Here is a 144,179-nt window from a genome sequence, read left to right on the forward strand (position 1 = left end):
TTAGAGCTTGCCTCCTGTTGTTTGAAGTCTCAGGGACAGCAAAGACTTCTTTCTGCCAGCACCTGGAATCTCTGGAGAAACTCCTGCTTTGACAAGTGGTGCCCTATCCAGTCCCTGGGCCCTTGAAAGGAAAGCTAGTGGAAATCCAAGGAAATCGACTTTGGACGACTTCGGACCGACAGCGCTGCTGAATCCGGGGACGCCGCCTGCACCCGACGCTGTGACCTTCGCTGGAACATGACGCTCTTCGCAGGCCCGACGACGCTGCAGCCCTGCTGAAGTCCGCGACTCAGTGGAAGTCGCCGCACCACGTCATGATCGACGCCGCACCACGTCGTGACCGACGCCGCTCGAAGTGCGCGGATTCAATGTTTCGCACCGACGCTGCGATACCCGACTTCGCGCATCGACTTGTTTTCACTCTCCACCAAAGGTACTGTACTTGGTGGTCTACACGACTCCGTGTCCGGCGCCGCTGGTGTCGGCTTGTTGGGAACGACTCCGTCACGACGCCGTGTTTAACACCTCATCGAAGCATTTTTGTTTCTAAGCGCTATTTTTGAGTTTAATCTTTAAAAATTCATATCTTGACTTGTGTATGTCGTATTTGTGTCGTTTTGGTCTTGTTTTGTTTAGATAAATATTTGCTATTTGTCTAAACTGGTGTTGTGTCATTTTGTAGTGTTTTCATTGAGTTACTGTGTGTGGTGGTACAAATACTTTACACATTGCACTCTGAAGTTAAGCCTACTGCTCTGCCAAGCTACCAAGGGGGTAAGAAGGGGTTAGCTGAGGGTGATTCTGTTTTACCCTGACTAGAGTGAGGGTCCTTGCTTGAACAGGGGGTAACCTGACTGTCAACCAAAGACCCCATTTCTAACAGTCACTGCAAGCAATTCACTGATCTTTGGCAAGGGAAATTTGCCCACAACAATGTTTTTATTAAGATCTCTAAGGTCTGTATACAATTTTATTTTCTCATTGGCTTTCCTTGCGACCCCTAGGAGTGGAAGCCACTTTGCACTCTCTGTAGGGTGAATGATGCCCATCTTTTGAAAAGTTTCTAATTCACATGCAGCCTTATCCCTGTCACTTAGTGGTATGTTTCTAACTTTATGCTTTTAGTTTTGTAGGAAACTGACACAACACCCTCTTGTAACACTATTTTTTGCACAAAGTTCTTCAAATTGCCTACTTTGCCTGAAAATACTTTAGGGACATCTCCCTTCAACCTCCCTACAAGGACTGGTTCGGACTCTTCCAATAAAAGTAAGTTATCTACAGCATTCAGGTTTAATAAGATGTTTAAAGCCCTTTGACCCACCCATCACAAAATGGAAGGTCCAACATCTGCAACTCACAACTTGCTCACTGTGTTCCTGCCTTTAAACTCAAATGTTAACTGCCTGTAACTGGATGTATGTCTGTTTCTCGCAAGTGGTTACCCAAAGATTCAGCACATTTTTCCTTTCACCCTTTCTTGTTACTAATTGTGTAAAGTGAGCCTGAGTCTGCTACAATTGCAATGTTGACCCCTCCAATGGCCATGTTACATACAGGTTTGTTTTTGGTTGCCTTTTCTACATTTAATACAGTACATTCAACACACATCACACCTTCTGCCTCATTCCCTTTGTCCTCATCTGAGTGTTCAGAGTCTGATCTCTCAGAAATTAACCTTACACTCTGGGACCTCTTGATCTCCTTTCTACATACCTTAGTGTAATGTCCTAAAGCCCCTTGGAACAAATTGAGGGCAGGACAATTCTTATTTTTTGCAAGGTGATCCTTACTGCCACACCCGAAACAGCTCAAAATCTTGTCCCGGGAAGGGCCTTTAGTCTTTCTTTTAACCCCTTCATCTTTTTTCCCTTTACTTATACGCACAGTAGATATTTTACATACTGATGCACTTCCTTTCTCTTTGGAGAAGCTTTAGCACATTTCTTAAACAGTTCACTTTTCTTTGTACCTATGCAATCTTATCTTTTAGAGATGAATCCCCATTTACCAAAAGCCTTTCTTGTAAGTGTGAGTCGCTGGTGTGCATGAAGATGTGGTCACAGATTAATTCATCATGCAGTGTGCCAAACTTACAAGAAATTGCCAGCTTTTGGAGTGCCAACATGTAGTCTTAATTGGGTTTTGATTTGCCTTGTTTCTCTGAAAGAAATTAAATCGATCTATTGCTGTGCAAACAGCTGGCTGGTAATAGTTGGCAAGGTCCTCTAATGCATTTAAAAACACATCTTGCCCCTCACCAGTCCTAGTTTTCTCTTCCATTTGATTAAATACTTGTAACTCCCCTGGGCCTAAACTATGTAAAAGAATCTTTTTCTTCATGGAAGCAGAAAATTCCTCTGATCCTTCATCCTCCATATCATCTATGGCCGAGATATAGTTCAGGAAATACTCTTTTCACTCCGGCCATTTCATTTGGTGTTATCGCAGCCAAGGTAGAAAGGGTAGAGGCAGCGTGAGAGAGAATGTTTGGGCACACCTGATTGCAATAACAATACAGTGTAATGTGTGATTATTTGTTTTGTATACACAATCATAACAATAGTACACAATTGTAACAACACCCCTCGAGAGAAACAGGCAATATGTAATGGTATATTGTTTCACATTGCCAAGGGTGTGCATGCCACTGTGATCCAGACACGCAGTAATAGGTGTCCATGTCACCGCTAATTCAGTACTAAATATTTGCAACATGCTTTGCACAGTTAATTAACCTCATCAAGGTGTGCATTTCACTGTATAGAAATGGCAGTACCTTTTAGGTAAATCTGTTAATTCAGCCATTTTAAAGTGTGCGTATCATTGTATCGTTTCAGTTCACAACTGCACTGAGTCAGCACATTCAAAGAAATGTGGCACACCTTCCCTGTTTGTGCACGGTGCACCTATTTCAAGGAGCACCATAGTGCAAACAGGGAAAGTGCACTGCATACATAATACAGCTTTGTCATGGACACCAAACTTGACATGTTTGCCCAAATCAATGCCGTCACTGCCTCATGCTTCCATACTCTGTCAATCAGCATCTGGAAAACTGGCATGCATGCCCTGGTCACAAGCAAGCTGGACTATGGGAACACCCTGTATGCCGGAATCAACAAAAAAAGACTGCAACCCATTCAGAACTCAGAGTTCACAATCACTCCCAACCTCCCATGCCACACAAACATCACACCACAACTGGAAGAACTACACTGGCTCCTCATTCACAAATACGCACAAATCAGACTTCTTACTTACACTTTCAAAGCATTGCATAACATGGATCCAGCATACCTCTACAAACGCATCTGCTTTCAGAAACCTTCCAGACACCTCTGCTCATTCGGACTCCTACTTGCACAGATCCCACGCATATGGAAAACCAGATCTAACAGTCAAGCCTTCGCCTGTATCACTCCTAAAGAATGGAACAAATTGTGTCTAAACATAAGAACCTCCTTCTCACTTCTTGAAATCCACAAGAAGTTGAAGACTTGGCTTGTCAAGTAGTCTCACTAGCCCTGAGGTGTGCCCAGACTCACACCTGTGATGTAGGAAGAATAGGAATACATCACATACAATCAAACATAAGTTCCCAAATCCCAATACAAACATTTTAGGCTAGATAGTTGTAAACCAATGTAAGTAGTGAAAGGCTTAATACATGACATGTTAAAAAAAGACAGACGGCGGGTTCAATAGAAAAGGCAGGTAATATTTAGGACAAACCAAAACTTATTACTTAGGAAACTTATACACATGCTGCATTATTAAGTTAGCTGTGCTGAAACACACAAGAGGCCCAAGCCACACTAGAATGAGAGTTTTTCTTTAAAGCTGCACCAACTGTTGATTTCAAAATGTTCATTTAGCACGAACAGGGTGATTACAATGTGCATACACACCTGCACAGTGTGCCAGCAGTATTCACCAAATCCCACCTTTAAGGTAATAGCTTCTACAATACCTGTCCCACAAGGTCCCTTTAAGGAACTGCACATTGAGTACATTGATATGATTGACAAATGCAATCATTATTGCTATCTTATAGTTGTAGTCTGCCCATTCTCAAGGTGGACTGAAGCAGGACCTTGTGTTCACTGTCATACCAAATCTGCTGCTAATGTTTTGATCTGTGAGGTAATACAGCGGTGGGGTGTCCCTGAGGGGATCAGATCCGTCAATGGCACCCATTTTGTCAATAATATCTTTTCTCACCTCACCATCTAGTTAGGAATAACACACAAATTGTCCTCAGCTTATCATCAGCAAAGCAATGGAATTTTGGAGCGCCTTAATGGCCTCCTCAAGAACAGAGTAAGTAAACTATGTGTGACATTGAAAAAATGGCTCTACTGTCTCCCACTAGCCCTCTTTGCTTTGAGAAATACCCCAGGATCAGATCATCATTTAAATCCCCATCAAATAGTGACAGGTAGAACAATGAGCACATTTGTGCCATCAACTAGACATAAATTAGAGACTTAGAGTGCACCTGAAGTTGTACAAACTGAAATGAATGAATACATGTCTGAGCTAACCAAAGTTGCAAAGTTCTTCTCTAAACAGGTTACACGTGCAGCCAAGAAGCGCGCCAACACATCTCCTGTAAAGGATCAACAAACACCATTACCTTTGGGAACTTTGGTATATATTCGCAATTCTGTCAGAAAGTGGAAGGACTGCAAATTCAATGAACCCTTCCCAGTGACAGACAGCACAACTACAGCAGTGAAAGTCCAAGGCCACAAACCATGGTACCACCTCCAGGATATCCGCCTGGCCCCAACCATGCCATCCATCCCTTTGGACACCGAGCAGGAAAAAGAGGGGGGAGAACAGGAGAAGCAACGGAGTAAAGCCTCCCTCTAAAGCTTCAATCTTAGACAATTCTTCTTTTAAGTTATGTATTTTATGTTTGTTTTTCCTCCTCATTGCACTGATATTGCTGCTTTTAGCCGTTGGATATATATATTTTTTTGATCCTATATCAATAATTACACGCATGCGTAGAACTGTTGATAATGATACTGACCATCACCCTCTCCATATTGCTTTGTTTGACAATGTGTGGTATCAGGACATGCACAGTATAGGCTCATCCACATCCAACACCAGTTGTTATGTATGCTCTCTCATCCCCTATGCTGCTGTAGTAGATAAATTGCATCTCCCTAAAGCGGTATCCCCAAACATTACACATTGTCTCCTGCACCTATTTTTATGCAGAATGAGAGCACAGCTACAGCCAACTCACGTTAGTCCTGCTACTGCACGAGTTAACACAACTAGATTGGACACCACCCCAGAAGTCCTACAAGTCCTGACAGAAAAACAAGAGATAATGGAAGCGATATCAAGAATGAAGGCAGCAGGGCAAACAATGTTTCACCCAAATTGGGAAAAATGGGTATTACGTCGAGGTATTTTTGGAAGGTCTTACCCATCATCTGAATGTAGTAACTATTTAGCTAAACCCCTGCCCCTGATTGCGCAGGCAGACCAGTTCTTACTATCACAGGATCAGTGTTTGCCCATGATAAATGGCATACCGTGGCCAAGTTCTCATGTAGAGCAATATTATGGAATGGACCAAGACACAAGGTCCACTAAGCTTTAATAAGATAATAGGCCAGTGTCAGGAAATATGGGATGTGAACATGCAGAGATATACATGGACAGGGACTACCATACACCCTAGAATAGCAATGAAATTAACACAGTTTTCTCTTTGTTTCCGAGGGAAAGGGACATTGAAGGTGGGGAGTAACCTCAACTGCAACATCACCACCTATAACGCTGATATGCAGGGCGGCACCTCCAGCCTGATGGATCACTACTGGATGTGTGGGGCCCAGCTCCACATGCAACTACCCCTAAACTGGAATGGCCTCTGCTCCCTAGTGACTTTGCACACCCCCTCCCTGGTAATACCAGGTGTGGACATCTCTCAGTTACATGACCATCCCATGAGCCGTCCAACAACCTTGCTTCACCATTACCGGACTAAACGAGCTGCTGAGTTTCTTGGTACTGAAGTGTGGAAAGACGTTCCACAGGAACATAGACTATTTAATGATGCCCAAATCTTTTTTGGTAGCATCCTACCATTCATTCAGGTGAAGGCAACTGCACGCTGGCTGCAGATCACGCGCTTTGAATTGATGAAGATCATAAATGCAACTGAAGATGGGTTCAATGCCATCAAGGAAGAACTTCGAGCCCTTAGGCTGATGGTAATGCAACACAGATATGTACTTGATTTAATGACGGCCATGGAAGGAGGGGTGTGTAAGAAGATTGGATCAGCCTGTTGTACTTATGTGCCGGCCAATGATGCAGACAATGGGACATTAACTCAGGCCATTCAGACATTACATGATCTACAAAAGAAAATGATCGATGAGGGGGGTGCCCCTGATGGGTGGTTCGAGGGCTGGTTCGAATGGGTGCCGTTCTGGATGTCGGGTTTTTCAAGGCCTAGTTGCCTTTGATTATGTTGTTGCTTTTGATGTGTCTTATTTGTCAGGTAATAATAGCATGTTGCAAAAGGATAACAGCTAAATTGGGAGGGACAGAGTAGTGGGTATGTGGTGATTCCCCTAGTTCCATTAGTAGATGGGAAGGTAGGAAAAGTAGTTGAATAATCAACTAGAGGGGGGAATGATGTAGGAAGAATAGGAATACATCACATACAAACAAACATAAGTTCCTAAATCCCAATATAAACATTTTAGGCTAGATAGTTGTAAACCAATGTAAGTAGTGAAAGGCTTAATACATGACATGTTAAAAAAGACAGACTGTGGGTTCAATAGAAAAGACAGGTCATATTTAGGACAAACAAACACTCATTACTTAGGAAACTTATACACAAGCTGCATTGTTAAGTTAGCTGTGCTGAAACACACAAGAGGCCCAAGCCACATTAGAATGAGAGTTTTTCTTTAAAGCTGCACCAACTGTTGCTTTCAAAATGTTCACTTAGCACGAACAGGGTGGAACAAAAGGGTGTATCCTTCCTTAGCACAGGGGTCCTAAAATTCACAAGTCATTCATATTGTGGTAAGGGGAACTGTGTAAGGGTCAGATAAGTATTTGCAAGGCAGGGCTACCATGAGCAGCACGCAACATATAGGGCCTCATTATGACCCTGGCGGGCGGCGGAGGCCGCCCGCCAGGATCCCGCCCTCCAAATTACCGCGCCGCGGTCAAAAGACCGCGGCGGGTATTACGAGTTTTCCCCTGGGCTGGCGGGCGGTTCCAGTAAAACCGCCCGCCAGCCCAGGGGAAAACGACCTTCCCACGAGGATGCCGGCTCGTAATCGAGCCGGCGGAGTGGGAAGGTGCGACGGGTGCAGTGGCACCCGTCGCGTATTTCAGTGTCTGCAAGGCAGACACTGAAATACTTTTCAGGGCCCTCTTACGGGGGCCCCTGCCGTGCCCATGCCATTGGCATGGGCACGGCAGGGGCCCCCAGGGGCCCCGCAACCCCCCCTACCGCCATCCTGTTCATGGCGGCTTTCCCGCCATGAACTGGATGGCGGTAGGGGGGTCAGAATCCTCATGGCTGCGGAGCGCGCTCCGCAGCCATGGAGGATTCCAAAGAGCAGCGGAAAGTCAGCGGGAGACCGCTGACTTTCCGCTTCTGACCGCGGCTGAACCGCCGCGGTCAGAATGCTCATTGGAGCACCGCCAGCCTGTTGGCGGTGCTCCCGTGGTCGGTTGCCCTGGCGGCCACCGGCCGCCAGGGTCAGAATGACCCTCATAATCTCTTGTTGTGCAGAAAGATAGATATGGTGAATTACGTCAGTGTAACTTACCTACCCATGAGGCCAACAAGTGCATGTGCTTCTTTCCAGAGGCACCTCATTATCTTATCTGTACTGCTTGTAGTTGCTTACATCAATGGTGAACTCTTGACCATAGTTTTTTGTGGTTTTTACAGTATAAATGCTACTGGTGTTTGAACCAGAACTTTGAATTCCAGTCATGGCCTCTATGTTGAGACTGCCTGTTGTTCCCAGCTGAAAATCGATTAAACCTATATTATTGTGTCAAATTGATCTGTCTTATTTTATTAACAGATATCCCTCTAACACCTGCTCAGTGCCCTCTACAAATCTACATAACATTACATGTCCGTTTTAATAAGCAATCATTAATTAATGGTCAATGTAACTTTCTGTTTTATATTGTCCATGTATGATGTTGTGCTGCCTATCATTTATTAAAATTTGGAAAATGAGGTTTTCTCATATTTGTTGAGGTTCTGCTCTTCTTGTTAAAGGGTATCATTTAAATATGTTTTTCTTTAGTTACTATGATCAAAATTAGAATGGAGACAATCATTTGTTTTATTTTCATACTCTAGTTGGGATACCACTATGTTTCTGACACCATGCATATAACAAACAACTCCTGCTACTAAAACAAAGGATCGAAGGGCAAGGAGTCAACTTTTAATCAGCACTTAAATACCAAGTAAAGGTAGAGTCATTAATTTCATGCATCTGAGGTGCATATCTCACAGTGTTTCCAACAGAGAGAAACAATGAATATGATGGGTTAAAAATCAATGTAATATGATACAGTGAAACAATATGCAACGTCTAAGGCTACAAAACTGAAAGAAATAACAGTACTTCTCATGGGAAGCAGCCTGAACCACATCTCCCGAACAACAAAGTTGTGGACAACGAAAGCAGAACAACGCTTTTGTTAACCACTACCTTGTCGGTGCCTTAACCACACATGTGCTGAACCACGCACATGCGTGGTAAGGCACAGAAGAAAGGAGTCGGCTTCGGAGGACAACGTGATCAGGTAAGTGGAGCCGGGACTGGGGCTGTTTTAGGGGCGGGGGCGGGGTATATTTAGTTTTAGGGGTGGGGTGGCGGGTCTGGGTATTTTTAGTTTTTAGAGGTGGGGGTTCGGGTGGTTTAGGTTTGGGGGCGGGGAGGTGGGGTTGGGGTATTTTGTTTTAGGAGCGGGGTGGGGGGTCGGGGTATTTGTACTTTTTGGGGGTTGGGGTAGTTTAGGTTTTAGGGGTGGGGTGGTTTTAGGGTTGGAGTCGTGGTAATTTTAGGGGTGGGGTGGGGGTTGGGGTGGTTTTAGGTTTTAGGGGTGGGGTGGGGGGTTGGGGTGGTTTTAGTGGTGGGGGTTGCATTAGTTTAGGTTTTACGGGTGGGGGTTGGGGTGGTTTTAGGTTTTAGGGGCTGGGGTGGGGGGTTGCAGTAGATTTAGGGGTGGGGCGTTGGGGTAGTTTAGGTTCTAGGGGCGGGTGGGGGTTGGGGTTGTTTTAGGGGTGGGGTGGGGAGTCGCTGTAATTTAGGTGCGGGGGTGGGGAGGTTTTAGGGGCGGGGTGAGGTTGCGGTAATTTTAGGGGCGGGGTTGGAGTGGTTTTAGGTTTTAGGAGCGGGGTGGGGGATCGCAGTAATTTTAGGGGTGGAGTGTGGGGTTGGGGTGGTTTTAGGGGCGGGTGGGGGGTCGCGGTAATTTAGGGGGTGTGGGGGACTGGGGTGGTTTTAGGGGCGGGGTGGAGGGGTCACGGTAATTTTAGGGGTGGGGTAAGGGGCCAGGGGGTTCGCATGCTCGAACCATGCATGCCATTCCAGGCATGCTTTTACCAGGAATGCCTTTACAATGAAAAATCGTTTTAAAGCATTCGTGGAAAATCATTGTTAAAGCATTCGTGGAAAAGGCATTAGTGGTAACAACGCGGTCATTGTTCCGACAGTGTTGTTCAGGCATGTGTGGTTCCAGCATGTGTTGTTCTGACATAAATTCCTTCTTTTTGGGAGCACATCATTAAATCAGGAGTTAAACCTTATAGTATAAATTATGCTTTTGTTTTGCTTTATTTCTCCATTTGTCATTTTGTAGGGAGTAAAACGGAGCATGAGTGTGGTAACACCACTGCCACCTGTGCTTCCACACCAGCGCATTTACCATCAACCTTTTGTAGTAGTACTAATGCATGGCAATAAATGTCATTAGGTGGTTGTTCTTTGTTACTAATATGGTAACACCATTTCCACACATCTTAATCTTAAACTCATGAGGCCTGAAAATGGTAATATGTACAAAATCTTCCTTTACGCAAACATTTTCTATTTGCTTAGCATTCTGTATAAGATAAAAAATGTAAAGTTAAAAAGAAATGAAATCACCTGGGGATCATAGTTTGAGGTTGCTCATTACGTATCATATCAACATGCAATGCTTTAAGTTTTGCCATTTTGTCTATTTCGAGTAGAATTATTTGTTAACGAAGAAATAAAAAAATAAAGGGTTCAATCTTGTGTGCATCACACAATGTATAATTAATGTGGCTTGATTGGTTTGACTGTACTAAAAATTGGTTCGATTACAGCGTAAGTTTAACAGGCAATGTGTCTCATTGATTTACCCATGTTGCTGAACTATAATTTAAGAAAGTTCATTATGTAACACAAACAACTACTTTTATGTACCTCTGTAAGGAAAACAATTGCCATAGGGCCGCACCTTTATTTCCTCAGCAAGAGTGTCACTAAGCTAAGTAAGAAAACGCTTTATCTTTCCCATCAGACAAAAAAAACATTAAACCGAGGCCTCCATGATAAGAAAATTAGCAGCACTTTGCTGGACAGCTTACCTGACATTTTACAGTGTTTTGAAATCACATTAGATTATCCACGAAGGCATAATAAAAACCTCTGTAAAGCTCATGTGATCCAAAAGCCATGCAGTTTATGTGGCGGTTTTGCAGCTCCTCCCGAAGTTCCAAAGCAACAGGTATCTATATTATTTCTTGGCGAGCTGCTCTATCTAAAACAAAATAAAATGTTTGCAAATACTTCTGCCAATGTGGCTGCAGTTCATAAAAATTACCACTGGATGGCAACAGAGCTCCATGCAAGAGATTTGTAGTACCTGAACTAAAAATATAAAAACAGACGGGTCTATTCACTAAGGTAAGTTACAATGGTGAGTAATTAATACATGTAAATTTGCTCTTACACTTTTGAGTATTCTACTACTTTTAACTAGCCACAAAATCTGAGATTAAAGTTAAGAGATGGAGCTCAATTTACAATTGTTACCTACTATTAACACACTACACGTCTCATTATGGGCCTCATTACGAGTTTGGCGATTGAATGATGCGGACCGCCAAACTTGTGGGGAGGATGCCACCATCCCCCACAACTGTATTACAGTTTTGTACGTTGTTCCCGGAGGGCTGACCAGCAGGAACAGTGCTAAAGGCCAATACCGTAGCACAACAGCACCATCAGAATAGTGCACATTCCAATGGTGCTGGGCAGGGGGACATGGGCATGGGCAGTGCAGGAGCCTTTCTGGCAGCCTTTCCATGGCCGGGTGACCGCTATGGAAAGACTGACGGAAAACTGAGTTGTAATCAGCAGGGCAGCGCTGAGTTCAGTGCTGCCGTGACTGAGTACAACTCAGACCTCCGTCAGCCCATCAGGAACGATGTTCCTGGGGGTGATGGTGGTTTTCTGGTGGGTCCGCACACCAGGGTTGTAATGAGGTGGTCGGACCACCTCAAGTGTGGCGGTCAGATCACTTCAAGTGCGACTGTCCGACGTCACCTCGAGTGAGGCGGTCCTCAGACCACCACACTTGTAATGAGGCCCTAAGTCCAGCATCACACTTGGCCTACCCCTAGTACTGCAATGCCCTCTCCAAACACTTACGGCTGGTGTACCTTTTGTGATGGTGGACTCATTCATATATCCGTCTAAAAGAACTCGAGGAACACTCACAGGGTATCAATTTTATTACCAATTCCAACAGCAAAGAGACACATTGCGGCTCCTTGTCTTTCCCAATGTTTGCTTGCCAAAACGTGCACAAGAGGCTAAAATGTATACATTCACTTCTGCTCTCATTGGAGAACAGCTTACGGGCATATAGAGAGGACTGCACTGTCATAGCTGCATATTTATATATTGCTATAACCTTAACAACGAAAAAGCCTTTACCATGAAAGTCTTTTACAATTGTTTTTTATATATAGATATATAAAACAAAATATGTATACATATATATGTGTATATATATATATATATATATATATATATATATATATATATATGAATATATATATACACACACACACACACACACATATTTATATATATATATTTATATATATGTTTACACATTTATATATACATATGTACAATTTTTAGATTTAGAATTGGTGTGGGTTTTAGGTGGTGTAGGGACTTTTAGTGTTTAGGGTGGGTATGGGTTTTTGTGAGGCAGGGGAATTTTTAGGGTTTAGGGTGGGTATGATTTTTGGGTGGTACATGAATTTTGAGGGTTTTGGGTGGGTATGGGTTTTTGGGTGGTAGGGTAATTTTTAGGGTTTAGGATCAGTATGAGGTTTTGGGTGTCAAGGAAATTTTGAGGGTTTAGGGTAGGCATAAGCATGTAGGTAACAACAGAATTTTTATGGTTTTGGGTTGGTATGAGTGTGTGGGTGGTAAGGAAACTTTAGCGTTTAGGGTGGGCATGTTTTTTGTGTGGCAAGAGAATTGTTAGGGTATACGGTGGGTATGGGCTTTGGGTGGCAAGGGAAGTTTTAGGGTGGGGATTTTTTTTTAGGTGGTACGGGCACTTTTAGGGTTTAGTATGTGTATGGGTTTTATGTGGTATAGGAATTTTTGGAGTTTAGGGTGGGTATCGCTTTGGAGTGGCAAGGGAATTTTTAGGGTTTAGGGTAAATATGTTTTTTTGGGTGGCAGGAAAACTTTTAAGGTTTTGGGTTGCAAGGGAATTTCGGGGGTAGCAAGGGACTTTTTAGGGTTTAGTGGTTGTGGGGTAATAGGGTAATAGGGTTATAGTTACCCTAAGGTAACTATTACTCGCACACACCATCTTGCACAGTTATTCCGTAAATGTTTTACTCCAAATATTACATTGATATTATCAGTGATGTTATCAAAGATGTCATGAGTGATGTGATTTGTGGGGTAATTAGCAGTGCATGGCGAGGGTACAAGTTATAGTTACCTTAGGGCATGAGTTATAGTTACTTGAGATAACTCTAACTATAAATGGTGAATTTGTATGGTTCTGTACATTTAAAATGTAAGCCTCACTATAACGTCCCTGTAGATTTTGTTTTTTTAGTGAATTTCTATGTTTTTTTAAATTCTATGTCCTAACTGTAATGTCCCTGTAACCTTTGTTTTTTTCAGTGAATTTCTTTTTCTTGAAACATTCAGTATTTTTCATTAATACATTTTAATCCAAACACCGCTGCACACTGCCTTCAGCTGTGCGTGGTGGCCCCCTATATGCACCCAACATTGCGTTGTGCATGGCCTTTGCCCATGCGTGGCAGGTGTGCCCACACGGCCTGGGCTGTAGCCAGACCCTGCGGGCAACCCCCCTAACCACTTAACCCCATGCTACGCATGGCTCTTTGGCTGTAATTTGGGGGAGCTGGCAGTAGCCTGTCTCTCTCGGTGTGAGAGGGTGTATCTGGGCTGAGAGTGGCTGTGAGAGTCTCCATCTGGGTGTAAGAGTGCATGCATCAGTGTCTTAGTGGATGAGTCAGTGTCTGCGCAGGTCTGTGAGTGTAGTGCATGAGAGAGTTTCAGTAGGTCTGTAAATGGGTGTGAGAGAGTCTGAATGAGTCTGTGAGTGGGCGCATGAGTGTCTGAGTGGGTCTCTGAGTGGGTGCGTGAGGGGCTGAGTGGGGCTGTGAATGGGTATACAAGGGTCTGAGTGGTCTGTGAGTGGTGTGTGAGTGCCTGAGTGGGTTTGTGAGCGGGTGCATAAGGGTCAGAGTGGGTGTGAGTGGGGAAGAAAGAGATTGAAAGTGAGAGGGACAGAGATAGAGAGTTTTTAGGCTTTGATGAATGATATACGTAGAATAAAAGAGTGAGAGAGTTGAAGATAGAGAGTTTTTGGTGCTTTGATGGATGATATACTTAGGATGAGATATTTCTTTACAAATTGAAAACAAAAATGTATTTGTCAATTAAAACGAGTGAAATCCCCTTTCAGTATGAACCTTAAACTTCTGAAGTTTAAAAGAACTTAAAGAAGGAAAAGACCATGGGCACACCTGGAGTAGAACCTTCAACTTTCAGTGCAAGGGTTTATTCCTGTAACCTTTAGGTCATAGGTGACTCCTTCCTGTGATGCTTCCAGACATACCTATGACAGTCAAACCCACACATGTGATTGGAAAGAAATGTGAATGTTCCATCACTAGGAAGGTTTAACAGTAAAAACACCAGCAAATAAACAAACACACTGCCAAGCGATACTAGGATTTGAACCGTCAGCTTACTGAGTGATAGCACAAGACCTTTACCATTAGCCAAGAAGGGACTCTGTTCTGCTCTGCTTCCAAACGTAACTATTACATTCCCCCAAAGATCTTGCTAAGCTTACTCTTTAAAGTCATTTCATGGAGAGACCATTGTAATGACAATCTCTCTCTCTTCCACCCATTATGGGACAGAAGAGAGAGAGAGTGACAGGACCGTGGGGGAAGCCTGAAGACCCCCGCGGTCCTAGTCGGCTCCTCTCATTCTGCAAGACCCAGCCATGCTCCCCCAAGCAGGAAACAGCTTTTAATAGCAGCTCTCTGCTTGCAGGAGCAATATTTTCATCAGTCTTCCCTGCATGCATATTTGCATGCAGGGAAGACAGATGTAAACTCTGCTTTCTGCAAGTGAGAGCTGCTTTGCAGCTCTCATTTGCAGAAATGGACTTTGTTTGCTTTTGCTTGGTAGGAGCTGTCAGTTGTGAATTTAGCCCCAGGGAGGTGGTGATTTCTGGGGATTTGGGGGTCCAAAAAGGATCTCCTTTCTTTTTTTTTATGTTTTCCCTGTGGAGGTGGTGGTCCCCTGGGCTGGAGGGGGTGTGCAGCCCCTCCACATTCAAATAAAAACAAGCCCTGGGGAAGTGGTGGTCCCCAGGGCTCCAGGGAGCTGGGCGCCCTCTGCAAAAGGTTAAACTAGAGCCCTGAGAAGGTGGTGGTCCCCCGCATAAAATGAAAAATAAGCCCTAGGAAGGTGGTGGTCCCTGGGATTCTGAAAAGCCCAGGAGGTGGGGGGGGGGGGGGGGGCAGCATGCCCCCTTCCTTATTTTTTACTTTGCCCCCAGGACCTGACCCACCCAGGGGCTTTAAAAAAAACACAAGCACTGGAGCCTGCGCTTGTTTGTAAAAAAATTTATTGCCACAAATTTGGGGCAAAAAATGCAAACAAAATGCTTTTTTGTTCTGGCAGGGTACCACTGGGACTCCAGCTCCAGAGCTAAGGGATCAGGGTGTCTTTATCCTGGCCCCTTTTCTGTTTTTCACATTTTTTTGAGGGACTGAAGCCGAGTCCCAAGATGGCTGCCAACACTTCCCTTGTTGTAGTTTAGGCAGGCAATCTGAGCTGTGCATGTCCCTGCACAAGCTCATCATTATTTGCTAAGGCTTCGCAGCCAGATATATACACATTTGGATTTCCTTAAATTTCTCAAAAACTACTGAACGGATTAACACCATATAAGCGAAAGGATAATCTGCATACTGAAAGTTAGCTTTCTGCCAAATTTGGTGTAATTCCTTTCAGCAGTTAAGGCTGTAGTGTTGTTTAAAGGACATATGGGAATTAACATGGGAAACACACATTTTTTGCCCCCCTTTTTCCCAGCCCCCGCTTGATGGATCACCCGAAACTTTCCAGGCACATCATGAATTACCTGGGCTCTTTTTTGGGAACATTTTATGAAGATTTGTCAAATGGTGCCAAAGATATAGGCGAGTCAAAAAATGCTTACAAATATATATATATATATATATGTGTATTAACAGTCACGCTGAAACAGACTGACATTGTTAGTACCTGCGACAGTCCGTGGTTCCTTCAAATATGCATACAAAGCTGTAAGCCCCTCCAATTATGGCAAACAGAAAGCATCACACCAATCCGGGTGAGTAATCATTTTTTTGTGTTCAAACCAACGTGTTTCAGCTTCTCAGAGGCCTTTCTCAAAGTAAATTGGAACGCACAAATTCCCTTCAAGATATATACAGTGTTGTTAGTGAAAATGGACTAAATACTAAACAAACATACATCGTGCCAGATCATTTTGCATATATCATAATAAATCATTGTATATTTATAAATATGTAATTCGTCAAGTTAAAATACATGTTAACATAGCTGAAACAAGTGATGACTCATATATTATTTCAGTATATTTCCAAAATGCAGCTTATACTGATACATCGTTAACGCTTTTTCTATCTTGCTCAAGTGAGCATAGTACAGTGGGAGTATAGGTTGCAAAGCATGAAGTAATAAAATAAAACTATGAGATAAAAAAATAAAGTGCTCAGTGCTAATAGTGCAAAATATCTTGTGAATTATAAAATGTGTGTAATTCATTTATACTTATTGGGCATCCTATATCATAATTGTGAAAAATAATTTTGCATTTTTTTATTTGACAGAACGTGCATTCCATCAGCTACAACTGATGCAGAAAGCATTATTACATTCCATCATTCATATTTATACTTCTGTATAGGAAGTGCATTGTCAAATGTATAATGCATACTCTTGGACAATCATAACTAGTCACTTTATACTAATCAGATTGCTACAAAACAGAATATGATAGATAACAAAGGCATATGTACCATATGCTGTAAAAAATCATCCAAAATCAACAGAAGATTGTCATATACGATGCCAAGATACCTATCAGGTGAATGTTCACACTTTACAAATGCATAAATAAATAAATAATTATGTAGTAAACAAATACTAAAACAGTGGAGAAACAGAAAGAAAAATATAGTAAGAAAAATATATCTAGACATGTTTTTATATGTGTATCATAAAATGTCACCAATACTATATGGATGGTTGAAAATGCTTGAATAGATAAGTTGCATCCTATAAAGGGCTATTGCTTATATCAGTTACTCTCACCTTTGTATAATAGTAATGACCTGAACACATATTATTTGGTAAGGAATCATGTCATCGTCCTCATTTCAACCCAAAACGGTTAACTGACCTAACAAAGATGAGTTAGTGGAGATGCCTATTATAAAGAATATGTATGTAATCTGAAATATTGTGCAATTATTAACATGGCTTTAGTGCGCTATCCCCACGTGATGTTCTAATAAGGTATTAAATGTGCAAAAGATGATAATAACAATGTGGTGATGCCACAAGAGGAGTGTCTGGCCTTCAAACTTGAATATGCTCCAGAACCCACATCTGGTGTTTAGTAACGTGTGCCCCTAAGCAAATCACCTGCCCTTGCATGGGCCAATGATTGTTGTTGCCTTTGAGAAATGTTTACTTGAGCCAATTCTTGTTTTAGAATAGGAATTTGTTGTAGGAATTTGGGGCACATGTCAACTTGTTGTCTGAGCTTGTGGCATCCTCATGACTCAGACCGGGTGTGGCCAGGTACAACAGCCTTATGACTCAGACTGGGCATGGCCAGGTGAATCAAACTGGTTGTGGCCAGGTGCAGCAGGTATTTAAAGCCACACCGGTCTTGAGATGATTGCTTGCTTTTCTGCTCCTCTGCACTAGAGAAGAAGAGATCCAGAAGATTAGCATCATAAAAGGTGGTAACGCGATGCACGCTCTTGAAAGGCTTCGGACCGGTTACCTTTGAATCTTCATGTTTTAAAGTTTGGACTTTGCATTTTTCCTAATTTAGGATTTTGGGTGGATACCAGCGTTCTATAAATCATTTACTCATGTTCTGTTGTTTTTTTTCATATGCTTGCTCAGTGCTGCAATTACGGCATGCTCGTAAGAGCTCTCCGTAGGAGGTGCTCCACTTGAGTGAATTAGGATGGTAACTTGTTGCATGTAAGATTCTGTTGCTAGCAGGAGTCTTCCTATGCAATGATGATCTATTCCCATTGGTGTGGACAGATACATCAAGGAATTCACTCAGATATTTGCTTGTATTATATGTGAATTTCATTAGTCTGTAATATATCAATGAACTCTTCGGCCATTTTGTATTACCCTCCCATATAAGGAAAAGGTCATCAACATGGGGATATGAATGGTATATTGACCATCATTGTCTGTCCAGACTACCTCCTCTTCTCACCAGCCAAGGAACAAGTTTGCGAAACTGGGGTTGAACCACATGCCCATAGCTGTTTCTGAACGTTGCCGATATAGAGTGTCTTCAAACACAATGTTTTTTTGTTCACAGCAGAAAATCATCATATGCTTACTCATATTAGTATGTTCATACAATGCAATTGGTTAGTCCTGAAAGGAATACATGCATGTATCCACTGTCATTCTCTGCTCTATGCATGTACATAGGGAACATATGTCCAAAGTAAAGCTAGAATAGGAATCCTCCTGTTGAAAATTGCCCTTTTTGCAGGGTTAGCCCCAATTTATTTTGCCTCTGACCTCCTGTTTTTGACTCTGTGCTGCATTTCATTTTTGGACTCTGGGCACCTTGCCACTGCTGACCATGCTAAAGTGCAAGTTCTCTCTGCCTAAATGGTATTTTTGATTGGTTTATCCATGATCGACATATTTGATTTACTAGTAAATCCCTTGTATTGTGCACCATGTGTACCCAGGGCCTATAAATTAAATGCTACTACTGGGCCTGCACACTGATTGTACCACCCACATGAGTAGCCCTGTAAACCTGCCTCAAACCTGCCACTGCAGTGTCTGCGTGTGCAGTTCTAAACTGCCATTTAGACCTGGCAAACGCACCCACTTACCAGGCCCAAACTTTCTCTTTTACTACACGTAAGTCACCCCTAAGGTGGGCCCAAGGCATGGGCAGGGTGCAGTGTATTGGAAAGATAGGACACGTAATGTTGTTTTACATGTCCTGCTAGTGAAATACTGCTAAATTAGTTTTTAACTATTGCAGAGCCTATCTCTCCTACAGGGTAACATGGAGATTGCATTGAAATATCTTTTAAGTGTAATTTCCCATTGAGAGCAGATTGATAAATGGAGCCTGGGGTCTCTAAACTCGCAATTCAAAAATACATCTTTTGGTGAAGTTGGTTTTTGAATTGTAAGTTTGAAAATGCCACTTTTAGAAAGTGGGCATTTTCTTGCTTAACCATTCTGTGCCTGTGCCTGTCTGCTGAGTACACATCTGGGTCAGGCTGACAGTTGGGCTGTTTGTGTATTCACTCTATGTAGTCACACAAAGAGAACTGAGGTGTGCCCTGAATATCCTGGTGGCCCATCACTAGGCTGATGGGTCTTCTTGAACTGGAGTGGTGGGAGGAGCTGACACTTGCACCTGATTAGGGTTGTACCTGTCCTTACACAAAGCAGTCTCCAACCCCCTGGAGTGGGTCTAGGGCCAGGGCAGGAAAAGGCAGGGTCTTGTTCACTACTTTTCTTTGACGTTTACCTACTCAAAGACAGAAATGGGTATAATTACTGGATCTCTGACCCCACAAAGTTAGAACCCTTCTGGACTGAGGACGTTTTGCCAGGAAGAAGAGCTTGGATGCCGTAAGAGGGACTGCCAGTCTGCTTGTTACTTTGTTGTGTTGGCCTGCTGCTTGCTGCTTGCTGCTTCTGTCATGGGAGTGAAAGGACTGTACTTTGCTTTCTACACCCTGCTTTCGAGGTTCTCCAAGGGCTTGAACTGAGCTTGCCTCTTGTTAAGAAGTCTCAGGGACATTAAAAACTTCACCTGCCAGTGCCTGGGCTCTTCTGCTGAGAGTCCTGACTTGCCAAGTCGTGCCAACTCCAGTCCCTGAGCCCTTGGAAGTGTAATCTGGTGATCTGAAGAGGAAAATCCATTCACAGACGTGCCATGGCAGAAAAAGTGTTGCAGCGTGTGTCCCACGGCAGAAGAATCGATGAAGTGCCTGTCACGCAGCTGCAGAACCAATGCAGCAGCTATTTCTCTGCGGCTCTATCAACACAGCGTGTCTGGATTTTCCATGCATCGTCCTCAGGGGATCAATTTGTCATCGACCCCGCACCGCAGTAAGAAACTGAGGCTACACGTCCGGACATCAATGCATTGCTTTTCCTGCGAGGAAAGAATTGAAGCATTACTTCCCCTGCCAGTAAGGAAACAACACATTGCCTCTCCTGCAAGAAAAGAATTGACGCTTCACTTCCTCTGCACAGTAAGGAACCGACACATTGTGTTGCTTTTCGGTGCCTCACTTCCCCTGTGGCCCACATCGTCTTTTTTTTTAAGCATCCAAGGTACTTTGTGCTAAAAAAATACAATCATTGAATCCTATGGATCAAGACTGATTTCAACTTTTAAAAAGAGATATTTTTACTTGTGTATTTTGGATTGTTGTTGTTTTAATCTTGTTTTACTCAGATAAATATTGGCTATTTTTCTAAACTGGCATGGAGTACTTTTTTGGTGTTTTCACTGTGTTACTGTGTGTGTGTACACATACTTTACACATTGCCTCAGAGTTAAGACTGACTGGTTGAGCAGGGGTTATGTTAACTGTTTAACTCCTTTACCCTGACAAGAGTGAGCGTCCCTACTTGGACAGGGTGCAAACCACTGCCAACTAGAGACCCTGTTTCTAACACCTCCCACCTAATGTCAATGATTCTGCATATGAAATCACTACTTTCCCTACAAAATGATTGGAAGCCCAATATATAAGGAGATATAAAAGTATAGAGAAAAATGGCTGTATTCTCTATACACCATTGGATGACACAATTGGTCTCCCTGGTGGTCTAGTGGAATTATTATGCACTTTTGGAAGTAGGTAAAGACAAGGGCCCTGATTACAAGTCTGGCGATCCTAGTACCAACAGACTCACGGTGGCGGTTGGACTGCTGCCACAGCGGCAGTCTGGCCTCAACATTACAACCGTGGCAAAAGCGCCATCAGTCTGACCACCGGCACCACCACTTTTTTGCCAGACGATGGCCTGGCGGTGCTGGCGGTCTCAATCCGCCAGGTCAATGCTGCCCAGGGGATTACGACTCCCATGTCCGCCAGATTTTCTATGGGGGTTCCACCTCCATGCAAAGGCTGGTAGAGACAGGGTGCCAGAGGCCCATGAGGGCCCCTGCACTGCCCATGCACCTGGCATGGGCAGTGCAGTGGCCACCATGGACATCTCGTCGTGCTTTGTAGTGTCTGAATTACAGGCAGTGAAAAGCGCAATGGGTGCTATTGCACCCGACGCACCGCAACATTGCTGCTGGCTTGATTACGAGTTCGAGTCAATGTTGTGGCTAGTTTCCTGTTGGGCCAGCGGGTGGAAACACTGTAATAAACTCATAATAGGGCCAGCTGGCGGAAGACCGGAGTGGCAGTCTTCCAACCTAAAGAGTTCGGCGGGGGGCCTCTGCCACCCGCCAAACACGGAATGAGGCCCAAGGTGTTGTAGGACTATTTACTCTTAGAAATCTATATTCATCAATGTTTAAGAGACCACTAGAGTGCTATTCCCATAAAAGGTCTTGATATGTATGAATGGAATGTTTGTAAGTTGTCCAGTCAATTGTTACATAACACCTCACATCTCCTAGTTGTCTTAGAGCTGCTCCTTTATAGTCAGATAAATCAATCACAACTATGTTTCCGCCCCTATCGGATGGTTTGATGACAATAGAAGAGCTATTCATCAAATTTAGTAGGGCTGCTTGCTGTCCCTTTTGTAAGATTGTCATATCTAGATGTTTCAAAGGTGTGTCAAAGTTTGTCAGATTCATTGGCCATCACATTGTGAAAAGCATATGTGTTATCATGTACCATATTTGGATTTAGTTTAAAGCTAGACTTCAAGCCACTTGATAATGCATTATCTGTCTTGAAACGTAATTCTTGTAATGTGGCACTAACATTCACAGGAGTGGAGGCATCATGATTCCTCACTAAGTCATGAGCTGTACATATAAAGTCTATAACCTGTAACTTGAAATTCACAGATGTTGTATACTGTTCAACACATGGCTTTGTAGCTCGTATACCTCTGGACATAACATGCAGTTTCACTGATTTCAATTTTCGTACATACAAAAAAAAATCAATTTGAGTACTGGCTTAGTGCATATCCATTGCAAGACAGATTGAGGAACCTAACTTCAAAACTGATATTTCAGTTTGTACGCGTTCTCGTGATGAAATACTAATTATAGATTTTTCTGTTCTCAATGTATTTTGATAAGGTGTTAAGTTGAGAAATATTTTTATTGAAGCAATGATTTTATGTTGTTTATTTCTACCACCTCTGTGTGTAACACTGTGATTTCTTTGTGCCCCTTTATCTTCCTCTTTCTGTTCCTCTTATTTTGGTCTGACTGTAAGTTGTTTGATCCGGTTTCTGTTTGAGGAGTTTGAAATCCTGTTAAAAGGTTAAGGGGCAAATCCTATAGGGGTGCTTTCTCTGTTGCTCAGTTATACGTAGGCCTTGTTGGACTGAGTCAAAATGCTTTGAGAAGGTCAAGACTCTTCCTTCTGAGTAGTTCTTTTTATCCCTAAAAAAATTCAGTTGTTTTTTTACTTTAATGCTTTCTTCATAAATTGTTAGTTTCTCATCCAGAGTTTAAAAAAATCACTAACCCATTGTTGTGAATAAACGTAAACGTACAAGTATAGTCAAACTGTGTTTATTCATAAATAATACGACCCCGACAAACAGGACAGACCCAGGTAAGCATCTTCACCCCAGTCAACTGTCTCCTCTCTCCACACGTTCGAATCCCGTTCCCTTAGCGATGCTCGAGCCCAGTGACAGCACAAATCCGCATACGCTGTGCACGAGCATCGCAACACATCTTCCCCTTAACCAAAGAAAATACAACAATTAAGGAATACATATAACTCTACTAAAGAACACATTACCGACCCAAAACAATAGTGAGTCCATACCCTCAAGCAAAACAGACAAAATCTTGAAATTTACTTGGCATCTTGACTAAACGTCCACACTTGCTCGTTTTTCTTGCCGGCAAAACCAATTGATTGCAAACCATTGGCATTGAAACTGTCGGCTGTTCGTTTAAGATGCGATCAGGATCTTCGGAAGGTGAATTCTTCAAATCATCTAACCAGTCAAAATTGCATTCCTTGCGTTCTGGAGTGATTTCTTCCCCTTCCTTTCCAAACAAATCAGAATTAACATTTCTACACAAAGACAAAGATGACATGTGCCAAACCTTGCCATCACTCATTAATGCAGAATTGCATAAAACTTTATCTACTTTAAGCGGACCTGAAAATCGATTGTTACTTTTTTTATGAAACCTGGTTTCTTGACTCTCACCAGATCACCCACTTTAATGATATGTTCTTTACATTTGTGTTTTGTGTCATAATACAATTTGCTTTGCTCTTGGGAAACTTTAATGTTATGTTTCACTTGTTTGAGTGTCCAATCAACCTTCTTATCACCAGAACTCCAACCCACATTATCTTTTCCCGTAGGAATTCCACCTCTCATCAACACGAAAGGAAAAAATCCAGTAGAAACACAAGGTGTCGTTCTATATGACCATAAATTCCGCATTAATTCACATCTCCAATCCAAATTGTTACAATTAGCCAATTGAATAACACCCTTAACCTCCCGGTTGAATCTCTCCACAGCACCGTTCCCGGCAGGATGATATAAAGCAGTAGTATTGTGTATAATACCATTTCTTTCTACAACATTTTTGAAAGTACGAGAAATAAATTGGGGACCATTGTCACTGACTATACACTTAGGTAAGCCCTCCTTCAGAAATACCTTGTCCAGGAAATGCACAATTGAATCTACATCAGCTCTATTGACAATCTCAACCTCCGGCCATTTTGAGAAATGATCAACCAAAACTAGTAAATACTTTTGCTTATCATTATACATTACTGGCCCTGCCACATCTATGCCTAACCTTTCCCAAGGTCCATTTGGACACGGAATAGGATGGAGAGGTGGCTTTAATGTTATTTGAGTCTTATCGGACAGATTACAGGCATGGCATTCTCTAACCTTCTTTTCTATGTCTGAGTCCAACCCAGGCCACCAGTAGGTATACTTAATTTTGTTTTTTGTTTTACTAATGCCTAGATGACCTTCATGACATATGTCAATAATTCTATGTCTCAAAGAAGTGGGGGGAATAACCCCGCCATTCCTGAAAACAAGACCACCTTCAAGGGATAGTTAATGTCTCAATTCCCAAAAGACATGCAAACTATGTTCTAACAAATGTTTTTTAGGCCAACCATTCTTGATATAATCGCTAATTGCACTGAAATAGTCATCCTGGGCTTGATCTTGCTCCCAATCCTCTTTAGTAATGCCTGGACAATCAGCTAACACATTGGCTACTGTGAAAGTGTCAATATCAGCATCCTCACTATTCGACACAGGTAAAGGCATTCTGCTTAAAAAACCTGCCACAACATTTTTCACACCAGGAACATATTGTACAGTGTAATTGAAATCTAACAGTCTAACCGACAAACGAGCTATACGGGGTGAAGCTGCAATTAACCCTTTAGTAGTCAACACCTTAGTGAGTGGCTTATGGTCACATCTTAACCAAACATGATAACCCCAAATGTACTGTCTGAAATGTTCCAAACCCCAAACGCACGCTAATGTCTCTCGTTCGATCACAGAATACTTCTCCTCGGTCGGTGTGATTGAACGCGAGGCAAAAGCTATGGTCCATTCAACTCCTTTTTCGTCGATTTGGGATAAGGTTGCGCCAATGCCTTTAGAACTGGCATCCGTTGTGACAACACTTTGCAACGTGGGGTCAAACCCATACAACGGTGGGGCATTAGACACATCATTTTTGATTTCTTCAAATGCTCTGTCACATAATTCACTCCACACAAATTTAACATTAGCCTTAAGTAGTTGACGCAAGACGTATTTTTAGAGAAATTGTGCACAAATTTAGCATAAAATTCAGCCAAACCTAAAAAAGCTCGTAAATCATCTTTAGATTGAGGTCTAGGAGCATTTTTTACAGCATCAATTAATTCCAATTTAGGTTTGATACCAGCATCAGAAATCTCATGACCTAAATAATTAATTTTGTATTCTGCAAATTTGCACTTGTTAATTTCTGCCGTTAACCCATGAGTGCTCAGCCTATGCAAAACACTATCTAAATTATGATCATGTTCATTTCTGTCTCTCCCCATAAACAGTATGTTGTCCTGAAAAATTAGTACATCCTTCATGTTCAATAAAACCTTGTGCATTAGTCTCTGAAACATGGCTGCTGCAGAAGCCAATCCAAAAGGTACTCTTTTAAACCTGTAACAACCAAAAGGTGTAACAAAAGTTGTTAAACTTTTACTATCAGCATGTAAAGGTACCTGAAGGTAAGCCGCTTTAAGATCAATGCTAGAAAACCATCTAACACCTTTAGTGCGAGCTAACATCTCACTTATTTTTGGCAAAGGAAATTGATCAACTAAAATACTCTTATTGAGATCCCTGAGGTCCACACATAGTCTCAATTTACCATTTTTTTTTTAACAACAACTAAAGGTGCGAGCCATTCTGCAGATTCAACGGGTTCAATAATACCATCTAATTGTAGTTTTTTAAGTTCTTCTTCTACCTGGTCCCTCACGGATAAAGGTATGTTTCTGACTTTGTGAATACAGGGTGTGGCATTAGCCTTCAATTGTATTTTGTGTTGGAACCCCTTCAAATACACTGGGAATTTTTTTTGCAATAATTTCTGAGAAATCTTCAGTATTTTGTATATCAGAAACAGGTGAAGAACTACTAAGGTCCAAAATAATACCCAGCTCACCTTGGTCCTTCCAACCCAGCACAGATGGGCCAGTATCTGAAACATATACCTTGCAAAACGCTTGTTTGTGTTTAAATTTGATTAGCAAATTCCTGTAACCCACTATCTTAATGGGCTCACCCGTGAATGTTTTTGGAGAGATATCCGTTTTTTCAAAAACAAATCCTAAAACGGGTTCAAAACATTGCTGCCAAACTACCTTGTTAAGAATTGTGTAGGGGGAACCAGAATCAGCAACAACCGAAATATCTATACCTGCAATTGAGACTTGGCATAAGGGTCTACTAGAGTTCCCTTTAACATTTTGTACAATTTCATCAACATTAAGAATGCACAAATTTGAATCAGACTCATCCGATGAATTGCTATCACAATCTTTCACGCATTTAACACAAACGTCACCACCACCAATTTTTTTTCTGCAACACACTTTTGCAAAATGCCCAACCACCCCACAATTGTAGCATTTCAGGTTCCGAGCTGGACATTTCCTATCATTTGCAAGATGAAACTTGCTCCCACATCTGAAACAAAATCTTTTGTCTTTCGAATTAACAATCTCTTTCTCCCTGCGAGACGATTCATTGCTTTTCTTGACGACTGCAATAGTGGTATTGTCATCCAACTTCGAAAAAGATTTGTCCTCACTGCGTAGAACAGCCTTTGCGCACCTTCCAGTGAGTTCAGCGCTCTTCACCAAATCAATAACCTCTCGTAAAGATGCTTCTCCTCTAGACCAAAGTTTCTCTTGTGTATGGGGGTTAGCAGTGTGCATTATGATTTGATCTCTGATGAGATCATCATGAAGATTAACAAACTTGCACGACAAAGCCAAATTTTTGAGTGCAGCAACATAATCTTCAACAGACTCCTCAAGTTGCTGCTTCCTGTGATAAAATTTAAAGCGATCAACAGCCACACACACAGCAGGCCTAAAATACTCAATAAGATCTTCAAGAGCGTGACTGAATACATCTCCTTGGTCAGGTGCTCTACTTTTTTTATTAATACTGTTGTAAATTTTTAGGCCCTTTGCACCTAAACAATGTAAAAGGATTTTCTTCTTCTTTTCTGGAGTAAGATCTTCTTCATCTTCAAAAGTAGAAATGTAATTTATAAAATATTCACGCCATGTCTCCCATTTTAAAGTAGCTTCTCCATTCTTAGGCATGAATGGCTCAGGAGCAGTAAGATTCCATGCATTTCCTGAAGCCATGACGAAATACAAGAAGAAATAAACCTTCAAATTGAAATCTTTCTTGTATTAGAGAATAAGCACATATACAAAAATGTGTATTCTAGAGAAGGTCATTAAACACAAAATACAAAGTCTGTAAATACGACGTGAGAAAACACAAAATATCATTCCTTGTTCAGTTGCTAAGCAACCGAAAATGACACTTTGCGATGTACAGTGTGCCCAACGTGGCAGCACGAGAAAACGTGTTGCTAGGAGACATCAAACAAGTCTAAGAACAAACGGCAGAGCAGCGCGTGAGAAAAAAAAATGTGAAGCCGCTTCAATTAAATGCTGAAAATCACATTGATTCACACTGAAGAACTCCTACCGCAATAAAATGTCCTGGAGTAAACACTTGACATAACGGAAATTCTCCTCATATGAAAATCCTGCCTTGAACTTGACACCAGAGAAGTTAAATGCACGGGTTCTTCGTCGGGGTCGTTCCTTCGTCGCCAATATTGTTGTGAATAAACGTAAACGTACAAGTATAGTCAAACTGCGTTTATTCATAAATAATACGACCCCGACAAACAGGACAGACCCAGGGAAGCATCTTCACCCGAGTCAACTGTCTCCTCTCTCCACACGTTCGAATCCCGTTCCCTTAGCGATGCTCGAGCCCAGTGACAGCACAAATGCCCATACGCTGTGCACGAGCATCGCAACACCTATGATTCTGTTTTATGTTTATCAATCTCCTCAATCACTTTGGCTAATTCTTTTCGTGTGGCTCTAAATCAATTCTGTTACACATGACCAAGAGTTCCACCATCAGCTTGCAGGTTTTTGACATGAAATATGCCAATTCTTGCAGCTCGCAGGATTGAGATTTTCATAGGAAGGAAGGATGAACACTTGCAAGCCTCTGGGAACCTGGCCTAGTTCTATATAATTAGTTAATGAAGTTATTTCCTATCATTTGTTAAGTTCACATTTTTTAAGTTTCTCCATTAATAATTGTTAACAGTGAGGGATAGAATTCATTTAAATTAATTTAATAAAACATATTGTCACATTTTTGTAAATGCAAAAAATGTAATTAAAATAGTTTATCATTAAATAAAAAACGTATACTATTGTTATATATTTTAAGCATTACATTATTTCCATTTTAACTATTTAAATTATTTTCATGTAATTTTACAATATTTGCTATAGGGTTTTATTTTAGTGCTTAACTCCATTATTTTCTAGGGGAGGGTATTGCAGTACCAGAGGTTGGTCATGTTTGGTACTGGACTTACTTCAACTTGAGCTTGGATAATTTACTACCACTCTCGTTCCCTTTTTAGATGTAGTAGGGTTTTTAAGTGCAGTTTCTGAACAGGAGTGGGTTTCCTCTTTTTTGTAGGTGGGTAGACGTCCATCCTTAAACCCCTTGCTGACCCTTATTCATCACCTCCTTACTCCTTCCTCGACCCCTCCCCTCTAGTAGTAATTATTCTCTGTTTTCCAGCCTCTCCCTACTATCCCTCTAACATTTAAAAATAAAACGTCAGGTGCGGAGACCTGGCACTCAGAGCAGAGATATCAGCATAGAAAAAGATAGGATAGGCGGACGCCTAAGCTCTGCATATATATTTGTGAATAGCATTTTGCAGTATTTTTGTAGAGCCATGAATAGTACTACATAATGCAATTTGTGAATAGTCCCTAACAGCAGTCACTCCCTTATATATTAGATCTAGCTTGTGTGTGGACAGCTGTTGCTGATCGATCTATTGTGGACAATATGAAAGGATACAATAGACTTTGGGTGTCTTTTTTGTCACTACCCTCTTCAAATTAACCATATAAACCAACTCCCACTGTATGCTCCATGTGGCCCCCAACTCTCTCCACCCCTAGGTCATCCACTGCTTCCCCAACCCAGTTTTTTTAAATTGTATTCTTTGTTTTATTCCTCCTCAAGCTCCACTGTGGCTCCCCTGCCCAATCCCTGTTGCATTCCCCCAGGTTGATGTCTCTTTCACTGACTCCAGCACCTGATCCTCCATTGCTTAATCACCCTCCCCATCTGAGGTTTTTACATTTTTTTTTTTAATTTTTGGAAGACCCGGAATTTGTCATTTGCTGCCGGCATTCTCAGTTTTTAAATAAATGCTTTTGTGCACGTTTAAATTCTTTTTTTGTTTTTATTGCTCTAAGTGGCATCTGTCACTTTCAAAAAGTAAATTAAAAACAAAACAAAAAAAAGCTGTGCCATGCCCTATGAAAAATGCATGCGTGGGGACACATTTGTGCACATATGTCATGTGCACAATTACGCACATGATGCTATGTGGCCATAGCATCATGAACCTACATATAGATGAGTGCATAGAAGTCATTCTGCTCTTCTTTCACTGTTTTCTGCTGATACTGCACGTCAAAAGCATTGTTAAAGCCAATAGGTAGAAAAGGCAAGACCTAACGGCTTTGCTAATACCTGATACAAGACTGTGCCCTGTAGGCAGCCTTTTGATTCTACCCATTTTCACAGACTCTGCACGGGTAGACTCGTGTTGGTAGTGACTTTTTGTATTGCAATAAAACAGTACAAGCTTTCTTTGTTTTTTCATTTGCGCATATCCTAAGTGGCCAATGCTTCCCCGCTTGGTGTGTGAAACAAAGTGTCACATGTCCTGCAGACTGAGCAAATTCCGTCACAACAAATGCTCAACATGTTTCTGCAAACATGAACCCCTCAAAGCATCTCTGACAGAACAAAACATAAGCAAGGAAGTTATGGAAGCGGGGAAGCTACGTTTATTATACACTTGCACTGCAAGGAAGTTACACAAACGTACTACATTTTTGGCACAGGGAGATTAAGTGGTTTGCCAAGAACCACATAAAAGATGGCCCTAATGCCGAGGTGGGATTCAAACAATGGTCTCTAGATTCCAAGATCCACCACTTTGCCACATCTCCTCTTGTTTATTATATAACTACACAGTGACAACTGCTGCTGTGTAATATATATATGGGATAAATTACCCCCTAATCTACATTATAAGGAAATTATTGCAAGTCGGGAGGAGTTCTGTTACCATATAGAGGAAGGGGGTGAAAGCCAAGTTCTTTTATATGTTCGTGGGACTCCAAAGTTACTTGTAATATCCTTTTAATGTACACCAGAGTTTATGTATTCATTGTAATACATAGTCGTGGCATCGCCTTTCTCACAAATGTCTTAAATCTTTAGTGTAATTTTATATGAAAGTGATTATATGTTTGCAGACATAAGTAATAAAAGCAAAGTCTGCAGTGCAAAATTAACCCACAAATAGGAGTTAGTAATTTGTTGTAAAAAGATGTTAGAATAAGTTTAATGTAGGTCAGACTACAAAATGCTGTAGCTCATAGTGTGTAGAAAAATGCAGAGAAATGTGATATTTTCTGTAATTACCCATAGTATGCAAATGTAAATGTGTCATTAACATCTCTTTTCTGCTGAACGCAGTTAATTTAAGAAAAACACATAAGAAGAAGGAAAAGTCACTTTTTGCTTTCTTTGTTTAAACTGCACCTTTAACTATGCTGTTTGACCTGCCTTTTACCTTTGCTTCTGGCTTTGGCAGTAAACATTATAACATCACAAGTTATGACTGCTGCAACATGCCGTTTACTACAGGCCATAAGAGATGGAGATGTCACAATTCCACTGTAGCTACGAAATTAGGGACATCCTTTTATACACGGATTGCAGGTTCCCATTTGTTCTGTATAAATATTATACATATTTGTTGCTTACATGGCACTCAATCTGCTACTACTATTTTTTGTGCAGTGTTTTGCATAGTTATGAGCCGACCTTCCAAACGAAGATTTCCATCACAGACCGGAGTTGGACTTGGTTTGTGTAGACATTCTGTCGGTGAAGAATTATGCTTCTATTAGGTGACTGTGTCAGCCAGAGTGAGTTGTTTACTGATGTACGTCTCTGTTTGTCCCATTCAATTCAGAAAGCAAAGAAGGAGATCATTATGGACCTGTTTTGCCACCTCTTTTTACCTAACTCTTTTGCCACATTGGTCACACTCCTTGGCTTTGAGCACTATGACATTATCAACAGAGATCAAACCATATAAACACAAGTGAAACAAAGAGTTTTATAGTAGCTGGTCAGATCTGTTGGCACTAAAAGATACAATTCTCCCACGTCCTGAGTGGCATCATTCTTATCCCCAATCTCTGCCTCCTTCCAGGTCATAAAACTGCCCCAGTGATCATGTGCATCACTTCCTGGGCATTTCATTGGGGGTGATGCCCTGAAGCAAGTATTTTCAAGTCCTCTCATAAAAGTAAAATTATTATTTCGATACTTTCTCCTCCTTAGAAACCAGGCCGTTTTTCAGGCCCTATTTTGCAATCTGTCTCATACATTTGTCCTTATGTAGTAAAGCCCTAAAGCAGCTGCCTGCAGTGGACTTAAAGTAGCACCAGTTATGAACTAGACCACCAACCCAAAACTGGTCTAAAGAGAAGGCCCAGAATTCCATCTTTGGGGGTGCAAACAAGACAGGAGCAAGGGAGGATGCTTGAAAGACAGACTTCACTTGCCCACTATGAAAGCCTTTGAGCTCGAGAGCACTTGAAATGTAAGGCACAGGCAAATATATACAGGGACTTGTGGGGGCAAGCCCATGTTGGGATATATTTAGGAACAGTGGTGAGGCTGCAGACAGCTGCTGCTTCCCAAAAACGGTGAAGAAAAATAAGGACGTAACTCTCTAGAGCTGGGAATTGTGTCAGTCAGGCTTTAGGTGAAGAGGCAGATGTTCTAAGACCCAGCAGCTAATCTACCTTGGTGCAGACTCTTCCATGCTCAAGATTAACATCATAATAAAACAAATGCAAATATTTGGACACATAACTGAAAGTTAGGCACAGAACAGCCTCTTGGCCATGGTCCTATCAAAATTAGCCTGCCAAATGGTAGACCTGGATTTGCTGGGACATTCAACACAGAGGGAGGCAAGTTTTCTTTTGTTGCAGCTGATGATTAGTTAACAACCAGTAGCAGAAAACAATTTAGTTAGCACATGTGATAATTGTTTTTGAAATTTCCAGTGAATTCGCTGTAGTACTATATTGAGTTGAGAGCTGTGAGTTACGTCATTCTATGCCCCTCAAGCAAATGTGTAGTTCTACTTCTATGTTTGTGGAATGTCCTTTTGGGTTTCACAGATTTACATTTCAAGGAAATGATGGAAAAGCTGCATTGGCTCCCAGTAGCCCAGAGGACCACTTTCAAAACTGGCTGCATTATCTTTAAATCTCTCCATGACAAAAGCCTGTCGTTCATATCTGCCGTATTTAGAGCTACACCCCCAATCGTAACCTAAGATCAGCCTACCTGAACCTCCTGATTTTACCGAGATTTAAAAGGAAGAAGTTAGGCAGTGCTAGATTTTCGGTGATTGCCGCTCGCACATGGAACTCTCTTCCTTCTGGCATTGGATCCGCTCCCAACAATACGAGGTTCAGGAAACTCCTAAAAACCTGGCTGTTTAAGCAGGTTTATGGCTAATGCCCCTGACAGCGTTCCGCCATCCTATTACTTTAGCGCGAAGAAACCTTTGGGAGAGTGACCAAACCACGACTCGTTCATTGTGTGTAAAAGGCCGCTTTATTGGAACAGGTGCCCCTGAGCCTACCCCACCTGGCCTTTGCCTTACAAAACTAAAACCTCACTAGACATCGAATAACCTGTCCCCTGCCCCTCCCCCACCCCCACCCCTACCCCACCCTACTCTCGTCCTGTCTTTTCCTTCTCCTCTCGTCTCCTTAATTTCTCCCGTTCTACCCGCTTCTTTGAACCTGTCCGCTAATGAGCAGTCTCCTGCCTGTCCATGTCTAATTAATGCTCCTTCCCATCCTAATACCTGAATTGCCCTGCCAACTCCGTCCTCCACCCGAGCTTTTAATAGCTGCCCTGCAGCTGTCCCCGCCACCAGAAAAAGGCCCTGACTTTTTCTGCCCCCCAGGGCTCCCTTAGCAACGCCTTCATTTGCTCCCTCAACTGCAGCAGGTACAGCTCCATCCCTACAAATGACAGATACACCCCATCGTCCCTGAAGAACTCGGCATCCTCAAACTTCAAATCCACGTGCTCCAAAAAGGTCACACCCCACCCCACGCAAAAACCTTTTATTTCTTTATTTAATTTGTGCCTAGCCCTCTCTATAGCCCCCAGCTTCCTGGCTCCTCTCCACACCCGACGCGGAACAAAAGCCGTAAATATAACATGGCAGCCCTTCCACTGGTCTACCAGGATCTGTAGATCCCTCTTCATCACCTTCAAGAGGTTTAGCCCTGTGGTTACCACCAGATCATTCTCCCCCAGGTGAATGCAAAGTAAGTCCGGACAATGGCCCCTCCCCATTGTGCTCTGTAAGCGAGGCAAAAGCTTGTTCCATTTCATCCCCCCTTTCCCGAACCACGTGACGCGATAACGCGCTGGGTCAAAACCCAGATTATTCCCTAGAGCAGTCCTCCAAGCTTGACGCTGAGCCCATTTGATAAACGAGTGGCCGATCACCCAAATGGCAAGGTATTCCGCTTCTGGCCCCAGGACCACACCTGAAAAAGAAAAAAGACATGAAGACACATCCAACACTCCCCACCCCTATTCTCCCTAAAATTCAGACCCTCGCACATAGCGCCTAAAGCAATCGGATCTCCACCTCCCCAAAGCTATCAGCTCCTCCCTACTCCAGCCCTTGTTCCCAGCCTTCGTAGCCACCCCGATCCGGAAAGAATGCGTACCAAACCGGGTGGCATCCAACCCAAGATGAGCCAACCCCTTTCGCAAAACCGCTAGTAACTGTGCCGCTGACACCCGCTTGCCATCTACGTGACGAAAAACCTGCCAGACCGTGGGCATGGACCCTTTACGCGACTGGCTCGCTCAGAAAACGTGACAAATGATCCTGACCGGATAACGCCGGAGAAAAACCATAACCCCAACACCTTTTTGATCCGTCTTTGATCGCGAACGACCAGCGCCACCCCATCCGCCGCTGGTTGCACTTCGCACCACTGAATACCCGAGCGCCCCGGCAAGCCCAGTAACTCCGACACACGAAACGCCCCGAAAAATAACCAAGACATCAGGGTCCTGAAAATTAGGGTCTCATGCGCATCATGGCAAATATCTCCCAAAACCGGTACAACGGTTTTAACAAAGCCAGGGATATTGGACGCCTCACACTCTCTGTAACTCCCAATGCTTTCTCCCAACCTTGGAGGATCCTAAGTCCCAATTCCTCCGCCGAGGGAGGGTAGCCCCAAAAAAGTTTCCCATAAACCCCAAAGCTGCTAACTTACCCGAGATCGTGACTCTGGATTGCCCCTTCTCAATCAAATCCATAATAAACTGTACCACATCCTCCACGACCTCCTCATGCCTCACCCGTTGCCGTGCCCCGGATCCCAGGAACTCTTCCCATGCTTTCGCATATGCCTGCCGTGCAGACGGTGCCAAAGAGTTCAGAACCAGTCGTAGCATCCGGAATCGCCTACTCTCCACAGCGTAACAGGCATGCGAATTCTCGTCAAGCCACACCCGTGGCTAATCCATGGAACCGCTCCCACTGAGGACGAGACAAAGCATCAGCAATGTCATTATTAACATCCGGCACATGTCTCGCTCTGAAATGTATATAATTCCGCAGGCATTGCAGCACAAAAACGCACATTAGTTGTAGAACCCCGGCTTCACGCGTGGACTGGCGAATAACCAGCTGCACCACCGCCATATTGTCAACTCGAAAAAGCACCCGCGAGTGCCGAAGCTCCGCCCCCCCACAAGCACACCACCACTATCAGTGGGAAAAGTTCCAAAAACGCAATGCTACGGCCCCCATTCTTCCATTCGTTCGGCCATTCTTCGGTGCACCAGCAACCCTCCCAATACAACCCAAACCCTGTTGATCCCGCCGCGTCGGAAAAAAGCTGCACATCCCACTCACAGTTGCGCCACACCTTCAAAGGGATTCCGTTGAAGGATTCCAAAAACGTGGCCCACATTCGCAGATCCTCGCTTACCCCCACCTTCAGCCGCACGTGATGATGTGGGAGCGCCTGACCCGATAACACAAGAGCGAGTCATCTGCAGAATGTTCGTCCAGCTCGCACAACCCTACAGGCAAAATTCAAATGCCCCAAAAGCACCTGGACATCCCGCACCGTGACCTTACGCCTGTCCAACATGTCAGAGATTCTGCGTACCATGTCCGCTTTCTTGTCTGCTGGCAACCTGGCCATACCTGCCACCGTGTCCACCTCAATCCCCAAAAATGACAGTGCCGTACATGGCCCCACTGTCTTGTCGGGAGCCAAGGGCACACCCAGGTCTCGCATGATTTCAACAAACCGGCCCAGCACTGCCGCACAAAGCGGGCTGGCAGCCGGGACCCCAAAGAAAAAGTCATTCAAATAGTGCATTACCCATTGGTGACCCGTAATTCTCTCAAAGATCCACTGCAACGCCATACTGAAACGCTCAAACAGCGCACACGAGCTGGAGCACCCCATGGCCTTGTCAACGTACCAGAGCCCTTGAAACTGGATTCCCAAAAGCTCCAAATCATCAGGATGGACTGGAAGTAGCCGAAAGGCAGACTTAATGTCAGTTTTTGCCATCAGAGCCCCTGGGCCCAACTGCTCCACCATAGTGACCGCCACATCCACCGACGCGTAGGACACCTTGGTTATGTCCTCCGGGATGAAATCGTTGACCGACGATCCTTCCGGCCAAGACAAGTGATGTATTAACCGGAACTGCCCCCTCTCTTTTTTGGGGACAACACCAATAGGCGACACAATGAGGTTCTGCAGGGGCCAAACCGAAAAAGGACCAGCCATGCAACCCTCCCGCACTTCCTTCGCTAATTTCTGCTGAACCAATTCCTCTTTACCGCGAACGGACCGCAAATTCTCCGCCCACTGCTGTACCCACGGGTCCTGATAACCCAAACGAAAACCATCACGAAAACCCCGAACCAGCAAGTCCGCGTCCAAAGGCCTGTCATATTCCGTCAAATAGAACTCGAGGCGATCCACCTTAACCGGTGTAAGAGGCCTTTCCCGCAACACCCTGCCGCTGCCCGTCTCTGCCCCGTAGCTATTGGCCGGTCCCCTACTCTGGGCTCCCCCCAAGCTAGAGGTATTCTGCTGTCCACCACAAGACGTGACTGGGTGACGTCCCGCGCACTTCAAACATTCATGGCGGAACTTACAATATTCCCTGGTACACAAACACTTATTGTAGTCCCAACAGGCCCCGGAGCGACCGGACCCTGCAGTGGTGGAGCTACCCGGACTAGCGCCCCCGGACCCCACCCCTTGGGTGGGGCGCTCCCAAAAGGGCCGATAGATTATGGGCAAACCGCTGGCCGTGAAGACCGTCTTCCCGAATTTGGCCGGCCCCATAGTGTGCTGCCACAGATTCGAATCAATTTCACCCCACTGCACCTCGGGATCCGCAGCCATGCGCGCCCTGAACTCCTCGTCGTACTGCTGCCACACATAACCCCTGTAGTTAAGGTGAGCCTTCCGGATGATGTCCATATACTTGAATAAAGCTACCGCCCTCTCCGGAAACCGCTCACAATAAACACTAGCAAAAATCAAGAAGGCCGCCATCCAGTTTTTGATATTCACCGGCACCTTCGGCCTCTTGGAAAGCTCCCATTCCTCTTCCTTGGAGCCCTCCTTTGCCCTTACCTCCCGGTGCAGCAATTTCAGGATATCCACGTATTCCCCTTTCCAATTTTTGTCTTTCGTGGCTTGCATTAAATGAGCCCCTAAAGGTTTTGCCGCGCCCATATAGGGCAACTTAACCCGTTTTGAGGCCGGCTCCCCTTCTTTCTCCTCCTTCGCGCCCTTCGCCACCTGCCCTCCCTGATCCTCACTACCCGCCGACCCATCGCGGAGTACGCCCGTCTTCTGCGCATTCGGTGCAGCCTCCCCGCTCGACCCAACTTCGGTGGCCACCCCGTGTCCTGCACATACACCCCTTTTACCAAGCGCACCGAATCCTCTCTCGCTTCCGAAGCCACCGATACCATAGAGCAGGAAGACTCCTTACCTGGAGAGTGCAGTGGGGGCCGCTCCTGCACCGTCCGCACCTCTACTCCAGCACGTTCCTTCTGACGGCCCCCTGGCCGCCCCAATAAGTGCTTCTCCACCTGGAACGACTTATGGCCAGGGTTAGCGTCCCTCCTCCCCTTCCCGCGCTCCCACCATTCGGCCTCACTCCTGCTGTTCCCCAACTCTCCTTCCTCCAAGCTCCCATCTGACTCGACCTCTCGCCCCGCAACCGCCCCTGTGGTGCCACCCGCACCGCAACCACCACAAACCACGCAGCCTGCAGCCACAACTCTACTCTTTTCCCTTATACCTGACGGGCCCGGACGTTGCTCCTCCCAAGCAGCGGCGTCGGGGGGCACAAAACCCACACCGCCACACCGCCCAGAAGGAGCGTCCACAGCCTCCCGCCCTCTTCCGCGCCTTCCTGCAGATGTCATCCGGCTGGCCGCCCCAGGACCCGCCTTCACTTCTTCCCAGGGTGCCCGAGCCGCATCCTGCTCGCCTGGGTCCTCTTCCTCGAAATCCAATGGATCCTGCCAAATAAGGTCTTCCAGCCCCTGCGCGAAAAAACCACCCTCCCCTGGTTGATATTCAACAACAACCCTTGCTCTACCATCCTCAAACTTACTCCCTTTTTTTGTGGCCCCGTAGACCCGCCTGGGGGCCCCTTGGGCCCTAAAAGTTAAGGGCTCCTCGCTCTCCGACCACCCACCCACTTCTGCTCCCAGGCCCCCTTCGTCCTCACTGCTGCTCCATTGCAGCATGGTAGGCCATTTTGATGAAATAGGGACCCTCAATGCCTCCCCATGAACCCCAGCCCCCATGCCCTCGCTGCTAAACACAGCCCCCCCTTAGCCGACGGGGAACTGCTGTCCCCACTGCCCCTGGTCTCCCCCTCACTGCTCTCCATCTTAAGTGCTCCCGATGGGCCCACCAGCCCAGCTAAGCCCGGGACTGCCATTTGTTCCCTCTGTTCACCGGTGTCATCCACCTGGGTCGCACTACCCTTCTTATTCCTCCCGGCCCCTGGGAGACACGCCGCTCCCGGCGTGCCTTTCCCAGCGCGGTGCGCCGCTCTACAGCTCCCGCTCGGAGCCTGAGGGCGCCCCGCCCCGAGGGAAGCCCTCGGAACTCCCGGGCCCGCCTCCCGGCCCCCCCCTTCCCCGACCCAACCGCACCCTTAACCACCGTCCCGCCCCCCCCCGGCCAACTCCCCTTACCTGGAATCCTGCCCCAGCGTGGAGGCAAACACGCCGTAACCGCCCCTGCCACGCCAGCCGAGGCCCTGCGCCCCGGGCGTCCGGGCGCAAGGGCCTCTTCCTGCACCAGGTCCATGCGGCCGGCCTGCTTCAGCAGCGCCAAGGCCGCTCTGACTTTACTCTCTTCTGACATTACCAACACCAAAACTCCGATGGCGACACAACAGGTACGGGGTGCAAACGCGCCTAATCCCTCTCTCACTACCAGAAACCTTCACCAACCTTTTCTACTTCCTTTACTAACTATGAAGACGTTAACCAATACAATTGCTGGTAATACTAATCGATCACCACACCACGTGCAAAAGGAAACGGACCGAACGGACAAAGCCCTGGCCACCAGGTCACCTTCTTTAAAATGGTGCTTGTGGCCACGAAATGTCCGTTTATATGATCACTCCACCCACCCAAAATTGGCACCCCGGACGCCCAACCGCGTTGCTGGTCGTTCCACCTCTCCCAAAAATCCCGGGGGGGAACTCCTCATTCCTCCTTCTCCCCCCCGGGACCCTAATCTGGCATAAATGCGCTCTACAAATTCCGAGTAACATAACATAACATTGGATTCCCAAATTTGTTCACCCTAGGTAGACAAAAAAGAATCCAAGCAGGATGAGTCCCAGCATCCTGCCCCTCTTTAAAAAAAAAAAAAAAAAATGACAAGAAGCAACAACGTGTCTGCGTAAGGGTGGACTTGACCTTCAGAGACAAGTCCTGTGATGAGGAAGTGGGTTTAGGTTGTAATATCCTTGATGCTTTGACTGTGGTGATTCACAGGTGTTAACAGGGCTTCCAGTCTCAATGTTGAAGACGGATCACCTAGGTTCACCCTATGAATTGTTGTGATCTATGTCTATTAATAGGGTGACCAGACGTCCTGGATTTCCCCAGACAGTCAGAGTTTTCAGGGGACTGTCCCGGTTTCCCGATGCTTTTGTTAATTTTAAATAAATGTCCTCGTTTTTGAGTGATGGGTCAGGTCATCCTGCGAAACAGAATTGAAATGTATACATTCCGTTCCACAAGCGCTGCTAAAGTTGAAATTATTAGTTGGAGGGCCAGTCAGCACTGCGGACTTGCTAGAGGCCCGCGACGAATGCCTCTCCAAGGTAGAGACCAGCGGGACACAGGAGATTCAAGCAGAAAGGAAGGGCACTGATTGGCTGGCATCATTCAAACTGTCGAATCACCTTGTTGTCCAGCGAGTGATCTCAGGTTAAAAAGGGGCATAGTGCTGATCCCTTGAGTCAAGCGACCACCCCAGCATTGTACTGGACCCAAGTGACTGTCCTGTACCTTGTGGACTTTGTGGCACCGATTTTGTGGAAGACCTCCTTGTTTGCTGGATGGTAGAGACCTCCATTACAGGACAAAGTATGCTGGTGCGAATGCAGCAGGTCGGTCCCTTCTGCCATTCCCCCAACCACCCTTGCATCAAGGCGGCTTTAAAGACTTCCGAAGCCCCCTCTCTTACTTGGTGGAGCAGCCTGGTGGACATCCAAAGGCTGCTAGGTGTGGCGGTGACGGAAATACGAGGCAGCGCTGGTAGCTTTGCAAACCAGGACAACGGCGAATGGGAGGCTGGGATGCCAACGCCTTCCCAAACAACATTGAATTAAAAGGGCAATACCGAGGATCTTGGAAGGAGGTCCACAAAAGCGGCGAGCAAAGTAAAAGATTTAGGGATGGCTAGCTTATGGGAGTCTAGAGCAGTTACATCAGCTGGAGGCTATGGAGGAGGGGCCACAACTGTAATTTCAAAATGATACTGGCTTGGAGCTCATGATGAAGTGTGCATAGAGCAACTCAGTCCCAAATGATTTTAGACTCTTTTGTTCTGCACAAGAGTTAAAAGGGCAAACACCAGAGCGAAGTGCAGGCCACATAGCGAAGGGCTGTCGGCCATTGAAACATTGCCTGACTAATTTGTTGCTGGGCAGCCTATGATAGTTGATACTGGACAGGCGCAGAGGAAGAATGGCAGATTTGTGCAGACCATCAAGCTGAGGTGTGTAAGGAAGTCAGCCGCACAGTACAGAGAGGATGTTGAGACACAGATGAAGGCTGTTGGAGGCCTTTTAAGGGGAATTATGGAGGGAGTTGGACAATGACCTGGAGGAGTTGTTGATGACAGCAAGGGAACTGCTGGTCAGGCAGTGCAGTGGCATGAGCAACACCCGGGAAGTGGGGCCATGGGAGCAGGCCCCCGGTCAAGCGGCGATGGGTTGAACAGGAGAACATGGAGAAACTGCACAAGCAGGGCAGGGAGAACTCATCCTCATCCAAAGGCTCAGGGTGCAGGACGGCTGTAGCCAGAACGGCGCCCCCTGCTGCACACGCAATGGCCAAGGTCAAAAGAGCGGGAAGGTTGCAACAACAGCCATTACATCCAACGTGGGACCCCAACGCAATGGCCCAAACCAAAGGAGGGCACCTTTGTCATCCCCATGGAATGGCAAAGACAGCGAAAGGGACAGCCACACAGACCAGGATGGGTTGTCTGTGGCCAGTACGGTGGTGTCACCAGGACCAGCACTGGAGCAACTGGCAACACAGGAGAGTGAGTATTCAGTGCAGCATGAAGCACATAGGGTGATGCAGGGGCAAGCAATGGGAATATAGCAAACTTTGGCACTCAGATGGGGGTACTGAACAGCACCCAGCATCACTTTAGTGGCCAACAAGGGACCTTTGGCTGTCCCCCCTTAGCCAACCAGGCCGTGGGTGTAGGGTGAGTCTATGGTCACAACAACCCTACCTTTTGGCACCCCAGGCAGGCGGTCAATGGTGGGCATGGCCATGTGCGGCACCCGCATTTCATCAGAGCTTGGCTACCGGCGGCTGGCCGGGCATGGTCTCCTGGCAGAACCAGGCCACCAAAGGAACCCCTGCCGCACTGGCACCAGAGAAAGGAGCCGGCCGGTCATGGAACCAGGAGCAGAAGGGGCGGCAGAAAAGGCAGGGCAGACACCCACTGATGAACAAGACAATGCCAAAGATGAGTGCAAACAAAATGAAAAAGCGACATGGCATGAGGAGCCTTCAGCAAAGGTGACTGACACAACAAAGGCCTGGGTAGGTGGTGCGACACAGGGGGCAGGAGTTGGGAAGCTGGCAAGTGAATACATCAGACCATCTCCTGGGGACACACACGTAATAGCCAGGGAGGCAGGGCTAGCGAATCTAATACCTTTAGCAGCAAAGGAGAAGATTTGGAGGAAGGAGTTTATAGATTTATTTTTACTCCTCGAGGTGCGGCACGGAGGATTGGACTTGACCACATGTGATAAAAAGGATGAGGACAGAAGGGAGAGGCGCGGGCCAAGGGTTGAGAGATCAATAGAAAACTGGCTGTGGGCGTTCCTCACCCTGGCCTGCATGTTCGTGGAGAAATTCCCAGAGAGTGCAGCAGGACTTTTCCTCCATGAGCAGAGGGTACATGCAACCCAGTTGAAATATCAAGGAGATCCATGGCTGCGCTCTGTGAAAAGATGCAGACGTGGCCCGTCATTAAAGGGGATCAGCAGGATGTGTAAGGTTTTACAAATCATATGGTGGCAGCTAGGGATGTAGAAAGCACAAGGGAGCATAATTTTCACATCCCCCCTGGGAAATAATAAACAAGAAAAGTTCCCCCACAGCAGTAGCGCAAGGAACCTCCAAGGAGCAAACAAGGCATGCCCTGCACTACAATATGCTAGACATATGACAAGGATGAGTGTAAATAGGGACAAGCATGCAAATTCAGACACAGCTGTAGTTGGGCCCACCCAGGAGTGGAATGTAAAAAAGCCAAAGGAGCATGCGGTGGAAAGGACAATGTTGGCAAGAAGTAGATTGCCTGAGATAGGGCCCGTGGGAGAGTGGGGCCCCGGGAAGCCCAATGTCACTACCCACCCCCATCCATGTCAGGCACCAGTTGGGGTTACTCAGTAGTGATCTAAGAAGGAAGGAGGGGCAACAACTCGCCAAGGACTTCACAACGGGTTTCACCATCCCGTACAAAGGCCCTCTAGGTCACCGAATGTAAAATAACCTAAAATCAGTCTGAGACAACCCATCAGTAGCAAGGCAAAAGAAGGCTAAGGAACAGTCCATGGGGAAAGTGGCAGGCCTGTTTGCCTACTTTGAGACATTTAGCTCATTCCTGGAGTGGGTCCTAGTTCAAAGGTGCCCCACTAGAGGGTTCACACATTATTTAGATGATTCCCTATTCATCGGGGAGTGGGCATGAGCGAGTGTGAGGATCTGCTACAGGCCTTTATTACTCTAGCAGAAGAGTTGGGGGGTTCCTTTGCCAGGAAAAAAAATGGGAGGACCAGTCACTTGCTTGTCATTCTTAAGCATAGAGCTGGATACCATAGAAGGAGCGTGCAGACTCCTCCCATCCAAGGTAGAGGAGGTTTATCAGGATGTTGCGGACCCTGCTGGCAAAACAAAAAAGCCACGCTAGGCAAAATACAGCCACTCCTGGGGAGATTTAATTTTACGAACAAGGTGACACCTGCAGGTAGACCCTTCACCAGGCGCTTAGCATGGCTGATGAAAAGGCTCAAGGAGGAGCACCACAGGGTTTGCCTCACACAAGGAGTGAGGAAGGACTTAGAACCATGGGTCTCCACCAGGAAGCTCAAATTATTCACAAATGAGGCAGGGGGAGAGGAATTCAGGGCAGTCCTCTGTACAGGATGGACAGTTGCTCGCTGGACAGCCTCATGGCAGGTGAGTGGGGTCACCAAGAACATCACAGTGCTAAAACTTTTTCCCATAGTCATACCCTTTGCAAAATGGGGGGCAGACTAGCCAATAAACAGATCACGTGGTCTGACAACCACATGGTGGTCCAGGGCCTGAATCTGAGAACAGCATGCAGATCTCAGGTTGTGCACTTACTGTGCCACCTAACTGTCTGCCAGCTAAAAGACAACGTTGCAGTGAGGGCCAGGCATATACTGGGATGTGAAAACTCAGTGGCTGATCCGTTATCTTGGTTCCAATGGCAGAGATTCAGAGAGCTGGCTCCTCACGTAGACCCATGCATGACCTTGGCACCCGGACTGTTGTGGAAGCTAGTGGAACCGCCCTAGTGATGCTGGTGGACAATGCACTGGCTCCCAATACTGCAGCGAGATACAGTAAGTTTTGGGGAGTCTTCCAAGGAGTCACGGGTGCCAAGGGGCAGAGTGAGATCATCACAAAGGAGGTATTAAGGCTTATAGATTGGGCCTTCATGGGGGGCAAAAATAAAAGATGGGCACAGGCCCACCACAGCACAGTTGCGCACTGCACAAAATTGGCCTCAGGGTGGACCCCACCAGTTCTTTCTACTGCAGGGCAGCCATGAAGAGGTGGAGGAGGATGCAGCTGGGACAGCAGGACCTGTGGTTGCCCGTTGAATTCCCCTTGCTAGAACAGATGATAGCGGCCCTGCCCAAAATATGCAGGTCAGAGCGAGAGGTCGTACTACTCAGAGAAGCTTTCACAATGGCATTTTTGGGGCCCACCGGGCCAGCAAGCTTCTTGTTCCCACAAGGATTGACCCCGGGGGGCGTGCCTCCAGGGGCAAGATGTACTCTTGGGAGACGGCCAGATGACGGTCAACTTGTGGCAGTCTAAGACAGATTAAGAGGGCAGAGGGAAATACACTTGCTTCTATTGCCTGTCCAGTATGCTGCATGCAGGAATACATTGGGATGGACATTTATAAGGGTGCACCGCTTTTCTGAAATGAGTACTGACCCTGCCTCGGTCACTCCCAACATACAGCAGTCCTCAAGATGGCCATCGCCAGAACAGGGCTCCCCCGATAGGTTTGGATCACACTTATTCCAGATAGGCACAGCCACGACAGTGGCAGCACAAGGTTTGGACGAGAACAAGACTAAAAAGCTGGGACACTGGACATCGGGCACATTTAAAAGTTATGTCCACCCAACACCCCCCATGCCCAAGCCGGCACAACTCTAAACCCTTGCCCTTTCTTTGTCTTCACAGTAGGCCTCCAGGTCAGTGGGTGCAGATTATGGATCATTGACCACTCGTATGTCTCGCATCAGCAGCGGTAAACAGCAAGGAGGAGCATTGGTGGACTTGGTTTGAAGAGCACAGCAGTTTCATGGGATGAGATGGGCACAATAACTCCTCACTGTGCAAACCTCCCTGCGGCAAGAAGGCATAAAGGAGGCTGTAGTAATCCTGGGGGGGGGAATAACTTGACTTGTCTGTGTAGGAAGGACCTACGGGCTGTGATGGCATCAGGCCTAACAGCGATAGCACGACTGGTATGCCCCACGGACATATTATGGCCTGAAATGATAGCACGAGCATGGTGGAGGGGAGCCAAGTGTCACAGGGTGGTAGAGAGGTCCAGGAGGAAGTTGAACATCTCCATGGCCAAGTTACGCAGGGCTAACTCCTGGGGCTTCAGGAGGCAGGGGTTCATCAACCTTAGAACACCAGGCTTTTATGAGTCAGACGGCATCCACCTTACGGGGGTAGGCATGGACATGTTCTTGTTAAACATTGTTGGGGTGCTAGAACAACTAGGTTTTCAGTAAGGCAGGGCAAATGGGGAGAGCTGCCTGTGGTCGTGGAACCACATGCAGAGTGGCAGAGAAGAAGCACAGCAGGTCAGAGAGCACAATAACCTAAAGAATGAGAGCTGCTCAGGTAGTGTCCTTGGGATTCCTTTTGGTAGGGACAAGGGGGGAGCAGACAAAAATCTCACCAAGGGGTTAGCAGCAGGCAGACACAGCACTTGCAGCCAAGGCAAGGACAAGGGGCCGCACACTGTGATTTGGTGGCTAGGGAAGCTTAGCCGCAAATGCTGACTACTTAAACAAAGGGTTCTCTGAAGGACAGGTGTGCCAGAACACTGGCTTCAATAACACAACATGCGACCACAGGACAACATGAAGGATAAAGAATAAACCTGTTATATATTAATGTTAATGACCATTTTACAATATTATGTGTGGATGTTAATCAAATAAAAACTGTGGCTGTTATAACCTAATGACGCCTACTTTCTGTTTTGTGACAAGAGTAAAGGGAGGGCGGAACAATACTTGGGTGGACTCATGGGAACGGCCAGGATGAAGGGTGATTCCTTAGGCCTATCTGGGAAGGGTTAGTTGGTGGACCAGTCTGCGTATCGGTCCTGTTGGAGGCCCTTGACAAACGCCTCCTGAGGGTAGGGACCCGTGGGCCGCGGGAGGCCCAGGCCCACGAAAAGGAAGGGCACCGATTCGCCAGCGTCTTTCAAACAGGCCAATCACCCTGTTGCCCAGTAGGTGATCTCAGGTTAAAAAGGGGTCATAGTGCTGACCCCTTGACTCAAGCGACCTCCCCAGCATTGTCCCACCCACCCACACTGTGAGAGTGGGAGTCACAGTCGCAGTATATTAGCATGGGGGCGCAAAGGGAGAGAGGAAGCGGAGAACAAGCAGAGCTGAGCGGAGAGCACAGTAACCTATAAAAAGAGACCAGCTCAGGCAGTGTCCTTGGCATGCCCTACGGCAGGGACATGGTGGAGCAGACAAAAAAGCCACCAAGGGGTTAACAGCAGGTGGACATGGCAGTTGCAGCCCGGGCGAGGCCAAGAAGCCGCCCACTGCGATTTGATAGCAAGGGAAGCCTAGCCGCAAATGCTGACTACCTAAACAAAGGGCTCTTTGAAGGAAAGGCGCGCCTAAACACTGGCTTCAATAACACAACATGTGGACCACAAGGCCACGTGAAGGACAAAGAAGTAACATGCTATACATTGATGTTAATGACTCTTTTACAATATTATGTGTGAATGTTAATCAAATTAAAACTGTGGCCAATGACGCCTCCTTTCTGTTTTGTGACAAGAGTGAAGGGATGGCGGAAAAAAACGTGGGTGGAACCCTAGGAACGGCCGGGAGGAAGGATGGTTCTTAAGCCCATTGGGAGGAGTTTAAGTAATGTGTCTGTTCATGCCAGGCAGCACAGGAGGAGCCTGCTCCCAGCAGAAAGAGGCTGTAGGGAGGAGTGGGCAAGGGGCGCAGGTCCTGCTTATGTCACTTTAACATCGTCTTGTAAATGTGTGTGTGTGTGTACATATATGTACTTGTTAATGTGTGTATATATGCACTAATTTACAAGATCTACAACCCTAATGCACACACTCACACACACATATACGAGGCTACGCAAAGAAGCATTTGTAATGCAATGGGTCTAGCGTTTGCTCGAGTTAGAGATATTAGCGTTGTAAACTCCTAACCAGACTTTTCTTGCCACATAACTTAAAAATCTAATTTAAAACAGTTTCACATAAGCAAGCCGATTCAGAGTGCCACGGCCGCCATGAGCATCAGTGATATGGAGAGACACAAAAGGAAAAAGAAGTTCGCTTGTAGTCAAACTTATCGGCAAAAGTGGAATTAGCCATGTAACAGGGGCGATAGCTGAGGCAGAAACTAAACCTCCCCAAGGAGGGACAAATGTAAACCTTTTACCAATGCCATCAAAGGATTTTTCCAGTGTGGAGCGACTAGAAAGCTAGGTGTGATCTTTGATGAAGCATTAAGTTTTAAACCGCAGGTTAATGCCTTAGTGAAGTCTTGCTATTGGACCTTGAAAATCCTGAGGAAAATCTTACCGTTCTTGAAGCAGGAGGAAAGAATCACGGTTATGTTGGCCTTGATTATGTCCAAAATGGACTATTGCAACTCATTGCTGTTGGATATTGATGAGGGCACTCTGAGGAAACTGCAACAAATTCAGAATAATGCAGCTCGTATGATTCTGGCACTTCCACGTTTAGCTTCGGCTTCCCTTAGCCTAAAGTCTCTTCACTGGCTGGCGGTGGGCAAGATGATTATCTTTAAATCTCTCTGCCTTACCTTTAAAGCACTATATGGGGTTGGTGCAGAACACCTGGTGGACAGACTCAGGTGGTATCGTCCAGAACGCACCCTAAGATCGGAGAAGTCTTATCTGATCCAGGTCTGTAGGACGCGCAGAGTTAGGTGGGGAGATAGAGCATTCACAGTGGCAGCTGCCAGATATTGGAATGGTCTACCGCTTGATATCAGGAAAGAACAGAACTTTGCGATGTTTAAGAAAAGGGTGAAAACCTGGCTGTTTCCTTGGTAGGGCTACTGGCTTCAGTCGTCTTCTTATCCTTTATGTCCTCAAGCGCTTCGATGCCAAGGCCGGAACGCGCTATATAAATGCCCATATACATATACATATACATTTTTGAAGGGCAAGCCCACGAACGAGTGACAGTGATGGGCATGAAGTGGGCCTTGTTAAAAGCCCTGATACATAAGAACACGTCGGAAAAGCAGCACAGGTGCGCTGCTATGCTCGACTTGAAAACGGGGCAGGCCATATATAGAAGTAAGGCTAAAGACTTTAGTCCCACTTTTATGTCTGACCTGTCCTGGTTTTTGCTTCTCAAAATCTGGTCACCCTATCTATGAAGCACGAACAGTGGTAGCAGGTGTTTTGAGGGAAGGAAGTGACGGAAAAGGACGGGATTGGCAGGTAAGTAAGTGGGGATGGCATTGGGGAAGGGGGTTTAAAAAGGGTTGTAAGGGGAGGGACCGGCTCCGCTCATCGCATGGGCAGGAACTTGGCCACCCACCCACCCAGCAAGAATTTGAGGTTTTCCTTTGGGGTGTCATATGGCGGGGCAGCAGGGAGGAGAGTGCAGGTGCGGGTGTGTTTGAACGCCAGTTAGGGAAGGTTCTGACCGTGAGCGAGGCAATATCGGTAATACTTTTAAAGCTTGGCGTGTGAATCCAGAATCAGGGCACAGGTACGTTGTAACAAAGATACTGAAATCTGGGACTGTCTCGGAAAATCATGACATGTATGCAACCTTACTCATTAACCTCTTAGCTGCTGGGCCGTTTCCGCCCCCAGTGCTGAGCCCTTTTTTGGCTATTTGGGATAGTTCGCGCTTAGGCCTTCATAACATTTTGTCCACGTAAGCTATCCATGCCAAATTTGCGTCCTTTTTTTCCAACATCCTAGGGATTCTAAAGGTACCCAGAGTTTGTGGTTTCCCCTGGAGGAGACCAAGAAATTAGCCAAAATAGACCAAATTCTTTTTTTTTTCAAACAAATTGGAAAAAAGGGCTGCCAAAGAAGGCTTGTGGTTTTTCCCCTGAAAATGGCATCAACAAAGGGTTTGTGGTGCTAAAATCACCAGCTTCCCAGCTTTCAGGAAAAGGCAGACTTGAATCAGAAAACCACATTTTTCAACACAATTTTGGCATTTTTCTGAGCCATATCCCATTTCTACTATTTTTTGTGCTTTCAGCCTCCTTCCAGTTAGTGACAGAAATGGGTATGAAACCAATGCTGGATCCCGGAAAGCTAACTATTTTTGAAAAATAAACAAAATTCTGAAGTCAGCAAAAGTTCATTCGTGTAGATCCTACAAGGTTTTCCTACAGAAAATATCAGCTGAAATAAAAAAATATTGAAATTGAGCTGAAAACAACAGGCATTTTTCTTTATGTTTTACTCTGTAACTTTTTCCTGCGATGTCAGATGTTTGAAAGCAATATACCGTTATGTCTGCTAGACTCTTCTGGTTGCGGGGATTTATAGGGCTTGTAGGTTCATCAAGAACCCTAGGTACCCAGAGCCAATAAATGAGCTGCACCATGCAGTGGGTTTTCATTCTATACTGGGTATACAGCAATTCCTTTGCTGAAATATAAGGAGTGAAAAATAGGTATCAAGAAAACCTTTGTATTTCCAAAATGGGCTCAAGATAAGGTGTTGAGGAGCATTGGTTATTTGCACATCTCTGAATTCCGGGGTGCCCATACTAGCATGTGAATTACAGGGCATTTCTCAAATAGACGTCTTTTTTACACACTCTCTTATATTTGGAAGGAAAAAATTTAGAGAAAGACAATGGGCAATAACACTTGTTTTGCTATTCTATGTTCCCGATAAAAATGGTACCTCACTTGTGTGGGTAGGCCTAGTGCCTGCGACAGGAAATGCCCCAAAACACAACGTGGACACATCACATTTTCCCAAAGAAAACAGAGGTGTTTTTTGCAAAGTGCCTACCTGTGGATTTTGGCCTCTAGCTCAGCCGGCACCTAGGGAAACCTACCAAACCTGTGCATTTTTTTAAACTAGAGACCTAGGGGAATCCAAGATGGGGTGACTTGTGGGACTATCACCAGGTTCTGTTACCCAGAATCCTTTGCAAACCTCCAAATTTGGCTACAAAAACACTTTTTCATCACATTTCGGTGACAGAGAGTTCTGGAATATGAGAGGAGCCACAAATTTCCTTCCACCTAGCATTCCCCCAAGTGTCCTGATGAAAATGGTACCTCACATGTGTGGGTAGGCCTTGTGCCCGTGACAGGAAAAGCCCCAAAACACAATGTGAACACATCACATTTTTACACAGAAAACAGAGGTGTTTTTTGCAAAATGCCTACCTGTGGATTTTGGCCTCTAGCTCAGCCGGCACCTAGGGAAACCTACCAAACCTGTGCATTTTTTAAAACTAGAGACCTAGGGGAATCCAAGATGGGGTGACTTGTGGGGCTCTCACCAGGTTCTGTTACCCAGAATCCTTTGCAAACCTCAAAATTTGGCTAAAAAAACACTTTTTCCTCACATTTCGGTGTCAGAAAGTTCTGGAATCTGAGAGGAGCCACAAATTTTCTCTCACCCAGCGTTCCCTCAAGTCTCCCGGAAAAATGATACCTCACTTGTGTGGGCAGGCCCTGTGCCGAGACAGGAAAAGCCCCAAAACACAACGTGGACACATCACATTTTTACACAGAAAACAGAGGTGTTTTTTGCAAAGTGCCTACCTGTGGATTTTGGCCTCTAGCTCAGCCGGCACCTAGGGAAACGTAACAAACCTGTGCATTTTTGAAAACTGGAGACCTAGGGAAATCCAAGATGGGGTGACTTGTGGGGCTCTCACCAGGTTCTGTTACCCTGAATCCTTTGCAAACCTCAACATTTGGCTAAAAAAACACTTTTTCCTCACATTTCGGTGACAGAGAGTTCTGGAGTCTGAGAGGAGCAACACATTTCCTTCCACCCAGCGTTCCCCCAAGTGTCCCGATAAAAATGGTACCTCACTTGTGTGGGTAGGCCTAGTGCCCGCGACAGGAATGGATCACACAAGGGTCAATGGTAGTCCTTGCATGGGGGCTACTGTTAACCCTGGAGTGATCCATTCCTGAAGCAGGCACTAGACGCAGGCACGCAAGCGGGATTGTGTTTTTATCAGGACAAGTGGGGAAACACTGGGTGGTAGGAATTTTGGGGATCCCTGCACATTCATGTAGTTACTGCGATAAAAAAGAAAGGAAAAATAGTGGTTTTAATCAATGTTTCACATTTGCAGGGTATTCTGGGTAAGAAAACTTTTTTAAATCCAAACACGCCACATTTACGTGGGCTGCCTTGGGTGTCTAGTTTTCAGAAATGTCTGTGTTTGGTAGGTTCCCTATATGGCTGCCGAGCCCAGGACCAAATACTTAGGTGACTTTAATTTGAATGTCTCCGCAATCCGTTTTGGGTACTTCCCTGTTGTGGTCACTTGCCCACTCACTAAAGTGAGGCAGTTTTTCGCTGGAGACTTAGTGGAACTTGTGGCTCCCTGCAGATCCCTCGACTTCTGCTCATTGGAATGCAAGGCAAATGTGTTTTTTAAGCACATTTTGTGATTTCAAGGGGATTCTGGGTGAAGGAAAACTGGTGAGAGCCACGCAAGTCCTGCACCCTTGGTCTCCCCTGGTACTAGTTTGTTAAAGTTAACCCACCACTCACACTGGTCGGTTTTAGTACCTCCAGAAATTATGGTTTCAAAGCATGAATACTTATCAAAGTATCTGAATATTGAAACCAAGCCTTCTGAAGGTGGGACATAAAGCTGCGTCTAGGCACCACCCTCTTTATCGTCCATTCACACGCCATTCACGCACAACAAACAACCCTTTCATATCGCCGGCCATGGGCCCAATCCAACCAATCACTGCACTCACATTAACTTACCGCTGCCAGACAAGGGACCATCACATTCACACGCCACAGAACGGAATAAGTTTGACTACATTTTACCACCTGTCAAATAACTGCCTCCTCCTTCCTAAACATTACCAAACGCATGCGTAACAAACCTTTACCAATGATTCCTGTGACAGCCACCTGAGGCTCAGGAAGACATGTTTTTCATGCGCCTTTAACACACTCTCTGTACTAAATCCAACTCCTTCCAGTTTGTGGATGCAAGTTGGGGGTGTCGAGTATGCCGTACAAAGCGATTCCTCGAACTGAGTGAGCATATCTACCTTTGAAACTAAGGGAGACATGCTGGGGATTTCTCATGATGTTCCCTAAAGAGAAGGTCATAGGCTAACTGCCTCCTTCTTCCTTAACATTACCAAATGCATGCGTAACAACCCTTTACTAATGACTCCTGTGACAGCCACCTGAGGCTCAGGAAGACATATTTTTCATGCGCCTTTAACGCACTCTCTGTGCTAAATCCAACTCCTTCCAGTTTGTGGATGTAAGTTGGGGGTGTCCGAGTATGCCGTACAAAGCGATTCCTCGAACTGAGTGAGCATATCTACCTTTGAAACTAAGGGAGACATGCTGGGGATTTCTCATGATGTTCCCTAAAGAGAAGGTCATAGGCTATGAAAAAGGGTAGTGTTTGGCACACAGGGGAGTCCATGAGAACGCAGCATATGTCCCAGCTAACATTATGTGCAGTGATGTGACTATAATGCACTTATACAGCAAACTGAACATCTACTACGTTCTGATGGAGGATGAACATGAAAAGCAGGTCAAACACTGACCTATACAAGTCATTCTCCTTCAGTGCTGGGATGGCACCAATGGGTTTGAATCCATAGGTGTAGATGATGTACATCTGTACTACCTTTACTATCTGTCTTCTACCTGTGCAATAACCCTGTGAAGGCACACCTACCATAAGCTTTCCTTACCCATTCATGTCTCTGTTCTCATCAGAGTCCTGGCTAATCCTGTATAATTGCCAAGCGAACCTATACTAGTTTGTGGATACAAGTTGGGGGTCCACATTGGAGGGGACCACGGAGAGAGAGACACGGTCTAGTCTCTCCGCGGGTGTTTTGAGGGAAGGAAGTGACGGAAAAGGACGGGATTGGCAGGTAAGTAAGTGGGGATGGCATTGGGGAAGGGGGTTTAAAAAGGGCTGTAAGGGGAGGGACCGGCCTCTTTCCGTGCCGCTCATCGCATGGGCAGGAACTTGGCCACCCACCCACCCAGCAAGAATTTGAGGTTTTCCTTTGGGGTGTCATATGGCGGGGCAACAGGGAGGAGAGTGCAGGTGCGGGTGTGTTTGAACGCCAGTTAGGGAAGGTTCTGACCGTGAGCGAGGCAATAGATGGAGGAGGGCGGAGAGTCAGATGCAGGCTTGGCCACCCTTCCAGGGGAAAAAACAAGTAGGTGAAAGATCAGAGTGTGGGGGATGCATGAAGCGGGTAGGGCATGAAAGGAAAAAGGGGTGATGTGTGGGGGAATGGAAGCAAAAATGGATGGGTTGAGTAAAAGGATGAGCAAGGAAATGTTAAAGGGTGGGGTTCCTAAAGTTGGGTTTTTGTTGAAAGTTTTAAGGTTATGTATTGATGTTACAATCCTGTCCTAAATAAATAGCCTTTTACACTAAACGGTTTGTGTCACTGAATATGTCCCGAATTCTGATTGGCAGTAATGTGTCTTGTACAACTCTGCCTTCCTGCTTCCTCCAACAAACGCGTCACTGAATGCCATACCCGTACATGACAGTAGAGTTCTCTGCCACTCCACTACTGGTGAAGGCCATGAAAAAACACAGAGTGTCACGCTCCGACTGCTCTTCTTACGTCTCTGCCTTTCTGGTGCCCGATCCCTCGAAGACTTCAAGTAATAAAATACTCGCCACTAGGCCGCTCTGCTTCAACATAGACCACTTTATTTTTATGTAAAAAGCTAGGAGCCATGCTTTTTTGGAAACAGTCTGCATTAGTCACTTATTACACACACTTTTGTTTGATTTTAGTCTCTCCTCCCGCTAACAATATTGCTTTTGTTATCTAAACGACACTGTTATCTAAAAGGTGGTTGTAATCTGTAAAAAGGGTAATGACTCTGTGTCTATTTCCTTCACACAAAAGGTCAGCTAGAAGCAGTTTTCATAGCAGGAAGTAAATTGAAACCTCAAATTCCTGGCTAACTATGAGAAGGCTGAAGTTCATATGTATTAAGTCGAAAATCCTTGACAAGTCAAAGAAAGGTCTTTTGCAGCTAAGACTTAGAATGATACTCCATCGAATTTAGATGCTCTCATTCTCTGGAAGGGTTAAATTATACTTTATCAAAAAACACTCTTATTCTGTTAGTCTCTTGGCCATGTTCCCTTTTTCCGCTTCTCTTATTTGTGTTCTTTTTTCTGAGAGCTTGTTGGTGCTAGTGAAGGTTTCTAGTGATCTGCCCCTGAGACCCCCTGTGACGTAAGGCACTTTACAAATACAGTTAGTAGTAGTAGGTAATATCGGTAATACTTTTAAAGCTTGGCGTGTGAATCCAGAATCAGGGCACAGGTACGTTGTAACAAAGATACTGAAATCTGGGACTGTCTCGGAAAATCATGACATGTATGCAACCTTACTCATTAACCTCTTAGCTGCTGGGCCGTTTCCGCCCCCAGTGCTGAGCCCTTTTTTGGCTATTTGGGGTAGTTCGCGCTTAGGCCTTCATAACATTTTGTCCACGTAAGCTATCCATGCCAAATTTGCGTCCTTTTTTTCCAACATCCTAGGGATTCTAAAGGTACCCAGAGTTTGTGGTTTCCCCTGGAGGAGACCAAGAAATTAGCCAAAATAGACCAAATTCTTTTTTTTTTCAAACAAATTGGAAAAAAGGGCTGCCAAAGAAGGCTTGTGGTTTTTCCCCTGAAAATGGCATCAACAAAGGGTTTGTGGTGCTAAAATCACCAGCTTCCCAGCTTTCAGGAAAAGGCAGACTTGAATCAGAAAACCACATTTTTCAACACAATTTTGGCATTTTTCTGAGCCATATCCCATTTCTACTATTTTTTGTGCTTTCAGCCTCCTTCCAGTTAGTGACAGAAATGGGTATGAAACCAATGCTGGATCCCGGAAAGCTAACTATTTTTGAAAAATAAACAAAATTCTGAAGTCAGCAAAAGTTCATTCGTGTAGATCCTACAAGGTTTTCCTACAGAAAATATCAGCTGAAATAAAAAAATATTGAAATTGAGCTGAAAACAACAGGCATTTTTCTTTATGTTTTACTCTGTAACTTTTTCCTGCGATGTCAGATGTTTGAAAGCAATATACCGTTATGTCTGCTAGACTCTTCTGGTTGCGGGGATTTATAGGGCTTGTAGGATCATCAAGAACCCTAGGTACCCAGAGCCAATAAATGAGCTGCACCATGCAGTGGGTTTTCATTCTACAGTATACTGGGTATACAGCAATTCCTTTGCTGAAATATAAGGAGTGAAAAATAGGTATCAAGAAAACCTTTGTATTTCCAAAATGGGCTCAAGATAAGGTGTTGAGGAGCATTGGTTATTTGCACATCTCTGAATTCCGGGGTGCCCATACTAGCATGTGAATTACAGGGCATTTCTCAAATAGATGTCTTTTTTACACACTCTCTTATATTTGGAAGGAAAAAATTTAGAGAAAGACAATGGGCAATAACACTTGTTTTGCTATTCTATGTTCCCCCAAGTCTCCCGATAAAAATGGTACCTCACTTGTGTGGGTAGGCCTAGTGCCTGCAACAGGAAATGCCCCAAAACACAACGTGGACACATCACATTTTCCCAAAGAAAACAGAGGTGTTTTTTGCAAAGTGCCTACCTGTGGATTTTGGCCTCTAGCTCAGCCGGCACCTAGGGAAACCTACCAAACCTGTGCATTTTTTTAAACTAGAGACCTAGGGGAATCCAAGATGGGGTGACTTGTGGGACTATCACCAGGTTCTGTTACCCAGAATCCTTTGCAAACCTCCAAATTTGGCTACAAAAACACTTTTTCATCACATTTCGGTGACAGAGAGTTCTGGAATATGAGAGGAGCCACAAATTTCCTTCCACCTAGCATTCCCCCAAGTGTCCTGATGAAAATGGTACCTCACATGTGTGGGTAGGCCTTGTGCCCGTGACAGGAAAAGCCCCAAAACACAATGTGAACACATCACATTTTTACACAGAAAACAGAGGTGTTTTTTGCAAAATGCCTACCTGTGGATTTTGGCCTCTAGCTCAGCCGGCACCTAGGGAAACCTACCAAACCTGTGCATTTTTTAAAACTAGAGACCTAGGGGAATCCAAGATGGGGTGACTTGTGGGGCTCTCACCAGGTTCTGTTACCCAGAATCCTTTGCAAACCTCAAAATTTGGCTAAAAAAACACTTTTTCCTCACATTTCGGTGTCAGAAAGTTCTGGAATCTGAGAGGAGCCACAAATTTTCTCTCACCCAGCGTTCCCTCAAGTCTCCCGGAAAAATGATACCTCACTTGTGTGGGCAGGCCCTGTGCCGAGACAGGAAAAGCCCCAAAACACAACGTGGACACATCACATTTTTACACAGAAAACAGAGGTGTTTTTTGCAAAGTGCCTACCTGTGGATTTTGGCCTCTAGCTCAGCCGGCACCTAGGGAAACGTAACAAACCTGTGCATTTTTGAAAACTGGAGACCTAGGGAAATCCAAGATGGGGTGACTTGTGGGGCTCTCACCAGGTTCTGTTACCCTGAATCCTTTGCAAACCTCAACATTTGGCTAAAAAAACACTTTTTCCTCACATTTCGGTGACAGAGAGTTCTGGAGTCTGAGAGGAGCAACACATTTCCTTCCACCCAGCGTTCCCCCAAGTGTCCCGATAAAAATGGTACCTCACTTGTGTGGGTAGGCCTAGTGCCCGCGACAGGAATGGATCACACAAGGGTCAATGGTAGTCCTTGCATGGGGGCTACTGTTAACCCTGGAGGGATCCATTCCTGAAGCAGGTACTAGACGCAGGCACGCAAGCGGGATTGTGTTTTTATCAGGACAAGTGGGGAAACACTGGGTGGTAGGAATTTTGAGGATCCCTGCACATTCATGTAGTTACTGTGATAAAAAAGAAAGGAAAAATAGTGGTTTTAATCAATGTTTCACATTTGCAGGGTATTCTGGGTAAGAAAACTTTTTTAAATCCAAACACGCCACATTTACGTGGGCTGCCTTGGGTGTCTAGTTTTCAGAAATGTCTGTGTTTGGTAGGTTCCCTATATGGCTGCCGAGCCCAGGACCAAATACTTAGGTGACTTTAATTTGAATGTCTCCGCAATCCGTTTTGGGTACTTCCCTGTTGTGGTCACTTGCCCACTCACTAAAGTGAGGCAGTTTTTCGCTGGAGACTTAGTGGAACTTGTGGCTCCCTGCAGATCCCTCGACTTCTGCTCATTGGAATGCAAGGCAAATGTGTTTTTTAAGCACATTTTGTGATTTCAAGGGGATTCTGGGTGAAGGAAAACTGGTGAGAGCCACGCAAGTCCTGCACCCTTGGACTCCCCTGGTACTAGTTTGTTAAAGTTAACCCACCACTCACACTGGTCGGTTTTAGTACCTCCAGAAATTATGGTTTCAAAGCATGAATACTTATCAAAGTATCTGAATATTGAAACCAAGCCTTCTGAAGGTGGGACATAAAGCTGCGTCTAGGCACCACCCTCTTTATCGTCCATTCACACGCCATTCACGCACAACAAACAACCCTTTCATATCGCCGGCCATGGGCCCAATCCAACCAATCACTGCACTCACATTAACTTACCGCTGCCAGACAAGGGACCATCACATTCACACGCCACAGAACGGAATAAGTTTGACTACATTTTACCACCTGTCAAATAACTGCCTCCTCCTTCCTAAACATTACCAAACGCATGCGTAACAAACCTTTACCAATGATTCCTGTGACAGCCACCTGAGGCTCAGGAAGACATGTTTTTCATGCGCCTTTAACACACTCTCTGTACTAAATCCAACTCCTTCCAGTTTGTGGATGCAAGTTGGGGGTGTCGAGTATGCCGTACAAAGCGATTCCTCGAACTGAGTGAGCATATCTACCTTTGAAACTAAGGGAGACATGCTGGGGATTTCTCATGATGTTCCCTAAAGAGAAGGTCATAGGCTAACTGCCTCCTTCTTCCTTAACATTACCAAATGCATGCGTAACAACCCTTTACTAATGACTCCTGTGACAGCCACCTGAGGCTCAGGAAGACATATTTTTCATGCGCCTTTAACGCACTCTCTGTGCTAAATCCAACTCCTTCCAGTTTGTGGATGTAAGTTGGGGGTGTCCGAGTATGCCGTACAAAGCGATTCCTCGAACTGAGTGAGCATATCTACCTTTGAAACTAAGGGAGACATGCTGGGGATTTCTCATGATGTTCCCTAAAGAGAAGGTCATAGGCTATGAAAAAGGGTAGTGTTTGGCACACAGGGGAGTCCATGAGAACGCAGCATATGTCCCAGCTAACATTATGTGCAGTGATGTGACTATAATGCACTTATACAGCAAACTGAACATCCACTAAGTTCTGATGGAGGATGAACATGAAAAGCAGGTCAAACACTGACCTATACAAGTCATTCTCCTTCAGTGCTGGGATGGCACCAATGGGTTTGAATCCATAGGTGTAGATGATGTACATCTGTACTACCTTTACTATCTGCCTTCTACCTGTGCAATAACCCTGTGAAGGCACACCTACCATAAGCTTTCCTTACCCATTCATGTCTCTGTTCTCATCAGAGTCCTGGCTAATCCTGTATAATTGCCAAGTGAACCTATACTAGTTTGTGGATACAAGTTGGGGGTTTCCAAGTATGCCGTACAAAGTGATTCCTCGAACTGAGAGAGCATATCTACAGTTGAAAGTAAGTTAGACATGCTGGTGAAGAAAGGGTACTCCGTGACAATGTGGCATATGTTCTGTCCACTAGTATATGCAGTAGGGGGAATATAATGCATGTTAATTGAACAGAACACCGACCACGTTCTGACGGTGGATTTAGCTCTCAAGCAGTCCAAAAATAAGTCCATGATGAAGTAGATGAAGTAAAATTCTGTGGCTCCTTGCCTAATGAAGCAGTGGCCCATGGACATTCGGTATCCATGCACTGCCACTGAAAGGATTACCCAACGGCAGCTCAACCTCAGTCGATTTCCCAGAACTTTGCTTTAGTATGATACAACGTAAAGCAAGTAGGGATACAGAGGCCTGGTTGTGATGGACACTGGGGACAGTAATACCGACTCTCCTGCCGCTTTCCATGCTTCGAGCACACTTTACAGCGACGACATGGACGATCCTTTTTGGGTGTTTTAGGAATGCAATCAGTAAAGTGTCACTCTTGCAGCCTTTCCACATCCTCCAGAACATATGAGGTGGAGGCTGCTGCTGCTTCCGTAACAGCAGTGAGGCTTTCAATTACAGACAACTGGAAGTCAAGGAAAGTCATGAGTCTTCCTGTGGTTGTCTGACGGTAAACAACATACGCATTATATGTTGCCACCTGAATCAGGTGGGTAAACATTTTCTTGTACCAAGTGCGAGTTTTACGACATGCATTGTATGGTTGAAGAACCTTGTCGTTCTTGTCCACTCCGCCCATGTACTTATTGTAATCAAGTATACAGATGGGCTTGTGGACTTCGGCCATCTGACCCCAAACTGTGATGGGAGAAGTGCTCTCATCATGAATTGTAGTGAGCACGTATACATCACGCCTATCTAAGAACTTGACTGCGAGCAGTTCGTTAGAACGCAATGCAGTACTCTCTAATTTCTGGAGCTTCTTGCAAACAAGCTCCTGCGGGAATCCTTTGCGGTTACAACGAACTGTACCGCAGGCCACAGTGCCAGCTTTGTAGAGCTCACTGAACAGCTCTACTCCTGTATAGAAATTGTCCACATAAAGGTTATAACCTTTGTAAAGAAGTGGCTGGACAAGTTCCCATACAATCTTACCTGTGACCCCTAACGTGGGAGGGCAACCTACAGGGTTTAGGGTAGAATCCTTCCCTGTATACACTCTCAAGCTGTACACATAGCCAGAAGAGCTCTCACACAGCATGTACAGCTTTATGCCATAGGGAGCTCTTTTGCTCGCAATGTACTGTCTGAAAAGCAGCAGTCCTTTGTACAGGATCAAGGACTCATCGACTGCTATATTCTTTCCAGGAGTATAGATCTCTGGAAACCTGGCAGACAAATGTTCCAAGACAGGCTGAATTTTGAACAACCTGTCATGGTCTGGTTGGTCCCGGGGCAATGCAGCAGAATTGTCATTGAAATGCAGCATGCGCTGCAGTAGCAAAAAACGATCTCTGCTCATGTATGGTGCAAAGATGGGAGTCACCCAAACCGTGCGAGTCGTCCATTAGGACTGCAAGGTGGGTTTCTGCACTAACCCTATTTTGAGCGTAAGGCCCAAAAATATCTTCAACTCCGCCAGCGAAGTGGGAGTCCACTGGCGTGCCCTAGAACGGGGCCATGAAGTGCCTCCACGCTCCCTCAGAAATTGGTCTGCACGCAAATTTGTTTGCTGCACAATTTTCTGAAGGAAGTCAACATCCAAAAATAGATGGATGTAGTCGACTGGCAAAAAGATAGCTGTATCGACTTTACATCCAGCGTCACTAGTAAAAGGTGGAATGTGGGGCTGAACTAAACAGGGGGGCTGCCAAGAGAGCACTCTCTCTGTGCTTGCGGCCGCAAGCATGTGCTCTCTGGGTTCGGCTAACCCAATGTTGTCCCGCTGCACAGAATGTGCTTGCGAAGTGACAGCACGGCTGTCGTCATTGTCTCCTTCAGACTCACTGGAAGAGGTGTCGTCGGATGGGACTCCGCCGACTGAAAAATCACTCCCAGATTCTGCCCCATTGTCCTCTCCCTCAGATGCTGTCTCAGTATCTGCTGTCTCAGTCTCTGAGCCTACATCAGAACTGTCCTCCATAGCCTGAGTTAGGGCTTGATCAGCAGTCATCCAACGAGACACCATCTCTGCTACTGGCTAAACTGTCCCTCTAAATTACTAGCCTACGTAGAAGGCAGATAGTCACAAAAATTGCTTGTGGGTATGTTTGTTGTGTACAATAGGAAATGTCGTCACCTTACCTTTGCTTCTTCTCCAATTCTGCAGATTCTCTGAAAACACTGAAAAAAACAAAAAAGAATGTATTACTTCACCATACCACATACCCATCATCACAGCCTTCAGCGCAGGTGGCACCCAGTGCGACAGTCATTTTTGGTGCTCTGCCTCCCATTACCTCCTCTTCTAATTCCCTCAGTACCACCCAGCAAAAGTGCCACTCATATCCATAGTCCCCCTGGCATAACATTTGTTTTAAAGCGCAGGTAACGCTTGCCTTTACTAATCCACTCAGCTAAATACAAATAAATGTATATCCTTTGCAGCAGGACAATAAACCATCTGCGCTACTTTATGGCAACTGCCACTACAGAAAAGCCATACATGCATGCATATATATATATATATTTTGTGAACAAGAATCTCACTGCACTCCACGAGGTTCAAATTGACATGTTTTATTTCAAGCAACAGCCACCTACGCGTTTCGACTCTCAAGGAGTCTTGATCATGGTAAACGAGTCCCTCTTTTCTTTAATTTTTTATACTTGCAATAAAACATGTCAATTTGAACCTCGTGGAGTGCTGTAAGATTCCTGTTCACAAAATATTTTCGAGGTTGCTCTCCTCCATCACCGAGCACCGGCAGTGGAGTGCGCTGCGCAACAATCTTTTAACCAATTTGTGTTGCATATATATATATATGGCTCTAATGAGAGCGAAACACGTGTCAGGGGTTGCTTTACTCATTCCAGGTTGGCTTGGACGGTATTTGACCAGTCCAAAGCTGTAATACTGTGCCTGGAGTGGTAAATGGCTTTTGTCATTTTACAGCTCGGCGAGGATGACAATGTGTCAATCCTATGTTTAAAGATTTTGCTGTACAAATGGCAAGAGACTTTGTCACTATCTAGCTCGGTGAGGATAGCACTGTGCTGATCCTCTGCTTAAAAACTTTTGCTAGATAAGCAGACATTTGAGGTGAGCAAATCTAGGGTGTTGCTGGTGTTGCAGGGTGCTCCTTACTAGAGCAGCTCTCCACCTAAAATTGGGAACTTCCCAGAGTTCTCCTTTGTTTTCTGCATATACATATACTTTTTTTCACTTTTTTTTAAATCTGGGGGCGCGATCGCCCCCCAAAAGAGTTGTGTTTAAAAAATAATTCCCCCACGGGGGGTGGCCCTTTTACAAGGGGGCCGACCCCCCCAAAGAAGATCCCTGGTGTCTAGGGGTGTTTCCTGGCCATGGATCGCAGCTGTGCTGCGATCCATGGCCAGGAAACGTGCCAGGGAGGCATCGATGGAAAGGGGAGAGTCTCCCCTTTCCATCGATGCCTCCCTGGCATCTGGGGTGGCCGTCTTGGCCTTTTTTTCCCCACCAGAGTAGAAGAGGACGCGTACCTGATCCGCTTCTGCTCCGGTGGGGAAAAAATGTGACGTCAGCGCGCCTCGTGGCACGATGATGTCACAAAGGGGCGGGAGGGGGGCAGGAGGGAGACGCAGAAGTAGTTCCGCGTCTCCAACGGGGAAAAAAATAAATACAATCCTCTGGTGCATTGCACCGGAGGATTTTTAACCCCCTTCCTGGTGTCGGCCACTGGTCGTGACCCGCACCAGGGAGGTAGTGCAGGCGTCGGCCAGTGGCCGACGCCTGCACTTATGGGGTTAAGTAATGTGGTAGCTGGGAGTACCTGAGCAGGGTCGGCTTTAGAACTGGTAGCGCCCTGTGTGACAGTTTATTGTTGTGCCCCCCACCCCTCCTCCTCGGTTTCACTCACTACCATCTGGCAAATGTGCCCCTCATCTCTCCATCGCTCCCCTTGCACATACATTCATGTGTTTTAAAGCACTTGTAAAGGCTGGCTTTACTAATACACTCAGCTAGCCACTTAAAATATAGGGGCATGTTTAAGAGCCCCTAGTGCCATTCTAATGCCACATTAGTGTCATTTTTTTCACGCTAATGTGGCATAAGAAGGCCAAAAACGCTGTGCCATATTTACATAGTGGTTCAATGCATGCATTGCGCCACTTTGTCTCCCTTTGCGTTACATTATGCCTGCGCCAGGCATAATGTATGCAAAGGGGGCATTCCCCCGTTAGGGAGGACCAACCAGTAGCGCAAAGAAATCTAAAAAATTTCTTTGCGTCATTTTTTCTGGCACTTTTAACGCCTGCTCAGAGCAGGCGTTAAAAGGAGACTTCTGTTGGTTACAATTGGCCTCTTGGTGCTCTGCAGGATTACATTTTTTACGCTAATCCTGCAAAGCGCTGGACTAGTGTTAGAAATGGGGTGTCTGGTTGGCTAGGGTATGCACCACAGCCAGGCAGAACCTACCCACTCTAGTCAGGGCAAGGGAGTTACACATCCAAGATAACCCCTGCTCACCCCCTTGGTAGCTTGGCACGAGCAGTCAGGCTTAACCCGGAGGCAATGTGTAAAGCGTTTGCACAACACACACAACACATGTGACGCAATATCCCCACCACAAAGGAAACACAACACCAGATTATATGAAAATATACTGTATTGTACACAACGCAATTATCAGACCAAATATCGCATATCAGTACTATCCTGCTACTTTAGCAGTTGTCAGAACGTTACACATTAGTTAATCTGCAAATTAGCAGTAGTCACACATAACACACAGGTTACTCGGTATTCTGCAACATAAGCAGTAGTCAGGAAACACGTTATTACATCACAGCGCTTGTCATAAGAATATCATAAAATGCCCATAGTAGGAACATTAGAAAACATATGGCAAGTTAGAAAAACATATTAGCAAGCATGTCCATAAAAGGAACATTTGCGTATACACACAAAAAAATCATAAAACAGGTAGGCAATATATGATAATTCACAAAGTCTTTAGTCAGAACTTTAGATTATATATATGGATCCTTTTAGGGGTACCTGGTTTGATGAAGGCACCTCTAGTACCTATAGAACGATAATTGGGGCCCCCGACGCTCCTCTGCGCAAAACGGGGGCCTCCTGTGAGCATTTGGGACCAAGAGGGGTGGCACGCACCCTCTCAGCATTCCTGACGGGCACCTCCTGGGACCCGTGATCACTGGGGGCCCCCTGGGCCTCCACCGGCCCTCCCGTGGGGGGCCAAGGTCACCCAAGACTTTAGGGACAAGAGGGGGTGGCACGCACCCCCTCCAATTTGCAACGGGCCCCTCCTGGGGCCCGTGATCTCTAGGGGTTCCCCCCTGGGCCTGCACCGGCCCTACAATACAAAGCCCCGAAGGAAGGATGTAGCAACCCGGCGGCGCGGGGAACCTCCGATGAGGTTTCCACCCCACCTATCCTTGGGCTACCTCAAAGGAGGAGAGCAGGGGCCCAACGAACCTCGGTCCCTCGAGGCGCTCCTCCTGGAGTGAGTATTGAGCCCGCCGGAGGCTCACAACAGGGCCGGCCGCGCCCTGGGAATCCTGCCCGACCGGCAGGCGACTTCCTTCTCTTTCCCTGGGCTGACGGCGGTGCAGGCCCTTAAGTCAGGGCCTTCTGGTGCCCCAGGGGGCACTCCTCGGAGCGATCCCCGCTCCGGGGGCAGTGCTAGGGGCACACTTGCTCCAAGTTACTTCTGTCGGCGCTTACTCGTGCCCGAGGGCACCGAAACCAGCGCGTCTCCAACGTGCTTAAGTAGTGAGGAAACCCGGGATGCAGCGGTGAATCTCTGCCACCACGATGCGCTTTTAAAAGCGCTTTTGCATAAAATGGAGCCCGGGTTGCGGCGATGATGTCTCCCTGTAGTAGAGTGCTTTTCAAAGCGCAAAGACACCACAGGGGGCAGTGCTTAGAAGCGCCACTTTTGATAAAGAAGTGAAGCACTCCCCGTGCTCAGGATGGCTACAGGGGTCAGGGGCCACAGCACCCTGCCCCTGGGGAGCAGATCCTAAGAAGCAGGTCCACAGGTGGAGGGGGGCCCAACAACAGGCCAGCGCAAAGAGGGTGCAGGCTAGTGGCAAGTCCTTCTCAGTGACCAAGCAGGTCACAGGTCAGCACAGCAGCAGCAGTCCATGGCGGTCCCTGGTGAGTCCTTCCAGTAATCTGTGTCCAGTTCCAGGTAAGTTCAAAACGTCTCCAAATTGTGGGGAAAATTCCCCTGTACTTATAGTCAGTTCTTACAGTGTTTTATAATGGTAGGGAGAGGAGGTTCCAGCCAGTTGCAACTGGTTCTGGGAGTACCCCCTCTCTGCTTTCAGCACAGGCTCCAAACATCAGTGGGGGGTTAACGACCCTATTGTGTGACGCCAGGGCACAGCCTTTACAAATGTAGGTGTGCCCTGCCTCTCCCTTCTCTCAGCCCAGGAAGACTATTCACTATGCAGATGCACCTCTGTGACACCTCCACCCTCCCTGTGTACAGGCTGTCTGAAAAGTATGCGCACAGCCCCAACTGTCACTCTGCCCAGACGTGGATTGGAGTCAAGCTGCAAAACACCAGTCATAAGCACAGATAAATGCGCACTTTCTAGAAGTGGCATTTCTGTGATAGTAATAAAAAATACACCCACACCAGTAAGCAGTATTTATTATAACCATCACAACCATACTAAACCCTCCTACGCTACCCCTCATAAATCAGACAATACCCTTTACACATAAGGCAGGGCATTTCTAATGCAATCCTATGAGAAGGCAGCACTCACAGCAGTGAGACACCAAGTTAGGCTGTTTGTCACATACCAGGACAGGCCATGCAATATGGCACTTGTCCTGCCTTTCTACACACATGGCACCCTGCCCATAGGGCTAGCTAGGGCGTACCTTAGGGGTGACTTACATGTAGTAAAAGGGGAGTTCTGGGCCTGGCAAGTAAGTTTAGGTGCCAGGTCCCTGTGGCAGAAAACTGTGCACACAGGCCCTGCGCTAGCAGGACTGAGACAGGTTTTGAAAGTCTACTTCAGTGGGTGGTGCAAGCAGCACTGCAGGCCCACTAGTAGTATTTAATTTACAGGCCCTGGGTATAGAGATACCACTGTACAAGGGACTTATAGGTAAATTAAATATGCCAATTAGGTATAAGCCAATCATACCAACTTTAGATCGGAGAGCACCTGCACTTTAGCACTGGTCAGCAGTGATAAAGTGCTCAGAGTCCTAGAGCCAACAGCGAGAGGTCAGAAAAACCAGGAGGAAGGAGGCAAAAAGACTGGGGATGACCCTGCGTAAGGCAAAAAGTCCAACAACTAGTATAAAAAATTCTGACCCTAGTCCCCTAACTACCGCCATGGTGCGCCATATTTTAAATATGACGCACACATGGTGGCGTTAGGGGGGGGTACCAAGGGGCACCAAAAAAGTGACGCAGCACTGTGTGCAGTGCAATTTTTTTGAATTTGCCCCATAGGGCAGTGTTTAATTTGTAAAAAAAAAGGTGCCGTGCCCAAAGCCATCCTCTTAAACACAAGGCTGCTACAATTAAATGTGTGAACACGGAATACAGAGGCAGCGTAATCCTGAAGCCATCTCGGGCCCCTTCAATCCATTTACAAGCACTCCCTGCCCCTTCAGCTCACTCTTGCGGATTTCTGCTTTTTCCCATTGTGACGCTTTTTCGTTTTTCTCTTCCTCCGTCTTTACCATATGTGTCTTTTCCTCGCAGTAAATGCTTGAGGGAGAAAAATAAGCGATGGCCTTCAAAAATAAGTACCAGAAACATCAAGCACAAATTAAGCACTGCCATAGGGGCATATTTAAGAGCTCCTAGTGCCATTCTAACGCCACATTAGTGTCATTTTTTACACTAATGTGGCGTTAGAAGGCCAAACTTGATGCACCATATTTATTTACATATTTGCTTTGTAACTCTTTGTGCTACAGTATGCCTGTGGCAGGCATAATGTATGCAAAGGGGGCATCCCCCCGTTAGGGGAGCCCAAAAAATGACTCAAAGAAATCTGTCAGATTTCTTTGCGTCATTTTTTTCCAACACTTTTAACACCTGCTCAGAGAAGGCATTAGAAGGCTTCCATTGGTTACAATGGGCATCTGGGTGCTTTGCAAGATGAGCGTCAAAACCTTTGACCCTAATCCTGCAAAGTGACGGACTAGTGTAAATGTTTTTGGCGCTAGTCCCCTAACTAACGTCATGGTGCACTGTATTTTAAATATGATGCACACATGGTGGCGTTAGGGGGGCGCTAAGGGGTGCAAGAAAAGTAGCACTGCACTGTGTGCAGCGACACTTTTCTTAAATATGCCCAAAGTTCTGTTTTTGCAGCAGGCATATTAACCCTCTATGCTACTTTATGTTGAATCAAAGCTGCCACTAGGCAAAACTCCCATCTCTCTCCCTGGCAGGAACATTAATCACAAGAGGTATCTTGACATTATAATTGTTTCTTGAAGGCTAAACACACAAGGAACTTTTCAGCGGGTGCTTTTAAATCGCAAGTTTCTGATGTTAGTACTAAACACAGCGCCCCCCGGAGGTCAGCGCCCGGTGTGGTCGCACCGCCCAAAAGCCAGCCCTGTACCTGAGAGTATGCAAGCGTTGACCAGGTCGAGAAAGCAGACCAGGGGGAAATGCCAACAATGCTTGTGAGCCAGTCTTGGTTTTTTGTTTGGTTCTCAAAAAAGACAATTTTATGTTTCCTTGGTTGCTTCTGCTACAAAACCTAGTCCAAGCATGTGAAGTTCCTGGCATGGACCTTAGCTTGTCACATCTAATCCCCTCTTGTGTTCACCACACCGCCTCGTCAGTTGACCCCCCTTCTGAGCCTGTCACACTGGTGAGATTGGGCCACTCCAGACTGTAATACCATACTTTTTTTTTGCAGTTTTTATATATCGCGAACCTGGCCAGAGGATCATTGATTCAGAACTGAACAAGATTATGTTACACATTTTTTAGGCACTTGGAGAGCACGTAGTTTGCTGAGATTTCTTGAGATACTTGGGCCCTCATTACAACCCTGGCAGTCGGTGTTAAAGTGGCGGTAACACAGCCAGCAGGCCAACAGTGAAAACAAATGGAATCATGACCACGGCGGAAACTGCCAACACATAAAGCCACTTTAACACTCCGACCTTCACGGCGGTAGCAACAAACACTGCAGCGGTAACGGCCAACAGCCAGGCGGAAGACAAGGTTCCCACCACTGTATTACAAGAGGCCTATCCGCCACCTTTTCTGTGGCGGTACCAACGCCATCAAAAGCCTGGCCAAAACAGTGTTCTGAAGGGAAACGACTCACCTCTCGACACTCAAGGAAGAACCAGGACGCCATGGAGCCCAAACTGCAGGTCTTCCCCATGCTGGTGTATCTGCTCACACACCAGGAGCACCAACGCCGGCGACGACGACCACAGTGAGTACTGCACCTAGCACACAGGGGAGGGGGGAGGAAAAAGAGAGTGACACACACACGCAACACGCAACACCCCCATCCCCACCATCACCCCCAACACCAATATTAGAAATAGTTAGAAATACATTCATAATTCAAAAACAGTATTTACAATATGTACAGTATATACAAAAGGCGGGACAATGTCCACTCAAAATGTCTGTGGCCCACTGGGCCAAAACACGTAGGCCAAGCCCACACTTGACTCCTGCCTCAATACGGAGAGAACACTGCAGGGGCATCAGGCCGAAAACACACAGGCACCTCAGGGGGACGAGGAATGGGGGGGCACGTCAGTCGGAAGATGGAACAACGCCACTGCTCCTGGAGGGGGCTACATGTCCTCTGCAATGTCCTGGGGAGTGCAAAGCCACAGTCTCTCAAGTGGGTGGTTTGCCCACTGCTTGGACCTGGGGAGTGTAAAGCCACAGTCTCTCAATTGGGTGATTTGCCCACTGCTTGGTCCTGGGGAGTACAAAGCAACAGTCTCTCAATTGGGTGGTTTGCCTACTGCTTGGTCCCGGGGAGTGCAAAACCACAGTCTCTCAAGTGGGTGGTATGCCCACTGCTTGGTCCTGGGGAGTGCAAAGCCACAGTCTCTCAAGAGGATGCCTTCTTCCACTGGTTCTGGAGGGGCCTTTGTGCCCAGTGTGCTTCATCCTGCCAAGGATAGGGTGAGTGGATGCCTTCTTCCATTGGTTCTGGAGGGGGATTTGTGCCCAGTGTGCTTCATCCTGCCAAGGATAGGATGAGTGGATTCCTTCTTCCACTGGCTCTGGAGGGGGCTTTGTGCCCAGTGTGCTTCATCCAGTCAAGGATAGGCTGAGTGGATCCCTTCTTCCACTGGTTCTGGAGGGGGCTTTGTGCCCAGTGTGCTTCATCCTGCCAAGGATAGGTTGAGTGGATGCCTTCTTCCGCTGGTTCTGGAGGGGGCTTTGTGCCCAGTGATGCAGCACATGGGGTGTGCAAGGTCACAGTTACTCACCTGGGTGTCAGACCCACACAATTTTCTGTGGGCAGGATGCATGACACACCATGGAGGCAGGACTACAGTCCATCCGCTCGCGGGGACGGCTGTACAGTGCTTGCAGTGCCGGTGCAAGTTGCAGGTGTCGGTGCTGCCAAAGGTGGGGGGAGGCCCCAGCCCTTCCCCTGCAGCCTCGGACGGCTGCCCACTGGGGCTGCTGCTGCTGTCAGTGGTGCTGCTTTCGGCGGAGCAGGTGGCGGTGCTTGCGGCGGTGCAGGTGGCGCTGCTGGCCGCGGTGCAGGTGGCGGTGCTGCCAGTGGTGGGGGGAGGCTTCAGCCCTTCCTCTGCAGCCTCGGACAGCTGAAGTGCCCTGGCTGGTGTTCTGTGCCCCTTCCTCCCCTTGGCAGATGGTGGTGTGTCCTTGCTTCTGCCGCTGGAGTCTTTGCCTTGGCCTTGCTGGCTGGTTGTGCCTCCTTCTCTTTGCTGGATGCTGTCCCCTTTTTGCCCTTTCCTGGTGACGGAGCCTTCTTGTCCTTGGCAGGTGTTGGTGGCACACTGGCTGGGCTGACGGGTGCCTCCTTAGAGCCTCTCAGAGTTGCAGAAACCACAGCGGACGTGGACTTGGTGGCTGAGGTGCGGGGCTGGGTTCTGGCCACCCTAGCCCGAGGTGAAGGACGGGGGGAGGGGTAGGCAAGAGGTCAAGGGTGGCGAGGAAAAGCTTCTTAGGGACACTGGGGCGGGAAGAGGGTGAAGGTTTGGGAGTGGAGGAAGAGGGAGTGGTTGTAGGAGATGTCAGTCTGCTGTGTTTGGGTGCAGGTGCATGAGCTGGATGCTGTTGTGGGGTAGATGGCTGTTGGGTGGGTGTGTGCTTGCGTTTGTGTACTTTGGGAGGAGGGGCCACAGACACAGTGAGAGAGGACACAGGGGACGTGTGCATGGATGTGGGGGTGGTGACTGCCAGTGAGGGGCGTGTAGTGATAGGCGTGCTCGTGATGGAGGTAGTGGATGAGAATGTAGTGCATGCAGGTGTGAGTGGAGATGCTACTAGGAGGGAGATGGACGACGACGAGGAGGGGGACACAGTGGAGGCAGTGGATGTTGGTGTGTCTGCATGGGGATGGTGCTTGTGTGAGTGCCTGTGAGATGAAGTGTGGTGCTTGTGTTTGCCAGAGCCACTTCTGTATATTGATTTGGGTGAATGCTGGTCTGAAGTTGTGCTTGGGATTGGTTGGGGTTGAGGGGATTGGGACTGGGTAGAGAAAGTTGGAGTGGGGAGGCTGGATACAGGTACAATGGCTGCCATCATTGTGGAGGCCAGAGCCTGAAATGCTCTCTGTTGGGCCGCCACGCCAGAGTGAATGCCCTCCAGGTATGCATTTGTTTGTTGCAAATGCCTCTCGACACCCTGGATGGCATTCAGTATGGTTGACTGCCCAACAGTGAGGGATCTCAGGAGGTCAATAGCCTCCTCACTGAGGGCAGCAGGGCTGACTGGAGCAGGGCCTGAGGTGCCTGGGGCGAAGGAGATGCCCGCCCTCCTGGGTGAGCGGGCACAGGAATCACGCTGAGGGGCTTTTGGGAGGGTGGGGCTGGTAGGGGGGGTGGCGGCTGTACCTGTTGTTGTGGTGGGCACAGGGATGTCCACCACCGTCAGGGAGCTTCCATCGGAGGAGGAGTTGCTGTCTGTAGTGTCCCCTCCTGTCTCTGTCGTGGTGCTCTCCTCGCCGTCTGTCCCACTGGTGCCCTCACCGTCGGTGGATTCGGCCTCCATCGCCGGTACCTCTGCTGCTCCGCCAGATGCTAATGCACACAAAGACAGGGTAACAAAACAAGAAGGAGGGGGGAGACAGAGGATACACTTGGTCAATGCCAGCAACAACACTACCGTTGGTGTACAAAACACACAGGGATCAGCCCTATGCACTAGGCCATGCACTACCAGTTACAAAGCTAGTCACCAGCCCACGCGGTACATTGCCCAACGCCATTGGCTGCACACCTGAAACCAACAAGACCCTGCCCAGTAGTAGATGCCCACTAACACTATTGGGGTTGGAGTGCTTCAGAGCCTGCCCAACAAGGGACCTAACCCTGCCAGATCGCCCTGGCCTAGGGGTACCCACAGCCCACATCCCCCACCCAGGTACAACCTTAACGCACACAAAGTAATGAATCTGAATCTGTACTCACCCTTTTGTGGCTGCTGTGATGCCTTCAAGCGCCAATCCAACTCCGGATAGGCCACCGCCAGGAGGCGGAACATCAGGGGGGTGAGGGTACGACGGGCACCCCTTCCTCGTTGGGAGGCCAGCCCTAGCTGGGCCTCTGCCGTCTTCCTTGCCCAGCGGCACAGGTCCTCCCACCGTTTGCGGCAGTGGGTGCTCCACCTGTCAAAGACCCCCAGGGTCCGCACCTTCTTGGCGATGGCACAGCAAATACCCTTTTTCTGATGGGCGCTGACCTGCAGGCAAATATGCATAGAAAAAAGGGATTAGTAATACCGTCCGGACTGTTTCACTCATGGCCCACAATATCCCTCCCATCCCCTTACATATAGACATTGACCACCAGATATGCAGCACTCTGCCCAGGACCCCTCAGTCCCCCCTACACAAGGCTTACACACACAGCAATCCATATACATTCATGGCCCATGCATCATGCTCACAGTGTACTCACCTGTTTGTCTGGAGGGCCATAGAGTAAAGTATAGTGGGGTAGGACCCCATCCACCAGTCTCTCCAACTCATCCGAAGTGAAGGCGGGGGCCCTTTCCCCAGAAAATCGATCCATTGTCGCTTCCAGACACAGGTCATAGCAGCACTTGCAGTGTAGGTCCTCTCCTGTTGAAGGTCAGGCAGCAAGTGATTGAACAGATAGAAAATGGCAGTCACGTCCACGGCGGTGCGTACCGTCACTACCGGCGTACATCGCCATTGGCTCCTGGAACCCAGAGGGCCCAATGATAACCAATTCGAAGTTGCGCAGCGGTCGTCGACCGCCGACTGCAACGGCGCACAACACCAGTGGAATTACCTCATTTCCACTTGTCTCTCCTCACAGGTCAGGCAGCCGCCATTTCAGGGGGGCACAGGCCATGGCAGCTAACTGCATCACAGCAGACATTGGCACACCAACTGACTTTCGTATTCACATACTGTTTCTGTAAAGGAAGAAATGCATTTTTATTTTCACAGATGTGTGAACATGACCTCTCGCACCGTTTTCCACCCTAGAGTTCAACCGCTGAGGATGAATAGGAAATGGAAACATCCCCCGTGTACATACCCCTGGTGGACCTGGTGACAATGGAGGACAGGTACATTATCCTTACCTACAGTTTTGATAGGGCCACAATCCAAGAACTGTGTGTTCAATTGGAGCCAGACCTGATTTCAGCTATCTGCCAGTCCACAGGTATCCCAGCTCTAGTGCAGGTCCTGTCAGTGCTCCATTTCCTGGCAAGTGGTTCCTTCCAAACAACAGTGGCCATGGCATCAGGGATGTCTCAGCCAATGTTCTCCAATGTGTTGAGCAGAGTGTTGTCTGCTCTGCTGAAACACATGCGCAGCTACATCGTATTCCCCCAGGTGGAGGATTTGGCCACAGTGATTGGTGCCATTGATGGTACACATGTAGCATTTGTCCCCCCCCCTGGAGAAATGAACAAGGGTTCAGGAATAGAAAAAGCTTTCACTCTCTGAATATGCAGATGGTGTGTTTGCCGGACTAGTACATCTCCCATGTGAATGCCAAGTATCCTGGCTCTGTGCATGATGCCTTTATCTTGAAGAATAGCAGCATTCCATATGTGCTGTCTCAACTCCAGAGGCACCGGGTGTGGCTAATAGGTGAGCCCATGGTCCGCACACAGTTGATGTAGTTGTATGGGTGTGGGGTTGTCCCCAAGGGTGACTGTGTGTCTAACAGTTTTCCCTCGATATTTGCAGGTGACTCTGGTTACCCCAACCTCTCATGGCTACTAACCCCAGCGAGGAATGCCAGGACAAGGGCAGCGGAACGTTACAATGAGGCACATGGGTCAACAAGGAGGATAATTGAAAGAACCTTTGACCTCCTGAAGGCCAGATTCCAGTGCCTCCATCTGACAGGTGGATCCCTTTACTTCTCACTCAAGAAGGTGTGCCAGATCATCGTTGCATGTTGCAAAACCTGGCCTTGAGACGCCAGGTGCCTTTTGTGCAGGAGGATGAGCCTGGAGATGGTCTTGTGGCAGCAGTGGAGCCTGTGGACAGTGACGAAGAGGAGGCAGAGGATGAAGATGTGGACAACAGAAGTTCACTCATTCAACAGTACTTCCAGTGAGACAGATAAGACACTGTAACTTCACTGTCCATTGCAGTTTTGTGTTAGACATTGGACATGGCAGCCTGATTTCCCTATGTCTATGGGCACTTACTGTACAGTTTGGCATCTCTATTTTCAGATCTCTGTGGCCCACTCTGGCTCCTGGTGTGTTTACTGCTGCCCACTACAGGTCATACCTATGTATATATAACTGTACATATGAATTGAAATGTTTACAGCTTGTTAAACTAATACATTTTTCAATCAATTGACATACTCCATACTTGTATTTGTTCCAAGGGTGTTTATTGAAGTGCTAATAAGTAGAGGGGGATGTGCAATGGGCTGGGGTGATGGTGGAGGAATCTCCAGATAGAGTCCAGTCTCTTTGTATCACGGGTGCATTGTCCAAGGGGGCATAGGAAGGGGAGCAATGGCAGTTCAAAGTGGACAGGGTAACAGAGTGGGACACAAGGGTGACATTCAGGAGAGTCTTATTTCCTGGCGGGGGTCTTGGCATTGTTCTCTGGCTTCTGCCTGGATCGCAGGGACCGTTTGCGGGGTGGTTCTCCTTCTGCAGGGGGTGGGGTGCTGGTGGCCTGTTGGTCCTGTGGCGGGGCCTCCTGTCCACTAGCGCCGGCGGAGGTGGAGGGCTGATTTTCTGTGTAGCTAGTATCAGGGGCCCGTTGGTGTGCCACTGCCCCCTTCATGGTGTTGGCCATGTCAGACAGCACCACTGCTCCCCAGGTACTTTCCCTTCTGTAGCTGCTGGGTCTCCTGCAACTTGTGCAGTATCTGGCCCATGGTCTCCTGGGAATGCTGGTATGCTCCCAGGAACCCTGCAAGTGCCTCGTGGAGAGTGGGTTCCCTGGGCCTGTCCTCCCCGTGTCGCACAGCAATCCTCCCAGCTTCCCTGTTGTCCTGTGCATCTGTCCCCTGAACCGTGTGCCCACTACCACTGACCCCATGACCCTGACCGTCCTGTGTTTGTGGGGTTGCCTGGGGTCCCTGTAGTGGTGGGAACACTGCTGATTGACGTGTCCTGGGGACAGAGGGATGGGCCCGCTGGGTGGGTGCTGTGCTGGTGTTTCCTGAGGGGGAGGCTCTGTGGTGGTTTGGGACTGAGTCAGGGTAACCGACTTTCCAGAGGTCCCTGATGGGCCAGGTTGGTCATCGTGATCCAGGTGTGCAGAGCTGCTGTCATCACTGTGGGCCTCTTCTGTGGGAGGACTGGATGTTGGTGGCACCTCCTCTCCGGTGACGTTGAGTGGGGGCCCTGTGGGGATGTGAATGCAGTGTTATTGTATCTGCTTGTGCCATCTTGTGCATGAGTGTGTTTCCCTGTATGGTTGTGATTGCCCTGTCAGATTTGTCTTGTGTGAGTGGTGATTTTGTGGGCTAGATGATTCTCTCTAATGTGCATGCTATAGTGATGGGTGTCCATGCAGGTCTGTGATGGGTGTCCATGCATTGGTTTTGCATGCAGGGCTTGGTACTGGGATGGGTGGGTTGTGATAGTGGGGTATATGTGAGGTGGTGGAGTGATGGGGGTGAGGGTAGGAGTTTATGATGGCATGCAGGTAGGGTGGGGGATATAGTAGTAAGGAGTTGACTTATCAGAGTCCAGTCCTCCTGCTACTCCTGCGAGGCCCCCAGGATGCATGATCGCCAAGACCTGCTCCTCCCATGTTGTTAGTTGTTGGGAAGGAGGTGGGGGTCCACCGCCAGTCCTCTGTACGGCTACCTAGTGTCTTGCAACCACGGAACGCACCTTCCCCGTAGGTCGTTCCACCTCTTCCTGATGTCATCCCTTGTTCTGGGGTGCTGTCCCACATGGCGTTGACCCTGTCCATGACTCTCCACCAAAGCTCCATCTTCCTTGCAATGGACGTCTGCTGCACCTGTCATCCGAATAGCTGTGGCTCTACCCGGACAATTTCCTCCACCATGACCCATAGTTCCTCCTCTGAGAACCTGGGGTGTCTTTGTGGTGCGATGGGTGTAGTGTGAGTGGGATGTGTGAGGGTGTGTGGGGTGAGGTGTTGGGGTGTGCGCTGTGAGGTGCGTGGATCGTATATGGGTGATGGTGTTATGTGGCTCAGATTCAGTGGGTGCTCCTGGCTTGTCTCTCTCTCAGTTGGCTATATTTTGTTTTGTTGTAAGGGGTTGTGGGTAATATGGGTGTGTGTTTTATATTGGATTGGGTATGTGGGTGTGGTGTGTGTATGTGTGTCAGGTGTGTGTATTTTGAATAGTCCAATGTGGTGTAGTTTTGTTAGTGTGTGTGTATTTTGAGTGCAGCGGTGTGTACCGCCAATGGTTTACTGCGGTTGAATGTCCGCTGCGGTGATTCGTGGGTCATAATGCTGTGGGTGTATTTCTGTTGGTGTAACGGTGTGGGTTTTGGTACCGCCAGTTTATCACTGACCTTTGGTCTGGTGGACTTGTGAGGGTGTCTGTATATTGGTGGATTTCTCTGTGTGGGTCATAATACCTGTAACGATATACCGCCGCGGTCATGGTATGTTGGCGGCCGTCAGCACGGCGGTCAGTGGCATTTACCGCCAGGGTTGTAATGAGGGTCTTTGTCTGGTAGTCTGTCCTGCCACATCTGCAATAGCACCAGAGGTCGAAGTGCTTTAAAAAAAGCATGGGGACTGTGATGCTGCATGCAGTGGGGGCAGAGTCATTAAGCATGGGGGTATGGTCAAAGGTGTGGATAAAAACACAAAATATTCTGTATGTTTTTTGTGTCTTTCACCTTCAGGTAACTACATATAAAATAAAGCGCAGCTTAAATGAAATACCAATACAATTGAAGTTATTCAGTAGAAAATGCACTACAGTGCATTATGAAACCTCTATTAGGTAATGTATAGCAGAGGTCTGTGGGTGTAAGCAGAGAGCCACAGAATTTAATCTTGGTTGGTGGAGTGGAGAATAGTTGATTTGTGTATTGTTAGTGCGATGAGGTCTCACCCTGGGACAGAAAGCACTGTAAATATGCAAGTCATTATTTTAAACTTGCATTACACACAGCATAGGCTAGACTGCTACAAAATGCAATAAAAAGTTCTGTCAACTCTCAATTGAGATGTACTCACCTGGGAGGATACCATGTGTATAGTGTGTGTAGTACAGGGAGTGACATGACTGCTAAGGGTAGGAGGATCTGTTTCTCTACCTTGAAACACCAGACCAGGGGCATTTGTCCAAATACCCCTGTTCGGCAACTCCCAGTTGAAGTTTACTCACCTGGGTGGATAATCTTTGTCAAGTGTGTGAAGTAAAGGTTCTGACCTGACTGTAACTCCCAGCAGGCCTTGCTACTCTTACTCCGAACACCAGTATAGTGGCCACTTGTCCAAATACCTTTGTTTGTCAACTCTCAAATGAAGTATACACACCTGGGAGTGATCAAGCACAGATCATGCCCAAATCATAGAAGTATGTATCTACCTAGCTCCATCTTGACTTGCTAACCCAAGATGACATTTTTGGGGACAGGAATGACACCTTACCCACTGTGAATAACAAGTATTCCTAACACCTCAAGATGCCTCACCAGATTGGTATTGACAGCAGACACATTCACACTGCACTCTGCACATGATGACTCCAGTCACTAAGTCCAGGGTGTGCCTGCATCACACCATATTTTACCTAGTCACTGTTTTGCCTGCACTGGTGGCAAGATGTTATTTTCAGGCCATCCTCCAAAGTGCAAAGAATCTGCATATTTCAGCAGCTGCTTTAGTCAAAATGAAGTGGCAAGCTTCACACATGTCATGTCAATACACACAATACCATGGTCACTTGGCACAATAGGATTAGCTGCAACTTAACTTTGTCCAAGATCTCTGCTTACTGTAACTCTAAACCATTGAAGGTAGATGTCACAATACAACAAGTAACATTGTTTGTTTTACATCAGCAGGTAGAGCTGCTGCTGGACACACAGAGGCCACAGACCAGACTGCCACTGCCCGCCTGGTTGAAGTCCTCAGTGAAGATGACACTCCTGGACATCTGGATGTGGAGGATAGTTCTGGCCTATCTGGGCAACCTGGTCAGACCACAATAGTGAGTCTCACTGTGCCCACATCTTCAACCCCCAGCCTGGTTGCCTCAACACCACAGGCAACCATTCGCCCCCCAACCTGTGTACCTAGCACTTTGTCAAGCATCTTGTTCCCCCCCCAGTCCTGGATCCTGAGTTGCAGCACAACACTTCGGACAATGAGGGTCCAGGAACAAGTTGGAGAGGGCACCCTCTGTGCATAGGTACACAGTGTCCAGCTCAGGATTACAACCATTGCACACCAACACATTAGTACAAGTCTCTGGTCAAACCAAAAATTGTATTACAGTGTTCAGCATATAGGCTGTCAATATGTCTGGACTATTGGAAATCAAGGATGAGTGACTCTTACTGAATAAATGAACATATTTACAGGTACAGACCCCCGGACCATGGAAAGAAGGGATTTGCCAGATATTGTCCTGTAGAATAGGCAAACATTAAAGTGGTTGATGTACGCAGCATGAGCCTTATCACATACCACACCAAAGTAGTCTAACATCACATAATCAAAGATACAGACAGATGGCAGTACAACAGTCCCAAGGACTTCATAACCCTGTTCCCATGCATCTAGTGGTATGACAGAAACATATGTCAGTGTTGTGGCACAGGCACTGTGGCCTGCAATTATGTAAAACACCTACAGCTATACACAGGTCATACAAAAAGAGTGTTTATCCAGTGTGAAGGAAACATGATTTGGTCAAAAGCTAGGACTACATATTTTCTGACCACATGATGACACACATGATGCATCAGGCCCACCACAGCACACCACACACACCAAACAAGTGCAATGGACACCTCTGTGCCTTCACCCAAGCACTGTGCAAGCTGTCCTGGTACAGGTCTCATACATCCAAACTCTGTGACCTACAGTACCTGGAACAATCCATGTCCACTTTGTATGTCAGAACAGCATGATATACTTGCCAATGTCACAACTCTGAAATGCCCACATGAAGATGTCATGGTGAATGTACCTGTACAAAGAACAAAACAAGGAGAATAGGCTTGAAACCATACATATGACACAAGTCACATAGCAAGCAGCTGGAAAACAAAGTACATTGCAAGGACACTGACACAAACAATGCAACATCATAAAGGTGGGGATGTGTCCAAAGATATATCATCAAGCAGCCTTTGGCTGAATATTGCAGAGTATCAGTTCCCTAGCTGTTTCCAAAGTGATCAACACCACACATTCTCACAACTACAGTTCACTTTAGAGGCAAAGTCATGACACCACATGACATACTTTCACTCATGAAAAGTAGCTGTTGAAGAGATCTTCCCGCAGGTCAGCTCCTTCCTCTTCACCACTGTCATCCTCACTTGGCATTTCAGGAGTCACACCCGATGTCACTGCAGGCTCCCCCTTCTCTGGGATGTACAGGATATTCTGGCAAAGGTAGATGTTGTGGAGCATGCAGCATGCCACAGTTATTTGACACACTTTCCCGGGTGAGTAAAGGAGGGCTCAAGCAGTCCTGTCCAGACAGCAGAATCTGGCCTTTAGGAGCCCAAAAGCCCACTCCACTAGCTGCCGTATTCTTCTATGGGCTTCACTGAAGCAGACTTCCCCTGGTGTAGTTGGACTCCTCACTGGCGCCAACAACCAAGGACGGTTTGGATATGTGGAATCTCCCGTTAAGGAATGGGACATAAGTGCACCAATGAGTCACTCACTTCATGTTTGTAACACCTGACATTGCTCACACACAATCAGGACAGATGCGACTTACCAACCAGTCAGGCCTTCTCTGGGTGCAGATGTGACGTCAGCTGGGTTATGCTGCTGTTCCACATTATGAAGGAATTCTGGGCTGATCCGAGATACAGCACAAACATGTGCTATGTAGATCCACCAAACAGACAACTTGCACCTTGATGGAATGGAATTTCTTTCTGTTGCAATAGACTTGTTCAGTGGCCTGCGGTGGGACCAAGCCAACATTTGTGCCATCAGTGGCCCACTCCACATGTGGGAGGTGGACAAAACCACAAAAGCCAGCCTTCACATTGGCAAAATCCATTTGTCGGGGGAACCTGATATAGCTGTCAATGTGTTTTACCATTGCTGAGAGGAAGTCCTTCAAGACCAGACTGAGCATAGGTTGGAACATACCAGCAGATAGGGCCATGGTATGTTGGAATGACCCTGTGTCCAGGAAGTGCAAAACTGGCATGACTTGTACAATCGGTGGTATGGAGGTTGGATAACTTATAGCTTGTTCCAAATATGGTCTGAAAGTCTGGCAGTGGACAGTAGACAGGAGGTTGTTGCATCCTCCCTCTCCCAGGGTACCTATGTGTGACAAGACATGATTTGTAACATTAGTCAGTGTGTCCACAGCAACATACATTTTGTATGCCAACAATATCATGTGACAAAGCATTTATGACTTGATAGTGTCTCGTAGGTTCTCATTATCCTAATGAGACTACTGGATTTGGGCGGCAGCATCACTTGTACTGTGGGGGAATGAGTCTGAACCCACACCAGGTGACACCTGTCGGCCTAATCCAGGTTCTCTTCCGGCTAACTAGAACTGCCTCATCTCCATCCAAGAGCAGGGATGATTGGGCAACTGAGCGCATGACACAGATGACTCCTCAGGTAAATCATGGTGACTCAGATCTCATCCGTTTCTCTGTTACATTAGTCTCACATATGCAAGGACAATCAGAGGCAGAGTGTAGTCCAATAAGGTTTTATTGAAGCAACTGCATCTTATATAATAAAGCATGTATTTCAATAATTAGGACGATGAAGCATGACAGGATTTTATAATAAAACAGCAGATGTTCCAAGAAAGGATCCCCACGTAAGAGTGTGTATGTTTCTGTGAACATTAGAGACAAAGCGTACCACTTTCGCCAGCAACCTATCTTACTCCAGCCTCGAAAAAAGCACAGAGTGAAGAAATGTCTTGTTTAAGAATGCAGTGCTGACCTAGGCGAAGAACAGCTAGATAGAGAAAATAAAACAAGACCGCAAATATGGCGACTGTTAAAATTATAAAAACGAAGCTGAATAAAATATATCTAGGTCAAAGTGCACAGCGGCAGGCCTAGTTTACTAAAATAATGTTGTAAAACTATAGCTAAAATGGCTACAAAACAATAGACATGACACCCAGTACACATCACCGCTGGCAACTTCACAAGAGTCACAAGAGTCACATGTGAGCCCCATGGTTCTCAACACATGTGACCACAACGTGGATTTGGACAAAACTCAAAGATGTGCTACACAATGGGCCCTTGAAATGTGACTGTATATTCTGTCCACCCAAATGACCGTCGGCGGTGGTGGACCGTGCGCTGCATCATCAAACGCCATCTATGCCTTGTAAGATACTACACTGGTAGTTGAGTAGAAGGACCTACATGACTAGACATATTAAGGATGTTTGCAATGCCACAATACATATATTGTAGTTGTGATGCAGTTTACAAAGCCAAATACAGTATTTCAGGGCACCAAAATGGCTGATGCTACCCACGTGGACATTAGGAACCGCTTGCGAACACCAGTGGAATCCGTCAGGGCGGTAGGCGCTTCCAACTGCAGCAGACACAGTCATAGACCCAATGGCTGCCGGCAGTGATGACTGCGTATGTGGCGGATGTGACCGCCATGTTCTGCACATCAACTCACTCAACTCCTGACACTGCTGCCAGCAACACCTCCACTACCTGAGCTGCTCTCTGACGCCTCTGGGAACAATCATGCCATGTCCAGCAGGTGATAGGGCCCCTGACGTCTCTCCGGGGGAGCTGGAGAGGCTTGTCAATGGTCCTGTATGGACAGCTCTATGGCTCACCAGATGAGCAGGTAAGATTCTTATACGCACAATTGAATCTGTTCGACACCATCCTTTCCTTCCTCACAGGCTTCAATGTGCCACTGTGTGTCAGTAAGACTTCTTGTGTGCCCATTGTTGCAGTCTGTGAGGCATCAATAGGATGTACATTGTGCAGGTATTGGTGGCCAGTACTATATGTTACGTTCAGTCACATTGCATTGTGTGAAATTTGTGAGGTCCTCCGTGTGTGGGATGCATATCTCTAGGTAAGGAGACTTTACTGCCATTCAATGACATCTTCTTCATGATTGTTGAGAACATGTATGTGCATGACTGTATGAGCCATGTATGAATCTTGTATGAGTCACTTAAGGATCTTGTAAGCAATGTGTATAGTACCTTAAATCTTCCAAACCACATCTGGCATTGACAAACTGTTGTCTGGAATCCACATCCTGACTCACTCTGCCCTTCAGGTTGCCACACAACCACATGCCAAAATGCTGATGGCCACAAGATGTACTGTCATGCATGGAAGTGATGGAAATGTGAGTGTCATGTAGGTTCTGTCTGTTAAGCCTGCAGAGACCAGAGCATGTCAGTTGTTTCTCCCAGTATGAGACCTAGTCCAGGATGTGGGAGAGTCACTGTGGCTATGCAACTGTGGCACTGTGCCCACTCCCAGCATACCAGCAGATCCGGTCATGTGGACAATATGATGCTCTATTGGCAAAACTCGTCCTGAATGCCTCTGTCCTTTGACTAGATTAGGAATGGGTACTGAGGTACATCCCTGAACTAGTCCATACGTGCATTTTGTCTCTTTCTCAATATGTGTCTTTGACTCATTATAGGTCCCTTACTCCCACAGCTCTGTTGTCACCTTCACAGAAGGCATAATTGTCCTGGACAGGCTTTTTGCACTAATGACTGTCCAACAGTGCAGACAGTGCGTTGCATCCTGGGAGGCCATGATATGCGAGTCAGTACCTTGGTCACATACCAGAAATTGTACAATTTATACCTTTGTTTGTTGGTTGCCATCTCTGTAGGATAGACACACATGGCCAAAGGAGTGTATGTGGAACAGGTACATACCACAGAATCCACCCCTTGAAGTGGCATGAGTCTGCATTTGGTAGGCCACATATCAACACATGCACAAAGTATTCACTTTCTATACCCCCCACGCCACCCTCTCATTGTCACTCAAGTATAATGGTGAAGTTTGTATTATGGAAGTGGCCTTCAGGGACTGTATGCAGTGAGGGAGTCTTGCAGAGTGTGAATGTGTTGGTCCATTCAGGCCTAAAGTGTGTACCGTTCAGAAGCCACATTTGTGTGTAGTGTTTCATTGTGGCTCACATCACAGTACATGTTGCTGGAGTATGGGCTACCTGATGTCAGTAGGCTTGCTTAGTTATTGTAGGCCCTGAGCAGGGTAGTGGGTTAGTCTGCAGATGGATATAAATGTATGTAGACTTATTGGCTTGTGTGCTTTACAATTCTGGTGTGTTAACAAATTGACAATTTCTAGCTTTCTATTTCTGACGTGTGTGACTTAACCATTTGTGCAAAAACTTGTGATTGTAATCTCTTGAGTTGTCTTTTGCAACTATGCAGGTCAAGGCCTATCAAAGGAAGAAGATATGGAGAGTCATCACCCGAAAGGTGGGGACCCTGGGGCTCCACAGCCGGTGGAGCATCAACTGTTGCAAGAGGTGGGAGGACCTGAGACACTGAACCAGGAAGATCATGGATATCTTGCTAGGGCTGTCCTCCCAAACATGGGCAGGGCGCATGTCTGACCATGACCCCCCTAACGTCACGCATCCTGGCGGTGGGGTACCCAGACCTTGATGGGCGTTTGAGGGGAGCATAGCAGCCACAAGGGGGTGAGTACAGGGCATTCTCCTGCCTGTCACATTGCCAAGTTAATATGTTAGGTTCCGACATCCCTCCCTGGCAATTCGGAATAATCCATGTGTTGCACAGTAAAGGAGTAACTGTATGTGTAGATATGTGATGTGGTGCATACTGATGTGCCTTGCCTATTGGCCCAGTGACATTGGACACAACTGGGTACAATCCACAAACAATGTGCTCTCCGGGGACAACACATGGCTGTGTACATTGATCAATCATTTCATGTTTGCTGTTGTAGTGGGTGTAAATTCTATGCTACAGACCACTACTCCTTAGTGTTACAGGCCAAAGTAAGGAAGTGAGGAATCACTGTCCTTAGCCATATGTCTGATCAAATGAGTATATTGGCATCTGCCCCCCCCCAGATGCTACTTGTCTTCAGTGTGTGAAGGGTGCTTGTGCCTAATTACTGTCTGTAATGTGAAGATGGCCATCATACATGTGACAGAGCATCCTTCCCTGAGTGTTTCTGATGCCCCATCCCTATTGTACAGGCAGTATTTGCATAGTGAGCTTTGGATATTTGTTTCTCTGACTATTGTGAATCCTATTGTCCTCCCATTGTGCTGAAATGTTAGTGATGTGTGTTCATACTAGGGATGTTTAATGGAAATGATGTTCGTGTTCTATGACACATCCATACATATGTGTGTGAATCTGATGACAGTCCATGGCATGTGTGCAATGTGAGTGTGTCAGTTATGTTGGGAGATATGATGTTGCTGTGTTGTTGGTGTTGTGTGACACAGTACTGTGTACACCTCACTGTACTTATGCCTAGGATGTGCAGACTTGTGTTTTTGAGTAGTGTTGCGGTGCAGTGTGAGTGACCTGCTCAAAGGGGGCATTTAAAGGCTGTGAATGTTTCATTCTGTGTGAATGACTCCAACTATGTACACAATGACACGTGAACTTGGTACCCCTACCGTGAGCCCCATATCATGTGGACGATCTGTTGTCGAGCGTAATGACACAGGTAGGTGTGTGTACTTACAGTCAGTTGCATCCACGGCTGTGTGGATTTTGTGCACATTCGATGAGCAGCGGCAGGACGTGTGACGGGCTCCATGGCGGCACCAGATGTAGGGAGTTGCTCCCTTTTGACTCTCTGTTTCTGCCTGCTGAGACGTGGTGGTTAGACCGTTACGGTCTCATTGGCTGTGTGCAACCTCATAATGTGTCAGGCGGAAACACAGGCTCAGCCAGCCTGCTTATCCTGCCTTGTGACCACAGAGGTCTGTGCTGCCTGGCGGTGCCGGCGGGACTGCGGTGGTCTTTGCTCCATAGGCCCCTTGACTCGTAATATAGGGGTCCGACTGCCAAGCCGATGCTCATTCAGTTTGAGGAATGTAGGCCTCAGAAGGCATTCTTGGACACCCTCAACTTGCATCCACACATTTGAAGGAGTTGGATTTACCACAGTAAGAGCGATAAAGACGCATGTAAGACATGTCTGAGCCTCATGTGGCAGTCATGGCAGCCATTGGTAAAGGTTCATTAGGCTTGCATTCAGTAATGTTCAGAATGGAGGCAAGTACTTGAGAGGTGGTAAAATGTAGTCAAACTGTGTATTCATTTGTGAAGATTGTGGACGCACCAATCATCAACATGTCTGGACATATATGTTTATAGAGGTTTATTTATGGTGTGTTTGTGTGCAATTTGGTTGGTTGAGGAGTTGTCTTGAATGGAGATTCCGTCCTATGGTGTATGAATGTGATGGGCCCTTGAATGGTGGCAGTATGTTGATATGAATGTGCTGATCTGTTGGATAGGGCCTGCGGCCAGAGGTATGAAAGTCTTGTGGGAGGTCCATCAATGGTGTGAGAATGGACTATAACGCAGTTGGTGCCTTGAGATGGCTCACCTTCTGTAGTCTTGGTTTCAATATTCCGATACTGTGATAAATATTTGTGCCTTGAAGCTATCATTTCTGGAGGTGCTAAAACCAACCAGTGTAAGTGGTGGATTACCTTAAAAAATTAGTACCAAATGTATATCTGTGGCGATAAGGATACTTTGTTGCAAAAGAGTATCCTTACTATGAAGATAATGGTCCACCCGCCCTACATACCGTGGGGCAGATTACCCCATCTCTGGCATGGTTGCACCACTCAAATGTCCTGACTGAGTAAGGGCCATCTCCGGATGACCTCTATGTCCGCCCACCTGAGTTAGATGTGCAGAAATGCAGGTCAGGTTTCACTGCCCAGAACCACCTGGAAAAACATGGTAGTAAGGGCCAGTGAAAACTGTCTAATGCCCCCCTAGCCATGGGAGATAACTCCCCTGGTGACAGAGGCATTTTCTTCAAAAGAAAAATCCGGTTTGTGGATTGCTTTTAAAAATAAAAATAAAATGGATGGGTAGCTCTGTCATGTTGATGGAGCAGTGCATCAAACGTAAAATGGCCTTGACAGGAACCGCTGTGACGGCGGCTCCTGCCAATATTTGTGGCAGTCATTTCAACATAAGGAAGGCACAGTAGTCTCCGTATGGCACATGTTAAGTCCTCTACCAGGGCAACAGAATCTTCTTTGTCAAGCAAAATGTAAATCAAAACCCTTACTAAGAACTCCTCATTTGGTTTTGCAATCTATACACCCGGAATTGTCCAGCATGGCGTAACTTGCATTGATTCCGTTGACTTTCACAAATTGCAGAACAAAACTTGAAAGTGTGTACTTGGCTAAGATCACTCCTTTATTTTCATTTTGTGTTGGAAATTTCGGTAATTTGTTGAGATCCACAAATGTTTATCTTTTTTATGTTGCCATGTGCTCGACAAACCTCTTGAACTTTGATGATTGACCTTGTGCTCGCAGCCTTGGGCTGCAATCTGCTTATCGCTGCCATATTACTTTTTCCAATTACAGTTCAGAGAATTGTTGTGCTTAATCAGTAACTGCCAGAACAGGTTTGTACAGGTCGTTGCCACCTCCTGCCAGCTGCATCTGTACCTTCTCCCACCACACCTGTATCCCTGAAATATTCTGAAGGCCGCAGAGGACCTTGAATACGCTAGGGGTGGAGTTGTCCTCTGACTAAGCAGTTTTGTGTGTATATAAGGTTGGGTGCCCCAGAGTGAAGGGGCAGCCTCCGTAGGATAGTCACTTGACTGTCCTGGGACTCTGTATTAGCTCGAGCTATAATCCATGTAATAAACTTCTCTTTATTCCTCCAGTTTGTGACTCCATCTGATTTGTGAACTCTCTGCTAAACTGACCCTGAGGACAAGGGTGTTCCTCCACCGCTGGGAAGGAGACCCTGGGTGGGGGTCTAATCTTTCCTGGTTCCTCAGTTGGCGCCCGAACAGGGACCCGAGTCAGGCATCCAGGGGACCGACCAGGTGACGGAGGACTCACGATTGGATTTCCAAGGGAGGCACCCCACACCAGATTCTGCGCTTCGTTCTCTGTCGTGGACCTGCGGATCTCCACTGTGTGTCTTCCAGCCGGCTCGACTTCTCCTGCCGCTGTCTGAATTCGGGTCTCTGTTTTCCGTGAACTACTGGAGTCCCCAACTGTTGGACTATAACAGAAGTGTCAGGTAAGGACGGGAATTGAAAGATTCCTGTCTAAAAATAGGTCTGTGAGTATTGTCCGGTTTCTATCGCTCTTTGCAAAGATCGACATCAGTGGTAAGACTGACCTAAGTTGTCATTTAAGTATATAGGAAGCAAAAGGCATATTTGCCACTCAGTTGGTGTATTCAAACCACTGGTGTAATAATAAAAAAAAAAAATACTGTAAAAATGCCAGCGTTCAGTTGTTTCAGGAAATTGTGTTGTTGTCTTTGCAGTAGGGACTCCCGCCTGGAGGAAACATGCCCCGCTCCTCCGGCCGGGACTCCGAATCATGATATATATGTTAAATATGGCATAGGTCCGATTATCTGGTCTGATATAAGGAGAAAAAGAACCAAAGGTAGTTCTGATTTACAATGGCCTATTCACGGGACATTTGATAAAGATAAATTAGACTACAGGAACGTTTGTTTGTGACAAAAAGTAGACCAGGGATGTTTGATTCACTACGGACTTGGCAGAAAGAAGCAGACCAAAGACGTAGGAAGGCAGAGAAAGAATTACAGAGACATAAGACCAGGACGGTGACTGAAAAGGTATATGACTCTGACGTAGCTGAACATCAACAGAAAATTTTAGAACATGACCGAAGGCTTCACTTACAAACTGATAAGTGTTACCCTTCCAGGACAGTAGTGGATAAACCACAAGAGGAAGACCCCCTTTTAAACGATATGTTAGATAAACCCCCGTTATATACTTCACCAATATATCCTACACTACATCCTCAACCTGCACCAGGTAACCCTATTGTGCCACCCCCGGTTGGATCTCAGGCGACTGTACCCACCCCTCGACTGGCCCCCGTTTGGCCCACCCCTGACTCCTGTTTAGACACCACACATACCCCCCGTTCCATGACCCCGTGAAAGTGCACCCTGCGCGGACACTTGTTCTCTAATTCACAAGAGGAAGATGTAATTGAAAAAATGACACAGAGGTGGATGACTAATTGGAATGACTATGGGGTCAGGGACATTGTCCACACTATGAAACAATGGGATAGTTTAGTTCAGTTACATGCAGCCACCCTTATGTGCAACATTATAATACAAGAATATGAGGATGATGGTTCCTCAGCTCCCGCAGGACTGGTGGACCTCCGAAAACGTGCCTCTACTGGGCTGCCGTTTGGTTCTGGTCTACATGATTATGTTGTTACTCTTCTTGTATATAGGCACCACCTGTGGACATGTAGCCCTTCTATAAGGGCATCCATGTTTCCCATGAGAGAGGTTCCGCCGGTTTGGCGAGAACCGGTGACGGATGACGCTGGCCAAGTTATTACTGCAGGGCATTTTCAACAAATGTGGGTACACACCCCATGGAAAAGATCTGAAACATATACCCTAAAAGCTGCCTTACCTGACCCCCGTAAGAACCCTGCAGGATATTATAAAGAATTGCAACAAATTCTTGAATCATGTAGTATGACGTTGTCCGATATTGACATGTTAATGGCAGCAGTAGTCTCGCAGGAAGTATGGTCAAAAGTACGGAAGCACGACCATGCTGAACTAGGGGGCACTTGGGACCAATTGCAAGCAGCAGAAAGAGACAGGGTTGGGGGAGCGAAACCAGACCCACTTATATTGGCTCTCCCACTGCGTATTTTGGATTTAATGAAGACCATACTTGCACCACACGGGATAAATTGGCCGTCTGTAAACAGAAAAAGGACGAGGGTGTTTCAGACTTTTATACAAGGTTTGAGGGTGTCTTTTCTGATTACAGCGGCCAAGACATGACTACTGAAGGGGGGATAAGACTCTTTGTTGACAAATTCGTGGACAATTTATTACCAGACATAAAGGGAACATTTAAATTGTGTGAGAGTACGTGGCCCGTCTCTACTGCCACTGGAATACTGACAATGGCCCAATATTAAGAGAACAGGGAGATAGAAGAACAAGAAAAGAATGAGAAAAAAACGAAGGAGTTGAAAACGAAGGTGTTATTTCAGCAGGCCTACCGTCAGCCCCGTCAACAGCAGTCCATATCAGGTTCACAAGGACCTCCCAATGACAGAAGGCAGTCCCAACGCCCTCCCGTTCTTCCCTCTCCTACAATCAGTGCACCTATTGCAAGCAGGAGGGCCATCGGAAGAGTGACTGCCCCAATATGGACATCTCCACAGGCCGCCCCATGCCCCCACCGCAACAGGACTACAGACCACGCGGTAGGTCTGGTCCTGCAGACAGACCCCGCCAGCAGGCCCCTTCACGGTCCCACAGTACCCCCCGCCCGAATTATTTTGATACTTCTTCCCAGCGTCAATATTTTAATGACGACTATGATGCGTATGAAGGTCAGGGGTCCTCCTTTGACTAGGACAGCCTTCGACAGAGGGGGGTGGGACCAGTTTCTATTCCTGTTAGGCAGAATGGCCCTCACGTTGAGGTACAATTAGACGGTACTCCACATGATTTTTTGGTAGATACTGGGGCCACCAAATGTTCTGTTAAACAGGAAGAGGTCCAAGGGGTCCCTCTGTCTGGCAATATTAACGTCTCTATGGGTTTTTCTGGTGTTCCGGTGGCTAACCCCGTCTCCCAGCCGCTGCATGTTGCTATAGGTCCTTACAGCATTAGCTCCCCTCTCATTCTTACCTCGGCCTGTAGTGAGAATTTATTGGGTTTGGACTTATTAAAGAAATTGTACGCCACCATTTATTGCTCTCCGGATGGAGTTCATGTCACTCTAGGTACAAATATTTCCCCGTCACAATTTTTGTCAAAACCACTTCCACCTGAACTTCGAGATTTGCCAGACATTTTATGGGCCACACATAAGGACGATGTTGGATGTTTGGACATACCACCGTATGTCATACGCTTGAAAGCGAATGCCAAATTGCCTCGTCTTCCCCAATACAAATTATCCCAACACATTGAACAACAACTCAAAAATATTGTGACCCAGTTGATTGATTTGGATGTCATTGACGAAACGCGTGGTAATGATTGTAACAGTCCTGTCCTTCCTGTTCATAAAAAATTATCTGATGGCACCGCGTCTCCAGGATTCCGATTTGTTATTGATTTATGGGCGGTCAATAAGATTGTAATACCCCAGTTCCCTGTTGTTCCTGACATTACGACATTATTAACAATGATGCCTGCCTCCGCTACTTGGTTCTCTGTTATCGATCTTAAGAATGCATTCTTTAGCATTCCCATTCATCCAGTTAGTGGACACATCTTTGGGTTTTCACTGGGTGGTCGCAGTTTCCGGTTCTGCCGCGCTCCACAAGGCTATACTGAATCGCCTAGCATTTTTAGCCAGGCCCTCAAGGGTCAATTAGATGCCCTTGTTTTTCCTTGCTCCTCGACGCTGGTTCATTATGTGGATGACCTTTTAATAGCATCCACTTCAGAACAAAATTGTAAAACAGATACTGTAGCCTTATTGAAACATCTTGCACACCATCACCATAAGGCCTCCCTCTCCAAATTGCAATATTGTAGACAGGAGGTTATATACCTAGGACACCTCCTGTCTAAGGAGGGACGTACGTTGACGGCTGAGAGAATACAAGCTATACGAGACATACCGGTTCCAAGGACACAGAGAGACGTTAGGGCCTTTATAGGTATTACCTCCTTCTGTCGTCAATGGATTCCTAATTATTCTCTTTTGATAAAACCGTTTTTGCATCTCACCCACAAAGATTGTCCTGAAAAAATTGAATGGAATGATGATTTTCAGTCTGGTTTTGATGAATTGAAAAATACACTCTGCACAGCACCTGTACTGGGTACGCCTGATTATCGTAAAGATTTTCAGTTATATGTGAGCGAGAGAAATGGATGTTCACTATCAGTGTTAACCCAAGAGCATGGCGGCAAACAACGCCCCTGTGCTTATTTTTTCGGCCCTACTGGATCCAGTGGCCCGTGCACTCCCGAGCTGTCTACGGGCAGTAGCCGCTGCAGCGGTCGCAGTGCGCCAGTCGGCCGGGATAGTCATGGATTCACCCCTCACCCTGTTGGTCCCACACACTGTTGACGCACTATTAAACAAAACAAAAACACAACATCTTACTAATGCACGATTAACTACTTATGAACTGACACTTTTAGCTAGTCATATAACATTAAGAAGGTGCAACACGCTCAATCCTGCCACTTTTATGCCAATTACTGAAAAAACTGAAGATTCTTATGATGACATACATGATTGCATTCTCCGGACGGAGGATGAAACAAAAGGGAGAGTGGACTTACAGGACACTCCACTGAGAGACCCTGATGGCTTATTATACGTAGATGGCTCATGCATCAAGCTACCCGATGGCACTACCTCTGCAGCCTATGCAGATACAACAGCTACCACTGTAGTTGAAACAGCTAGAATACCACATAACTCTGCTCAGGCTGCAGAATTAATAGCTCTAACACGAGCCTGTGAGTTAAGTAAAGGACTTAGGTGGTCATTCCGACGGCCGGGGACCACGGAAGCACCGCCAACAGGCTGGCGGTGCTTCCAGGGCCATTCTGACCGCGGCGGTAAAGCCGCGGTCAGAAAAGGGGAACCAGCGGTTTCCTGCCGGTTTTCCCCTGGCCCAGGGAATCCTCCATGGCGGCGCTGCTTGCAGCGCCGCCATGGGGATTCCGACCCCCTTCCCGCCAGCCTGTTTCTGGTGGTTTTCACTGCCAGAACCAGGCTGGCGGGAACGAGTGTCGTGGGGCCCCTGCACTGCCCATGCCACTGGCATGGGCAGTGCAGGGGCCCCCTAACAGGGCCCCACAAAGATTTTCACTGTCTGCTTAGCAGACAGTGAAAATCGCCACGGGTACCACTGCACCCGTCGCACCCCTGCAACTCCGCCGGCTCCATTCGGAGCCGGCTTCATTGTTGCAGGGGCTTTCCCGCTGGGCCGGCCGGCGCTCTTTTGGAGGGCGCCCGCCGGGCCAGCGGGAAAGTTGGAATGGCCGCCGCGGTCTTATGACCGCGGTACGGTCTTTCGGTGGTTATCGACCGGCGGGCGGCCGCCCACCTAGGTCGGAATGAGGGCCTTAATGTGTATGTTTACACGGATAGTCAGTATGCATTTGGCGTAGCACACAATTTTGGCCGCAGAGGGCCTTGAATACGCTAGGGGTGGAGTTGTCCTCTGACTAAGCAGTTTTGTGTATATATAAGGTTGGGTGCCCCAGAGTGAAGGGGCAGCCTCCGTAGGATAGTCACTTGACTGTCCTGGGACTCTGTATTAGCTCAAGATATAATCCATGTAATAAACTTCTCTTTATTCCTCCAGTTGGTGACTTCGTCTGATTTGTGAACGCTCTGCTAAACTGACCCTGAGGACAAGGGTGTCCCTCCACCACCGGAAAGGAGACCATGGGTGGGGGTCTAATCTTTTCTGGTTCCTCAAAGGGTGTGCAAAACTTTTTCATGATTGAGAAGCAGCATAGGAAGATCAATAGAGAGATTAGGTTTTTTGTAAAGCGCATGACTCTCAATTTTGCAGCATGTTGAAATAGTTCATGATGATTGGTCCTTGTTTAGACATGATGGTGTACATTTATCCTTCATGGGTAATGAACATTACTTGTTTGAACTCAGACTGAAGATTGCTGACCTCTTGGATGAGAGACTATGGGATAATTGAGTATTTAGGTAGTCTGGTTCAGTTTTCCCAGATAGGTGGGGTAGGAAAATGTCTGCAGGTTTTCCTGATTGGTGGATTTTTAGCCATTTCTTGCTTGGGAGGGTGTACGGAAGCACAACAATGAGAGGTCAGGGATTTTCTTGAAGGACCAAATAGAGGGAATGACAAGGGTAACTACATAAGGTGGAGAGCAGTGCAGATGGGTACTGGAATTTTGGATTCAAGGTGGGGATGGGAAGAGGCATTTCTAGGGAGTATGTTTTTATCAGAAGGTGGAAGTGGGGTTTAGGAAGTGCCAATGTATTAGTGAGATTGGTTGTCAGTTTTTTAAGGCTTAATGCCAAGGTTTTTTTGTTTTCCAGACCAGTTCTAATACAACATCCTTTTACCCCTTTAATTGGTGTGAGTTGATGCTGATCGGGCATCAGTGGTACAACCCACAACGTGGATCAAATTAATTGGTGGATGCCATGTAAGGGAGGGGTCAGAGGAGGGGTTATAGGTAATGGGCAGGGCGTGGGTGACCTCTTTGGCTGCTGTCACTCCCAGGTGTGAGGGCGTGGTTAGAGTTTGTCAACCCACCCACCCTCCCCTTGTTCTTTCTTTCTTTGTTCTTTTATTTCTGACATATCCTGTTTTAGTTTGCCTATTCCTGGTCCTTAGTTGTGGTTTTAATTCATGTGGCAAGTTTGGACTTTCTTATTGCTTTAATAGGGCACGTCATTTGTCCTTTGTAAAGGTAGTTGCTGCTGGTAGGCAGGTCTGTCTTAGGCAGAATTTATAGCCATTTTTTGGTTTAGAGGGGGTATGGAAGCACAACATTGAGAGGTCAGGGATTTTTTAGAAGGACCAAAGAGAGGGAAGGGCAATGGTAACTACATAAGGTGGAGAGCTGGGCAGATGGGTACTGAATTGTTGGGTTCAAGGTGGGGATGGGAAGGGGCATTGCCAGGAAGTATGTTTTTTTTAGAGGGTGGGGTGGGGTTTAGTAAGTGCCAACGTATTAGCAAGGTTGGTTGTTAGTTTTGTAAGGCTAAATGACAAGGTTGATTGTTTGCCAGACCTGTTTTTATTAAAGTGGCCCTTTACCCCTTTAATTGGTGTGAGTGTTGTTTTTTGTGAGACGCTCTCGCCTGATGTGCATACACCTACTTGCATATTTAGCTCCTCCTCCATGTCCCGGGCGCTCAATGTTCAATTACGTGGACCACAGCACATAGAGGAAGTCCTGCTTCCCCAGTAAGGTCTCTTTTTAACAGCGCCTCCCTGTTGGATACTAATCCCCTTGTAACCGGCTTCCTATTTTGTTTTTAGCAACTTGAACACCCATGACTGTAGCGCTTGGGTTTGTGCACTCCGTTAGCTTCCCAATTCATGAGTTGCCATAGTGAGTTGTTGAACTGCATTTGTTTGTTTTTACTTGCCCATCCAATTCTGACCATTTAATATAAATATGAATTTCAATTTTATTATCTCCTTCCCTAACTATTAGGCTTTTCATTATGACCTGTTGGCGTACTTTGGCCTGTTTCTGTGACAAGCTCAGTCTTTCAATTAGACCTGGCTCCCATTACATTGCAACATGAGGACTTCATGAAATTGACCTATTAGGTGAGTCTGTCTTCACTTCTTTTTGTATGTGGTGTGACAATTTGTCCTCCCTGTGTGGAACCTTTTTTCCGATCTCATTTCATTTTCCCCATATCTTTTTGTATTTTAGTTCCCTTGCACACATCTAGGATTGCTCCTTGCCTTTCCTCCCTCACCACAGGTTTTAGAAATCGTTTTGGGTTAGCATTTATGATCTTGCACTGTGTAGACCAATATCACAGGTATTGCCTATTGGAAAAAGTTAAGTGATTGAGCCTTTCCAAATTTATCTGCATGGTAATCATTATTATTATCTTTATTCTTTTTTTGACAGCAATCATCTACTTTTGTGCATCCTTGTCCTAACGATGACCTTAAATCATGGGGTGAAAACACCATCGACATTAAGGCAGAGGATTATACAGCCATTGGCTTGGGACATGATGATTTGAGATCACTGATCCACCTTTCATGCCCAATATGTCTAAAGTAATTTTTCCTTATCACATTATTTGCTTTACTCTTTTTTCACATGTGTTTCACTTGCTCCGTTCAGGTTGCCTCTTGCACGAGCACTATATGGTCATCTTTGAATTTATGCATTATATGTTGAGAATATGATGCTGTCCTTTCTCTTGTGTATGGCATGATAATACACTTTTCATTAATTGTAGTTTAGAGCTCCTTGTCTCTTTTTTTCAATTTGTTTTTTGTAATGTCAAATAAGTATACTATTACCTATAGAGTCATTGTCACATGTTAATATTGTCTACCCAGGTCCCAACTGAGTTTATGGGTTTTCTTCTGTTGTCTGTATAATTTATACAGAGCAACCGCTCCGCTAGGTTGCAACAGATTTTGCAATATTCAACCTATGGATTAGGCTTTAGTGTGGGATTCATTCACCACATTATGGCCCTCATTATGTCATTGGTGGTAAAAACTGCCTACCGCCACGGTGACGGCCGCCAAAATACCACCACTGTGGCTACCATCCGTCTGCCATATTATGAGCACTGCCGGACTTCCACCACAAGAAAGGTGGAAATCCGGCAGTGTTCATGGTGGCGGACGTTGGTAAGTTGGCGCTGCTATCACCAGTACCGCCATGCCAGTAGACCATAGTCAGCCGTATCATGACCTGTGATACGGCCTGGCGGTGTTCTGCTGGCGGGTGCTGCTGGCGATAGCAGAACCCCTTCACGTTCCCTGCCCGTGGATCACCTGGAAGAAGGTAAGTTGGGCTTCCGACAGGGAAGGGGGCTGGCGGTTTTATGTGTGTGTGTGGGGTTGTGTGCATGAATGTGTGAGTGTGTGCGTGAATGCGTCTGTGTGTGTAGTGTTGTTTGCGTGGGTGTATGAATGTGTGTGAATGCATGTGAGAATGGTAATGTGAGTGCATGTCTGCATGTAAGTGTGAATGTGTGTACGAATGTGTGCGAGCATGACTGGATGTATGCATGTATGAATGCATGCATGCCAGTGTGAGTAAGTCGGTGTATGCGTGGTGCATGTCTGTGGGTGTGTGCATGTATGGGGGAGTGAGGGGATCGGAAGGGGGAAGTGTGAATGAAGGGGGAATGTGGAGTGTCTGGGGAGTGTTGGGAGGGTGGGTGATCCGCCTACCAGTGACAGGGAAGGAATTCCCTGTCACCGATAGGGCTTGCCGCCATGAAAACCAAGGTGGTTGGCTAGCTAAAAATGCCGCCAGCTGTGCTATAGCTGCCGCCGGGCTGGAGGCTGACTTCTCTGGCCCGGCGGCTGCTACCGCCATGGCTGTCTGAGTGGAGAAGTGGCGGGTTCCACTCTGGCTTCAGTCACCTGGCCACATTATGCTCCAGGCACTGGATGGTCTTGGGTATGGACACTGCCTTGGAGCGTAGTAGTAAAGAATTAGAGGAAATTGCGGAACTGGAAAAACTCATTCTTGAAAACACCACTATAAGTGACGCAAAAACTTTACTTGAAAACATCATCGCCACCATATCCACTTTCAATACGATGAAACAGAATAAAAAAATTAACAAAATACAGAAGAATATCAAGAATTATAACAAGGATTGAACATATCCATACTTGAGGGATGAGTGTTTTAACACCCCCCCACCAGTTCTCTAGGTCGCATTATTGGGGCAGATAAAAAATCAGCAATTTGTAAATTTCTCTGTATCATCCAGTACCTCTGCTGAGAACTCTGGTCAAGGGGAGGTCTCTAGTACCAGCACAGACCATAGCAGGCCACTACCCCCAACTCCCACCTGTTTTTTAGACAGAGGATACGGTCGCTGCAGGGGAAGGGGCAGAGGAAATCACTACTCGAATACCCAGAAGAGCGATAGGCACGCTAGAAGTTTTATCAATGGGGGCCCCTGCAGTAACTGTTCGCGGTAGAGAACCAATTTTCAACACTGAGACCATCCCCATTTTTAATTGTCTAATCACATTCTGTTCTCTCACAAGATAAATCTTCTTAGCAGGGGGTTGTTCTTTTCCCCACAAAAATAAGTCATTTCTTTAAGTTACATGAGGATCTACTTAAAATTTTCACACGCATCAGATTGTGATTTTTTTTGCTAATAAATCATCGGATCAGAACCCTAATTTGTCTCCATTTCACATCCCTTCAACCTTCCTCCCACCCTCTTCCAGTATGCTCCCTGCGATTTTGGCCATGGAAAAACTGGTACTCCAATAGGCCACTGAGACTGAACAACAGTTTGAATATGTTCATTACAATCTGTCCCTTGTTGAGAAAAAGCTTTGGAATCTATCAGATCCAATCCTGACTTGGTGATAAAATAAGCTGGCAAGAGCAGGAGTGTTGTCATCATGGATTCTGAAAAGTATAGTAGGGAGAAATTGAGACAACTTTCAAATACCAACCATTACTGTTTAATACATCTGGACTCTCTTAAGAAAATCCAGATCCTCATTAAGAAGATCACTGACAGAGCCTTGCGATTGGGCATCATCTCTGAGAAAGAATATAATTTCTTAATATCCCACATCCCTGTACCCCAGTGATATATGTATTATCAGAGGTACACAAGGACACAGCCAAACCCCTGGGACATCCCTTTGCCTCTGGTTGTTGTTTGGTTCTGGAACAACTAGGAAAATATATTGATGCCATCATAAAGGATTTCGTTCCTCAGACAGAAACCTACATAACAGACAGCATTAATCTCATATGTCAGATTGAAGACCAGTATTTTAACCCTGACTGTGACATAATGGTGGGTCTGGATATTGAGTCATTGTACACCAATACCCGCCAACTAGAGGGCATAGAAATCATTTCTGAGCTACTAAGTACTCGCCATAGCCCAGCGAGAATTCCTATGGACTTAATTATGGAACTATTGGAATTTGCACTTAAACTTAACTATTTTTAATACAAGTACAATTTGTACCTACAGAAGAAAGGGGTCCATATGGGGGCATGTTTATGTTTTACCCCTAATTCTGCCATTCTCTATGTATATAACTTGGAAAAAACTAAAATTTTGACTCAGGACAGTCCGTATCATGACCAGGTTATTTTCTGGAAGTGCTACATAGACAACATTCTCCTTCTTTGCCGTGGTACTGCAGACCCCTTGAGGCCCTTTCTGGACAGGCCCAATAACACACAAGCACACATTAAATTCAACTCAAAGTCCCGTAACAATAATTTGCCCTCCGTAGATCTCACACTTCAAGGAATGGATGACAAAACAGGTACTTTCTTATATAGGAAACCCACTGAGCGAAATACATTATTACTTTACTACAGCAACTATCTGCGAGGTCTCCGAGATGGGCTACCATACTGTTGGAAAGTGGATTATTGGTAGGAGCAGGTAAGCACCTACACTTTGCAATAGGCCACAAACCCCTACTAGGTCCTGTCAAGGTCTCAATAAATTAATCCTGGTTTAACTAACTTAGGAGACAGGTGTGTAAAGCATTTAATATCAACAGAACCATAAATAAGTCAAACACAAAACACAATAAAAACCCAACGTCCTCCCTGATCGCCACGTATTGTCCCTCCTGCACCCATATATTATATCTTTATCTTTAAAATTACACTAAAACGACAACAATCCAATAAAGGGAACCGGAGATATGAATTTATAAAGATTATGGGGCAGATTTAAGAAAAGTGGCGCTGCACCTAATGCAGCACTGCATTCTTTGCGCCCCTTAGTGCCCCCCTACTGCCACCATGTCTGCACCGTATTTAAAATATGGCGCACCATGGCACAGGGTAGGGTGCAATAGAGCCATTTATTTCTACACTATTGATGTACTCTGCAGGAGTAGCAGCAAAAGTCTGGCACTACCCCTGCAGAGCACATAGGGCCCATTATAAATAATGGAAGCCTCCTTTTAATGCCTGCTCTAAGTGGCGCAATGGAAATATGGCACAGGGAAAATACCACTTTTGCACCACCTTAGCATCACAAAAATGATGCTATGGCGGCGCTAAGGTGGCACTATAGGCTCTCAAATCTGTCCCTAAATATTTTTTAGCGCTAAGAAATCAAAAGTGCCCCTCTGGACATCTGGTCGCACTCAATGGGGCGAAAGTCACAAGTTGAGGCTGACCTCGCTGGAGCCCTCTTAGGATACACTGTGCAGGAGGCCTTGGTCAAGTTTTCTACGTTCGTACTAAGAAACATTTTTGGGACAGAAATCTTCGCCTGGGACCAAGTCAAAAGTTGAAGCCAACCTCGATGGAGCCCTACTCGGATAGCCTGCGTGGGAGGCCTCGGTCAAACTTTTACTTTCTGACTTAGAAACCTTTCTGGAGCTTTTCTTGAACGACCCTCCTCAGCAAGCCGATTTCGATGCCAAGTCGTTGGATTGCCTTTCCACGAGCCCCCAGTCAAATCCTGGAAGTCTGCAGCTCTGGAGCTTTTTAACGGGGTGATTCTGCAAGTCAGGCCGGTTTGTGATCGACATTAGCAGGCTTCTCACACGCCGTCGGGTCGGTCCACTTATAAAGCTTTTTTCCAAAGTTGCTCCAAACTTCTCCAAATTTCCTGATCTTCTTCTAGAAGTCCTTTTAGGATCCTTCAGGTGTCCAAAACTCACCCCAAGGTTCCAGAAGCTCTGAGTTGCTCCTTGGGGTTAGGACTCCAACTCCGAGAATGCATCTGGTTCAAATCCTAAAATGACCACTGCCCACTGGTCAGCTGGGCTGTTTTTGCAGGACTTGATGCAGGGGACTCTGGTCAGCTTGTTTCTATCTATAGCTCACAGAGAGTCCCTTCTTAAGGTTGTAGAATTGAGGCAAAGTCCTTTTCTTGATGAAGCCCAAAGTGCACAGCTGGTGCAATCCTTCTGAGTGCAGTGTCCAGGTGCAGGCCAGGGATCCAGCAGGGCAGTCCTTCTTCTTCTTGTCTTGTTCCAGTAGGGATCTAAAGTATGGTGCAGCTCTGCCATTTTTATCCTTGCTGCTCGGGTGGAAAGCAGTGGGTGCTCCTGTCCAGTTACATGCAGGCCACTACCCTCTTGAGTGACCACTTCCTGGGAAGTGTGGCAAAAATTAAGTCACAGGGAGCAACATTCCTCCAAAATCCAAGATGGCAAAAAAAAAACAATCTTAGAGTTTAGATCTGGCTGAGTCCACCCACTTGTGTTGCTACGTTTCACCTAACATACTCCTTTCCAGCCCTCTCTTGATCTAATCAGTGTGCATCTGGCCGTCTGGGGCTGCAGGAAATGGTGGAGGTCCTGTTGCTGTCCCAAATGTCCTTCTCTCCTTTGAAGTCCAGTCTGGCTGCACTCCCCCCATTCTGACCTATCATCTGCTGAGGCAGATGTACTCCCACCAGATGCTTCCTTTGTTTCAGCTCAGGTCGCTTTACAGCTCATCAAGGTAGCCTGGCTCAGGCTGCTGTCAGGGGCTGACCAATCATAGAATGGCACTACAGGGCTGAAGTTGCTAACTTTTAGCAAGAGTTCTGCAACTCTTTCCCTGTTCAAATGATATTAAATTCAACAATGTCAAGTTGTTGGATTTATTATAACTTTTAATTTGATTCTACACTCGCTATATGTAGCTCCTTCCTATGGAAAATAAAACGTTATTACTTTAAAATAAAGTCTCTCTATGTTAGCATAAGGAGCCCATTCACTACAATCGGGAAAATGAATTTGGCTATTTTTACCTCACCAGGGCTTATAAAACATCTTTTTAAAAGTCCCTGTTTTTAGTTACACTGCATCCAACCTTGGAGACACTTAGGGCATACCTTAGGGGTGACTTATCTGTAAAAATAAGGTAGCTCAGGATTTTGAAAGTACTTTTAATTCCAAAGTGAAATTTGGGGTTAACTTTAACTTAAACACAGCCAGCAAGACAGGCCTGCTTTTAAAATGACTCTAGGCACCACAGAAGTGCACCTATGGGTGTACTATCTATGGTATATAATAGGTACTTTTTGGTGGGTTGATACAGTCAATTATAATTAGCCTAATTTGCATAAACCATTTTAATCAGAGCACAGGCCCTGGGACTGTTTAGCAGTGCTCAGGGCACCATCAGAGCCAGAAAAACACCAGTATGAGTGAAAAATTGGGGCAAAAGTTAGGGGCTTCTGCAATCAGCCCAGTTTTCCCACACATATGGACAATTTTTCCATATACAGAGAAACTGTAAGTGGGAGAAAGACTATTTTTGTGAAGCAGCAATCTTAACTGTGAGCTTGATTTTAAGGGATTATCCACGTCAGCTGTTCTTGTGCATTAAAATGCTCATGGTACTGCACGGGGGAAGTTCTACTCGTCCCCAAGTGAAAAACTAAGAATGATTGTATACCTTTTGTATCAACCTTTTGTCTTTCCAGCAATAAAATTAGTAAGATGATCAAAAGGAATTGGGAAATCGTGTGTACCCAACACCTTCAAAGAACCTCCACTGTTCTCTTGTAAAAGAGACCATAACTTGAGGGCCCATTTGGAACATGCCATTACTTACAAACTCAAAACCAGCACCTCCCAATCATCATCATCATCATAGCTTTATTTCGGTAAAACACAGATACCATAAAAGCACATCACAAAAAATAGCAATTTTACAAAAATATACTATAGATAAAAGTCCTTGAATAAAAATCCTTAAATGTAAGACATTTTCCCTTTAAGAACAAACCATAAAAAATCGTGATAGAATAAATATTGCATTTTCCATAATAAATATCATGACACAGATATATTCCTAATTTAAAAATGACAGATGGGTTAAAATGAGAATACAAGGCATTCCCAATATAAACTCCTATTAATGGGACAATTTTAACATTTTTATTCTAACACACCAAATTTCATCTAAATAGCGTGCTAAGGCAAATGCCACTGTGCCCTCAGTATTAGATCTCAAAATTCTGAGGGCAATAAAACGGTTCTGAAAGCCCATAATTCTACAAAGAGGTACAATCCATTTGTTTCGTTGTTTATCGTAAGCAGGGCAATGGAATAATACATGAGCACTACATTCAGGAAGGGAGCAGCCCATCGGACAAAAATTAGCATAGGGATCATCTTTAGACCAATTACAGGTGAAAGAACGTAGCGGGAGGGAGCCTAGCCTGAATCTGATGTAAAGGGCGTGGGCTCGAGGGAATGTAATCAAATCCATATATGATTCAAACTCATAGTGACATTTGAGTGATGCAAACTTGTCCGTCAAACTACCTAGAGGTACCTCTGTTAAATTCCCCACTTTAAGCCACCGCCAATATCCATCCTTTGCAACTTGTACCGCATTTTTGGGTAAATTATTAGGAGCCATCCAAAAATGGACCAGCCCCAGTTTAATCAGGCTAGCCCTAACATACTTGCACCAGGGAATTTTTTCCATGTTGTTTCCACTTATCAAGACTTTCAACCATGTTATATACGGGCTAAGTACATCCAAGGACCATAGTCTGATCCAATATAGTATTGGCCTCAGCGCTGCTATATGAGCAATAGAATCGAGGTTCACGTTCATGCGTACAGGCAACGTAGGAGAACTAGTGGGTATTCTAAGAATAGATTTTATAAAAAAGTTTTCAGCAATCTCCAGATCCTTTAGGTTTCCATGTCCCCATAGCTCCGCTCCATAAAGAGCGTTCCCTCTTGCTTGTAACTTGTATATTTCCATTGCTGGAGTGATTGCAAACCTGGGGGACCTGTTCGCAAATCTCAGTACACCACCCAGGTTCTGCTTCAATGACATATGTGCCCTCCCAATCTATTATAGCATTGTTGCTCTTTCCAACCTATTTCTTGTAAAGAGGTCTCCAGAGATCTACAAAATTGTACGCCATCTCTAGGAATCCCCCAGGTGTCCAATTGCACGCTATACCCATTTTAGAGGTTCCCTACGTGCGCATGCCTAGTCGCATATTAAGCTCCTCCTCCAGGTAGCTGGCGCTCTCTGTTCGTTTAAAAGGACAAGCACTGCATGCAGAGGAAGTCCTGCTTTCCTGGTCAGTTCTCTTTTTGACAGCGCCTCCTTGTTTGATACTAGTTCCCTTGTAACCGGCTTCCTATTTTGTTTTTAGCAACTTGAAAACAGCAACTGTAGAGCTGAGTTTGCACACTCCATCAGCTTCCCAATTCTGGAGTTGTCGCTGTGAGTTGTTTGACCGCGTTTGTTTGTTTTTACTCACCCATCCAATTCTGGCCATTTAATGTAATTTTTAGTTCTAACTTTATTATCTCCTTTACTTACTATAAGGCTAAAGGTTTCCTTTTTGTAATGACCTGTTGGAGTACTGTGGCTGGTTTCTGTGGCAAGTGCTACCTTCCAATTAGACCTGCCTCCAATACATCGCAACAAGAGAAGCACATGAAATTGACCTATTAGGTGAGCCTACCTTCCCTCCTTTTTGTATGCGGAGTGACAATACAACGTTTTCTAGCTTTGCGTCAAGAATTTTAGATTCTATTAAGGACACGGAGGCGAGGATTATGGTTCTCAATCTTTACTACTCCAAAAACAGCAGCCAATAAAACACAGAAAACATACTATAACATGAGGCTTTGAACAACGCCCCTCGTATAACCCACCAATAGTAGTCCATCACAGTCTATAAACTAGAGAGGCACCATCTGACTTCCTCTTTCTTTGCTAAAGTCCAATACCACTCTCAGATGAACAGTTTCAGAATGATCCTTCTGGATAACTTCAACATCAAGGCCCTCATTATAACATTGACGGTAAGACCCGCTTACTGCCATGCCGACTGGCGCCAACATACCGCAACTGTGGTGGTATACAGCTACCCATATTATGACCCACACATATCAATCCGTCACTATACAGCCACACACACACAAGCCTGCCAGCCCAAAGGTCAGTGATAAACTGGCGGTATCAAAACCCACACAGTTACGCCAACAGAACTATGCCCACAGCATTATGACCCACAAATCACCGCGGCGGACATTCAACCACGGTAAACCATTGGCACTCAAACTACACATACACATACAAAACAACACTACATTGGTCAATTTGAATAACACACACCTGACACACATACATACACCACACCCACAACACTATAAAACACACACACACATTACCCACATCCCTTTACGACTAACAAAAATTGCCACTAGAGAGAGATACAGCAAGAGCGCCCACACAACCAGAGCCACAGAACACCATCACCCATACACCATCCACGCACCTCACAGCACACACCCCAACACATCACCCCACACACCACTCTCACTACACCCATGGCACCACAAAGACACCCTCAGAGGAGGAGTTAAGGGTCATGCTGGAGGAAATCATCCGGGTAGAGCCACAGCTATTCGGATCACAGGTGCAGCCGACATCATCGCTAGGAAGATGGGGCTATGGCGGAGAATCGTGGACAGGATCAACGCCGTGGGACAGCACCCAAGAACAAAGGATGACATCAGGAAGAGGTGGAATGACCTACGGAGAAGGTGCGTTCCGTGGTAGCAAGGCACCAGATAGCAGTACAGGGGACTGGCGGTGGACCCCCACCTTCTCCCCCACAACTAACAACATGGGAGGAGCAATCATACATCCTGAGGGCCTGGCAGGAGTAGCAGGAGGACTGGACTCTGGTAAGTAAAATCTCTATTCGTATCACCCCACTACCTGCATGCCATCACATACCCCCACCCCTACCTTCACCCCCATCACCCCACCACTCCACCACCTCACATACACCCCACGATCACACCCCACCCACCCCAATACAAAGACCTGCATGTACCACCAATACATGGACATCACTCACAGCCCTGCATGGACAACCATCACTAAAGCATGCACATTAGAGAGAATCACCTAGCCCACAAAATAACCACTCACACAAGGCAAAGCTGATAGGGCAATCACAACCATACAGGGCAACACACCCATGCACAACATGTCACACGCAGAAACAATAACACTGCACTTACATCCCCACAGGTCCCCCACGCAACATCACCGGAGAGGAGGCGCCAGCAACATCCAGTCCCCCCACAGAAGAGGTCCACAGTGATGACAGCAGCTCTGCTCGGCTAGATCTGGATGTCCCCTACACAACATCACCGGAGAGGAGGCACCAGCAACATCCAGTCCACCCACAGAAGAGGCCCACAGTGATGACAGCAGCTCTGCTCGCGTGGATCTGGATGTCCAACCTGGCCCATCAGGGACCTCCAGAAAGTCGGTTACCCAGGCACAGTCCTTTACCACCACAGAGCCTCCCTCCTCAGGAAACACCAGCACAGCACCCACGCAGCGGGCCCATACCTCTGTCCCCAGGACACGTCAATCAGCAGTGTGTCCACCACTACAGGGACCCCAGGCAACCCCACAAACACAGAACGATCAGGGACTTGGGGTCAGTGGCAGTGGGCACACGGTTCAGGGGACAGAGGCACAGGACAACAGGGAAGCTGGGAAGACTGCTGTGCAACAGGGGGAGGACAGGCCCAGGGAACAGACACTCCAGGAGGCACTCACCAACATCCTGGGAGCATACCACCATTCCCAGGAGACGATGGGCCAGATACTGGCCAAGCTGAAGGAGACCCAGCGGCTGCAGGAGGGACAATACCTGGGGATCAGGGAGGACGTGAGGGACAGCCACACCACCCTGGTCAGCATTGCAGGGGTGCTGGCAGACATGGCCAACACCATGAGGGAGGCAGTGGCACACCAACGGGCCCCTGACACTAGCCACACCAATGAACAGCCCTCCACCTCCTCTGACACTAGTGGATAGGAGGCCCCGCCACAGTAACAACAGGCCACCAGCACCCCACCCCCTGCAGAAGGAGAACCACCACACAAACGGTCCCTGTGATCCAGGCAGAAGCCAGAGAACATTGCCAAGACCCCCACCAGGAAATAAGACTCTCCTGATTGTCACACTTATGTCCCACTCTGTCACCTTGTCCACCTTAAACTGCCATTGCTCCACTTCCTATGTCCCCTTGGACAATGCACCTGTGATACAAATGGACTGGACTCTATCCTGGACTCTCCTCCACCATCCCCAGCCTATAGCAATACCCCATCCACTTATTAGCACATGAATAAACATCTTTGTAAAAAATACTGAGTCTGTCAAGTGACTGAACTATGTATTCATTTCACACACTGTAGACATTGCAATTCAACTGTACAGTCATGTATACTTAGGTACGACCTGTAGTTTGCTGCAATCAATACACCAGGAGCCAGAGTGGGGCACAAATATCTGTGAATAGACATGTCAAAGGGCACAGTAAGTGGCCATAGTAGTGGGAACATCAGCCTGCCAGTGAAAACTTACAACACAAAACTGCAATGGTAGGTGACGTTACAGTGTCTCACCTGTGTGTCACTGGAAGTACTGTTGAATGATTGCTGTTCTGTTATCCACATCCTCATCCTCTGCCTCTTCTTTGTCACTGTCCACAGGCTCCACTGCTGCCACACACCAATCTCCAGCCTCATCCTCCTGCAGAAAAGGCACCTGGCATCTCAAGGCATGGTTATGCAGCACACAGTATGCCACCATGATCTGGCACACCTTCTTGGGTGAGTAGCACAGGAAACCACCTGTTAGATGGAGGCACCGAAACCTGGCCTTCAGGAGGCCAAAGGTTCGCTCTATAATTCTTCTTGTTCGGCCATGTGCCTCAATGTAACATTCCTCTGCCCTTGTCCTGGCATTCTTCACTGGGGTCAGTAGCCATGAGAGGTTGGGGTAACCAGAGCCACCTGCAAATATCGAGGGATACCAGTTAGCCAGACACTAACTCTTAGGGCCAACCCCACACCCATGTACCAACATCCACTCGGTGGGAAACATGGGCTCACCTATTAGCCACATGCGGTGCCTCTGGAATTGAGCCATCACATATGGGATGCTGCTATTCCTCAGGATAAAGGCATCATGCACAAACCCAGGATACTTTGCGTTCACATGGGAAATGTACTGGTCCACCAGGCACACTATCTGCACATTCATAGAGTGAAAGCTCTTTCGATTTCTGAAAACCTGTTCATTTCTCTGGGGGGGTAGCAAAGGCAATATGAGTACCATCTATTGTCCCAATGATGATGGGGATATGTCCCATTGCATGGAAATCAGCTTTCACTGTGGCCAAATCCTCCACCTGGGGGAAAACGCTGCAGCTGCGCATGTGTTTCATCAGGGCAGACAACACTTTGGTCAGCACGTTTGAGAACATTGACTGTGACATTCCTGCTGCCAAGCCCACTGTCACTTGGAATGAGCCAGTTGCCAAGAAATGGAACACAGATAGGACTTGCACAAGAGGGGGGATCCCAGTGGGGTGAGGGATAGCTGAGATCAGGTCTGGCTCCAGTTGGGCACACAGTTCTTGGATTGTGGCCCTATCAAGTCTGTAGGTGAGGATAATGTGCCTGTCCTCCATTGTTGCCAAGTTCACCAGGGGCCTGTCCATCTCCTATTCATCCTCAGCGGTTGTAATCTAGGGGGCAAAACAATGAGCATCAGGTCAGTTTTCAACATTTTCTAAAGTGCATTGCATGTTGTGACAGAAACGGTATGTTGATGTTTAGCCCCAAAATGTGTCTATGTGTGCTGTGACGCAGTTAGGTGCCATGACCTCCCCCCCCTGAAATGGCGGCCACCTGTCCTGTGTGGATGGACAGGTGGAAATGAGGTAATGCCGCTGACGTTGTGCGCTGTTGCGGGAGGCGGTCGAGTACCACCATGCAACTCCTCATTGGTTAACATTGGACCCTATGGGTTACAGTAGCCAATGGTGATGTATGCCGGTGGTGATGGTACGCACTGCTGCGGATGTGTCCGCCATTTTCTATCTGTTCACTCACTTGCTACCTGACCTTCAACAGGAGAGGACCTACACTGCAAGTGCTACTGTGACCTGTGTCTGGAACCGACCATGGCTCATATCACTGGGGAAAGGGCCCCTACCTTCATCCGCTGTGGAGTTGGAGAGACTAGTGGATGGGGTCCTACCCCAGTACTGAATGCTGTATGGGCCTCCAGACCAACAGGTGAGTACACTGTGAGCACGATGCATTGGGCATGAATGCATGGAGTGCAGTATGTGAGAACCTCATGTAAGGGGGGATGGTTGAGGGGTCCTGGGCAGCGGGCTGCATGGATGGTGGGCAATGTCTGTGAGTAAGGGGATGGGAGGGCTATGGTGGGCCATGAGTGTAACAGGCTGTACGGTATGACTGATACCTTTTTCTATGTTTATTTGTCTGTAGGTCAGCGCCCATCAGAAAAAGGGTATATGGCGTGCCATTGCCAAGGACGTGCGGACCCTGGGGGTCTACGGCAGACAGAGCACCCACTGTCGCAAACAGTGGGAGGACCTGAGACTCTGGGCAAGGAAGATGGCGGAGGCCCAGCTGGGGATGGCCTCCCAACGAGGAAGTGGTGCCCGTGAACCCTGACCCCCCTGATGTTCCACACCCTAGCAGTGGCCTATCCGGAGCTGGATGGGCACTTGAGGGCATCACAGCAGCCACAAGGGGGTGAGTACAGTTCCCAATATACTACTTGCGCGTGGTGGGGTGGTCTCTGGGTGGGGGATGTGCGCCTGTTGGTGCCCCTAGGCCAGGCCGGACATTACAGGGTAGGTTCCATGTTGGGCAGGTGCTGATGAACTCCACATCCAAACAAGCTAGTGGGCATCCACTACTGGGCAGGGCTCTGTGGGTCTCAGGTATGCTGCAACTGGCGTTAGGTATTACTGTCCACGGCCTGATGGCTAGCATTGTGACTGGTACTGCATTGCCTAGTGCGTAGGGCTGTCCCCTGTGTGTCGTGTACGCCAACGGTGGTGTTGTTGCTGCCATTGACCAAGTGCATCCTCTGTCTCTTCCCCCCCTTTTTGTTTTGTCATCCTGTCCTTCTGTGCATTAGCATCATATGGCAGAGGAGCAGAGGCACCGGCGACAGAGGGAGCTGCATCCCACAGGGCCCAGGAAGCCAAACCCACCGACGGTGAGGGCACCAGTGGGACGGAGGGTGAGGGGAGTACCATGGTGGAGACAGGAGGGGACAGTTCTGAAAGTGATACCTCCTCCGATGGAAGCTCCCTAGTGGTGGTGGACAGCTCTGTGGCCACCCCAGCTACAGGTACAGCCACCACCCCCGTACCAGCACAGCCCTCCCAGCAGCCCCTCAGCGAGTTTCCTGTGCCCGCTCACCCAGGAGGGTGGGCATCTCATTCGCCCCAGGCACCTCAGGCCCTGCCCCAGTTAGTCCTGCTGCCCTGAGTGAGGAGGCTATTGACCTCCTGCAATCCATCTCTGTTGGGCAGTCAACCATAGTGAATGCCATCCAGGGCCTGGCAGGGCATTTGCAACATACAAATGCATTCCTAGAGGGCATTCACTCTGGGGGGGGGGGCGGCCCAACAGAGATCATTCCAGGCTCTGGCCTCCTCCCCAATGGCAGCCATTGTTCCTGTCTCTAGCCTCCCCCCTCCAACTTCCTCTGCCCAGTCCCATGCCTCTGAACCCCAACCTATCCCAAGCACACATTCAGACCAGCATGCACCCAAGACAACACACAGGAGTGGCTCAAGCAAGCACAAGCACCACACATCATCCCACAGGCACTCACACAAACACCATCCAGGTGCTGACATAACAACATCCACTGCCTCCACTGTGTCCCCCTCCTCCTCCTTGTCCGCCTCCCTCCCAGTAGAGTCTCCATTCACACCTGCATGCACTACATCCACACCCACTGCCTCCATTACCATCACACCTATCACTACACGCCCCTCACTGGCAGTCACCACCCCCACATCCATGCACACGTCCCCTGTGTCCTCTCCCACTGTGTCTGTGCTCCCTCCTCCCAAAGTACACAAACGCAAGCACTCAGACACCCAACAGCCATCCACCTCACAACAGCATCCAGGCCATGCACCTGCACCCAAACACAGCAGAAAGACACCTCCTACAACCACTCCCTCTTCCTCCACTCCCAAACCTTCGCCCTCTTCCCACCCCAGTGTCCCTAAGAAGCTTATCCTCTCCGCTGTTGACCTCTTCCCTACCTCTACCCCCGTCCTTCAAGTCAGGCCAGGGTGGGCAGAACCCAGGCCAGCACCTCAGCTACCCAGCCCACGGCCACTGTAGTTTCGGCAGCTACTGCAGGTGTGAGAGCCTCCAAGGAGACACCCATCAGCACTGGCAGTGTGCTTGCACCAGCTGCCAAGGGGAAGGACAAGGAGGCACCACCAGCTTACAAGGGGAAGGGCAAGGTGGCACCACCAGACGGCAAGGGCAGGGAGGCACCACCAGACAGCGAGGGCAAGGAGGCACCACCACATGGCAAGGGCAAGGAGGCACCACCACACAGCAAGGGCAAGGGCAAAGGGCCTGCCCCTGCAGGCAGGAGGGACAGGAGGCCTGGTGCTGTGACAGAACTGAGCCCCCAAAACCAACCATGGCGCTTCATCCATCAGAGGCTTCAGGGGCAGGGCTGGAGCCTCCCCACACCACTTGCAGCACTGACAACAGCACCACTGCCGGCACCACCACCTGCACTGCCATCAGCACCGCCACCTGCACTGCCATCAGCACCGTCACCAGTACCACTGCCAGCAGCAGCAGCCCAGTGGGCAGCCGTCCGAGGCTGCAGGGGAAGGGCTGGAGCCTCCCCCCACCACTGGCAGCACTGACACCAGAACCACTGCCAGCACTGCCACCTGCACTGCCATCAGCATCGCCACCTGCACCGCCATCAGCACCGCCACCTGCACCGCCACCAGCACCACTGCCAGTAGCAGCAGCCCCAGTGGGAAGCCATCCGAGGCTGCAGGGGACAGACAAGAGCCCCCCCCCCACCACTGGCATCCCTGACACCAGCCTCAGTGGGCAGCCGTCCGAGGCTGCAGGGGACGGGCAGGAGCCTCCCCCCACCACTGGCATCCCTGACACCAGCCCCAGTAGGTAGTCGTCCGAGGCTGCAGGGGACGGGTAGGAGCCTCCCCCCACCACTGGCATCCCGGACACCAGCCTCACCACTGCCACCACTGAGCAGCCATCACGGCCGGCGGGCAGTGTGTAGTCCTGCCTCCATGGACTGTAGTGCGTCATGGCCCCTGCAAATCCTGTGGGTGTGACACCCAGGTGAGGGACTGTGACCTTGCACTCTCAAAGATCTGCATCACAGGGCACAAGGCCCCCTCCAGAACCAGTGGAAGAAGGCATCCACTCACCGCATCCTTGCCAGGATGAAACACACTGCGCACAAGGCCTCCTCCAGAACCAGTGGAAGAAGGCATCCTCTCACCGCATCCTTGCCAGGATGAAGCACACTGGGCACAAGGCCCCCTCCAGAACCAGTGGGCAAACCACCCACTAGAGAGACTGTGGCTTTGCACTCCCCAGGGCCAAGCAGGGGGCAAACCACCCACTTGAGAGACTGTGGCCTTGCACTCCCCAGAACCAAGCAGTGGGTAAACCACCCACTTGGGAGACTGTGGCCTTGCACTCCCCAGGACCAAGCAGTCGGCAAACCACCCACTTGAGAGACTGTGGCCTTGCACTCCCCAGGACAAGTGGCGTTGTTCCATCTTCTGGCTGAGGTGCCCCCGCATTCCCCATCCCCATGAGGTGCCTGTGTATTTTCAACCTGATGCCCCAGCAGTGTTCTCTCTGTGTTGATGCAGGAGTAAGATGGGGCCTTGGCCTATGTGATGAGGCCCTGTGGCCTACGTAAATTATGGACTGGGCAGTGTCCCTTCATTTGTATATCTATAAATACTGTTTTGAATTTTGAGGATGTTTTTCTGGATTTTTATCTTATTACACTCATTTTAATCACTTCCTTTTGTCCTTGAATTATTCCTGAGGGGTACGGGGTGAATATGTAATGTTACTGCATCTGTTTGTCTGTATGGTTTTAGGGGGTGGGGGTGTTGCATGTGTGTGTCACTCTCTTTTTCCTCCACCCTCCCCTGCTCCCCTGTGTGCTAGGTGGCAGTACTCACGTGGTCGTCTTCGCCGGCATTGGTATTCCTAGTATAGAAGGAGGTAGACCAGCATGGGGAAGATCTGCAGTTCGGGCTCCATGGCGTGGTGTTTGTTCCCTGAGTCTCCAGAGGTGAGTCATTTGACTTCTGTGTTCTGTTTCCACCGTGCTTTTGTTGTCGTTGGTACTGCCCCGGAAAAGGTGGTGGATAGGCTTCTTGTAACACAGTGGGCGGTACTTTGTCTTCCGTCTAGCTGTTGGCGGTTACCGCCGCAGTGCTTGTTGCTACTGCCGTGGCGGTCGGTGTGTTAAAGTGGCTGACTCTGTTGGCGGTTTCCGCCGTGGTCATAATTCCATTTTGTTTACTGCCGGCTTGTTGGCGGTATTACTGCCACTTTATCACCGACCACCAGGGTTGTAATGAGGGCCCAAATGACTAATCGTTAATCTAATAAACAACAAAACACTGAAGATGCACAAAACTTATGCCTGATTGGAAACAGATCCAGAAAACCAAGGATGTCTGCAGGCCCATCCGATCTGCACTGCCTCCGGCGATCCACGTAGCCCAGGAAGTCCACGAAGCATTATGAGGGTCATTTTGACCACGTAGGTCGGTGATAATGTGACTGAAGCCAACCCGCCAATGTACCACTCCGACCGCCATGGCGCTAGCAGCCGTCGGGCTGGAAATAAGAATCTCCAGCCCGGCGGCCGCTATTGTACCGCCTCAGGCATTTTGACCCAGCCCATTGTCATGGTATTCGTGGCATTCATAACGCCACGAAAACCATGGCAGTAGGCCCTATCAGTGACAGGGAATTCCTTATGAGCAAGGAGAGACAGAGTTATGAGGCAAGGAGGGAAAAGGAAAGCAATACAAAGAATAAGAGATGCAACAAGCACCTGTATGGGATAGGAGGAGCAGCAAAGAAAGAGGAAGTCAGATGGTGCCTCTCTAGTTTATAGACTGTGATGGACTACTATTGGTGGGTTATAAGAGGGCTGTGGTTCAAAGCCTCATGTTAGTAAAGATTCAGAAGCATAATCGAAGCCTCCAGTCTTGACATAGAATTTGTTCCCTCTGTGTGGAACCTCTTTTCCTATCTCAATTAACTTCCTCCATATCCTTTTGTATTTTAGCTCCCTTGTTTTTCCGCTGTCACTGGTTGGCACACATCCTTGCCTGTCCTCCCTCACTATAAGGTTTAGAAATCAATCCGGGTTGGCATTTATTATTTTACACTGTATATACGAATATCACAGTTATTTACCTATTGGAACAAGTCAATTGATTCAGCCTTTCCGAATTTATCTGCATGGTAATCATTATTACTATCTTTATTGTTTTTTTGACAGCAATCATCTACTTTGTGCATTTTTGTCCTGATGATGACCTTAAATCATTAAGGTGGAAATGCCGTCGACATTAACGCAGCGGATTATATGGCCATTGATTTAGGACATGATGATTTGAGATTATTCATCCTCCTTTCATGCTTAATACATCTAAAATCATTTTACCGTATCGTTTTGTTTATTTTGATTTACTCCTTTTCACACGTGTTTCACTTTCACCGTTCATGTTCCCAATTGCACGAGCACTGTGTTCACCTTTGAATTTCTGCACTATATATTGAGATTATGATGCTGTCATTTCTCTCATGGATGGAATGATAATATATTTTTTATTAATTGTAGTTTAGATCTCCTTGTCTCTTTTTTTTATTTGTTTTTGTCTTATCAAATAAGTATACTATTACCTATTGAGACAGTGTTGCATGTTATTATTGTCTACCCAGGTCTCAACTGGGTTTATTGGTTTTCTCCTCTTGTATGTGTATTTTACTGCTTTCGCCAGGGCACATCCCCTCTCACACTTTTCTGAGTGAAAAGAATACTCGGCCCTCCCATACCGCTTGCTCTAATAGAAGTGAAAGGAACATATATGCGGTATAATCAGGTGTTTGTTTAGCAATTGCTCTTCTATACTGTGTTTACAAGCATACAATACTTTTGCAGTATTTGCAAGATAGCACACCAGTACACGCGAAAACTCTCTTGCTGTCATGGGCAGGATCCCTAGTGTACAAGCACTGTTAGCACACTGGATGTAGAAGCTGCAATCCTTGGTAATGCAGAGTAACTCCAAGTTCCCGCTCCTCAAATATTTTTGGTTTTGACACTCCCCTGGTCTAAAATGCAACGCACACTTGAAACGATGTTGGCAGTGCAGCAGCACGAAACGCCAAAACCAATCAGAATGTGCATGGTGCTGTGCTGCCATAGCAATGGCCAGATACAGAAACTTGCAACTTAACAATTAACATTAGAAGGAGCAGAATGTATAATAGTAACACCTTTTGTGAAAATATCTTCGAACAGAACTTTGTTTTTTAAGAACCATCCTCCTGCTAATCTTTCCTTCTACCTATGACCTCCTGAAATATGACATTTCTAACCCTGATAGTCTCTGCCCTGCCAGCAGCCCCACTTCCCTCCCTTCCTTTCTAACTGTCCCTCTTTAGCTCTGGGCGCAGCAAAATATCTTATGTAGGATAATGATTATAGGTGGGTAAAAAATCCTGCTCCAACGGCAGAGTTCAGAGTTTTGCCCACTCCGCGCTCCTCCTGAAGCGCAGATATCTAGCAAAACTCCTGCATGGTGGAGTTTTTTCTCACACGTGGTTAACCACCATGACCGTGAATTTGCATCCCTAGCATGATTTCGAGAGCTAGAATGCCTCCCAGACAGATTTCTCAATGCGAGCGGTCGCGGCAGGTTCGTATTAAGAAAGCTGCCTCTTGAGTCATGTTAGACCTGTGTTAGACCTGACATCCTTAAGGTGGTCATCCTCCAACTTTTTTGCCTGCCTCCCTCCACTTTTCTGACACTGTTTTTGCTGGTTTTAGAACTCTGCACACTTTACCACTGCTAACCAGTGCTAAAGAACATATGCTCCCTCCCTTCAAACATAGTAACATTGGCTCATACCCAATTGGCATATTTAATTTCCTTTTAAGTCCTAGTAAAGTGCATTATCTGGGCCCATGGCCTGTAAATTAAATGCTACTAGGGTCCTGCAGGACTGATTGTGCCACCCACATAGAGAGACCCATACCCATGACTCAGGTCTGCCATTGCAAGTTTCACTGCCACTTCAACTTGGCATTTAAAAATACTTGCCAAGCCTTAAAATCCCCTTTTCCTACATATAAGTCACCCCTAAGGTAGGCCCTAGGTAACCCATTGGGCAGGGTGCTATGTAGGTAAAAGGCAGGACATATATACAGGTGTGTTTTATATGTCCTGGTAGTGGAAAACTCCCAAATTTGTTTTATAGGCTAGCATTAGGGCTACCCTCATATACTGTTTGAGTGGTAGATTCTGATCAGAAAGGGGTAAACAGTATGTCCAGAATGATAATAGAAAATCCTGCTTATTGGTGAGGTTGGATTTTATATCACTATTTTAGAAATGCCAAGTTTAGAAAGTGAGCATTTCTCTGCACTTAAAATCCATCTGTGCCTTACAGCCTGTCTCCAGTCAACGTCTGGGCTGGGCTGGGCTGGTTGACAGATTCCTTGTGCATTTCATCCAGACAACCACAAACACAGGATAGTCAGTCACACCTGCACTCATCTGCATACTGAATGGGTCTTCCTGGGCTGGAAGGGTGGAGGGCCTGACACTTACATTTCAAAGGCTAGTGACCTGCTCTCACACAATGGACTGCCAAACCTTCTACTGGGACCTAGGCAGACAGACCGGTACTGAAAGGGGACCTTCTGCACTTCAAAACCACTCTTTGAAGTCTCCCCCACTTCAAAGGCATTTTCTGAAGTTTCATGGACAAAAAGACTTCATTTCTTCAAGGAAATTCATTGGGGGCCAAAAATCGATGAACAGCCTGCTGGAAAGGACGCACAGCCTGCCTTGCGACAAGATAATCGCCACACAGTGAACCAGAACGACACAGCCTGCCTTCCCAAGTGAAGATCGATGCAGCGCTTGAGTTGCGACTGGAAATTCGACGCACAGCCCTACTGGATCGATGTACAGCCGAGCCGGACCGACTTCCAGCGCCTGCTGTGCAACAGAAATTTTGATGCACCGCCTACCGGATCAACGCAACGCCTGTGACTTCATCCCACACCCCCAGGATTTCCACTCATTGTTCCTGGGTGTCAAAAGAACCCCACATCGCAGTGAGGACCCAGGAATGTGTGCTGGAAATCGACGCAAAGCCATTTGCTGCGTGAAAGGAAACAACGCATCGTCTGAGCCGCGTCGGAAAATCCAACGCACACCTTATTTTTTCTACGCATCTCCTCCTCTGCGGTCTCCGCGTGTGATAATTTTGATGCAAACCAGGTACTTTGTGCGAACAAAAAACAGCTGTTGATTTTAAAGATCTAAGACTCTTTTTAATCTTGCAAGAGTGATATCTCAACTGGTGCTTAGTGAATCTTTCTCATTTTGACCTTAATTTAACTAGATAAATATAATATATTTTTCTAAACCTGTGTGGTGTATTTTTGTGGTGTTTTCACTGTATTATTGCATGATGTATTGCACAAATATTTTACACATTGCCTTCTAAGTTAAGCCTGACTGCTCAGTACCAAGCTACCATAGGGTGGGCACAGGATAATTTGGATTGTGTGAGACTTCTTCTGACTAGTATTATGGTCCCTATTTGGACAAAGGTGCATACCCCTGCCAACTAGAGACCCAATTTCTACCACTGGTGATCAGCGGTGAGGACAGGACTTGTGTTTGTGCAATGACATTCAATAGCTCTGTGTACTCTACCTACCCACATTCACAGACCATTTCGATTTCTTTTCTTTTTCTGAAATTTTTCCCTGCTTTACATTTTTAATAAATTTTATACATCATGCCTTTGGCAAGTTCTGCAAGTGGAGCCATTGAGTTTGAGCTGGTTAAACTGGAGGATTACAGTATTAGCCAGTTGAAAAGCTTCGGCAAAAGGATGGGGCTACCTACCCAAGGAGCCACCAGGAAGGTGGCGTTCTAAAAGCTGCTTAGGGCCTGGGCAGAGTCCCACACCCGGGGGGGATGATGAATTTGAGGAATCTGTGACTGGCTCTTCTGAGGAGCTACCTACAGCAGTGGGAAGGACACCCCTGACATTGTGCTACCTGTGAGGACAGGGAGCAGTGTCTCAAATCACAGCCTGACCACAGAGGAAAGTAGAGGGGAGAGAGAATTTCAGCTGCAGTTAGCTGGATTAAAAATAGAGACTGAAAGGGAAGCCAAGCAGGGAGAGGAAGCTAGAATTCAAGGCCAGGCAGAAAGATTCCAGCAGTGATGGTGGCAGCATATGTACAGTGCCTAATGGAGACAAGAAGGTTCATGTACCCAAGGATTTGGTGCCCAGTTATGTGGTGAGAGATTACATTAATAAGTGGTTTTCTGCCTATGAAGTTGCATGAGGGTACATGGGGTTTCCTGACGAGCACTGGGGTCAGGTCTGTGGAAACACATGCCAACACTTGGGAGGGACGCGCTTCTAACACTAGAGGTTGGGGACCAGACCAAGTACACTACCATGAAAGCCATTTTGACTGCCAAATATGGACTGACCCCTGAGAAGTATCACCAAAGATTCAGAGACAGCAACAAGCTCCCCAAACAATCCTGGGTAGATATCATTGATTACTCCAGTAAGGAACTGAATGGCTGGGTGCAGGGCAGCAAAGTCCATCATTACGTTGGGTTGTACAATGTAATCTTGAAAGAGAACATGCTTACTATTTGCTTTACAGAGTTGCGCCAGCACCTAGATGACAGTAAGCTGACCAATCCCAGGAAGCTTGCTGAGGAGGCGTACCTCTGGACTAGCACCAGAGTGTCCAAAAAGGTATCTGCGGGGGGTGTACATCCACAATGGTGGTCAGGGTTCCCAACAGAAGAAAGAGGGGGGAGAAAAACTGAACAATAAGGAATTGTACAAAGGCCCCCAAAATAATTCCCAAGGGAGTAGTGGTAACCAGTCCCAGTCTGAGCCTAAGAAGAAAGGGTTCTTTGATCACAAGACAGGGAGATTTTACCCTAATATGCAGAGTGCTTCAAGTATGGTCACTCTAAGTGCAACTCCAAGTGTCCCAAGAGGGCACAGCCCCCCACTGGTGGCCAGACACCTGGGTTGGCTAGTGTAGCACTCGGGGAGGTGATAGCCTCAGGTAGTTTTGGGGGACAGACAGATGTAACCCTAGTGTCCCTGGGGCATGCAAATATGGTGCCAAAAATCCACATGCCTGCCAATACTTCCAAGTATAGGCAGTGGGTCACTATTAATTGGCAACGGGTGGAGGCTCTGTGTGACACAGGAGCCAGCATGACAACTGTCAAGTGTTAGCTGGTGTCAGCAGAGCAGGTCCCACTGAACACACTCGACCAAATCATAGTCGCTGACAATCTTGACAGCCATCTACTGGTGGCTCTGCTTTCCTTTAAGTGGGGAGGGGGGATGGTCTCCAGTACTCTGAAAGTAGCTGTGAGCCCTGCCATGCCTGTAGATTTTCTGTTAGGCAATGACCTGGAGCACACTACCTGCAGGGAGTTAGAGTTCAGGTCTCAATTGGAGATGATGAGATTGCCTGAGTGGGTCTGTAAAACCACACAATCCATGGCTGCCCCCGAGGGGAGTCAAGGGTGTCTGGATCCTGGAAGAATGGCCCAGACAGCTGCTAAGGAGAGGGGTAAGGGGTGTGGGAAACTGGCCCCTGAAGATCCCACAGTGCAGGTTGATGGGGTCTCTGAGTCAACCGAGGAGGACATTGCCACCCTAGGTCACCCACCTGAGCTTGCTGGCTGGCAAGATGAGGGTGGGCCCACCTGGGAGGAATTCTGCAAAGCACAGAAAGAGTGTCCCACTCTTGAGGGCTTGAGGCGGCAGGCCTCAGACCCTGCAGCAGGTAAAGCCTCTGGGGATCACCTGATGTACTGGGAGAACAATCTCCTATATAGCAACCCTAAGACTCCAGATACTGGGGCAGCACCTGTGCTGGTGGTCCTCAATCAATCAATCAAAAAATTAAGCGCACTACTCACCCAGTAGGGTCTCAAGGCGCTATGGGGGGGAGGAGGGGGATGACGATTTACTGCTCAAAAAGCCATGTCTTGAGGTGTTTTCTGAAAGTCTGGAGTTCCTGGGTCTTGCATAGGTTGGTGGGGAGGGTGTTCCAGGTCTTTGGAGGCAAGGTAGGAGAAGGATCTGCCTCCGGAGGTGGTGCGTTGGATGCGGGGGACTGTGGTGAGGTCAGCAGAGCGGAGGAGACGAGTGGATGTGTGGAAGTTCACTCGTTCTTTGAGGTACGCTGGTCCAGTGTTGTGGAGGGATTTGTGGGCATGGATGAGGACTTTGAAAATTATCCTTTTGCTGATGGGTAGCCAGTGAAGGGATCTGAGGTGGGCGGAGATGTGTTCATGGTGTGGGAAGTTTCAGGATGAGATGTGCGGCTGCGTTCTGGGTTAGCTGGAGTTTCTGCTGAAGCTTGGCTGTGGTACTAGCGTAGAGAGCATTTCGGTAATCTGGTCTGCTGCTGATGAGTGCATGGGTGACGGTTTTCCTGGTTTCTATGGGGATCCATTTGAAGGTCTTTCGTAGCATGCGAAGGGTGTTGAAACAGGAGGAGGTTAGGGTGTTGATTTGCTGGGCCATGGAGAGAGATGAGTCTAAGATGATGCAGAAATTGCGTGCATGGGTGGAGGGTGTTGGGGGTGGTCCTAGGGTGGTGGGCGACCAGGAGTCGTCCCATACTGTCTTGTTGGGGCCGAAGATGATGATTTCTGTTTTGTTGGAGTTGAGTTTGAGGTTGCTTGCTGTCATCCATTTGGCGGTGTCGAGGAGTCCGCGTTGAGGTTTGTCTTGGCAGTGGTGGGGTTCCTGGTGAGGGAGATGACGAGCTGGGTGTCGTCTGCGTACAACATGATGCTGATTCCGTGAAGGTGGAAGATGTTGACGAGCGGGGCCATGTAAATGTTGGAAAGTGTAGGGCTGAGGGAGGACCCTTGGGGGACCCCGCAGATGATCTTGGTTACTGGGGACTGGAAGGGAGGGAGGCGAACTTTCTGGGTTGTTTCGTCGAGGAAGGAGGTGAGCAAGTCCAGGGCCTTGTGTCCGATTCCTGCGTCGAAAAGGCATGCGCGGAGGATTTGGTGGCAAACAGTATCGAAGGCTGCAGAGAGGTCCAGGAGGATGAGTGCGACGGTCTCGCCCTTGTCAACTCTGGTTCTGATGTCGTCAGTGCAGGCAATGAGGGTGGTCTCAGTGCTGTGGTTCTTGCGGAATCCAGACTGGGAGGCGTCAAGTGCGTTGTTTTCCTCTAGGAAGTGAGACAGACGGGCGTTCACTATCTTCTCAGCGACCTTGGAGGGGAATGGAGAAAAGAGAAATGTGGCGGTAGTTCGTGAGGTTTTCCAGGTCTGCTTTGGGTTTTTTGAGGAGTGCGGTGACTTCGGCGTGCTTCCAGGCGTCTGGGAAGGTGGCGTCGTCGAAGGAGCTGTTGATTACGGCATGGAGCTGGGGGAGCTATGATTGGGCTGGCCTTGTTGAAGATGTGGTGGGGGCAGGGGTCTGTGGGGGAGCCTGAGTGGATGAAGTTCATGTTTTTTTCGGTTTCTTCGTCGTCGGTCGGAGCCCAGGTGTGTAGTAGGTTGGAGTGAGGGGTGTGGTGTTGTTGGTCCTGTCGGTGGTGGTGATGGTGGGTGCAGATGGTGTGAAGCTGTTGTGTATGTCTAAAATTTTGAGGTGAAAGTGGTTGGAGAGGAAGTTGCAAAGGTTTTGTGTGTGAGTGGGGTCAATGCTGTAGGATTTAGGTTTGGTGAGCTCTTTGATGATGGCAAAGAGTTCCTTGCTGTTATGTGAGTTACTATCTATGCGTTCTTTGTAGTAAGCCCTTCTGGTGGTCCGGATGAGTTGGTGGTGTTTGAATATGGTGGTTTTGAGGGTGGAGAAGTTGATCATGGAGGGTTCTTGGCGCCAAGCTTTTTTCGGTTTTGCGGCATTCACGTTTGGAGGCTTGGAGTTCAGTGGTGACCCAGTGTTACCAGGCCTTTCTACTGGGTCTGGCTCACAACATACCCCACAGAGGACGCCTAGGGCAAGACAAAACCTTTGCCAGGCTTGTCGCTCATTTCTGTTGGCCCTGAATGAAGGCAGCCTCAGATTCCTTCTACATGACCTGTCCCTCCTGCCAGGCCAGTGGGAAGTTCAGGAAACAGCTGAAAGCTCCCCTGATCCCACCCTCTGGCATTGGTATCCCCTTTGAAAGGGTGGCATCGATGTCATTGGTCCATTGGACCCCAAGACAGCCCTAAGCAACAGGTTCATCCTGGTCTTGGTGGACCATGGCACATGCTACCCAGAGGCAATCCCTCTGAGGATGGTGACTACACCTATGGTGACCAGAACTTTGATGGCGATCTTTACCTGTGTGGGGTTCCCCAAAGAGCTAGTGTCTGACAGAGGCACTAACGTCATGTCTGCATACATGAAGTCCATGTGGGATGTGTGTGGTGTAACTTGCAAGTTCACAGACCCTATCACCCTCAAGCCAACGGTCTAGTTGAAAGGTTCAACAAGACCTTGAAGGGCATGATTGCAGACCTACCTGAGGTGATGAGGCGTAAGTGGGACATCCTCTTGCCATGCCTTCTCTTTGCCTGCGGAGAGGTGCCATAGAAAGGAGTAAGGTTCAATCCCTTTGAACTCCTCTATGACTACCCTGTTAGGGGACCTCTCAGTATTTTCAAGGAGGGGTGGGAGAAACCCTCTCAGGATGTGGTCAGCTACATGTTGGCCCCCTGAAACCAGATGCATCGCTTCTGGTGGAAGACCAAGCGCAACCTCGAGGCCAGTCAAGATGTAATGAAACGCTGGAATGACCAGAAGGCAACTCTGGTGGAGTTTCAACCTGGTGACAACGTATGGGCCATGGAGCCAGTAGACCCCAGGGCTCTCCAGGACTACTGGAAAGGCCAATATGAGATCAGGGAAAGTAGGATAAGGGTGCTCCATATCAACAGATTTGAAAGTGAGCCTCTCACTGACATCGTCTCTGCACAGGAACACATTGGGTCAGTGGAGGGTGCCAACCTCTCTGCCACCTTGACCACAGAGCAGCAAGTTGACTGTTACCAGTTGCTGGGGTATTTTGCCTCACTGTTCTCCGTCACTCCTGGACTCACACACCTGTGCATCTATGACACAGACATGAGAGATAGTCCCCCTGTAAAAAACAAAATTTACAGGTTGTCAGAAAAGGTGAGAGCCAGTATCAAGGAGGAAGTCTCCAAGATGCTAGCTTTAGGGGTGATTGAAAACTCTACCAGTCCTAGGTCCAGCCCTGTGGTATGGGTACCGAAGGCTTCCCCACCGGGCACCAAACCAGAACTTCGGTTCTGCGTGGATTATAGAGAAATCAATTCTATCACCAAGACTGATGCCCACCCCATTCCCAGAGCTGATGAGCTCATTGACAGGCTAGGCGCTGCCAAATTCCTCAGTCCTTTTCACTTAACATCAGCCTTGACTGAGGTAGCAAAAGTTAGATCAGCATTCTTAACCTCTGAGGGCCATTACCAGTTCCGGATGATGCCCTTTGGCTTGAAGAATGCCCCTGCTACCTTCCAACGGTTTTGTTAACACTGTCCTGGTTGGCAAGGAGGCTTTCTGTGCTGCCTACTTAGACAACATTACTGTCTGCAGTGCCAGCTGGGAGGAACAGCTGCATCATCTTTAAGTGGGCTTCAGGCCCTGAAACAGTCAGGCCTGACAATCAAGGCCAGAAAATGCCAGATTGGGCAGAGTTCTGTGGTGTATATGGGATATCTGGTAGGTGATGGCAAGACGTGGCCCCTCCAGGCCAAGACTGAAAGCATCATGGCCTGGCAACCACCTAAAACCCAAACAGAAGTGAGAGCCTTCCTAGGCCTCAATGGCTATTACAGGAGATTTGTTAAGGAGTATGGTACCATTGTTCCCCCTTAACTGATCTGACTTTTTAGACGCGGCCCAGGCTGGTAAACTGGACAGAGGTTTGTCAGAAAGCCTTTGACTCTCTCAAGGAAGCCATGTGCACAGCACCTGTGCTCAGGGCCCTTGATTACTCCAAAGAATGCATTGTGCAGACGGATGCTTCGGAGCATGCCATAGGGGTAGTTTTAGCACAACTGAATGAGGAAAGCCAAGACCAACCAGAAGCCTTCATTAGCAGGAGGTTACTTCCACGGGAACACAGGTGGAGTGCTGTAGGAAAGTACCATCTTGCCTGCCATGTTACCCCCATTTTTCACTGTATATATGTTGTTTTAGTTGTATGTGTCACGGGGACCCTGCCAGCCAGGGCCCCAGTGCTCATAAGTGTGCCCTGAATGTGTTACCTGTGTTATGACTAACTGTCTCACTGAGGCTCTGCTATCCAGAACCTCAGTGGTTATGCTCTCTCATTTCTTTCCAATTTGTCACTAACAGGCTAGTGACCAATTTCACCAATTCACATTGGCATACTGGAACACCCTTATAATTCCCTAGTATATGGTACTGAGGTACCCAGGGTATTGGGGTTCCAGGAGATCCCTATGGGCTGCAGCATTTCTTTTGCCACCCATAGGGAGCTCTGACAATTCTTACACAGGCCTGCCACTGCAGCCTGAGTGAAATAAAGTCCACGTTATTTCACAGCCATTTACCACTGCACTTAAGTAACTTATAAGTCACCTATATGTCTAACCTTTACCTGGTAAAGGTTAGGTGCAAAGTTACTTAGTGTGTGGGCACCCTGGCACTAGCCAAGGTGCCCCCACATGGTTCAGGGCAACTACCTATGTGTAGCTTCACAATGGTAACTCCGAATATGGCCATGTAACATGTCTAAGATCATGGAATTGCCCCCTCTATGCCATCCTGGCATTGTTGGCACAATCCCATGATCTCACGGGTCTCTAGCACAGACCCGGGTACTGCCAAACTGCCTTTTCAGGGGTTTTTACTGCAGCTGCTGCTGCTGCCAACCCCTCAGACAGGTTTCTGCCCTCCTGGGGTCCAGCCAGGCTTGGCCCAGGAAGGCAGAACAAAGGACTTCCTCAGAGAGAGGGTGTTACACCCTCTCCCTTTGGAAAAAGTTGTTAAGGCAGGGGAGGAGTAGCCTCCCCCAGCCTCTGGAAATGCTTTCATGGGCACAGATGGTGCCCATTTCTGCATAAGCCAGTCTACACCGGTTCAAGGACCCCTCAGCCCTGCTCTGGCGCGAAACTGGACAAAGGAAAGGGGAGGTCCCCTGACCTGCACCTCCCCTGGGAGGTGCCCAGAGCTCCTCCAGTGTGCTCCAGACCTCTGCCATCTTGGAAACAGAGGTGCTGCTGCCACACTGGACTGCTCTGAGTGGCCAGGGCCAGCAGGTGACGTCAGAGACTCCTTCTGATAGGCTCCTTCAGGTGTTGCTAGCCTATCCTCTCTCCTAAGTAGCCAAACCCTCTTTTCTGGCTATTTAGGGTCTCTGCTTTGGGGAAATCCTTAGATAACGAATGCAAGAGCTCATCAGAGTTCCTCTGCATCTCTCTCTTCACCTTCTGTCACAGAATAGACTGCTGACTGCGCTGGGATCCTGCAAAACTGCAACAAAGTAGCAAAGACGACTACTGCGACCTTGTAACGCTGATCCTGCCGCCTTCTCAACTGTTTTCCTGGTGGTGCATGCTGTGGGGGTAGTCTGCCTCCTCTCTGCACTAGAAGCTCCGAAGAAATCTCCCGTGGATCAACGGAATCTTCCCCCTGCTACCACAGGCACCAAAGAACTGCATCACCGGTCCCCTGGGTCTCCTCTCAGCACGACGAGCAAGGTCCCTTGAATCCAGCAACTCTGTCCAAGTGACTCCCACAGTCCAGTGACTCTTCAGTCCAAGTTTGGTGGAGGTAAGTCCTTGCCTCCCCACGCCAGACTGCATTGCTGGGAACCGCGTCTTTTGCAGCTACTCTGGCCTCTGTGCACTTCCGGCAGAAATCCTTTGTGCACAGCCAAGCCTGGGTCCACGGCACTCTAACCTGCATTGCATGACCTCCTAAGTTGTCCTCCGGCGGCGTGGGACTCCTTTGTGCAACTTCGGGTGAGCACCGTTTCACTCCTCTTCGTAGTGCCTGTTCTGGCATTTCTGCTGGTGCTGCCTGCTTTTGAGAGGGCTCTTTGTCCTGCTGGATGCCCCCTCTGTCCCGTGACGCAATTGGCGACATCCTGGTCCCTCCTGGGCCACAGCAGCATCCAAAAACCCTAACCGCACGATTTGCAGCTAGCAAGGCTTGTTGGTGGTCTTTCTTCAGGAAAACACTTCTGCACAACTCTCCACGGCGTGGGGCATTCATCCTCCAAAGGGGAAGTTTCTAGCCCTTGTCGTTCATGCAGAATCCTCAGCTTCTACTGTCCAGTAGCAGCTTCTTTGCACCCACAGCGGGCATTTCCTGGGCATCTGCCCACTCCCAACATGGTCGTGACTTTTGGACTTGGTCCCCTTGTTCCACAGGTACCCTCGTCTGGAAATCCATTGTTGTTGCATTGCTGGTTTTGGTCTTCCCTGCAGAATTCCCCTATCACGACTTCTGTGCTCTTTGGGGAACTTTAGTGCACTTTGCACTCACTTTTCAGGGTCTTGGGGTGGGCTATTTTTCTAACCCTCACTGTTTTCTTACAGTCCCAGCGACCCTCTACAAGGTCACATAGGTTTGGGGTCCATTCGTGGTTCGCATTCCACTTTTGGAGTATATGGTTTGTGTTGCCCCTATCCCTATGTGCCCCCATTGCATCCTATTGTAACTATACATTGTTTGCACTGTTTTCTAAGACTATACTGCATATTTTTGGTATTGTGTACATATATCTTGTGTATATTTGCTATCCTCATACTGAGGGGACTCACTGAGATACTTTGGCATATTGTCATAAAAATAAAGTACCTTTATTTTTAGTATATCTGTGTATTGTGTTTTCTTATGATATTGTGCAAGTGACACTAGTGGTACTGTAGGAGCTTCACTCGTCTCCTAGTTCAGCCTAAGCTGCTCTGCTAAGCTACCAATATCTATCAGCCTAAGCTGCTAGACACCCTATACACTAATAAGGGATACCTGGGCCTGGTGCAAGATGTAAGTACCCCTCGGTACTCACTACAAGCCAGTCTAGCCTCCTACAAGTGCCATTTAAAGAGAAGCATTTGCTGTGGTCTGGACACTGAAGAACCTGAGACCATACCTGTTTGGGTATCACTTCTGGGTTCAGACAGACCACGGACTCCTCTGATGGCTCATGCAGATGAGGGGTGAAAACCCTAAACTCTTGAGGTGGGCCATCTCCTTACAGGTAATGTACTTTACGGTGGAGCATCGCCCCAGGACTGACCACGCCAATGCTGATGGTCTCTCCAGATTCTTCCACCTTAGTGAAGAGAGCTCCCACGGGGTTGGGTAGCTCTCCACACTTTCAGCTGTGGGGAACAGGTGTTAGACCTGACATCCTTAGGCTGGTCTTCCCCCAAATTTTGCCTGCCTCCCTCCATTTTTCTGATCTAATGTTTGCTGGTTTTAGGACTCTGCACACTTCACCAATGATGACCAGTGCCTCAATGCTTTTGATCTCTCTGTTAAACATGGTAACATTGGCTCATACCCAAATGGCATATTTGATTTACCTAAAAGTCCCTAGTAAAGTGCACTAGATGTGCCCAGGGCCTGTAAATTAAATGCTACTAGTGGGACTGCAGCACTGATTGTGCCACCCTGATGAGTAGTCCCTTAACCATGTCTCAGGTCTACCATTGCTAGGCCTGTGTGTGCAGTTTCACTGTCCCTTCTACTTGGCATTCAAAACTACTTGCCAATCCTTAAAGACCCCTTTTCTTCCATGTGTCAATTCTAAGGTAGGCCCTAGGTAACCCATAAGGTAGAGTGCAATGTAAGTTAAAGGCAGGACATGTATTTATGAGTTTTACATGTCCTGGTAGTGAGAAACTCCAAAAGTCGTTTTTCACTACTGTGAAGCCTACTCCTCTCATAGGCCAGCATTAGGGATCACTTTGTATGCTTTTAAGTGGTAATTTCTGATCTGAGAGGAATAGATTTGTCATACTTGGTATGGTTGGAATGGTAGTAAGAAATACTACTTACTGGTGATGCTGGATTTTACATTACTATTTCAGAAATGCCACTTTTAGAAAGTAAGCATTTCTCTGCACTTACTGCCATCGGTACCTTACAGCCTGTCTCCAATCTACATCTGGTGTGTGCTGGTTGACAGCTCCCCTTGTGCATTCCACCGAGACAGACATAAACACAGGACACTCAGCTGCATCAGCATTCATCTGTAGACAGATGGGTTTCTCTGGGCAGGAAGGATGGAGGGGCTCTCTCTTACACTTCAAAGGCCAGTGGCCGGCCTTCTCACAAAGGACTGATAACCCCCTACAGGGCTCCTGCAAGACAGGGCTGGTTTGAAAGGGGAACTTGTGCACTTCAAAACCACCCTTTGAAGTTTCCTTCACTTCAAAGGCACTTTTAGGTATATATACTGGGTCAGTGACCCCACCATATTAGACACTTCAGGGCCTGCAACTGGACTCTGTCAGAGGGACTGCCTGGCTGCCCAAAAGACTCACCTGGACTGCTCTGCTGAAAAGGACTGCTCTCCTGATGTTGCCCTGATGCCTGCTGGCCCCTGACCCTGCTGGAAGGACTCTGTCTTCCTTCACAAGTGCTGTCCAAGAGCTTGGATTGAGCTTGCACCCTGTTCTGAAGTCTCAGGGCCTACAAATACTTCACCAAAGAGGAGAAAATCCCCATGCATCGAAAAATCAACACTGCGCCTGCAGAAATCGATGCAGCACCTGTCTTGTGGCTAGAAAATCGCTGCATCACCCACTGGATCAACGCAGCACCTGGTTCTTTCTACCAGCGAGTTCTGGATCTTCAACGCATTGTCCCTGGGCATCATAATATCCCTGCATCGCAGTGAGGAACCATGGCTGCGTTCCTGGAAATCGACACATTACCTTGCAGCATGGAAAGAAACAACACATCGTCTTTGCCACGCCGGAAAATCTGACGCATCGCCTTACTTTTCAATGAATCTCCTCCTCTGCGGCCCCCATGCATTGTTAATTTTTACGCATTCCAGGTACTGTGTATTAAAAGGATACAATCACTGATTCTTAAGAATTGAGACTAATTTAAAACTTTAAAAAGTGACAACTTGACTTGTACATATTGGATTATTGTCGTTTTGGTCTCATTTTATTTGCCTGCTCTGTGTCAAGGTACCAGAGGGTGAGCAAAGGATAATTTGGTTTGTGTTGATTTACCCAGACTAGGATTGTGATCCCTACATAGACTGGGTGCATACCTCTGCCAACTAGAGACCAGTTTCTAACAAGCAGGAAATTTACTCGAGAGGCAGAAAGTAACAGCGCCATCTGGGGCATTGCATGGTGCCATTTGCACTGATTTTACAGCGTGGAACAAACTCCTGGAGCTAAAAGTCAGCATGATGTGACCGATTCACTCACTCACCAAACTCCACAGAATCTCACAGAGTTTTTATATAACTTCACAGAATTCCACAGAGTGAAACTCCATAAATGTATACAGGCTCAATAAAGTCAGGTCTCATTATTGACACTGGAGAAAGTGGATTGTGTCCAGGCTCTCAGCGACTCTTACTGCCTGCCCTGGTACACAGTACACAGTGCAATAAGCTCTAAATCTGTCACTTCACAGACATACATCAACACTCTCATGCTCCACAATGTTGCTTCTTTTCCTTCCCTCTCTACTTGTTAGTGGTTAGAGGCCTAAGCCAGTATATCTAGGAACTACTGTTTTTTCTGTCTTGGGGAAGACCACTCCATCTGCAAGTCTCCTTTCTCATTCCCTTTAGTGTTTCTTCTCATTTCCTTTCTCCTAGTAGCTCTTTTCTGTTTCTCTTTCCCCTTGTTGGTAGTGTTTTCCCTTATGCCACTACATTCTGTTGGTGCTGCAGACTGACTCCCTATTATCTTGGTGGTTAAAGTGACCAGAGTTTGAGAAGCAAAAACCAGGACAGCTGAGGCATAAAAGTATGACTAAAGTATTTAGGGGGTCATTCTGACCTCGGCGGTAAAAGGCCCTTACCGCCGGTCAGAAGTCCGCCATTCTACCGCCGCGGCCGCTGTAAACCGCCACGGTCATTCTGACCACCAACTGTGAAACCGCCAAAAATCTGACATCCAAGGAAGGACGCCTCATCAGCGGGCCGCGGAAAACTGGAGATGACCAAACCTCCACCGTCACGCCAACACAAACACGCCCATGCCATTCTGACCCACGAATCCACGCGGCGGTCTTTCAACCGCGGTATTCCATTGGCGGTACACACCGCCGCGCTCAAAATACACACCCAGCTCCAAAACACAGCCACATTGGACAATTTGAAATACACACACCTGACACACATACAAACAACGCTCCCACACATCCAATCAACTATAAAACCCACACCCACATCACCCACAAACCCCCACTAGTTGGAAATCGGAGAGAAGGAGATAGAGATAGAGAGAGCGAGCACAGCAAACGAAAACCCCAACACACACAGGAACCCAACTTCATCACCCACACCACATTTACGCACACATCACCACATATCACCATGCACATCACCACAAACACCACCCCACACCTCATCCACACCACCCCATGGCACCCCAAAGACACCCCAGGTTCTCGGACCAAGAACTCAGGGTCATGGTGGAGGAAATTATGAGGGTTGAGCCCCAGCTCTTCGGCACACAGGTGCAGCACACCACTATAGCAAGGAAGGCTGAGCTATGGCAAAGGATCGTAGACAGGGTCAATGCTGTGGGACAGCATCCCAGAAATCGGGAAGATATCAGAAAGCGATGGAACGACCTACGGGGGAAGGTGCGCTCGATGGTGTCGCGACACAACATCGCTGTGCAGAAGACTGGCGGCGGACCCCCACCCACTCCACCCCAATTCACAGCATGGGAGCAAGAGGTAGTAAACATCCTGCATCCTGATGGCCTCGCTGGAGTACACGGAGGAATGGACTCTGGTAAGTCGAATCTCAACTACTTCACCCCCCCCCCAACCACCAGCATGCCAAACCCCCCCCCACCTCTCCCCCAATCTCAACCCCCCAGCACACAACCTCCCTGCCAATGTCTCACCAGCACAACCCACCCTAAACAACACCAACCCCTGAATGCCAACACAAACCATAGACAGCCACCACCAAAGCATGACCATTGCACATACCCATACACCCCCCCCACCACCCTCACAACACCTCCCACAAGGGAATGCCAGCACTGGGGGACAAGGGCACTCAAAATGCACGCCATGGCACACACAGAAACAATAACCATACTCCTTTACCCCTGCAGGGCCCGAACGCCAACACACCGCCACGGAGGGTCCAGATTTGTCCATCCCACCCCCAGAACAGGCCCCCAGCGAGGACAGCAGCTCTGTCGACCTAGAACCTGATGACCAGCCCGGACTATCGGGGACCTCTGGACAGTCGGTTCCCCACACACAGACACAGGCCACAGCAGACCCAACCCCCTCTGGGAACACCAGCACAGCTCCCACCCAGCGGGCCCATGCCTCTGTCTCGCGGACGCGTCAATCAGCGGTGTGTCCGCCACTACAGGGCACCCAGGCTGACCCAACACCCCAAAAACAACAGGGACCTGGGGGCAGTGGTAGTGGGCACACCGTCCAGGGGACAGAGGCCCGTGGAAACAGGGCAACTGGGAGGGCTGCTGTGCGACAGGGGGGGGGAGGACAGGCCCAGGGAACCGACTCTCCAAGAGGCCCTCACCACCATCATGGGAGCATACCATCACTCCCAGGAGACGATGGCGACGGTACTGGCCAGGTTCACCGAGATCCAGGCACAGCAGGAGGAACGGTACATGGGGTTCAGCAATGAACTCAGGAACATCGCTACCGCTACGGGGACCATAGTCCAGGTCCTCAACCGGATAGAAACCACAATGCGGGACCATGTGGCACCACAAAGGGCCCCTGTCACTAGCCAGGAACAGTCTACCACCTCCGCCGGCGCTAGTGGTCAGGAGGCCCCCACAGAACGACGGGCCACCAGAACCCCACCTCCTGCTGAAGAACAACCACCCCGCAAGAGGAACCTGAGATCTCACAGGAAGACAGAGTAGGATGCCAAGACCCCCGCCAGCATAAGATACCCCCTGATGTCATCCCACTGTCCCACAGTATCACCCTGTCCAACCTTGAACTGCCCCTGCTCCATCCTTCCACAGGCATATGGAAAATGCACCTGTGAAACTGAGAACTGGGCTCTGCCATGGACATTACTCCACCCTCACCCATCACCGTTTTAATATCATGTACCAATATCTAGCACTAAAAATAAATCACTCATTGCACTGAAATCATTCTGGAGTCAGCCTGTATTATTTACAAATGTATAACACATTACTGATCAATAATGTTCTGTTATTTTTGGGATGACAACATACCGATGTCAATAAGCATTAGTCCATGGGCTAACCAAGCAGAAGTCACGCAGTGGGTCATACAGCACTGAAAAGGGAAGGAAAAATCAAACATCAGTTTAAAAGAACTGGGGGGAAATACACAAAGTAAAGATGCAGGGGGCTTTCAGTAAATGTTAAATGGCGTGGGTGATTCTTACCTGTGTGCTACTGAAAATACTGTTGGATAACTCTGTCCCTGTTGTCTGGGTCGTCCTCTTCGTCTTCCTCCTCTTCACTCTCCGCAGGCTCCACAGCTGCTTCAACACCACCATCTGGACCATCCTCCTGCAGGAAAGGCACCTGACGTCGCAATGCCAGATTGTGAAGCATACAGCAGGCCACGATGATCTGGCACACCTTCTTTGGTGAGTACATCAGGGATCCCCCTGCCATATGCAGGCACCTAAACCTGGCCTTCAGGAGGCCAAAGGTTCTTTCTATGATCCTCCTAGTTCGCCCATGGGCCTCATTGTACCGTTCCTCTGCCCTGGTCCGGGGATTCCTCACTGGGGTCAATAGCCAAGGCAGGTTGGGGTAACCAGAGTCACCAATTAGCCACACACGTTGTCTCTGTAGCTGTTCCATCACATAAGGGATGCTGCTATTACTCATCACATACGCGTCATGCACTGACCCAGGGAACTTGGCATTCACATGGGAGATGTACTGGTCAGCCAAACAGACCACCTGGACGTTCATAGAATGGTAACTTTTCCTGTTTCTGTACACCTGCTCATCGTCTTTTGGGGGTACTAAAGCCACATGGGTCCCATCAATGGCACCAATTATGTTGGGGATATGTCCAAGGGCATAAAAATCACCCTTCACAGTGGCCAACTCAACCTCCTCAGGGAATACAATGTAGCTCCGCATGTGTTTCGTCAGGGCAGACAACACTCTAGACAAAATTTTTGAAAACATAGGCTGAGACATTCCAGATGACATGGCCACTGTTGTCTGGAATGAGCCACTTGCCAAAAAATGGAGGACTGACAGAACCTGCACTAGAGGGGGAATTCCTGTGGGTTGGCGGATGGGGGACATCAGGGCTGGCTCCAGCTGGGCACACAGTTCATGTATAGTGGCTCGGTCAAGTCGGTATCGTAGTATGATATGGCGTTCTTCCATTGTCGACAGGTCCACCAGCGGTCAGTACACGCGAGGATTCAACCTTCTCCTCGCAAGTCCCAGCGGACGGTGCCTAGGAAGGACAACATGGAGCACAGAGTCAAGCAAATCACAGGTACGTTCACCACAGCATGCCAAGCACACGGTTATCTATGTATTGAAAGGCGTGTATGTGTGGCAATGCAAGGCCTAGGCCTGTGTGACGCAGTACAAAATATGCCATGTGGGCCCTTGAAATGGCGGCTGCCTGACCTGTGAAGTGGGACAATGGGATGTGAGGTCAATGCGCTGGCGTGGCACACCGTGGCGGTAGGCGGTCGAAGACCGCTATACGAAGCCGCATTGGCTAACATTGAAGCCTATGGGTTTCAGGAGCCAATGACGAGGTGCGCCGGCAGTCGCGGTACGCACCGCCGCGGTACGCACCGCCGCGGGCGTGACTGCCATTTTCTATCTGCTTAATCACTCGAGACCTGATCATCCACAGGAGAGGACCTATACTGCAAGTGCTGCTGTGACCTCGGTCTGGAAGTGACAATGGCTGCTGCGACTGGGGAAAGGGCCCCTGCCTTCACTGCGGAGGAGTTGGAGAAACTTGTGGATGGGGTCCTCCCCCAGTATGCGTTACTCTACGGTCCTCCAGACCAACAGGTAAGTACACTGGGTGCACATTGAATGGGCTATGCCTGTGTGGAGTGGGGTGGATGTAAGTTGGTGGGGTGGGGGGCGAATGAGGAGTGCAACGCACGACGGATGAGAGCATGTGCCATATGGCAAGGTTGGGGAGGGGGGGCCAATCGCATCTAACATGCAGAAAATTGATGATTTTTTCCTTCCCACCCTGTACATGTCAAATAGGTCAGCGCCCATCAGAAAGTGGACATTTGGCGTGCCATCGCCAAGGAAGTCCGGGCCCTGGGGGTCCACGTCAGACGGGGCACCCACTGCCGCAAGAGGTGGGAGGACATCCACCGCGGGACCAGGAAGACCGTCGAGTCACTGCTGGGGATGGCCTCCCAACCTAGGAGGGGTGCCAGTCGTACCCTGACCCCCCTGATGTCCCGGATCCTGGCGGTGGCCTACCCTGATTTGGATGGGCGCTTGAGGACATCACAGCAGACACAAGAGGGTGAGTATCAGCACAATCTGCTATCTCTCTGCGCAGTGGAGGCGTCTGGGTGGGGGAGGAGGGTTGTGGGTGACATTAGGCCAGGGCGCTTTCTGTAGTGTAGTCCTCTCCTTTAGGCATGGCCCTGTGCTCCCGGCCCCCACCTCTGTAGGGTGACAAGTACAGCTATCGATGGTCCAGCATCACACATGTGCGCCTTTGTCGTCTCTAGACCTGTTGTCCTAGTCAGAAGTACTGAGTAGTGTACCCCGAATGCGCGGCTTAGTGCATGAGGCTCCTGTGTCTGTCCTCTCCGCCAACGGTGTTGACATTGCATGCACTCAACCTGGTCTTCGTTTTTCTCCCCCCACCCTTCTTCTTCATCTTCTTGTGCATGTGTGCATTAGCATCATCAGGCGGAGGAGAATTGGCATCGGAGCACGAGGGAGCTGCAAGTCACAAGGCCCCGGTGGGCCCAGGAACAGACACCGAGGGCACCAGTGATCCGGAGGGCGAGGGGAGCACCACAACGGGGACCGGTGGTGACACCAGCGACACCGACACGTCCTCGGATAGGAGCTCCCTAGCGGTGGCGGCAACATCCGGGCCCCCCACCTCTACAGGTACAGCCACCACCCAGCGCACCAGCCCCGCCCTCCCAGCAGCCCCTCAGCCTACGCTCCGTGCCCGCTCGCCCAGGAAGGCGGGCGTCTCCTTCGCCCCAGGCACCTCAGCTTCTGCCCCTGTTACCCCTGCTGCCCTCAGTGAGGAGGTCATTGACCTCCTTCAGACCATCATTGTTGGGCAGACTACCCTTTTGAATGCATTCCAGGGGGTAGAAAGGGAGGTGCATCGGAGCAATGCCTACCTGGAGGGCATTCATTCGGGTCAGGCTGCCCATCAACGATCGTTCAATGCTCTGGCCTCAGCACTGACTGCAGCCATTGTCCCTGTTTCCAGCCTCCCTCTTCTGACTGCCTCCAGCCTGTCTCTGTCTCCTGTTCCTCAGCCTATCCCATCCACACCATCAGACCAGCCAGCACACACCTCAACACCCAAGGGCAGCTCATCCAGACACAAGCACCACAGAACCCACAAGCATTCACGCAAGCAACACCCAGATGCAGACATTCCAACAGTCACTACCACCTCTGTGTCCCCCTCCTCCTCGTCTCCCTCCTCCCTCCCTGTGACGTCTACACTCACACCTGCATGCACACCACCATCAGCCAGTGCTTCCATCACCAGCACACCCTCCAGTACAGTCCGCACACGTGCAGTCACCACCCCCACTACCATTTACACGTCCCCTGTGTCCTCTCCCACTGTGTCTGTCACCCCCTCTTCCAAGACACACAAACGCAGGCAGACACCCACCCAACAGCCATCCACCTCACGACAGCCTCCAGCACAAGCACCTGCACCCAAAGACAGCACACCTGACTCTCCTACAACCACATCCTCTTCCTCCACTCCCATCACCACTTCTCCTACCCTTTACCTTGGTCCTAAAAAAGTTTTCCTCGCTAATCTTGACCTCTTTCCCTCCACTGACCCACCCCCTCCATCTGCAAAGAGTCCCAAGAGCACCTCAGCCACCACCAGCCCAGCTTTGAGTGTCACTGTGGTGCATGGGTTCTGGAGTCCACCCTTTGCCAGCAGTGACACTTCAATCAGCAGCAAGGGGACAGCCAGCCCCCCCCCAGGCAAGAGGACCAGGAAACTAAAGGGCCGCCGTGAGAGGACTGACACGGCTGTCCCCAAGGAGCAAAGTTCGCCCACTTCACCAGCCACAACATCTAGGGGAGGCAAGGGCCCGAGAGCCCCATCTAAGGAGCGAAAGGGCAGCAGGGCGGAGAAGTCAGCCAGCAGGAGCGCGGAGCAGGAGGGGCCCACAAGCCCCATCCCGGGTGTTAGGGAGGACACCAAAGGGCCCAGGACTCCGTCACGAAGGGTCCAGCAACAGCACGGTCGGAGGGCGACTGAGCAGGGAGTCCAGGCCAGGTCTGGCTCCCTTGACTTACTGGACGAGCACCGCTGAACAGGGCCCCACCGTGCAGAAGAGCACCGCTGAAGAGGGCCCCGCCGTGCAGAAGAGCACCGCTGAACAGGGCCCCGCCGTGCAGAAGAGCACCGCTGAAGAGGGCCCCGCCGTGCAGAAGAGCACCGCTGAACAGGGCCCCGCCGTGCAGAAGAGCACCGCTGAACAGGGCCCGCCGTCTCAAGCACGGCTCCGCTGGGCCCCGCCGTCTCAAGCACCGCTCCGCTGGGCCCTTCCTGTCAAGCACCGCTCCGCTGGGCCCCGCCGTCTCAAGCACCGCTCCGCTGGGCCCTTCCTGTCAAGCACCGCTCCGCTGGGCCCTCCCTGTCAAGCACCGCTCCGCTGGGCCCCGCCGTCTCAAGCACCGCTCCGCTGGGCCCTTCCTGTCAAGCACTGCTCCGCTGGGCCCCGCCGTCTCAAGCACCGCTCCGCTGGGCCCTTCCTGTCAAGCACCGCTCCGCTGGGCCCTTCCTGTCAAGCACCGCTCCGCTGGGCCCTTCCTGTCAAGCACCGCTCCTCTGGGCCCCGCCGTCTCAAGCACCGCTCCGCTGGGCCCCGCCGTCTCAAGCACCGCTCCGCTGGGTCCTTCCTGTCAAGCACCGCTCCGCTGGGCCCTTCCTGTCAAGCACCGCTCCGCTGGGCCCCGCCGCCTCAAGCACCGCTCCGCTGGGCCCTTCCTGTCAAGCACCGCTCCGCTGGGCCCCGCCGTCTCAAGCACCGCTCCGCTGGGCCCTTCCTGTCAAGCACCGCTCCGCTGGGCCCTTCCTGTCAAGCACCGCTCCGCTGGGCCCTTCCTGTCAAGCACCGCTCCGCTGGGCCCCGCCGTCTCAAGCACCGCTCCGCTGGGCCCTTCCTGTCAAGCACCGCTCCGCTGGGCCCCGCCGTCTCAAGCACCGCTCCGCTGGGCCCCGCCGTCTCAAGCACCGCTCCGCTGGGCCCTTCCTGTCAAGCACCGCTCCGCTGGGCCCTTCCTGTCAAGCACCGCTCCGCTGGGCCCTTCCTGTCAAGCACTGCTCCGCTGGGCCCTTCCTGTCAAGCATCGCGCCGCTGGGCCCTTCCTGTCAAGCACCGCTCCGCTGGGCCCCGCCGTCTCAAGCACCGCTCCGCTGGGCCCTTCCTGTCAAGCACCGCTCCGCTGGGCCCCGCCGTCTCAAGCACCGCTCCGCTGGGCCCCGCCGTCTCAAGCACCGCTCCGCTGGGCCCTTTCTGTCAAGCACCGCTCCGCTGGGCCCTTCCTGTCAAGCACCGCTCCGCTGGGCCCTTCCTGTCAAGCACCGCTCCGCTGGGCCCCGCAGTCTCAAGCACCGCTCCGCTGGGCCCCGCCGTCTCAAGCACCGCTCCGCTGGGCCCTTCCTGTCAAGCACCGCTCCGCTGGGCCCTTCCTGTCAAGCACCGCTCCGCTGGGCCCCGCCGTCTCAAGCACCGCTCCGCTGGGCCCCGCCGTCTCAAGCACCGCTCCGCTGGGCCCTTCCTGCATGCACTGTTAACGGTTCACTGTGCCCACCATGCCTCCTCCTTGACCAGTGGAGACTGTAATCCACCTGATGGACTGTGGCTTTGCACTCCCCAGAATGGCACAGTGGGCAACCCACCCACTTGTGAGACTTGAGAGACTGTGGCTTTGCACTCCCCAGGATGGAACAGTGGGCAACCCACCTACTGTAGAGACTTGAGAGACTGTGGCTTTGCACTCCCCAGGATGGCACAGTAGGCATGGTGGCCCCTTCGTGGTTCTGGTGTCGTGGACTCATGTGGCTGTGGTGCCCCCCCCTTCCCTTCCCCCTGAGGTGCCTGTAGTTTTTTCATCAGATGCCCCTGCAGTGTTCTCTCCAGAGGACTCAGGTCTCCTATGTGGGCTTTGCCCTTGTGTTGTTACACTTTGGCCCACGGACACTTCGATTTTCTTTTGATGTGCAGGACTAATTGCCTCGGTTATCCATTGCACTGTATATAGACTTATTTTGATATTGATTTTTTGGCTAGTTGACCATAACTTTTCAGAGCCTATTTTGTACATAAATTTTTATTCACAATTTAATTATGTCTTTGCATTTATCAGGGGGGTTTGGGTGGTGTCACTGTGACTTGTTGCTCTGCATTGGTGTGTACATAGTTTGGGGGGGTGGGAGTCGCATATGTGTGTGCTGTAAGCTTTCCTCCTCCCCCCTCCCGTGTGTCGTAGGTGCAGTACTCACCGTTGTCATCTGCGCTGGCGTTCGTACTCGTGGTAGATGAGCAGGTAGACGAGAGCAGGTAGGATGTTTGATTCGGGTTCCATGCTGTCCTCCTTCCTCGTGGAGTGCGTAGAGGTGAGCGTTTTCCCGTTCGTAGTCTGTTTCCGCCGTGTTTTTATCGGCGGTGCTCCCGCCCCGGAAAAGGTGGCGGATTGGTGAGTTATGATACTGTGGGCGGTACATTGTCTGCCGCCTGCCTGTTGGCGGTGACCGCCGCGCTGTTTGTCTGTACCGCCGTGGCGGGCGGAGTGTTAATGTGGCGGGCTGTGTTGGCGGTTCCCGCCAGGGTCAGAATTCCATTTTTTGGACCGCCAGCCTGTTGGCTGGTTGGCCGCCGCTTTATCACCGACCGCCAGGGTTAGAATCACCCCCTTAGTCTTACTTCTATAGCTAGCCTGTCCCGTAATTTGCTGCTCAGCCTTGTGAATAAATATATATACATATACACACACACACACATATATTGGACATATATTACATAACATTAGTTATTGCAGGGCCTACACCTTGCGCCCAACTGCTCTCCTCTGCTGGAAGCATGCATTGGACCTCCTCCTGTGCTGCCTGACAGAAACAGATAAATTACTTTAATTATTTCAGACTTCATAGGTCCCTGTTAAAGGTGAAAAACCCTTTCGGTTCTTTTTTGCAGAATGACCAGACCTTTGTCCCAAAACCGGGGACATGTCTCTAAACCTAAGAAAAGTGTCAGGACACCAGGACCGTCCTCTGAAAACCAGAACTTTGGTCACCATACTTGGTGGTTCATGTCTTTAGAGCAACCTGCAACTGTCAATAGGGCACTCTGCACACTCACTGACTCCTTGCAGACACTTCAATCAATGATGGCCTGATGTATTGTGTAAACCTTGCTGACCTCTGACACTCTCCAAACCCACTGACCACAGCCCACTCTGGGGTGACACCTGACATGCACTGCAACCCTAACACACTCAATGAAACCACATACCTCCGATAAACTCTGCAAACCAGCTAACACACAACACATTCTTCAAATCTCACTAACCTAAAACACAATGTAACCCTCATTATGTAGGCAATATATTGGAAGCATGCACAACAAGTAAGGTACAATACAACAAAAGCAGCAAGATTCGTTTGTAATGGCAGAATTAAAGACCTACTTGAGAACCCTAGTGTAGTAATGAGGGCAAGAAAGAAAACGTCGTAGCTAAAATAGAATGTAGTGCTTTAAATGGTGAGGGTTTGTTATTTATCTCAAGCTTATGAGGTGTGTGAGCCTGAATTTGCGAGCTGCACGAGGAGGTGGGGAGCAGTCTTTGGATTCTCTTAGCTTGCTTGAGCGCTGGCCTAAAAACTGCAAATAAACTGCAACGTTCAGGTGCTCACCTTTGGCTGTTTGTCTGTAGGTGTGTTCTGCACAGACAGCAGTGTTTTCTTGTAGCCTTCTTTCCCTATGTCTGTAGGTACGGTATACACTTAAAAATAACAAATGAAACCTCGTCAAGCGAAGCCAGCAAAGTAACTTCGGCAGGACTGCAGCCCTCACTTAGTGAGCCCGGCCCACGGCAACTGACAGGGGTGGGGGAGGGGGCGGCTAAAGCACTCCTACCTCAGTGGTTGTTAGAGTTAGAGTAAAGACCTAGAAAGGTCAGGAAACAGAGATTGAAGTGGAGGTTCTCCAACGCCTTCCTGAAGATGTTATATTAGGGACTAATAACCCTCTATTCCTCACCCTCCTACAAGAAACCCAAGGACAGCTAATTCAACTGAAAATGGTTAGAATAAGGGGGAAAAAGATAGATAACAGAATTAAACCCAATGAATGCCTGCTCACCGCCGACCCTTGGGTATTGAACCACAATTTTAGGGTGGTTCAAGCCAATGAGTCTTTTCTCCACGATGCCTGTCAAAATGCTAAACTAAGTGAGTGGAAAACACAACTTACATATGCTCACTTTAAAATTAAAAACGGGCTTTTATATCGAATAGGAGGAGTAAGTGAATCTCCTCAGTTATTGGTGCCCGGGAATTCAGGGACTAAAGTTTGTTTTATGCCCCCTCCCATCTTTTAGCAAGATATAGTGGGACGTAGCAAACCACACACGCCATGCTATGTCATTTATATTGGCCTGGAATAATGGTTCAAGTAAATAAATATTGTCACGATTGTGATGTTTGCCAGCAGAAAAATCCCTATCAACTCCCAAAAGTTCAGTTACAACCAATGACCATAATAGGGAAGCCATTTGAGAGGGTGGGAATGGATTTTGTCAGGCCCTTACCCTGTTCACCAAAAGGTTATAAATACATTTTAATACTGATTACGTTATGCTACATGATACCATGAACCCAGACTCTTAGGGGAGGGGAAAAACTGGGACTGATTATTACCTTTAGGCCATGGGTACTCGCAAACATTTTCCTAGGGGCCAAAAAAATTGGTCTGTGACGTGCCTTGGGGCCGCATTGATGTCAGGGCAGTGGCAGTTGGGTGGGGTGGCTGAGGGGACTGGTGGCAAGGAAGGCGTAGGAGAAGCAAATGATATACATCTAGTGGCTGAAAAAAACAATAGGAAACCAGAAAACCTGGAATTAATCCCGGCTTACCCACTTTTCCAAATTGTGTGATCCTAGGCAATTGTTTAGTCTCACTTTCCCTCCTTTTTCTGCATTATCACATTTAAGATGACCTCGAAATACATGATTCATGGTGTGCGCTGCACAAAACCTGCTTCTATGTTTGATTTATTAAACTATAATGTTGTTCATGTATGATAGGAACCCAGGCCACCCATAAAGTGCACATACCAAGTGATTTGCCTCTATAATTTACTATTGGTGGTGTTCTCAGAGTAAGGGAAAGAATTTATGTTTCCAAAGTTATGTTTGAAAACTATCACTTTTAAATGAATGCATCTCAATGCACTGATAAAATAAATTGTACTAAGGCGAAAAGGTTCTGCATGTTAACTAAATACACTTTTCTTAGTTTTACACTTGTGCTGCAAGATGTCTTTAAAAATCAAGCCGTTTCTAAAGTTAAGTGCAGTAGTCCCTAGTTACTTACTTTCTTTAACACCAAATAAGTTTGAAATAAATGATTGTGTGTCTATTTAATATGTTTATTGTTAGTGTGGAGTAGCAAACAGCTGCCCAGTGCTCCTGTTGCCCAAGGGGCCACATGTAAAGGTCAGAGGGGCTGCATGAGGCCCGCGGGCCGTACTTTGAGTATCCATGCTTTAGGCCTATTTGTACTTAGAGCGCAGGTACAAAGTAGCCTGTGATATTCCCCCTTTGAACTTCCTTTTGGGAGAATACCCCAACCTTACTAGAAATGACGAACCAAGTGTGGGAAAGAGATGAGGAAGATGAAGCACTCAGCTAAAGTCCAAAATTAGGAAATTAAGAGAATTGGTTTATACCAACCTAGGAACAATTAAAGACGTAAACATTATTTTTATGATAGAGGGAAAAAAAGGAGAGAATACTCTGTTGGAGACTGGGTATTATTGTAATTGCCCGCTACTGCGAATAAAATAAAAGCAGAGTGGTAAGGTCCCTTTCAAATCGTTAAGCGAATCGGAAGAGTTACATATAAACTTCGAATTTTAATCAATAGATTACAAATATACCATGTTGATCCCTTAAAAAATGCATAAAACCGCTTCATAAAGCAGTCCGCATGGCCCTTTCAATGATGCCGGTCAAGAGTACCTTAAACAACACCTCTATAAATTAATCCCTTACTGAAGATCAGAAGACTGGCCTCTTACAACTCTTAGAACCCTTTTCTCATTTTTTCTGACATACCAGGAAGAACTCATCTGGCTGTACTCGCCATCCTTACAAAGGAAGGGCTGGTGATGGTGAATCCTTATAGGATTCTGCAACCCAAAGGCAAGCACATCAGGCTGATGTGGAACAAATTACTAAAATGGGAGTAATCGAACCGTCCAATAGTAAATGGTGTTCCCCAATTGTTTTAGTTCCAAAATAAGATGGAAGCTTTCGCTTCCTTATTGACTTTAAAGCTGAAAGTGACATCTCTAAATGTGATAGTTATCCATTACCACGAGTTGATTAGTTAATTGAAAGACTTACTAAGTGTTACTGGCAAATACCCTTAAAACAGGAGGATGAGGAGAAAACAGCTTTCTTTACACCCTAGGGACTCAGTTTATCATTGTTCCTTTTGGATTACAACCGATCAAACGCTGATTAATACTCTATTAAAACAACACCAAAACTACACCTCAGCATAGTTAGATAATATAGTCATCCTTAGTAAAAACTGGGAAGATCATCTTGCCCACCTTCACACTGTCCTCACAGAATAACAAAAGGCCAGGTTACACATAAATGCTAAGAAATACCGATTCGCCTATAGTAAGGTGAAATGTTTGTGGCATGTCCTTGGAGAAGATTTAATTGAACCACAAGCAGAAAAAGTCAAGGCTATTAGTGAGACTCTCTTTTCTACTAACAAGAGAGAGATGCAGACCTTCATGGGTTTACTCAACTCGACTATTATCCCAGATTTATACCCCAATATTTTAACTTATTGGGGCTATTGACTGATCTTTTTAAAAAGAATTCTAATAACCGGTAATTTAGACAACCATCCCTGAAGGCTTTAGAAGCATTTCAACGGTTAATGCAGGCTACACCTATGAATCCGGTATAACAATCTCCCAGCTTTAATTAATCTTTTATTCTCCATACTAACACTTGAGAAATAGACATTGGGGCAGTCCTATCCCAAATAAATGAGGAAGGAGAGGAAAAGGCCATTTTATTTATTAGTCGTAAGCTGTTTCCAAGGGACTGGGTATACCCAATACTAGAAAAGGAGTGTCTTACTATTAAATGGACCATCGAAAAACTCTGTTATTATCTAGAAAGACAGCCTTTTATATTATATACAGATCATGCTCCATTGACTTGGTTGGCTGAGCAGGAATAAAGATAATAACCCTGAATCTTATCATGGTTTCTGTCCCTTCAACCCATCCAGTTTGACGTCAGAAATAGGAAAGGGAAGGACCAAGGTAACGTCGACTTCCTTTCTAAGTGCCCCCTTCTCCCCAATCCGGAAAACCTAGAAGGGGGGGATATATCAGCAGCAGTCCATTATAAAGGAGGGGCTAGAGGGGGGAAGGTTTACCAGAAATGCACTCCACTGCACCTATGATGGAAACAAACAGCAGAGTCTTACTTTTCCAGGGAGAAGAAGGGAAGGATGGCATGGAAAGAGGACAGGAAAACCTAGAAAGGGGGACAGAAACAGAAAAAGGGACTACTATGAGGAGTCTGGAAATGTGGAAGGTGGAGTAAGAACTGAGAAAGAAGATGAAGGGATGCTGGCGAGCAAGGCAGAGAGGTGCAAATTATATTCAGAACTCAGCAGTCTGACACTGAGAGGCTCAAGAAAGTCAGAGAAATAGAGGCAGACATCCGACATTACCCATGAGCTTGAGTCCACCATGGTTACGTTCCTCAAAAAACATAACAAAGACCCTACGAAGGGTATTGACAGAGCCCTCAAAGCATGTCAGGATAAGCTTTTGGATGTGACAGAGCCTTTAGCTAAGATTTTGGAGCTTCCTCTACATGCCCAAGAGCCAGGAAACGCTATTCATCCAGAGGTATTGGTTGGATGGACTCAGAGAGCTATTTGCTTTTTAGAGAATGTAAACTGTGCCATAGCTTCTGAAAGGCAAAAATCTGTGCTTCTTCACATCGATCCTCAACTGGTTGATCTAGCCTTGGCTGAGGCGGGCCCTCTGGCAGAGGGTCAATTGTTCGGAGATCGTTTTGTTAAGGCCATTGCAAAATTTGTAAACAATATCTCTTCTTTGGATTAATCACAGACTTCCCTTAAGCGACTATTGAATCCACTTTTTGCAAGGGTCGGTCATTGTCGAGGACGTCAGACCAACTGGGGCTATCAACAAGGTCCTTCAAGAGAATTTTACCCCAGACGCAGAGGGTATACCCAGGAACCGTCTCAAGCAGGTTTCTATCCTTCCAGGAACAGGTCTTCAAGAGGTCGTGGGTTCCATGGTAACAACAGAGGCTTCAGAGCCATTGAAAGTTCCCCCACAGGTAAAGAACCCTTCTTTTCTTTCTATTCCATTGGGGGGCAGACTCTTACACTTCGCTAACAATTGGGGCAACATTTCCTCAGATGTATGGGTGTTAAACACAGTTCAGGGCTCTGCCATAGAATTTTCCGAGGTTCCCCGTCAATCGGTTTTCCCTCCTTCTCTCCTTTTTTCCCAACTAGACAATTCCTTTATCAATTCTGAAATTTGACAATTGCTGGCAAACTAAGCTATCACAATAGCTTCTCAACATCAGAAGGATTTTGCAGCAATGTGTTTTTAGTCCAAAAGAAAGGGGGAGGTCAAAGGTTGGTTCTCAACCTCAGGGATTTCAATCCTTTTGTGATTTGCAGACATTTCAAGATGGAGGGTATCCATCTTTTAAGAGATCTTCTCCAAGAAGGAGATTGGATGGTCCGGCTGGACTTCAGGGATGCTTACTTAACTATTCTGAGGGCTTCTGCTCACAGGAAATTCCTTCAGTTTCGTTGGAGGAACAAATGGTACGAGTACAGTGTTCTCCCATTCGGTCGGTCGTCAGCACCTTGGGTTTTTACCAAACTGTTGAAGCCAGTGGTCGAACATCTGTGAGGGAGGGGCGTATGTTTGATAATTTACCTTGACAGAGTGAATTCTTTTAGCACAGGATCGTTCTCTTCTGTTAAATCATCTGATGTGGGCTGTGTCTTTCTTAGAAAGTCTAGGTTTTGTGACCA

The sequence above is a fragment of the Pleurodeles waltl genome, chromosome 3_1, assembly GCF_031143425.1.
Source record: "Pleurodeles waltl isolate 20211129_DDA chromosome 3_1, aPleWal1.hap1.20221129, whole genome shotgun sequence".
NCBI lineage: Eukaryota > Metazoa > Chordata > Amphibia > Caudata > Salamandridae > Pleurodeles > Pleurodeles waltl.